We start from the raw sequence: 132,500 nt of genomic DNA on the forward strand, positions 1-132,500 counted from the left end.
GGAACACATGTCCTCACAAAAGCTGGTGTAAGATGTCACAGTGCCAGTAAGTTCATCCAGGTCTGTAGATGCAGCCTCAAAAACACCCCAGTCAGTGCAGTCGAGGCAAGCCTGGAGCTCCAGTTTTGACTCATTGATCCATTTCCTCACAGTTTTAACCACAGGATATGCAGATTTTAGTTTCTGCCTGTAGGTTGGGATAATATGAATCAGACAGTGATCAGAGAGTCCCAGGGCTGCACGGGGGACAGAGTGATAGGCGTCCTTTAATATTGTGTAGCAATGATCCAGAGTGTTTATGTCTGTGGTGGGACATTTTTAATATGTCTGTATTTTGGGTGTTCATGGCTGAGGTTTGCTCTGTTAAAATCCCCATGGACAATGAGTAGGGAGTCTGGGTGGACAATGAGTAGGGAGTCTGGGTATTTGTGGTCCATGTTTGTAATGTGATCAGCAGGTGTTTTAACGCCTCTTTAACACAGGCCTGGGGTGGATATAAACACCGACCAGAATACATGATGAAGATTCCCGTGGTGAATAGAATGGTTTACAGTCCATGAAAAAGGTCTCTAAGTGAGGGCTGCATGACTTCTTCAACACTGACATCCATACACCAACCTTTGTTTATATAGAAGCATATGCTGCCACCCCATGTTTTTCCTGATAACCCCGTTTCACCATTTCGTGGTCTGTCCAGAGGAGTTGGAACTGCAGCAGATGAAGTGTACTGTCCGGTTTATGCTCACTAAGCCAGGTTTCCGTGAGGTTCAGGGCAGCAGATCTTGAAAAGTTCAAGTTTTTTTTTCCATGTAGGAGTAGCAGTTCGTCCATCTTGTTGTCCAGAGTGCGGACATCCGCCAGGTAGACTGACGTGAGGGTGGTTCTGAAGCCCCGCTGGTGCAGTTTAACCAGTGCTCGGCTTGTGCTTCCCCCTTCGGCGTCTTCATCCTGGTCGGCACAGGGCTGTACCAGTCAAGAGCTCAGCGAGACCCTTATTAAACCTTCAGTTAAAGTCGGTACGAAAGTCCGTTCCGTTTGTCCAGTGGACACACAGCAGGTGTAGTGGTGTGAATGTGAATGCATCCAGTGTTAACCTTAACTGAAAGAGAGACAGAGTTGTTTATAGGTGCTATAAATGAGATTTAGCAGAGTTGCCAACTTTGTGTATCTGGTTGGAGTGAGATTGTGTAGCCATGGGCTTAACCATTGCATCTATTACAGTACTACAAGGGGCAATTCTGTGTAATGAATAAACCTATACCTTGGGCTACCACCTTCACAGGTCACACAACAAATTCAAGGATAAACAACATCCTTCAGGCCACATCAAGAACCAGTATGCATAAATGTACAACCATATGCGTGCTCATCCCAAAACATAGCCACAATAACACAAATGCAAACACTACCACTCCTAAGTAGCACAGTGTGCAAAGCAGGGGAGACCTTCTCCCAGAGCACACGAGTGGACTTGTGAACTCACCACTAGAGGAGCTGGGGTCGCCGACTGTGAGTGCAGAACCTGGCCAATATCAGTCGACTCATTAGCTTGAGTTTGTTTTAACTGCCACAACTTATTTATTGCCAATGTGGGTTCTGTTCCAGACCACTTTGCTGTGTCCATATCAACTGAACATGGCTGTTTTGCACGTCACTACGCGTTAACGTTGTTTACTGTCAAGAAAATGTCACGTCCGTGCTGCCCACCTAACTTCTCTACGTAACGATACGTTCTACCTTGTACTGTAATTGATTGGCTGGTCACACAATACGGATATGGTAGTTGGTTTTAATTGGCTAGTCAGGGGGTTGTTGTTTTTAGAAAGAAATAGTTTCCCAAATGCAAACCATCACTGTTTTGTGCTTTATTTTGCATTACAGTGTTAAGATTTCCATTACCAAATTGTGTGACTTAATTTTACTTATAACTAAAAATATTTCAATTTTATTTTTTTGTCAGGGGAAAAGTCACCTGAGGGGCACAGTGACCTCATTTGAGGGGCCTGGACCCCCAAGGCCCCTCCATAATGCTGATGCTGGTGCTGAATGTCATAGATAACACCTTTAAGTTAGCCTGAAGTCACGATTACTACCTGTCAGTCAGAGAGGTCGAATCACTTCCTCTTTGTCTGAGGGCAACTTCTCCTACAGACCAGCCTCTTCCTCCTTCATCTTTTAATCCTCACATTCATGTCTTGCTGTTGTTGAGCCAAACAAAACCACAGGCTTACAAAATGGAAGGTTTAGTAAATTAAAAACACTTTTTTCTCTATCATTGCATTCTTATATCACACTACAGAGTTATAAATATAATTTTACATTTCCAACCAAGGGTTGTCAAACACTCAAAACATTAAAAAGTGTGAATTTTGATCTCAAATAAGGAAAAATAATTTCAATTAGAATCATCAAAAGTTCCAGTTACTTAGTGGTAATTAACTTTTATTTGGCATCAAGCCATATTTGAACAACTAGCAAAAATGATCTGTTTTTTCCCCCACAAAGTCTCTTTTTAAAGTATAAGAAACCACAGCAGCCTTAAATAGTGAAGTCCTGTGAAGTCTCGGTAACTGAAGAATGTTAATGTTGGCAGGTGGGGTCATGGGAACTTTACCGCTCTTAATACTAAGAAAATCTCTGACATTCCCTCAGTTAGCGGCGTCCATTAATAACACAAGGGGATGAAGTGAAACCTCAGGGATCTGAAATGCTGCCGAGGCCTTGCGGCCCTCAGACCTGAGCCGTCCTGAGGGAGTTGGCTGTCTGACGGCTACCACAGTTCTGGTGGCGTGATGACTTGACCTTGGTAAGCATCTCTGAAGGGCATGTGTGCATAGTTTGGCAGAAGTCATGGCCCCTGTCACAGAAGAATTTCAGATGGCCGTCTCTCGATCAGCGCTCCCTCAGTCCACCACAACACGGCGTCACTGTACGCGATGACTATAACGAGCTGGCTGGGGCTGTACTGTAGCCAGTACCTTCTCCTTACGGTGATATGAGATATGATGCTGATATGAGACTTGATGTGCCGTGGGATATGGTTGTGCTAATATGGTGATTTAACTCAAGGCGGCTCTACACTTGGTGAGAATCAGGGCACTTCTTGCTTCGGGCTATCCTTGCCAACTGAAGCCACAGGGAGGCGATAATCAGGGGCAGATTATCATCTAGTGCGAAGGGGCTCAAACGTCAAGTGTCTGTCACCTCCTGCTGAGTCTTTGAGTCTTTGCTGCCTGACTTATTTTAAGCATGTTTGATTTTGTCGAGACTGTGTCGCGTTGGGTGAATGAGTGAACGATTGAAATCAGAGACCAGCCGTGGGAGCAGCCAGTGGGATTGAAGCTTTGGAGCAGGAACAAGACGGGCGGGCAGGACACCGGCCACTTCAGCAACAATGAATTCTACTGACGGAACAAGAAAACACACTGACGACTGGTGCAGACTATGGCTTTTACAGCCACCTACAAGCTAGGTCTGCTTCCCTGTGCCACGTCTCGACTTGTATTTCTCTTGGGTTTGTACAAACTGCTAGAAACTCGTTGTTTGAGCTCTGTGTTTGCTTATTTACTTTGACCGGCAGTTTGAGCTGAACGGGAATGCTGTCAGTCTTCCGGTTGTCCTGCTCTCTTCTTCAGCCCTCTTTGCTCCTCGACTTCCTCTTTCGCCGATGTGTTTCCACCATATCTGAGAGGAGACGTGAATGATCGGGCTACCGAGTCTCCCAGTGTGAGACAATCAAGGTGTCTGTCCCCTGTCGTCTGCTGTCAATAGGATCAACACCATGGCTAAGACCAGTCTTTTTTTAAAATACCTTTGTTACACAAACAAAGTCTGGCCACAACAATAACACATTAACAAATAGTACACTCAGACTGAGCTATCACACTGTTTACAACTGTCACAGAACAATAAAGGAGGACAGCGCTCGAATCACAGATCAATACATGGCTGTATGTCTTTGTAAATAATCAAGGCTTGTTTGGTTGGTTTACATTTCAGTGCTTTCTTAAAATGTATTAATTCATTCATGAAGACTAAGAGTAGTGACCTGGCCTTAATAAATCTACATCTGTGCACTAATAAATCTAGATCTGTGTGTAAGTTGTTTAGCCATAATAATCAGGCTATTGTACAACATTTCCATATTTTTATCCTCCATTATAACTCCAAATTTAATATCCTTATAATCTAAATTGGGCGAATGAAAGTCCTTTTCAGATATCCCATTTTGAAACAATTGGCAGAAAGCTCTGGTATCATTAAAGTAAAGAATAAATGTTCTGAAGTTTCGATATCAGAATGACAAAGTATATAACTGTTTGTGTCAATGTTGTCTCAGAAACTCATTACAAGGATAAATATCATTTATCATTTTAAAATGAGTTTCTTTCACTCTTGGTGAAATAGGGAGAGTGAGGTATGTGGTCCTAAACCTGACTATAGTCTCTTTAGGACAATCTTTTAATAGATTTGTTTTATGGCAGAGGAAAGAGTACAGAGGTAAGGGCACCCCTTACCATTTTTGTCTGTGCATTTTTTCTCCATAAAATCGAGATTGTCTGTATAAAATGAAGTCATCTGTAGTACTAACACGTCATCTGTAGTACTAACTCGTCATCTGTAGTACTAACTCGTCATCTGTAGTACTAACACGTCATCTGTAGTACTAACTCGTCATCTGTAGTACCAACGCGTCATCTGTAGTACTAACACGTCATCTGTAGTACTAACACGTCATCTGTGGTACCAACGCGTCATCTGTAGTACTAACACGTCATCTGTGGTACTAACACGTCATAGGGCAACATGCCTTTTAACACAGTCACCATTACTTGTGGGATTGCCTTGATTACCATGGAGTATTTTTTGTGCATTTCACGTTGAATTTATCAATGAATTCATTGTACTCTAGAAGATTTCCTCTTGAATCCGTCAAACGCTGTTGTCATAGCAACTAGCATGGAAGCTACGAGAGAGGAAGTGAAAGTCCTGCAGGGGGCAGCGGCAGCACAGGTTAGTACAAAAGCTGATGTGCAGAGAATCGATTACTCACAAAATCGTAGGGATAATTCACAATGGAAAAACCGAAGACAGTCTCAGTCAGATGACAGAGAGTGAGGAAATGGCTCAATGTGAAATGTAATAACTGTGGATTATTGGGTAATAGGTCAAGAGATGAAAACTGCCCCGCTCAGGGGAAGAGGTATAACAGCTGTAAAAAGTTTGGACATTTCAGTAGATTGTGCCGTTCAGCTAATGCTTCAAACTCAGCTGTCAGAGCTGTGACATAGAATGCAAAGCTGGCACAGAAGTTTCCCCTGCAGCCACTGGATGCTAAAGTCAGTCAGTATGATGGGTCTAGTGTGCCTGTTGATGGCTATATAGTTGTGCCAGTGTCTCACAAAGGTAAAACAGTCCAAGCTAAGCTGTGTGTTGCACTAAATGGTGACTGTCTGATGGGACGACCTCTCCTACAGGCACTGAACCTTCACTTGGTCCAGGGAAACCCAACCGTTGCACCCACACAACCTGCTCTTCAGATTGCAACAAAACCAGAACCAGAGTGTGTAAAAGAATATGCACAGCTCTTTACTGGTCTAAACTGTATTCGAGGTTTTGAACATGCACCTACACTCACCGGCCACTTTATTAGGCACACCTGTCCAACTGCTCGTTAACGCAAATTTCTAATCAGCCAATCACATGGCGGCAACTCAATGCATTTAGGCATGTAGACATGGTCAAGACGATCTGCTGCAGTTCAAACCGAGCATCAGAATGGGGAAGAAAGGTGATTTAAGTGACTTTGAACATGGCATGGTTGTTGGTGCCAGACGGGCTGGTCTGAGTATTTCAGAAACTACTGATCTACTGGGATTTTCACGCACAAGCGTCTCTAGGGTTTACAGAGAATGGTCCGAAAAAGAGAAAATATCCAGTGAGCGGCATTTCTGTGGGCGAAAATGCCTTGTTGATGCTAGAGGTCAGAGGAGAATGGCCAGACTGGTTCGAGCTGACAGAAAGGCAACAGTAACTCAAATAACCGCTCATTACAACCGAGGTATGCAGAAGAGCATCTCTGAACGCACAACACGTCGAACCTTGAGGCAGATGGGCTACAGCAGCAGAAGACCACACCGGGTGCCACTCCCGTCAGCTAAGAACAGGAAACTGAGGCTACAATTCGCACAGGCTCACCAAAATTGGACAATAGAAGATTGGAAAAACGTTGCCTGGTCTGATGAGTCTCGATTTCTGCTGCGACATTCGGATGGTAGGGTCAGAATTTGGCGTCAACAACATGAAAGCATGGATCCATCCTGCCTTGTATCAACGGTTCAGGCTGGTGGTGGTGGTGTAATGGTGTGGGGGATATTTTCTTGGCACACTTTGGGCCCCTTAGTACCAATTGAGCATCGTGTCAACGCCACAGTCTACCTGAATATTGTTGCTGACCATGTCCATCCCTTTATGACCACAGTGTTCCCATCTTCTGATGGCTACTTCCAGCAGGATAACGCGCCATGTCATAAAGCTCGAATCATCTCAGACTGGTTTCTTGAACATGACAATGAGTTCACTGTACTCAAATGGCCTCCACAGTCACCAGATCTCAATCCAATAGAGCACCTTTGGGATGTAGTGGACCGGGAGATTCGCATCATGGATGTGCAGCCGACAAATCTGTAGCAACTGCGTGATGCTATCATGTCAATATGGACCAAACTCTCTGAGGAATGTTTCCAGTACCTTGTTGAATCTATGCCACGAAGGATTAAGGCAGTTCTGAAGGCAAAAGGGGGTCCAACCCGGTACTAGCAAGGTGTACCTAATAAAGTGGCCAGTGAGTGTAGATTGAGAGAAGATGCCTGGTCCGTGGTGCAACCGCTGAGATGACTTCCGTTGTCTGTCAGGGAAGAAGTAGCAGCAGACCTGAGACGACTGCAACAAGAGGACATAATCGAACCAGTCGACGCGCCAGAATGGGTTTCGAACGTTGCAGTTGCCAGGAAGAAATCAGGAGAGATTCGTACTTGCTGTGGCTTACGAGAAGTCAACAAGACAATCATAGTGGGAAAACACCCACTTCCTTCGATCGACGAGCTGATTACTGAGTTTGCCGGAGCCTCGGTTTTCTCCAAATTAGACATGAGAAGTGGATATCACCAAGTTCCGCTGGCCCCCGAGTCTCACCACATCACCGCATTCATCACGCATGAGGGCATATTCCAATATAAACGCTTACCCTTCGGGTTAGCGTCTGCGCCAAGTGCTTTTCAGAAAATCATGGACATCGTGCTGACCGGCCTGAAGGGGGCGCCACACTACCTTGACGATACCACAGTCCACGGAAAGGATCAAGAAGAACACGATGAAAGACTGAAAGAAGTGTTTGCACGCCTTGCAAAGTAAAACATGACGTTCAACAGAGAGAAATGTGTCTTCAGCACCGACACAATCGAGTTTCTTGGCTACAAGGTGAGGACTATTGGAGTGAAACCATGCCAGTCCAACGTGATTGCCATCGAGAAGATGCCAGCACCACAGAGTGTGAAAGACCTTCAAACCTTCTTGGGATGACAAACTACTACTTGAAGTTCATTCCGGATTATGCAATGACTACAAAATCCCGGAGACTGTTGCTACGCCAGGACGCGGAATGGAAATGGACATGCGCACAAGACCAAGCCTTCGCCGAACTCAAACATGCAATAGCAGAACCACCTGTTCTAGCTTACTTCCACCCAGATCGTACAATATTCCTTACCTGCGATGCTTCAGTAGTTGGATTACGTGCAGTCCTATCGCAGATCGTGGATGGAGAAGAACGTTCAGTTGCTTATGCATCAAAGAGCCTGTCAGCCACTGAACAGAGATACTAGGTTGGGGGAAGAGAAGCACTGGCTTGTGTATAGAGCATGGAGAAATGGCAAGTGTACTTATTCGGACGACAATTTACTCTTAGAACTGATCATCAGGCCCTGACCACTCTTCCGTTGGCTTCAGGAACTGGAAGACCGCCCATGAGAATCTCCAGATGGTCAGATCGGCTTACCCAGTACACCTACAAAACTGAGTTTCTCCCAGGAAAGTCCAACAATGTTGCAGACACCCTTTCGAGACTTGTGCCACAAGATGATTGGTCAGAGAAGTCTTACTTCGATGAGGAGGAAGATGAGCGCTTCATAAGCAGACCTTCATTGATGAGCTTCAAGCAGCCATCACTCCTGAAGAGCTCGCAAGAGAAACTCTGCAAGATCCAGTACTGAAAGAAGTGCTGTGCTACATGAAAACAGGATGGAAAGGTCCACCAAAAGACATGCTACTCAGCCCATACTACATGGTAAGGGAAGAACTTATCAGTTGGAAAACGTCATGTGTTGGAAGAGGAGTCCGTACCGTTGTACCAATCACACTCAGACACAAAGTCCTCACCCAAGTACATCAAGGACATTCAGGAACAAGGAAGATGAAACAGTTCCTTTGCAGCAAAGTATGGTGGCCAAAGATTGACGACGACATCACCAACTTTGTGAAAAACTGTGTGCCCTGCGCACTGAGCGAAAAGTCACTTGTACCAGAGCAACCACCGCTACAGCCAACACCATAGCCTAAAGGACCTTGGGAGAAGATTCAAGTGGACATCTTTGGGGAACTACTAGCAGCTCCAGCACATCAGAAGTATCTGATCATTGTTACCGAGCTGTACAACAAATGGCCTGAAGTCATATCCACAAGCAACATGGCTACAGCAACAGTGATTAATGGACTTTCAGACCTGTTTACACGATGTGGCCAGCCTCAAGTTGTAATGACAGATAACGAACCACAATTCCAAGCTGACTTCACATGTTTCTTGGAGAAGAAAGGAATCGTGCACCAGAAGACACCGTTGTACCATCCACTGGCCAGTGCCGGTGTGGAGAGGTTTAACAAAGTTCTCAAGTATGGTCTTCATCCCCTGCTCCAAGAAGGAAAACAGTTCTCTGCTGCACTGAAAACACTACTGGTGAGCTACAGAGCAACGCCTCAGAAGGTGACAGGGAAATCACCCGCATAGCTCACGATTGGAAGAACCTTGAGAGTCCCGCTGGACACAGTCCATCCACCCTTCGTGGCTCACAAACCGCAAAAAAGCTACGCAAAAAAAAAGTACAGAAACATCAGGGGGCTCAAAAGAAGTACTACGACAAAAGAAACCACATCAAGGAGGATCCCTCACTGCAAGTTGGAGATTGTGTCTGGGTCAAGCGACCACTGAGGGGACACAAGCTGAAGACCAGTTTGTCAGGCCCTTATAGGATCATCGCTCGACACAGTAGGTACACCTTCCAGCTTCAAAATGGAACCTTCTGGAACTCAAGAAGACTGTTTCGCACCAACCAGCCTGCTGAAGAGGACATGGATGCTGAGTTGGTTATTCCACAACCACCTGACCATGATCGAGGTCAAGAGCAGAACCTTCAACAACCGAGACAAGAAGTGGCTCAGGGAGATGCGCCACAAGCAAGGGCACAAGAAAAACAACATGCAGAGCCACGGCCAGCTCGCAAAAGAAGACTACCTGCTGAATTTCTTTATCTTGACCTAGAGTTTTAGTTAAAGAAGGGGGAAATGTAGGACCTGTCATGACTACATAGTCATAGTTTAGTTATAGGACTACAACTACCAGTGTTCATCGTTGTAGGTAGTTAATGTTAACATCCGGACTGAGACGGTTAGGTGAGTTCTGATAGCATGCCTAGCTGACAGCCACGAGTGCCTCACTTGTAACTTGTATTCTTTAATTAAACTTCGTTAAACAGCACAACAAGTTTGGTTATTATGGTTAAGAAGACACACTCCTACACCCAGGACCTTCTTTCTGTGAGGCGACTGCGCTAACCACTGTGCCACCATGCCGCCCAATCCAATAATAGTTATTATTGTTCATTATTATAATAATAATCTAGCAAATCAAGAACCAGCCTGATGTTATTATGGCTAGGCCAATCTTTTTTTTTCTCAAATGTATTTTGTTATTGGAGATGTAGGTACAAATACAGTAGCCAAAAGTAACACATATTTCCACGTTTTATATTTTCAGAAGAAATGCAAAATAAACAGAATAGACAGAACAACAGATGACAAATGAAGCCCCCCCCATGCTTTAGGAGTATTGGAAATACCATATCGCAGTCTCATCTGTTCGTAATAGGTTCAAGGGTTTCCATTGATTAAGACTCATAGGCAAGAGCATTAAACAATGAACATTTGTAAAATACATGTAAAAAGTAAGCAAGTCAGCCAAAGCTGCAACGGGTACAGTTGAATAATGACACATTCAGCATAGTTTGGATAGACTTAGGACAAATCTCTCATCACCATCTGATCTCTACTCTAAGGGTAATACAGACAGGTTTGCTAAATAGGAAAGGAAAGGCTGTCATTTGGAGTAAAACAATTCTTTTGATCCCCGAAAAGTATATTTCATTTTTTCTAAGGTTAAATATGACACTAAATCTTTTAATCACCCAGAATGTGATGGTGGTGAGGGAGATTTCCAGGCTAAAAGAATCCTTCGGCGAGCCAGAAGAGATATGAATGCAATAATATCACTTTATTTAGTGTTCAAGGATAAGAACAAATTATTTGTTGGTACTCTAAAGATGGCGATTTGTGGATTTGGTTCAATGGGGACTCCTAAGACATCTGAAAGGGTGTTGAAAACCAAAGACCAATAAGTTTGGAGTGCAGAGCATGACCAGAACATGTAGGTCAGATCTGCGGGTGAGTGAGAGCAATGGTCACACCATGGATCTAAGCCTGCTATATCTCAGCTAGCCTGGATCTACTGACATGGATTCTACGTAAAACCTTAAATTGAATGCGTGTTCGGCTGGCACATGATGAGGAGGAATTAATCCATTTTAACGCTCCCTCCCGATAGTCATCTGTTAGCTCAATAGTATCTACTTCCTTCTGCCAGTGTGCTTTGATTTTCTGAGTTGAATGACTTTCTAAACTTAAGAGGCTCTCATACAAAAATAATATGTCCTTTTTGAGCAGGGAGGATAGGGTTTAACATATTTTCCCAAGCGAGTTGGGGTGGAATAGTATAGTTACACACTTGAAAAAACCTGAACATATTGGAGCGAGGTCAGTCCTATTATTGATGTAGATCGTCAAAGCAGTGAACTGTGTCATTGTGAAATAAATCTTCATCTTTCCATTTAGAAAAAGTAGAGTCAAGGGCTGAGGGAGGGAATAGAGGATTGTTGGTGATAGGTCCTAATACAGATGATGTTTTGAATTTGTAGTGTTGTTGGAATTGGATCCATATTTTTAAAATAGAAAGTACTGTAGGGTTCGAGGTGTAGCGAGGTGGTTTTGTAGGGAGTGATGAAAAGACTAATGCTGGAAGTGAAGATGAGCGACATGATTGAGCCTCTAATGAGATTCAGGCGCATGGAGCTAAAATGATATCTTTTGTATATTCGCTGCCCAGTAGTAATGGTAAAACTGGGAAGAGCTAAGCCACCCATTTCTTTGTTTCATGGAAGAAGAATATGACTAATACTGGGAAGTTCGCCTCCCCAAATAAAATGGCTGATTGTTTGATTAAATGTACAAAATAAAATAAGGGAGGAATATAGGGAGACACTGGATAACATATAAAAACTTCAGGAGAATGTTAATTTTTACTAATTAGATTCTACCAGTTAATGATAGTGGCAGGGTACTACATCTATTGAAACCAAGTTTCATTTGATTTAGCAGTGGGGTGAAATTTGCTGTGTAAAGAGAGGAGAGGGAGCGAGTAATTTTAATACCAAGATATCTAAAACCTGAATAGGATAAGTGAAATGAGATTGAAGCTTGTCGAATTTGTGGGGCTTTCTCACTGATGGGGAAGCATTCGCTCTTATTAAAGTTTAACTTGTACCCAGAAAATGAGCCAAAATCCTGAGTGAGACAATTGTTAATGTGTAAGATTCAGGGTCAGTTAAGTACACTAATAAATAATCTGCATACAAAGCCACGCAGTGCTCAACCCCTATTCTTCTCACACCTTGCAATAATGGTGAAGTTCCGTAGTGCTATGGAAAGTGGTTCGATGGCTATAGTGAAAAGCAGTGGGGATAGGGGGCACTTCTAACAGGTTCCCCTGGAGAGATTAAAGAACGGAGACCTTGTAGAGTTAGTGCAGACTGAAGTCCTTTTCTCCTTCCTGAGTGTCCAAGCTCTCATACAGCTAGCCATATGCCTTTTCCTTTGCCTTCACCACCTCTCTCTTCGCCTTACACCGCATCTCCTTGTACACCTTCCCACTTGCTTCATCTCTCTGAGTATCCCACTTCTTCTTTGCGAACCTCTTCCTATGTATACTTTGCTGTACTTCCTCATTCCACCACCAAGTCTCCTTGTCTTCCTTCCTCTGTCCAGATAACACACCAAGTACCTTCCTAGCTGTCTCCCTCACTATTTCTGCAGTGGTTGTCCAGCCATCCGGCAACTCTTCACTACCACCCAGTGTCTGTGTTAGCTCCTCCCAGAATTCCAGTCAACAATCTTCCTTCTTCAACTTCCACCATTTGATCCTTGGTTCTGACTTCAATCTCTTCCTCTTCTTGGTCTCCAAAGTCATCCTACAAACCACCATCCGATGCTGCCTAGCTATGTTCTCCCCTGTCACCACCTTGTAGTCTCCAATCCCTTTGAGATTGCACCTGCTGCATAAGATATAGTCCATCTGTGTACAACTTCCTCCACTCTTGAAATATGTATTCACCACAGCCATTTCCATTATTTTCTCAAAATCCACCACCATCTGTCCTTCCACATTTCTCTCCTTCACACCATACCTACCAATCACCTCCTCATCCCCTCTGTTCCCTTCACCAACATGTCCATTTAAGTCCTCTCCAATCACCATTCTCTCCTCCTTGGGTACCCTCTCCACCACATCATCCAAATCACTCCAGAATTCGTCTTTCTCTTCCATCTCACACCCAATTTATGGGTCATATGTGCTGATAACATTCATGAACACACCTTCAATTTCCAGCTTCATACTCATCACTCTGTCTGAATCACCCCTACCCCATTTCTCCTCCCATCTACACCATAATAGAAGAGTTTGAACCCTCCTCCGATGCTCCTGGCCTTACTCCCCTTCCACCTGGTCTCTTGCACACACAGTATACCTACCTTCGTTCTCTCCATCATATCAGCCAGCTCTCTCTTTACCAGTCATAGTGCCAACATTCAATGTTCTGACTCTCCCCTCCACACTCTTTACCCCCACCCCCACCCCCCCCAACCCCCGCTGCCTCTGGACATGCCTTCCCCCTCTCCTTCTTCTTCACCCAACAGTAGCATAGTTTCCACTGGCACCCTGCTGGCCAACCGTACTGGTGACGGTCATTAGTAATTCGGGCCTTGACCGATTGGGAATGGAAATCTGATTTATGATCCTTGTATTTGATTTGGCAAAGGTTTTACGCCGGATGCCCTTCCTGAACCAACCCTTCCCACTTATCCAGGCTTGGAACTGGCACTAAGAATGCACTGGCTTGTGCATCCTCAGTGGCTGGTCTGTTTTAAGCTTATCCAATAATACTTATTCACTCATTTCTGAGTTTGAAGGGATCTGTTTTTTTTCCCATTTGTTGGTCATGTGACCTGTAGCAAAGCATGAAATTGCAAATACACTGAAAGATTCACCGTCCTCAAGTTTATAAGAGTCATTTCTGGCCTTCAGTTCCTATTACTTGAAATAATCATAAAGTAAACTCCTCAGTCATACATGCCTATGAAATTCAAATCCCCACTGTCTTCCTTATGTGCCATCTGAGGAGAGTGAGAAAAAACTAGAAACTATTAAATAGAGACATGAAATATACCAGCTCTAATGGATTTAGTGGGCAAATAAAAACACACCTGTCTCAGTAATCACGGCTGTAGTGCCGTCCCATGCTAGCCGGATTATGTCACCTTGCACATGGTGGGACCTGATATACGAGGCTGGTAACCTAATCACGCATACTATTTTGAGAATGTCTGCCTTTTCCGAAAGCACAAGTCGGCTTTGGGTGCAGTCTGCTTATGCTTCGTGTCAGAAGGTTCACACCAGTTTCCCCATGGTAGCGGATCCGTTTCTACAAGAACTAGATGGAATGGAATGAAAATTCACATGCGCTAGTAGGAGGAATGAATGCACCAACTGTGTGTGTGTGTGTGTGTGTGTGTGTGTGTGTGTGTGTGTGTGTGTGTGTGTGTGTGTGTGTGTGTGTGTGTGTGTATGTGTGTGTATGTGTGTATGTGTGTGTCGGCCCTGTGATGGCCTGGCGGCCTGTCCAGGATGTCTTCCCGCCTGCGGCCCAATGACTGCTGGAATAGGCTCCAGCATCCCTGTGAACCTGAGTGCAGGATAAGCAGTTTGGAAAATGGATGGAATGTTTACATTTAGTGTGAAGACTGAATGTGGGTGTATAAGCCCGTCAGGTAGCAGTATGGTGGCAGTATTGAGGATGGGTGTGTATAAGCCTGTCAGGTAGTTGTATGGTGGCAGGGTTGAGGATGGCTGTGTATAGCCCCGTCAGGTAGCAGTATGGTGGCAGGAGAGAGGATGGGTGTGTATAAGCCCGTCAGGTAGCAGTATGGTGGCAGGGTGGAGGATGGCTGTGTATAAGCCCGTCAGGTAGCAGTATGGTGGCAGGGTTGAGGATGGGTGTGTATAAGCCCGTCAGGTAGTTGTATGGTGGCAGGGTTGAGGATGGCTGTGTATAAGCCCGTCAGGTAGCAGTGTGGTGGCAGGAGTGAGGATGGGTGTGTATAAGCCCGTCAGGTAGCAGCGTGGCGGCAGGATTGAGGATGGCTGTGTATAAGCCTGTCAGGTAGTTGTATGGTGGCAGGATTGAGGATGGCTGTGTATAAGCCCGTCATGTAGCAGTATGGTGGCAGGGTTGAGGATGGCTGTGTAAAAACCCGTCATGTAGTTGTATGGTGGCAGGGTTGAGGATGGCTGTGTATAAGCCTGTCAGGTAGCAGTGTGGTGGCAGGGTTGAGGATGGGTGTGTATAAGTCCGTCAGGTAGCAGTGTGGTGGCAGGAGTGAGGATGGGTGTGTATAAGCCCGTCAGGTAGCAGCGTGGCGGCAGGAGTGAGGATGGGTGTGTATAAGCCTGTCAGGTAGTTGTATGGTGGCAGGATTGAGGATGGCTGTGTATAAGCCCGTCAGGTAGCAGTGTGGTGGCAGGATTGAGGATGGCTGTGTATAAACCTGTCATGTAGTTGTATGGTGGCAGGGTTGAGGATGGCTGTGTATAAGCCTGTCAGGTAGCAGTGTGGTGGCAGGGTTGAGGATGGGTGTGTATAAGTCCGTCAGGTAGCAGTGTGGTGGCAGGAGTGAGGATGGGTGTGTATAAGCCCGTCAGGTAGCAGTGTGGTGGCAGGATTGAGGATGGCTGTGTATAAACCTGTCATGTAGTTGTATGGTGGCAGGGTTGAGGATGGCTGTGTATAAGTCCGTCAGGTAGCAGTGTGGTGGCAGGATTGAGGGTGGGTGTGTATAAGTCCGTCAGGTAGCAGTGTGGTGGCAGGAGTGAGGATGGGTGTGTATAAGCCCGTCAGGTAGCAGTGTGGTGGCAGGATTGAGGATGGCTGTGTATAAGCCTGTCATGTAGTTGTATGGTGGCAGGATTGAGGGTGGGTGTGTATAAGTCCGTCAGGTAGCAGTGTGGTGGCAGGATTGAGGATGGCTGTGTATAAGCCTGTCAGGTAGCAGTATGGTGGCAGGATTGGCCTTCTGACACTGCCTGCAGACATCCTGCCAGGCTTCAGCCAGATGTGCCAACCTTTGGAGGAGCAGGAGGTGCTCCTGTTTAGTAGGACAGAAGCTTGAGCAGAGGAGCCTTGCTCTTCCAAATGCTGCTACTGAGAATATACCTTTGCGTGACCTTTGAACCCTTTGGTCAAAGACTTTAGAGGGGTCAGGACATCCCCCTGTTACTCACAAGGGTTGAAATACAGAAAGGTTTAAAAGTAGGAACAGAGGTCACCCGTCTGCCACAGCACACACACACACACACACACACACACACACACACACACACACACACACACACACACACACACACACACACACACACACACACACACACACACACACACACACACACCATTTGCACAGTTCCCCTTCCATGAATGTGTGCTCGGATGAACACTTGGAGGAATAAAGAGGAACTGGATAGTAATACACGAAGGCCAGGAGCCTGCGTGGAGTCCACTTTATGTGAACTAGCCTTTCATTCGTCCTGTCGAGGTACCTGCCTGCCACCCTGCAACAGACAGACACGCCAGAGCTTCACCCTCATGACCTTACCCACACCAACACAACACAATATACACACACATTTCCTATTCAGCAGACCCCTTGTTTGGTAAGGAATAGCAATAGATTTAGATAATGTCACTTTAATGTATTCTATATGTGGCTTCCAACAGAGTTTAGGAGCTATACTCAATCCCAAGAATTTTATTTCAAATACTCTTCCAATTTCAACTCATTTAACTTCAGTTTTATTTCACAAGTAACCATAAAACCACCAAACACCATACATTTTGTTTTATTTTCATTTAGTGATAACTTATTGATGTCCATCCGTTTTTTAACATTCTCAGTTCCCTTTCTGTTTTTTTCCACAATTCTTTCATGTCCTCCCCAGAACAAAATAAATTTTTATCATCAGCAAACATAACAAATTTCAACATGTTAGATACCATAAAAATATCATTTAAATAAGGTATAAACAACTTAGGTCCCAATACTGAACCTTGTGGAACACCACAAGTTACTCTTCTTAGAAGCGATTCAGTGGTTTCAATATTCACATATTGAAACCCATTATTTAAATAGCAACGTTGTGTGACACCTCTTATACAATAGCGCTCTAATTTCTTCAAGAGTAAGGAATGATCGACTGTGTCAACTGCTTTAAGTAAATCAATAAAAACACCCACAGTGCTTTGTTTCATATCTACTGCTGTTGCTATAGTTTCTACAAAATCCGTCACAGCTAAAGATGTCGATCGATTGCTCCTAAACCCATATGGATGGTCCCTCAATAACTCATATCTGTCAATAAAGTCATCAATCTATTTACAAATATTTTTTCAAGTATTTTAGAAAATTGAGGTAGCAAAGACACAGGTCTATAATTTGATACAATATGTTTGTCACCATTTTTATAGATTGGAACCATCTTAGTCGTTTTCATTTTATTAGGAAAAATACCCATTTGAAAAGATTTATTACATATATAAGTAAGTGATTTGAGGACACAGTCAGTTTTTAGCACTGAGCAGGATTTTAGAAAATTAACCACAGGCAATCACAAAAGCTGCCTTTTGACCTTACTCTTTCTCTTATTGTACAGCAGAATTTCTGCAGCATTGGTGTAACCCAGGGTTATGTGACAAAATAATGTGAACAGATAGTGAAATCAAAAAACAAAAAACAAAATTGTAACTAACCAGTAACAAATAAATAAGATAGGGTCGTGTGCATAGTGATGAAAGAAAGAGATAAAGTAAGAAACATTTTGCAAATTAATGCAGTTCCAGCATAAAAAAGTGAATACATGAATGGATAAAACCTTTGAAGGCAAGACAGACGATGTTAAAGGTTTTTTTTTTGTTTGCTTGTTTTTTAGGGCGTTCCATATCCGATGAGAGGGTCTAAGGACAGGATCTTGTCTTGCTGTAAAGCCCCCCGAGGCACATGTGTAATTTGTGATATTTGGCCAAGGGCGGTTTGTTTTGAGGTTCTACATATTTCTTAAATCTTAACCATTTTTAACGACTCCGTGAGATCTTGGATCATTTTAAGTGATTTTATGGTTTGTGTATTTTATTTTATTTTTTTTACCCGACCATCGATTACATCAATTGACAACCATATAGGTGGCGGACGCTGTACGCCATTGCCGGTCTCAGATTCGGTTTCGCACAGAACCTGAGATTTATGAGACTAAAGATGGCAGAATTATTGTGGAGGATGAGCTACTCAGTTCCCTGGCTGTAGAAATGAAGACACTGACCCAGGAGGAGGTCGTGTTGTTGGTTGAGAGTAACTTTGACTCCGAGTGGATAGAGACCTCAAGGAAGGTGCTGTTTAACCTTTGCCGTCCTACGCAGCTGCTCATTTCCCACAAAGGGCCTAAGAAAGATGCCGGTAACATCAAATCTTGCCTTAATGTGCTGAATGAGTGTGGAGAGAAGAGTCCCAGATTTGTCTCTCCTTACTTGGATGCTCTGCCGCCGGTGACGTTCTCCAGCATGGCTGTCTCCAGCCTGCTTGGGAGAATGGAGCAGCTGTACGTGCAGGTCAGCTCTGTGAAGCATGCAATGCAGATACATGCTACTGTGAGCAAAGATACAAAGGTTTAGCACTGAGAAGATCGATCGAATAAGAAGCTCGACTCATTGATAAATGTGGTTAGGCTTGGTGTTGACTGGTGCATTGCAATACAGTTTACTCACAATGACAGGGGATTCTTTATCCTAAATGTGTATAGACCCTATGAATGCCAGCAGAATGAGGAGGAATATTTAAATAGGCTTGCACTCATCAATTCCTTTATTCAACATAACACTTCTTCCAGTGTGTATGTCATTGGGGATCTGAATGCTGATATCTCAGACAGGAATTCGTTATTTGCCAATCACATAGTTCAGTTCTGTCAAGATAATAATCTTATATTGTCAAGCAAAGTCTTGTTGCCTACAAATACTTTTACATACTATATATAAGTGAGGCCTGGCACACTGCGTCATGGTTGGACCACTGTATTTGCACTGCTGCTGCACATGCCTCATTGGGGGGTATGGGTATTATGTATGGGGCAGCACCGACTGATCACATACCTCTAGCTATGGCTATAAATGTTGAACATCTGCCTGTGCTGTCTAGTAATGGAGATAGTGATAATGCAGAAAGGTTGGACTGGTCAGCTCTTACAAAGGAGGACATCTTAGCCTATCATGCCCGTACAGATGAAACCTTGGGGAATATACATCTGCTTAGAGATGCAGTTATGTGCAGAGACATTAATTGTAAGGATATGAAGGCGTAGGAGAGATCTCTGCTGCATGTATGATGATATTGTCTGTAATGTTCTCATTCATCCAGGTCATGGTTATCCAAAGGAGTTGAATCAAGTGCGACTGGACTTGGTATATATCCGTGATTGTTAGTGGGTCTGTATGAAGGTAGTAAGCCCTACTATAAGTATGAAAACAAGACACATAACGTCAGGCCTGGCTGGAACAAGTATGTAGCTGGGTATCATGAAGAAGCACGTGAAGCCTTTAAATCATGGGCTACGGCAGGGAGACCCAGACAAGGGCCTGAGCTTGAACACAAGAAGCTCACTAATGCAAGATACAAGTACGCCATTCACTTCATCTTTAAAAATGAGCAAGCCATGAGGGCAGACTCCATGGCTAAGAAGCTGCTAAGAAATGATCCTGCTTATTTTTGGAAAGAAGTGAGAGCTCTCAACAACTGTAAAACATCTCTGCCATGCACTGTTGATGGTATCGCCAGTACACACAATATTGCTGAGTTATGGTGACAGCATTATAGTACCTTATTCAACTGTGTCCACATTGATCTGTATAAGGTGGGCAATACTGAGAGTGATGATTCAATGGTGATCATGTCACATGAGATGTACCAAGCTATACACAAGCTGTCTGTTAACACGGCAAGTGGCTTAGATCATATTACTGCTGAACACCTTAAATATGCCAGTCCGAGGTTAGCTCCTCTCCTTGCTATCTGTTTTACTGGCTTTATGGTCCATGGCATGTTACCAGACTCAGTGTTGTCTGTACTGTTAGTGCCAGTCATTAAGGACAAAGCTGGTAAAGTATGCAGCCTAGATAACTACAGGCCTATACGTAGCTCTAGCCAGCATACTGTCAAATGTCCTAAAAAAAATCCTGCTGGATAGAGTGCATGAATTTATCAACTCCACAGATAACCAGTTGGGTTTCAAAGCTATACATGGCACTGACTTGTGTGTATATATATATATATATGCCTAAAATTAAACTGTAAACAAATACAGAGGCCAAAACTCAACGGTTCTTATGTGTTTTATTGATGCTTCTAAAGCTTTTGAACGTGTTAATCATAGAAAGTTTTTGTTAAATTGAGTCAAAGAGGGGTGCCTAAATACATTGTGAGAATCCTGGTTTATTGGTATGTCCACCAGACTATGCAAGTGAAATGGGGTAATAGTGTTTCAGCCCCATTTGGGGTCAGCAGTGGTGTCAGACAAGGGGGAATTCTGTCTCCAGTTCTCTACAATTTATATTTTGATGATTTGTCCAAGCAGCTGAAAGCCTGTAACACTGGTGCATGATGGGTAATACCTTGGTGAACCATATTATGTATGCAGATGACCTTGTCATTCTTAGTCCCTGTAGTGCTGGTCTCCAGCAGCTCCTTGATATATGTTGTGTGTACGGTGTGGAGCATGACATCAAATACAATGCTAGTAAGAGTGTTGTCATGATCTGCAGAACCAAAGAGGTCAATCCTCTAAAATTTCCTGATTTTAAATTGTTTGATAATAATCTTGTGGTATGTAATAAGGTGAAATATCTTTGGCACTATATTACTGAACAAATGACAGACGATGATATTTATAGGCAATGCCGCATGATGTAGCACAAGCAAACACTGTCACACAAGTTTGGTATGTGTTCAGTTAGTGTGAAGATGTCGCTGTTCAGAGCATACTGTACAACAAAAACAAAAACTGTTGATTTAAGTGACCAAACTGGGATTTCACGAGTTAAAATTATTATGCTACAAGAAAATGGCGTGATTGGTGGAATTACCAGTTTTGCAAGCCAATGAGAATGGCAATGCTCATTACGAGTTATCTGAGTTAGCCAATCAGACAACAGGTCCGCCTTCACTTCCTCTACAGACAGGAAATTAGGAGCAACCTTCCTTTTCCGGTACGAGCCGAAGTGGCGGTGGACGAGTGAATATTTATCTGAACAAACCACGTTGTTTTGAAGTAACTTACAAGTGAATTTAGAACACATTTATAGATATTTGATTGAAGTGACAGTGATTTAAAATAACTAGCAGGTCTATGAAGAAATAGCGAGTATTAGCAACGTTTTCCGCTCGTTGTTCTATGGTTAACGAACCACTTCAGAAGATTTCCCTTCATTACAAGTTAAGTGGAGACAGTGACCGTTGAAGCTTTTCCCCCGGTGAGTCTCCATTTAATAACCGAAGCGCCTGAATGGCGCATTTACAATGAGCATGTTGCCGTGACACGTCATCTCCTGACTAGCGGCACCTCAGCAGCAGCTGCTAGCTTGTAGCATGACGTGTATCCGCCTTGTTTTGACGTGTGAGGAGGAGCGGGGCGTACTGAAGGTGTGGTGTCCGGGCAGGCTGGGGTTTCCGGCGGTGAGCTTCTCGCTCTTCTGTTACCTGGTGTGTTGGAGTGGTACTGGTTATTGCTAGCTGTCTTTATTTACCATACCTGATGTGTTGGAGTAGCACTGGTTATTGCTAGCTGTCTTTATTTACCATACCTGATGTGTTGGAGTGGCACTGGTTATTGCTAGCTGTCTTTATTTACCATACCTGATGTGTTGGAGTAGCACTGGTTATTGCTAGCTGTCTTTATTTACCATACCTGATGTGTTGGAGTAGCACTGGTTATTGCTAGCTGTCTTTATTTACCATACCTGATGTGTTGGAGTAGCACTGGTTCTTGCTAGCTGTCTTTATTTACCATACCTGATGTGTTGGAGTGGCACTGGTTATTGCTAGCTGTCTTTATTTACCATACCTGATGTGTTGGAGTGGTACTGGTCATTGCTAGCTGTCTTTATTTACCATACCTGATGTGTTGGAGTGGCACTGGTTATTGCTAGCTGTCTTTATTTACCATACCTGATGTGTTGGAGTAGCACTGGTTCTTGCTAGCTGTCTTTATTTACCATACCTGATGTGTTGGAGTGGCAGTGGTTATTGCTAGCTGTCTTTGTTTACCATACCTGATGTGTTGGAGTAGCACTGGTTCTTGCTAGCTGTCTTTATTTACCATACCTGATGTGTTGAAGTAGCACTGGTTGTTGCTAGCTGTCTTTATTTACCATACCTGATGTGTTGGAGTAGCACTGGTTATTGCTAGCTGTCTTTGTTTACCATACCTGATGTGTTGGCATGTTGGAGTGGCACTGGTTATTGCTAGCTGTCTTTGTTTACCATACCTGATGTGTTGGCATGTTGGAGTGTTACTGGTTATTGCTAGCTGTCTTTATTTACTATACCTGATTTGTTGGAGTGGCACTGGTTATTGCTAGCTGTCTTTGTTTACCATACCTGATGTGTTGGAGTAGCACTGGTTATTGCTAGCTGTCTTTATTTACCATACCTGATGTGTTGGAGTGGCAGTGGTTATTGCTAGCTGTCTTTATTTACCATACCTGATGTGTTGGAGTAGCACTGGTTCTTGCTAGCTGTCTTTATTTACCATACCTGATGTGTTGGAGTGGAAGTGGTTATTGCTAGCTGTCTTTATTTACCATACCTGATGTGTTGGAGTGGCACTGGTTATTGCTAGCTGTCTTTGTTTACCATACCTGATGTGTTGGCATGTTGGAGTGTTACTGGTTATTGCTAGCTGTCTTTATTTACTATACCTGATTTGTTGGAGTGGCACTGGTTATTGCTAGCTGTCTTTGTTTACCATACCTGATGTGTTGGAGTAGCACTGGTTATTGCTAGCTGTCTTTATTTACCATACCTGATGTGTTGGAGTGGCAGTGGTTATTGCTAGCTGTCTTTATTTACCATACCTGATGTGTTGGAGTGGCACTGGTTATTGCTAGCTGTCTTTGTTTACCATACCTGATGTGTTGGCATGTTGGAGTGGTACTGGTTATTGCTAGCTGTCTTTGTTTACCATACCTGATGTGTTGGCGTGTTGGAGTGTTACTTGTTATTGCTAGCTGTATTGTTTTACCATGCATGATGTGTTGAAGTGGCACTGGTTATTGCTAGCTGTCTTTGTTTACCATACCTGATGTGTTGGAGTGGCACTGGTTATTGCTAGCTGTCTTTATTTACCATACCTGATGTGTTGGAGTGGCACTGGTTATTGCTAGCTGTCTTTGTTTACCATACCTGATGTGTTGGCATGTTGGAGTGGTACTGGTTATTGCTAGCTGTCTTTGTTTACCATACCTGATGTGTTGGCGTGGCTCTGGTAATTGCTAGCTGTCTTTACTTACCATACCTGATGTGTTGGAGTGGCACTGGTTATTGCTAGCTCTCTTTATTTACCATACCTGATGTGTTGGAGTGGCACTGGTTATTGCTAGCTGTCTTTGTTTACCATACCTGGTGTGTTGGAGTGGCACTGGTTATTGCTAGCTGTCTTTTTTTACCATACCTGATGTGTTAGAGTGGCACTGGTTATTGCTAGCTGTCTTTGTTTACCATACCTGATGTTTTGGCATGTTGGAGTGTTACTGGTTATCGCTAGCTGTCTTTATTTACCATACCTGATGTGTTGGAGTGGCACTGGTTATTGCTAGCTATCTTTGTTTACCTTACTTAATGTGTTGGCCTGTTGGAGTGGCACTGGTTATTGCTGGCTGTCTTTGTTTACCATACCTGATGTGTTTGGCCTGTTGGAGTGGCACTGGTTATTGCTAGCTGTCTTTATTTACCATACCTGATGTGTTGGAGAGGCACTGGTTATTGCTAGCTGTCTTTATTTACCATACCTGATGTGTTGGAGTGGCACTGGTTATTGCTAGCTATCTTCGTTTACCTTACTTAATGTGTTGGCCTGTTGGAGTGGCACTGGTTATTGCTGGCTGTCTTTGTTTACCATACCTGATGTGTTTGGCCTGTTGGAGTGGCACTGGTTATTGCTAGCTGTCTTTGTTTACCATACCTGATGTGTTGGCCTGTTGTTGTGGGACAGGTTATTGCTAGCTGTCTGTGTTTACCATACCTGATGTGTTGGCCTGTTGGTGTGGCACTGGTTATTGCTAGCTGTCTTTGTTTACCATACCTGTTGTGTTCGAGTGGCACTGGTTTTTGCTAGCTCTCTTTGTTTACCATACCTGATGTGTTGGAGTGGCACTGGTTATTGCTAGCTGTCTTTGTTTACCATACCTGATGTGTTTGCCTGTTGGAGTGGCACTGGTTATTGCTTGCTGTGTATGTTTACCATACCTGATGTGTTGGCCTGTTGGTGTGGCACTGGTTATTGCTGTTTGTCTTCGTTTACCATACGAGTTCCAAAGATAGCAGTGTGAATTGTAAACAGTAAATTCACTGAGTGCACGAGAACAAAATGACAAATTTTAGGGGATTTAACATCTTTTATTTAACAGTCTATATGGGAAGTTTTCAGTGTCATACATTTCAATGTTTATAATGAAATGACCACAAGTAAGATCAGAATCAGCATCATGTTTACTGGCCATGCCTATTTTCACATATACATGGAATTTGACTCCGGTTTCGTGGCTCTCTCATTGTACTTGACATAGAATAGTAACACTAGCATTTCATAGCATGGGTCATATGAACCACGTTTGAAATCGTGAACTACTACATCCGACACAAGGGCTGTGATGATGTTGAATCGGGTGACAAGACGTTTTTGTTATCGTCACTGACAGATTTGACAGTATTTCTGCAGTGTCAATCCATCTGCACGGTAAAAAAAAAGTCAAAATATTATGATAAAACTACAAATAATTTATAAGTAAGTGTGAAGTTGAGCGAAAAGAGTAAGTTGGTACTTTTCCTCTTCAGTATTGTCCTTGCATTCCTCTGATTCAAAGTCAATTTAGTTTAGAGAAAGATCTAGTAACACATATGCATACATTGATTTTTGGGAAAGGCACACAAGTTGTATTTTCTTTTGAGGAACACTAAAGTACACAACAAGCATACCTGTAGAAGATATGTGGCCCCACAGTGGCTTTCTGCCTTTCATGGACTGTGGTTTTTCCTCCATTCCTCAATTTTATATGTATAGCCCAATATCTACTATTACTACTATGACTTTTTTCAGCTGCTCCCCTTAGGGCAGCCACAGTGGATCATCCATTTCCATGTCTTCCTGTCCTCTGCATCTTCCTCTATTATGCCAGCCACCTGCATGGCCTCCCTCACCAAATCTGTAAACCTCCTCTTTGACCTTCCTCTTTTACTCTTCGCTGGCAGCTCCATATTCAGCATCCTTCTCCCAATATACCCACCAACTCTCCTCCACACATGTCCACACCATCTCAATCTTGCCTCTCTTGCTTTGTCTCCAAACCGTCCAACCTGAGCTGTCCCTCTAATAGACTCGTTCCTAATCCTGTCCTTCTTTGTCACTCCCAATTAAAATCTTATCATCTTTAACTCTGCCATCTCCAGCTCCGCCTACTGTCTTTTTGTCAGTGCCTGTGTCTCCGAACAAACATATTAGCTGATCTCACTGCCATCTTGTAAAGGTTCCCTTTAACTCTTGCTGGTACCCTTCTGTTGCAACTCACTCCTGACACTCTTCTCCATCCACTCCACCCTGCCTGCACCCTCTTCTTCACCACTCTTCCACACTCCCTGTTACTTGAGCAGTTTTTTTAAAATGTTGTTTTATATTTATTTTTGATATTTTCAGTCAACAAAGTATTTTAATTTTTGGAAAGATTTTTGGACAAAAAAATGCCTCCCAAGTCTCCTAAAGCTGTGCAAGCTAGCAACTCGGAGGCTACTAGCAAGAACATTTTAGACGCCGACATGCTACAGGCATTCCAAGAGAATCAAAGAAGTTATGCAAGAAGAGAACGGCATACGAGAAGAGATCAAATGAGCCATCTCTCCTATTAAATTTGCCCTAGATGAATGCATTATCACAAAGAAGGACTAAATAATCTGGATGCACACTTGGAGAGAATAGAGACGCACTACAAACAGTTGAGCAGCGATTATAAAAGAAATTACAGGTGAAAACTGATAATCTGGAAAATAATAATACAAATAATAAATTTTGTTTGTGGGCGCCTTTCAGAGCACCCAAGGACACTTTACAGAACACAGTTAAAAACAAGCAGCACTGTATCAGACAGCATAAAATCAGTGTAAAATAGGGGAAGATAATGCAATTTACGTATCATAAGAATACCTTAGAGTCTGGAAAGGGGAAATCCTGCACAATTCATTGTTGAACATCTCTACGACACACATGGGGGGTCCTGACAGCTTGGAGGGGCCCCCGATCCTGGATAGAGCTCATTGCTGTACGGCGCAGTTGCATCAGGAGTTTGACCGACCACAGCCAGTCATCTTTCGAGTTCACTACCTCCAGGGAAGGAGTGGATCCAGCATCTGGCCAGGCAGAAGGGACGGGATGGTGGGAGTTCCAAGGAAAGCAGATCCTCATCTTCCCAGATTATAGTTTTGACTTAAGTAGACTCAGAGCGGTGTTCAATGAGGTGAACAAACTCCTTCGGAAAGAAGAGGGGGTCCGATATGGTCTTCTATATCCAGTGTGTCTCTGGTTCTCCTCCAACGGGCAAGTAAAGATGTTCGAAACGCCACAGGCAGTGAAGGACTTCATCATGACCAAGATCTGACAAGCCCCAGTTTAATGGGAAAGAGAGGGGGGGGGGTTTAAATGTACTGTATAGTAAGTTGACTAATGTTATCCCCCAACAGACTCTTGTTCGACTCTGTTAAGGCCTAAACAACTATTTGGTGAGTTCACAAGTTTCATTCTATCTGTCATTGTCAACATTGACTGGCTACGTTAGGAGGTTTGATCAATGAAAAAACGATCCATTTGACTGGATTTAACTTTGTGGGGGAGTTTTGATGTTGATAACTGACGTGTGCCTTTGATTTCATTTATGTTCTAAAAGGCAGTTCTGTGTAATTGATTACATGCTTATGGAACTAGTTAAGCTCTGTAGCCTTTTGCCTTATAGCCTCTACACGGCAAGTGGTGTATTTCCTTTGATAACAAACCGAGACCACGGGGTTAAAGAGCAAGTCCCAGTGGGGTGCACTCGTCTTCTATCTCCGGGCGGTCTGGGTAGGCTATATTTAAGTTACTATTGCACAACTATTTTGAATTATGATTGACTCCACCTGCATGGGTTGTTGACGGGCACTCTCTTATACGTAATGACGGCCATTAAGTAAATTTGCCAGGGTTTTTTTTCCTCGTTGATTGTCTGTGTCTGTGAATTGAATTATTGATTAAATATACGGATTAGAGCTCAGAAAACCTACTTGTTAAGGGGATGATGGTTGAGATTAGGAGTGTTTTCTATGATCTCAGGAAAAGCTAGGAAGCTTTGGGAATCTGGTGTTTTTTCTTTAGAGGACGACACTAAGGATAATGGAGAAGGTGGGGTTGATGTTTTTGCTTTTTATCTTTATGTTTTTGTCTTTATTTTGTCTTTTTACATGTATTAAGGTTGACTACCTCAACTTCAGAAACTTGTGGTTGCCATATTAATTTTATCACCTGGAATGATAGAGGACTTAATCACCCTATCAAACGTAATAAAGTAGTCTCCCATCTTTTACACCTCAAAGTAAACATCGCCTTTCTTCAAGAAACATAAAAAATATAGACCACCCTAAAATTAGGAAAAAATGGGTCAGACAAATGTTCCATTCTAAATTCAGTCGTAAAGCTAGGGATACTGCAATCATTATCCATAAATCTACTCCATGTTTTGTTTCTGATGTAACAGCTGACCCAAACGGTCATTAAGTAGTTGTGATTGGCTCATTTAACACCCCTTTAATTTTAGCAAATGTGTATGCCCCCAATTGGGATGATAGTATTTTTTTCAGAATGATCTTTACTCTTTACCTGGTATTGACACTCACCAATTAATACTTGGGGGATGAGTATATGCTATTATGGATCCAGCATTAGACTGCTCCTCAATAAGACCCTCAACGCCCTGAGCACAGACACCCTACGGAGGAAACTAATTTCAGCTGCTTGTATCCGTGATCTCACCCTTTCGGTCACTACACAAAGCTAATGATCATAGGTGAGGGTTGGAATGAAGATTGACTGGTAAATTGAGAGCTTTGCCTTCCGGCTCAGCTCCCTCTTCACCACAATGGTCTGGTACAATGTCTGCATTACTGCTGATGCTGCACCAATCCGCCTGTCAATGTCCCGCTCCATCCTACCCTCACTCATGAACAAGACCCCGAGATATACTTGACTCCTTCACTTCAGGCAACAACTCATCTCCAACACGGCTGGAGCAGTCCACCATTTTCTGATAGAGAACCATGGCCCCCATTTCCCACTCGTGGAACCAGACGGGGATGTCCCATCTCCTGTCCTGTTTGCGATATCTATCAAATCATTAGCAATTCAACTACGAACTGATAATAAGGTCATACCCTGATAATAAGGTCAGGGTCTATGTATATTTATGTGTATTTATGTTTACATGAGGATCTATTTTGCCATTTGTCTATGTACATTTAACATTTTATTTTATTTTTCATTTTAGTTCTGCACAATCTTTTTTGTTTTTCTGAGGGAATATGAAATGGACAACATGCAAACTTTTGTATATTGATATTTCACATTGAAGGTATTACAAAGCTGGTATGTTGTTTGAAAAAAGGAAAATAAAAATTAAAAAAGTAATATCTGCGCAAGATTTTTACAAGTGGAATCAGATTAGATAAAGTAGTTGTGCGCTTTGAGTACATTTTGTTCTTCCTGAAGCTGGCCAAAACAGGAATTGCAGACCTTGGAGCTGCTCCTCGCAGTCTGGGGTGGGCTTTATCAGTATCAGTGCATGGATCAGCGATCATGAGTAATGCCAGGAAAGCCCAGTCTGAGCATTAGGTAGCCACAGTTGAGCGACAGTAGAATCTGTTCATCAGTTAAACAATAAGCTGTATTTCCACAAATCAGACAAAATAATCAGCAAAGAAACATAAACAAAACCATCGATGAAAGCCATGGCTGAGAATTGAGTCCACACAGTTCTGGCCACATACAGTGCCAACACTACCGTGTCGGAGACTTCAGTGTGATCAATTCCATGCAACAATTGATGATCGAATAGAATCCATAAAATTGTACAGACAAACCATAAAATAAATTAAAGTTGAAAAGCAAGGAAGCAGAGCAACAAACAAACCATCAGCTAACAACTGTAAATGACTCAGTAGGGCATGCGCAGAAAGAACGTAGCCAGAAAGTAATCGGGTTAAATAGTTTACATGGTACAATTTTATATTCGATCAGTTTATGTAAAGGTTTAAACTGCCCCTCTGTAATCGGTTTGGGCCTGTTTATTCTGATTGAGTTGTTTATCTACTACTACTACTACTACTACTAATAGTCCTTACTACTTCTACTATGTATAATAATATTGAATTAGGTGATTGAGGTATTTATATGGAGCATTTTTATTCCGTTTGGGTTTTTAAGCCAATTATAATCGGAATATCAGGCTCCATGTAAATGTAGCTATAGAGACCGGGCTGGAGTGGCCAAAACCGGGAGTGATCATGACAAATTACATTTAACAACTTTGAATATTTAATCACAATGTGGCACATTCTTTATCTACTCTCATTAAACCATAGACTATATAACACATATGGATGGGTGATGTCACCCATTGGTTTCTGAAGGGGCATTTTGAAGTCTCAAGTTAGCTTTTATGCCACCATAATATCAGTTGTTGGAGACAGAAAATTCAGATTTTAGCAATGGGGTGGAGCATGGTAGGGGCTAGGGTAGGACCTCAGTGACAGACAGGTTTACAAACCTGTCAATTAAGGCAGATATGCCACAACATGCCAATTTTTTTTAATCCTTAATATTTTAAAGGAATACTAATTCATAAAATGAGCACCCCCACACTGTGTGCCATACTACAAATCGGCAATTGAGACCCCAACTTCTCACAGAAAACATGTGTTGACTTTGTAATTGAAGGTAGCATTTGGGAATTCTCTCATTGATTTACACTGGACCAGAAATTTTTGTAGCCAGCCACCTAGTGGCCATGGTGGAATTGCAACTTAGGGCACTTCACAGTGGCTTCAGCTTCCTGTCCCGGTGGTTGCTGTTTGCATTAAACCAGCAGTATCTAAACTGCTTCAGTTAGTCTTGTTCTTCTTCTTCTTTTTTCTTTTCTCCCCAATTGTATCCGGCCAATTACCCCACTCTTCCAAACTGTCCTGGGCACTGCTCCACCCCCTCTGCTGATCCAGGGAGAGCTGCAGACTACCACATGCCTCCTCCGATACATGTGCGAGTCACCAGCCCCTTCTTTTCATCTGACAGTGAGGAGTTTCACGAGGAGGATGTGACGCATGGGAGGATCACGCTATTCCCCCCAGTCCTCCACCCCCCACCCCCACCCGAACAGGCGCCCCAGCCCACCAGAGGAGGCACTAGTGCAGCAGCCAGGACACATACCCACATCTGGCTTCCCACCCGCAGACACGGCCAGTTGTGTCTGTAGGGACGCCTGACCAAGCCGGAGGTAACATGGGGATTCGACCCCGCGATCCCCATGTTGGTAGGCCACAGAATAGACCACCACGCCACCCACACGCCGTCTTCTTCTTCTATCTCATTACTGTCTTCTTCTCTCTTATCTCTTTCAACTGAACCTGGGGTGTCGAACCCAATGCACTAGTCCAGTAATCTGCTAACATATGCCTGGCAGGTTGGATCGCCTCAGAAGACAAGCGCTCCATCAAGTCAGTGATTTTTTAATGGCATGACAGATTCCCATTGCATGCTTCTTTTTTTTCGTTGACTGTGACAGAGGTAATAAATATCCATAGCAGTGAATTTATTGCACCTGTAGGAACCACAGCGTGGTTTTAATAAGCAGCAGATGTGGCGGTGATTACAGATGGAGGTTCATTGACGGGTTTCATCATCTGACCCAGTACCGGTCCTGCCGTGCCGCTCGGGGACCTGCGTTGGTTTTGATCAGCAGCTAACGGAGCTGAAATTAAAAACAATTTGGGTTTAATGTCGCTGCGGCTTGACTGTTGTTCACCAGAGGGGAAGCGGCTGTCGCATGTGGTTATGTTTGATGCTAAGGCGGTTGGAAAAAGAGTTGGAGTTGGAATGATCTTCAGCCTGGAGTGTGTGAACAAAATCATGGCTAACTTTACAAATATGATCCTGCTTGGCAAGGTAATCCATACCCATTTGAAATGACCCTTACACAGGAGTTGTTTTAATTTGCAGTGGTTTATCTTCTGGTGCGGCCTGAGTGGACTGGACAGTTGTGACTTCAGCTTTCTTGAAGGATGAGGTCTGACCTCTTCTGCTAAACAGACTCATACAGTTCTGACTTTGTAAGAAAAAGCGTCGTGGTGCAGTCAACAGGTCCAGCAAGACACATCATGTCTGCTGTATGTCCCAGTATGATCACCTGAAGTCTGAAGCAGACTCACAGGTCTGGTGAAGAGAGCAGAGTTTAGACTCGGTCTGTTTTCAGTCCTCCCCTCCTGAGCTGTCTGGGTGAAGGTGTGGTTCACACTTGTTTGTACGTAAAAAGTAATGGCAGCTGCAAAGTCTCATCTTGCACCTATTATTCACCTATTATTCAAGAGTGTGTGTGTGTGGGGAGGGGGGGTGTATGTTTGCATTTGCTAATGTATGCATGCCTGTATGTATTTATGTATCTTGCTTTGTAATTTCTCTACATTACATTATCTTCATGTTGCCCTGCTGAGTCCGTGCACGCCTAGCGTGAGCTTGTGCAGGGCGGAGGTTGTGTGCGCAGGCGGTCATGTTGAGGCGGTTGTGTTGGGGCGGTGGAGAGGTTAATGTTCAACAGAGTGAATGGCTCGCCCACTAATGCGTGAACAAAGCACAATAGCAGCACTGTACATGCTCCTGTTTACTCAGACTGGCTTCCTCCTCTAATAGCCGGCTCCCCTTTCCTCCGCCAGGGAAAGAAAGGGGTCAAGGAAAAGTCATGTTTGAGGTAATTCTGGGGGGAGGGGGTCCTCTGATCATTAGATGACACCGGTTAACCCTGAGAGTTACACCCAGAACCCCACCGGCGAGGGTGTGTGTGTGTGTGTGTGTGTGTGTGTGTGTGTGTGTGTGTGTGTGTGTGTGTGTGTGTGTGTGTGTGTGTGTGTGTGTGTGTGTGTGTGTTGGCTGAGCATGGGGGTTTGTGTGTTTGAGAATGATGAAGGGAGGAAGTGACGAAATGGCTTCTAACACAGAATGAGAGTTGGGGTCAGGCTGGCAGCCTTCATGACCCTCACCCTGGATGGAGCCACCGCTCTGATGACCCTCACCCCGGATGGAGCCACCGCTCTGATGACCCTCACCCCGGATGGAGCCACCGCTCTGATGACCCTCACCCCGGATGGAGCCACCGCTCTGATGACCCTCACCCCGGATGGAGCCACCGCTCTGATGACCCTCACCCCGGATGGAGCCACCGCTCTGATGACCCTCACCCTGGATGGAGCCACCGCTCTGATGACCCTCACCCTGGATGGAGCCACCGCTGTGATGACCCTCACCCTGGATGGAGCCACCGCTGTGATGAAAGCCAACATTGCTGTTTTTTCTTTTGTTGAAGTGAAGAATGCAAACACTCCTCCACCCACTCCAGTTACCTGTGATGTGTTCTTCTGGATCAGAGTGGATATCTGCAGACCTTCAGGATCAACTGTGATTTCATCCATGCACTCGAATACTTTTTCATTAGGGCCTCGTTCTTCCATTCATGTCGAGGCTTTCTCTTTTTTTCCTTTTCCTCTTTCACCACAACAGCAAGATCCGTTTTTCCTCATAATTACCACCTTAATACAGGGGCACGCCATTCAGCATATAAATCATTTCTCCATAGGAATTAAATTCAGGAAGAGCTGCTTAAGTCGTGCCTCTTTACCTCAGCATGTTTTAACATCTCTCTTCGTGGTTGGGTCATGTGTATTGAAGCCAGGTGTTCCCTCACGGTTCTGTGTGGACTTCCATACATTTGGGCTCATGTAGTCATGAAATGCTTACTTTTCCACATTAACGCTTACGTGCTTTATGGACCAGTGTGCTGTGAGTGGCTGTAATTGAGGGATGTAATTAAAAAGATGTCAGCATGATGGAAAGCTAAGCTCGACTAGCATGGAAGCTATCGGCTTGTTTCCTCTTGAGACGCCAAACAGAAACAAAAGAAAACAGTCAATCAAGACTTTTGCAGCTACTTGCGCCACAGATTAAAAGAGAAATCACTTCTTTTATTCGATATTATCTGTAGAGACTCCAAGGGAGAATTGCTACGAGGAACAGAGGTCTAGTAGGCTAGTCTAGTTTGAGAAAAGAGTTCAGTTGAGATGCATTTCCTCTGTTAAAACGGTCTTCAGGTGGTGTTTGCCTGCAACAACACAGCACAGAATGTCTATTTTCCATCTCTGCAGGCTGCAAGACGCCTTCTGCAAGAGCTATACAAGGTGGCTCTTATTAAGTTAGTTGTTTGTACTGATGCCAAGCTCCTGACTGTTTTAGAAAAAGAGCCTGTTCATTGAGAAGTACGGGCTGGCTTTTGTTTTCCTTCATATTTAGCAGAGTGTCAGTCAGCATGATCCCGCCTGGCTCCACATCAGTACCAAATGAAACAATCTAAGTCATTAATATCTGCAATCTGATGCAGGGCTTATCCCAGAAAAAGCAGCGTCATTACAGTTTGATATCTCTCCTTCTTTTGATGGACAGTGTTGGAGCCGCCGCCAGGAGGAAAAGGCCGGCTAATGTCATGCTAGCCCCTCATGAATGCTAGTGGAACCAAAGGAAGGTTGGAGAACTCGGAGCTCGCAAAAACTCCAACTTGTAGTTCCATAAGTGTTAAAAAAACCCACTGGATCCTTACAGTTAGACATCAAGTTATCTTTAAATTTGTCTCTATTTCTATTTTCACTGAAGAGTTCCTCCCACAGCCCAGACATGTAGCTCCAAAGACATGTAGGTCAGGTGAATCGCTGTACTAAATTGTCCCTTGGTGTGTGTGTGTGTGTGTGTGTGTGTGTGTGTGTGTGTGTGTGTGTGTGTGTGTGTGTGTGTGTGTGTTTGCCCTGTGATGGCCTGGCAGCCTGTCCAGTGTATTTCCCCGCCTGCCGCCCAATGACTGCTGAGATAGGCTCCAGCATCCCCATGACCCTGAGAGCAGGATAGGCAGTTTGGATTATGGATGGATGGATGGATTATATGATCGTGGTCTGTTTCGCTTTTGAAAAGCAGTTGTTGAGTAAAAATGTTAAATAGTCCAAATTCAGTACAGCAGTAAAAAGCTCATTTCCCAACGGAGATCATTTAAATGATATCTGGTCTGAGTTCATTTTATTTGTAACTCAAAACTGTAAAAAGCACCTTCCAGACATTTCTATCTGTACCGAGGTTTCCTTTAATCCAGTTTTTTACCAGAGGTCATACGCGTTGTGTTTGGATCTGGACTGGGAGTCTTATGGAGATTTTATTCGACCTTATCCAGCATCGGCACAGGGTGATAATTTTAAGCTGCCTAGGTTCTTCTTTTCATTCCAAAGGAAACAAACGCAGAGTGAATCACACTGGGGTACACATCCCATTGCTCGCTCAAATTTATGGGAAAACATGGTGTAATTAAAGCTGAGCTGTGTTTCAAATGCACATTTGTCCACAAGTGCTGCACTCGGGGAACAGTTACTCACACGTTTAATCTGCTAGCAAACGTCTGACAGCGCGGCCTCATCCAGAACACATTGAATCAACAGCATGATGGTGTGGATGGCCTCATGAATACACGATGATCGGAGCAACAGGAGAAAGTTGATCTAACAAACCGTACTACTACTACTACTACTCTGTCACACCAGCTACCTGCATGTCCTCCCTCACCACATCCATAAACCTCCTCTTTGGCCTTCCTCTTCTCCTCTTCCCTGGCAGCTCCATATTCAGCATCCTTCTCCCAGTATACCCAGCATCTCTCCTCCACACATGTCCACACCATCTCAATCTTGCCTCTCTTGCTTTGTCTCCAAACCGTCCAACCTGAGCTGTCCCTCTAATATACTCCTTCCTAATCCTGTCCTTCTTCATCACTCCCAGTGAAAATCTTATCATCTTCATCTCTGACACCTCCAGCTCCTCCTCCTGTCTTTTCATCAGTGCCACTGTCTCCAACCCATATAACATAGCTGGTCTCACCACCATCTTGTAAACCTTCCCTTTAACTCTTGCTGGTACCCTTCTGTCACACATCACTCCTGACACTCTTCTCCACCCACTCCACCCTGCCTGCACTCTCTTCTTCACCTGTCTCCTGCACTCTCTGTTACTTTGGACAGCTGACCCCAAGTATTTAAACTCTTATGCCTTCTCACCTCCACTCCTTGCATCCTGACCAGTCCACTGTCCTTCCTCTCATTCACGTGTAGGTATTCCATCTTGCTCCTACTGACTTTCATTCCTCTTCTCTCCAGTGCATACCTCCACCTCTCCAGGCTCTCCTCCACCTGCACCCTACTCTTGCTACAGATCACAATGTCATCTGCGAACATCATCGTCCATGGAGACTCCTGCCTGATCTCGTCCGTCAACCTGTCCATCACCATTGCAAACAAGAAAGGGCTCAGAGCCGATCCTTGATGTAATCCCACCTCCACCTTGAACCCATCTGTCATTCCAACCACCCACCTCACCACTGCTACACCTCCCTCATACATATCTTGCACCACTCCTACATACTTCTCTGCAACGCCCGACTTCCTCATCCACATGTATCGGAGGAGACATGTGGTAGTCTGCAGCCCTCCCCGGATCGGTAGAGGGGGTGGAGCAGAGACCGGGACGGCTCGGAAGAGTGGGGCAATTGGACGGGTACAATTGGGGAGAAAAACGGTGGGGGAAAAAAAAACTTTAGGAAGAAGCACAACTAATAAAGTCAAAGACTATTTTCTTGTTATTCAACCTTTATTCAACCAGTCAACGAAATGTAAAATGTATAAATTCAATACAAAATAGCTATATAAATGTATAAATAGGTAAATTAAACAAAACAAAAACTGATCGAAACATTGCACATCATTTAGGAAAAAAAATCTTTACAAGCCCCAATTAAGTAAGGTTAAAATGAACAAGAAACAAGGTTTTAAGAGCTTTTTTAGTGCAGTCCGGTGTGAGAACACAACGTGCGATCGGTAAACAAATGAAAAATGAATCAATAAAACACAACAATAAAAATGTAAATGAATATATCCACTATTTACTCTAGGCAATAGGAAAGAAGAAGTGGAGTTGGTGCCCGGGTGCTGCAGCTGCCCACTGTACGATAGGATGCAGAGGATGTATGGATGCAGAGGATGAATGGATGCAGAGGATGAATGGATGAATGCATTGTAAGAATACAAAGTCGAATAACGTGGTTTCTTTCTTTCTATTTGCATCTCTTCAGGCTGTTGTGAGTAAACATAGATATAGAAAAATACACAAGTTAAGAAACAAGAGTAGATAAAAATGGTAAGACATTGAAACTGAACTACAGCCATCCTCTGCAACTGGACCCTTTCTCGCGTTTCTTGATTGACTAATTAGTTTTGTTAATCGATTGGCAGCCCTATTATGCACCCTATCATTTTTCCCGGCAGACACTAACCATTCATAGCAGATACTACTAGTCTGCAGCGTTTCATATTCGAGTTCAAGCTCACGTTGTGGTATACATAACCCAGAATCCTCTCTCTCTCGGCCCCCTGGTCTACAGGGATCTGTCCTGCACGCCCCGGTTCACAGGACTGTCTGTGTTGTGTCCACGGTGGGCGTGTCTTGTGGCACAGAAACAGAGCTGGGTTCTCTTATCGCGGGAGACCTTTATTTCCTTGACACCAAAACCAAGCAGCCATCACAGGTCTAGGAAGCTTGCAAGATAATGCAATATGTACCCAATTACTGCAAAAATAAGCAAGCCGAAAAACAAGCAAGTAGCACGTAGGCTATTGGCGATACTGCTAGCTACTACTGCAGGGAGGCTACGGGATGTTGTGGTACGCCACAGGTTCCAGCGTAGTGGGAGAAATGGCATTGTTTGCCTGCAGTCAGTTGCTTGAACCTTGGCACAAAAGGTGTGATTGCTAGTCGGAGGCACTGGTCCAAATGTTCATTTGGAAGACCCGCCCGACTGGGCCTCTGATTAAAGACCCGCCCGACTCAGGCTCTGATTGAAGACCCGCCCGACTCGGCCTCTGATTGAAGACCCGCCCGACTCGGCCTCTGATTAAAGACCCGCCCGACTGGGCCTCTGATTAAAGACCCGCCCGACTCGGCCTCTGATTGAAAACCCGCCCGACTGGGCCTCTGATTGAAGACCCGCCCGACTCAGCCTCTGATTGAAGACCCGCCCGACTCGGCCTCTGATTAAAGACCCGCCCGACTCGGCCTCTGATTGAAGACCCGCCCGACTCGGCCTCTGATTGAAAACCCGCCCGACTGGGCCTGTGATTGAAGACCCGCCCGACTCGGCCTCTGATTGAAAACCCGCCCGACTGGGCCTCTGATTGAAGACCCGCCCGACTCGGCCTCTGATTGAAGACCCGCCCGACTGGGCCTCTGATTAAAGACCCGCCCGACTCGGCCTCTGATTGAAGACCCGCCCGACTCGGCCTCTGATTAAAGACCCGCCCGACTGGGCCTCTGATTAAAGACCCGCCCGACTCGGCCTCTGATTGAAGACCCGCCCGACTGGGCCTGTGATTGAAGACCCGCCCGACTCGGCCTCTGATTGAAGACCCGCCCGACTGGGCCTCTGATTAAAGACCCGCCCGACTCGGCCTCTGATTGAAGACCCGCCCGACTCGGCCTCTGATTAAAGACCTGCCCGACTGGGCCTCTGATTAAAGACCCGCCCGACTCGGCCTCTGATTGAAGACCCGCCCGACTCGGCCTCTGATTAAAGACCCGCCCGACTCGGCCTCTGATTGAAGACCCGCCCGACTCGGCCTCTGATTAAAGACCCGCCCGACTGGGCCTCTGATTAAAGACCCGCCCGACTCGGCCTCTGATTGAAGACCCGCCCGACTGGGCCTCTGATTAAAGACCCGCCCGACTCGGCCTCTGATTGAAGACCCGCCCGACTCGGCCTCTGATTGAAGACCCGCCCGACTCGGCCTCTGATTAAAGACCTGCCCGACTCGGCCTCTGATTAAAGACCTGCCCGACTCAGGCTCTGATTGAAGACCCGCCCGACTCGGCCTCTGATTGAAGACCCGCCCAACTCGGCCTCTGATTGAAGACCCGCCCGACTCAGGCTCTGATTGAAGACCCGCCCGACTCGGCCTCTGATTGAAGACCCGCCCGACTCGGCCTCTGATTAAAGACCCGCCCGACTCAGGCTCTGATTGAAGACCCGCCCGACTCGGCCTCTGATTGAAGACCCGCCCGACTCGGCCTCTGATTAAAGACCTGCCCGACTCAGGCTCTGATTGAAGACCCGCCCGACTCGGCCTCTGATTGTTCGCCCGACTGGGCCTCTGATTAAAGACCCGCCCAACTCGGCCTCTGATTAAAGACCCGCCCGACTCAGGCTCTGATTGAAGACCCGCCCGACTCAGGCTCTGATTGAAGACCCGCCCGACTCAGCCTCTGATTGAAGACCCGCCCGACTCGGCCTCTGATTGAAGACCCGCCCGACTCGGCCTCTGATTGAAGACCCGCCCGACTCGGCCTCTGAATAAAGACCCGCCCGACTCGGCCTCTGATTGAAGACCCGCCCGACTCGGCCTCTGATTAAAGACCTGCCCGACTCAGGCTCTGATTGAAGACCCGCCCGACTTGGCCTCTGATTAAAGACCCGCCCAACTCGGCCTCTGATTGAAGACCCACCCGACTCAGGCTCTGATTGAAGACCCGCCCGACTCAGGCTCTGATTGAAGACCCGCCCGACTCGGCCTCTGATTGAAGACCCGCCCGACTCGGCCTCTGATTGAAGACCCGCCCGACTCAGGCTCTGATTGAAGACCCGCCCGACTCGGCCTCTGATTGAAGACCCGCCCGACTCGGCCTCTGATTAAAGACCCGCCCGACTCAGGCTCTGATTAAAGACCCGCCCGACTCGGCCTCTGATTGAAGACCCGCCCGACTCGGCCTCTGATTAAAGACCTGCCCGACTCAGGCTCTGATTGAAGACCCGCCCGACTTGGCCTCTGATTAAAGACCCGCCCGACTCGGCCTCTGATTGAAGACCCACCCGACTCAGGCTCTGATTGAAGACCCGCCCGACTCGGCCTCTGATTGAAGACCCGCCCGACTCGGCCTCTGATTAAAGACCCGCCCGACTCAGGCTCTGATTGAAGACCCGCCCGACTCGGCCTCTGATTAAAGACCCGCCCGACTCAGCCTCTGATTGAAGACCCGCCCGACTCGGCCTCTGATTGAAGACCCGCCCGACTCGGCCTCTGATTGAAGACCCGCCCGACTCGGCCTCTGAATAAAGACCCGCCCGACTCGGCCTCTGATTGAAGACCCGCCCGACTCGGCCTCTGATTAAAGACCTGCCCGACTCAGGCTCTGATTGAAGACCCGCCCGACTTGGCCTCTGATTAAAGACCCGCCCAACTCGGCCTCTGATTGAAGACCCACCCGACTCAGGCTCTGATTGAAGACCCGCCCGACTCAGGCTCTGATTGAAGACCCGCCCGACTCGGCCTCTGATTGAAGACCCGCCCGACTCGGCCTCTGATTGAAGACCCGCCCGACTCAGGCTCTGATTGAAGACCCGCCCGACTCGGCCTCTGATTGAAGACCCGCCCGACTCGGCCTCTGATTAAAGACCCGCCCGACTCAGGCTCTGATTAAAGACCCGCCCGACTCGGCCTCTGATTGAAGACCCGCCCGACTCGGCCTCTGATTAAAGACCTGCCCGACTCAGGCTCTGATTGAAGACCCGCCCGACTTGGCCTCTGATTAAAGACCCGCCCGACTCGGCCTCTGATTGAAGACCCACCCGACTCAGGCTCTGATTGAAGACCCGCCCGACTCGGCCTCTGATTGAAGACCCGCCCGACTCGGCCTCTGATTAAAGACCCGCCCGACTCAGGCTCTGATTGAAGACCCGCCCGACTCGGCCTCTGATTAAAGACCCGCCCGACTCAGGCTCTGATTGAAGACCCGTCCGACTCGGCCTCTGATTGGCTCTAACCCTAACGAAAACTCGCGTGCCAGTGAACGTATTTGTTACTGTCATTTATGGCTAATTTCTCCCATCTCCTCTACTCTCAGTTTTGAAGAGGGTGGGCTGTGTGTGTGTGTGTGTGTGTGTGTGTGTGTGTGTAGTGAACCAGGTGAAGTGGAGATGGTGTTACTCTACACTCGTTATGTTACTGTAAGTGTAATTTAAGCTTCGCTCCACCCACAAGCACCTCCTGCAGTGTAACGTTAACTCAGCAGCAAATACACACATAATGGTAAACGTTACACTGATGTGTTGTATTCATAACGAGTTATGGGCTGGCTCCAGGTTGACCTGCCACCCGGTCTAGACTTTGGGAAGTCCTGGCATGTGCCCTGGCTGTGTCAGCCCTTAAAATGCTATATAAGGAAATAATAAATAATAACAGAACAATAACTCATTCATTAAGCATGGTGTGAAATACAGAAGTGATGGAGAGAATCCAGAAGGATTTTGTTTGCATTTAAATCGTCATAGCTGAAGGCTTGTTGGGAAGAATTCCACATGTGACTGTGAAGGTTATGAAACATAACATGACTGGTTGGTTTTCTTCTGTCATTCATCCACATTTGATGTGTTATTGATCGCTGATCACATGACGTCAGTCCAGCGGTCATGCACTCACACTTAGTGTGACGTCATGAAGCTGAGGCTGGAGATCCCCACAGGCCGTGAAGTGTGTGTGTGTGTGTGTGTGTGTGTGTGTGTGTGTGTGTGTGTGTGTGTGTGTGTGTGTGTGTGTGTGAGTGAGACTAGTGGATGAAGAGGTCAGTGGAGGATGACAAAGCATGGGGCAGCATGCAGATGTTTGAGAAGAGCTGCATGCTGGTCTATGTGTGTCTGTTTTGACCTGATTTCATGCAAGAATGAAATAACACTGACAAACTGTTTGAATAGTAATCTGGTGGACCTGATGGACAAGATGGCGCTGCAAATTCACATTTGCAGCAGCCCCGCCCAGTACCGTCCATGCAGCACCGTCCATGCAGTGTCTTTGTCCACATCTGCGTCTACGTTTTTGTCTTCGTTTGTTGGCTGGGAGAGCTGGCGCTGGATGGTCTGGGAGAGCTTGGTCTGCTGTGCTGGGGGCCCAGGGACCGCGGCCTTGCCCGGAGCTGCACCCGAGGAGGTGGTGCCGGGGGCGGTCTGGCGGAACGCGGAAGTGGGGCAGGCTAAGCTAACTGCTAGCCCATGCAGACCGACAGTTCCAAAACACCAAGGGCGGTCTGGCAGCCGCCTCACCTGGCATTGACTGTGGTGTTTTTGGTGTGGTCGTGAGTGCGGGGAGGTGTGTCGAGGGTGTCTGGCTGGGAGAGCTGGCGCTGGATCGGCTGGGAGAGCCTGGTCTGCCTGTCCGGTGGGCCTGGGGACCACGGCCCCTGCCTGGAGCTGCCCCCGCGGAGGAAACACGGAGGGCAGTCTGACAGGACACGTAATCGGGGCAGGCTAGGCTAAGTGTGGATATGTGTGTTAGTGTCAATATGTGTGTTCTTGTAGTTCTTAAATGTGTTTTTGTCTGTATGTTGTACTGCTGTGGGTTGTGTGTTGTACTGCTGTGGGCTGTGTGTTGTACTGCTGTGGGTTGTGTGTTGTACTGCTGTGGGCTGTGTGTTGTACTGCTGTGGGTTGTGTGTTGTACTGCTGTGGGTTGTGTGTTGTACTGCTGTGGGCTGTGTGTTGTACTGCTGTGGGCTGTGTGTTGTACTGCTGTGGGTTGTGTGTTGTACTGCTGTGGGTTGTGTGTTGTACTGCTGTGGGCTGTGTGTTGTACTGCTGTGGGTTGTGTGTTGTACTGCTGTGTGTTGTACTGCTGTGGGCTGTGTGTTGTACTGCTGTGGGTTGTGTGTTGTACTGCTGTGGGTTGTGTGTTGTACTGCTGTGGGCTGTGTGTTGTACTGCTGTGGGTTGTGTGTTGTACTGCTGTGGGCTGTGTGTTGTACTGCTGTGGGTTGTGTGTTGTACTGCTGTGGGTTGTGTGTTGTACTGCTGTGGGCTGTGTGTTGTACTGCTGTGGGCTGTGTGTTGTACTGCTGTGGGTTGTGTGTTGTACTGCTGTGGGTTGTGTGTTGTACTGCTGTGGGCTGTGTGTTGTACTGCTGTGGGCTGTGTGTTGTACTGCTGTGGGCTGTGTGTTGTACTGCTGTGGGTTGTGTGTTGTACTGCTGTGGGCTGTGTGTTGTACTGCTGTGGGTTGTGTGTTGTACTGCTGTGGGCTGTGTGTTGTACTGCTGTGGGCTGTGTGTTGTACTGCTGTGGGTTGTGTGTTGTACTGCTGTGGGCTGTGTGTTGTACTGCTGTGGGTTGTGTGTTGTACTGCTGTGGGTTGTGTGTTGTACTGCTGTGTGTTGTACTGCTGTGGGTTGTGTGTTGTACTGCTGTGGGTTGTGTGTTGTACTGCTGTGTGTTGTACTGCTGTGGGTTGTGTGTTGTACTGCTGTGGGTTGTGTGTTGTACTGCTGTGGGTTGTGTGTTGTACTGCTGTGTGTTGTACTGCTGTGGGTTGTGTGTTGTACTGCTGTGGGTTGTGTGTTGTACTGCTGTGGGTTGTGTGTTGTACTGCTGTGTGTTGTACTGCTGTGGGTTGTGTGTTGTACTGCTGTGGGTTGTGTGTTGTACTGCTGTGTGTTGTACTGCTGTGGGTTGTGTGTTGTACTGCTGTGGGTTGTGTGTTGTACTGCTGTGGGTTGTGTGTTGTACTGCTGTGTGTTGTACTGCTGTGGGTTGTGTGTTGTACTGCTGTGGGTTGGGGGAAACGGCATTTCGTTTCACGTCATGGCAGATCAAGTGCTCCCTGCTCCCTGCTGAGGAGGGCAGAAGCACTGAGATTTGGAGCAGGGAGGTGGCTTCAGTCCAGCAGGAGGTTTCCAACTGAGAAGCAGACAAGAGCAGTTCAGACAACAGTGAGATCAGAGAAAAGTGGATTCTGAAATGAGATGGACTTCACTTGCCCCGTGTGCAAATGGGACACCAGCAGAAGTGCCACATGGCAGGAAGGAAACAACAAGAAACAACACCAACTGACCACAACTACAGCACAACACCAACTGACCACAACTACAACACAACACTGACCTACCACAGCTGCAACACAACACCGACCTACCACAGCTACAAAACACCAACTGCAACACAACACCAACTGGCCACAACTACAACACAACACCAACCGACCACAACTGCAACACAACACCAACTGACCACAACTGCAACACAACACCGACCTACCACAGCTACAAAACACCAACTGCAACACAACACCAACTGGCCACAGCAACAACACTAACTAACCAAAACTACAACACAACACCAACTGACCACAACTACAACACAACACCGACTTACCACAGCTACAAAACACCAACTGCAACACAACAACAACTGGCCACAGCAACAACACTAACTAACCAAAACTACAACACAACACCAACTGACCACAACTACAACACAACACCGACTTACCACAGCTACAAAACACCAACTGCAACACAACTACAATACAACTGCAACACATCATCGACTTACCACAACTACAGCACAACACCAACTGACCACAACTACAACACAACACCAACTGACCAAAACTACAACACAACACTGACTTATCACAGCTACAAAACACCAACTGACCACAACTGCAACACAACACCAACTGACCACAGCAACAACACAACACCAACTGACCAAAACTACAACACAACGCCAACTGACCACAACTGCAACACAACACTGACTTACCACAGCTACAAAACACCAACTGACCACAACTGCAACACAACACCAACTGACCACAACTACAAAACACCACCAACTGACTACAACAACAAAACAACACCAACTGACCACAACTACAAAACGCCACCAACTGAACACAACTACAACGCAACACCAACTGACCACAAGTACAAAACAACACCAACTGACCACAACTACAACACAACACCAACTGACCACAACTACAACACAACACCAACTGACCACAACTACAAAACACCACCAACTGACTACAACTACAAAACAACACCAACTGACCACAACTACAACACAACACCAACTGACCACAACTACAACACAACACCAACTGACCACAACTACAACACAACACACTCACAGTGTTGACGAGAAGTCGTCACGTGTCCGTCTGAGCAGGCAGGCACGTTGTACAGCTGAAACATTGTGTCTGATCTGTACGTCCTGCTGGATACAAACCATCTGTCCATCATCCAGTCACTCATTCCACTGTAGGGGCACAGGGAGCTGAAGTCTATCCCAGCATGCAATGAGCACGGGAGGCTCCCTGGACACACACACACACACACACACACACACACACGCACACACACACACACACACGCGTGTGACCAAACACAACCAGCCCCTATAACTACTGCCTGGCACACATGATGAATACAAACTGTCAGCATTTTAATAAATGAACAAACATTTAAAAAGGGACATTACAGTGATTTTCTATTTTATGTGTGTTTGTGTAGTTGTTGCGCCATTGCGTTGGTGTTGTGATCCCTATCACAGCTCATCCTGCCAAGGTGAGACTAATATTTATATGTCTCTGATTCTTCTGTTAGGAGTGACAGATTCCCAGCAGGAGAAGATCATATCGGTATCTGGAGAGGGAATGCTCCACAGTCCCGACTTCCCACACACATATCCCAGGAACACCGTGATGCTCTGGAGGCTGGTCGCCACTGGCAACACCAGGATCCAGCTCACTTTCGACCAGAGGTTTGGTCTGGAGGACCCTGAGGATGGTTTATGCAAGTAAGGAAGCCATGCATACACATACACACACACACACACACACACACACACACACACACACACACACACACATATATACATACATATGTGTTATATGTGTGGGGCGGCACGGTGGCCCAGTGGTCAGCACTGTTGCCTCGCAGCGAGAAGGTCCTGGGTTTGAACCTCAGGCCATCCCAGGTCCTTCCTGTGTGGAGTTTGCATGTTCTCCCCGTGTCTGTGTGGGTTTCCTCCGGGTGCTCCGGTTTCCTCCCACCATCAAAAAGACATGCATGTTAGGGTTAATACTCCTGCCTGTGCTCCTGAGCAAGGCAGTGGAAAGAAGAAGCGGAGTTGGTCCCCGGGTGCTGCAGCTGCCCACTGCTGCTGTACAATAGGATAGGTACATGCAGAGACACAGTCACTGTGTGTGGGCGTCCGGGGTGTGCTGGGGTCAGGGGTGTGGGCGTCCGGGGGTGTGGGTGTCCGGGTATGTGGGTGTCTGGGTGTGCGGGCGTCCAGGTGTGCAGGCATCCAGGGTGTGTGGGACATCAGGGGTGTGGGCATCAGGGGTGTGGGCGTCCGGGTGTGGGCATCAGGGGTGTGGGTATCAGGGGTGTGGGCGTCCGGGTGTGCTGGCATCAGGGGTGTGGGACATCAGGGGTGTGGGCATCAGGGGTGTGGGGCATCAGGGGTGTGGGCATCAGGGGTGTGGGCGTCCGGGTGTGGGCATCAGGGGTGTGGACATCAGGGGTGTGGGCATCAGGGGTGTGGACATCAGGGGTGTGGGCATCAGGGGTGTGGGCGTCCGGGGGTGTGGGTGTCCGGGTATGTGGGTGTCTGGGTGTGCGGGCGTCCAGGTGTGCAGGCATCCAGGGTGTGTGGGACATCAGGGGTGTGGGCATCAGGGGTGTGGGCGTCCGGGTGTGGGCATCAGGGGTGTGGGTATCAGGGGTGTGGGCGTGCGGGTGTGCTGGCATCAGGGGTGTGGGCATCAGGGGTGTGGGGCATCAGGGGTGTGGGCGTCCGGGTGTGCTGGCATCAGGGGTGTGGGACATCAGGGGTGTGGGCATCAGGGGTGTGGGGCATCAGGGGTGTGGGCATCAGGGGTGTGGGCATCAGGGGTGTGGACATCAGGGGTGTGGGCATCAGGGGTGTGGGCATCAGGGGTGTGGACATCAGGGGTGTGGGCATCAGGGGTGTGGGCATCAGGGGTGTGGACGTCCGGGTGTGGGCATCAGGGGTGTGGACATCAGGGGTGTGGGCATCAGGGGTGTGGGCATCAGGGGTGTGGGCATCAGGGGTGTGGACGTCCGGGTGTGGGCATCAGGGGTGTGGGCATCAGGGGTGTGGGCATCAGGGGTGTGGACGTCCGGGTGTGGGCATCAGGGGTGTGGACATCAGGGGTGTGGGCATCAGGGGTGTGGGCGTCCGGGTGTGGACATCAGGGGTGTGGACATCAGGGGTGTGGGCATCAGGGGTGTGGGCATCAGGGGTGTGGGCATCAGGGGTGTGGACGTCCGGGTGTGGACATCAGGGGTGTGGACATCAGGGGTGTGGGCATCAGGGGTGTGGGCGTCCGGGTTTGGACATCAGGGGTGTGGACATCAGGGGTGTGGGCATCAGGGGTGTGGGCATCAGGGGTGTGGACATCAGGGGTGTGGGCATCAGGGGTGTGGGCGTCCGGGTGTGGACATCAGGGGTGTGGACATCAGGGGTGTGGGCATCAGGGGTGTGGGCATCAGGGGTGTGGGCATCAGGGGTGTGGACGTCCGGGTGTGGACATCAGGGGTGTGGACATCAGGGGTGTGGGCATCAGGGGTGTGGGCGTCCGGGTGTGGACATCAGGGGTGTGGGCATCAGGGGTGTGGGCGTCCGGGTGTGGGCATCAGGGGTGTGGACATCAGGGGTGTGGGCGTCCGGGTGTGGACATCAGGGGTGTGGGCATCAGGGGTGTGGGCGTCCGGGTGTGGGCATCAGGGGTGTGGACATCAGGGGTGTGGGCATCAGGGGTGTGGGCGTCCGGGTGTGGACATCAGGGGTGTGGACATCAGGGGTGTGGGCATCAGGGGTGTGGGCATCAGGGGTGTGGACATCAGGGGTGTGGACATCAGGGGTGTGGACATCAGGGTGTGGGTGTCCGGGGAATAGGGACGACAGCAGGAGTGATTTGTTATCCCCAACATGTCATGACAACATGGAGCTGCTGCCCTGCTTCACCCCATTCACTCAATATTCTGAGTTACTCATGACTGTCGGGAAGACGCCATCATCATGGACTCACACACACACACGCACACACATGCACATGCACACACAGCCTCAAACATCCACACACACATATATCAGCAGTCATTTGTAAGGAGGAATCTTGAAGCCCCACCATTGATTCTCACCCCCAGCAGCCTGTTGTTAATTCATCACAGCAGTGAGGGGGAGGGGGAGGGGGAGGGGGAGAGTGGTTTGCTGGTTGTTCCTGCAGAGCCCCCTCGTGGTTGTGAGATGAATGACAACAGTGATTCCTGGTGGGCGTGATGTGGTGTGGATACGGGTCATGACAGTACACATGTCACATCAGCCAGACTGTCACCAGCAGTTCTTTTTGTTTTGAATTTGCACTGTTAAAGCAGGGATTCTGGTCCAGATGTGTTTCTGGTCCAGATGTGGATTAGACACAGGGGAACCAGTGTGGTTGGCTGGTTTAGTTGTCTGGTGTGTTTCCTGCCATTAGCGTGTAACATGTGAGGGAACATGTATGACTGTGTGATGGGGATCAGACAACGGGAGCTTCATCACTCGTCTCTCTTGATCTGAACTTGTGTTTGTAGATAACCAGAGAAAGAATGCTGGCTAAACATTAAAACATGTTGTGATGGTGCCGTGGCTTTGATTCCTGTCTTTCTTAAGTAGAGACTGATGCTATTCTCAGGATAGGACTTCACATGTCACCTTCACTTCAGATGGATTTTATTTCCAACATGCTAAAATAACAAATAAAACACACAGGCAGCAATACAAGAGCAAATGGAAATAATAGTGAACATAGTTTGCAAACTCTCTGTAGCAACACAGGTAATAACTGCACCATGTTGGAAAAGGGCGTAGGATGAAGTGAAGGACTTTTCTGCTCCTACCCCTTTCTTATGCTTTATCACTCACTCAAATCAAACTAAAACAAAACGTTCAAGACAAAACAAAAGTGGAAAAAAGAAAAGAAAAGCCAACGCATAGAGATCAACATAAACAAAACAGTACAAGTCAAATAAGGCACCTTAAACGTCATGTGTTGTGTCCTGTTATTCCAGCCCACCTCTCTGTTCATCCATCCTATATCTATTCAGCATGTTGTTTTAAAGAGTTGTTTAAACTTGCTTATTGATGTACACATCTTCACCTCTTTTCTACGGTTGTTCCATAGATTGACTCCTTTGATGGATACACAATGAAGTTTTGCATTTGTCCTCACTGGTTGTTTTGTGAATACACATGTTCCTCTGAGATCCTGTTCACTTTCCCTCCTCTGGAACAACTTTTGGACACTGTTTGGTAACTGCTGATATTTTACTCTGTACATGATTTGAATTGTTTTGAAGTCAACCACATCCTTAAATTTTAGTGCTTTTAGTGTGATAAAGAGTGGGTTTGTGGGCTCTCTGTAAGTCACCTACACGTGAAGGCATTTACAAACTCACATTTCACGTACACTTTTAAGTCATTTACAAACTCACATTTCACCTGCACTTTAAGTCGCCTTCACTTTAAGTCATTTACAAACTCACATTTCACCTACACTTTGTCACCTACACTTTAAGTCATTTACAAACTCACATTTCACCTACACTTTAAGTCATTTACAAACACACATTTCACCTGCACTTTAAGTCATTTACAAACACACATTTCACCTGCACTTTAAGTCACCTTCACTTTAAGTCATTTACAAACTCACATTTCACCTACACTTTAAGTCATTTACACTTTAAGTCATTTACAAACACACATTTCACCTGCACTTTAAGTCACCTACACTTTAAGTCATTTACAAACACACATTTCACCTACACTTTGTCACCTACACTTTTAAGTCATTTACAAACACACATTTCACCTGCACTTTAAGTCACCTTCACTTTAAGTCATTTACAAACTCACATTTCACCTACACTTTAATTCATTTACACTTTAAGTCATTTACAAACTCACATTTCACCTTCACTTTAAGTCATTTACAAACTCACATTTCACCTGCACTTTAAGTAATTTACACTTTAAGACATTTAACACATATTTCACCTGCACTTTAAGTCACCTTCACTTTAAGTCACCTTCACTTTAAGTCACCTTCACTTTAGGTCACCTACACTTTAAGTCATTTACAAACTCACATTTCACCTACACTTTAAATCACCTACACTTTAAGTCATTTACAAACTCACATTTCACCTACACTTTAAGTAATTTACACTTTAAGATATTTACAAACACATATTTCACCTGCACTTTAAGTCATTTATATTTTAAGTCATTTACAAACTGACATTTCACCTACACTTTAAGTCATTTACACTTTAAGACATTTACAAACACATATTTCACCTACACTTTAAGTCACCTTCACTTTAAGTCATTTACAAACTCACATTTCACCTATACTTTAAGTCATTTATACTTTAAGACATTTACAGACTCACATTTCACCTACACTTTAAGTCATTTATACTTTAAGACATTTACAGACTCACATTTCACCTACACTTTAAGTCATTTATACTTTAAGACATTTACAGACTCACATTTCACCTGCACTTTAAGTCACCTTCACTTTAAGTCATTTACAAACACACATTTCACCTACACTTTAAGTCATTTACACTTTAAGTCATTTACAAACACACATTTCACCTGCACTTTAAGTCACCTACACTTTAAGTCACCTACACTTTAAGTCACCTACACTTTAAGTCATTTACAAACTCACATTTCACCTACACTTTAAGTCATTTACACTTTTAAGTAATTTACAAACACACATTTCACCTACACTTTAAGTCATTTACACTTTTAAGTCATTTACAAACACACATTTCACCTACACTTTAGGTCACCTACACTTTAAGTCATTTGCATACTCACATTTCACCTACACTTTAGGTCACCTACACTTTAAGTCATTTACAAACACACATTTCACCTACACTTTAAGTCACCTTCACTTTAAGACATTTACATACTCACATTTCACCTACACTTTAAGTCACCTTCACTTTAAGTTATTTACAAACTCTGGGTGACAGTGTGAGAAAAATTACAGAAAGAAAGAAAAAGTTTTATTTGTACAGCCCAGTATCACAAATTACTCATGTGCCTTAGGGCCTTTACAGCAACACAACATCCTGTCCTTACACCCTCACATCAGATAAGGAACAACTCCCTAAAAACCCTTAACAGGGAGGAAAACCAAGAAGAAAGCGCAGGCAGAGCGGCAGAGGAGGATCTCTCTCCCAAGATGCACAACGTGACATGATGTTGTGTTTACACAATTTACACAAAACAACGCTGAAAGATCAGGAATCAGGAACACTATTTGTCATTTCACTTCATGCACTTGCATACATGAAATGAAACGAGATGCTGTTTCCCCCAGCCCACAGCCGTACAACACAAAGACAACAACACATCCAAAACTACAAGAACACACATACCCAAACTAACACACATATCCAAACTAACACAGATATCCAAAACAAACACACATACCCAAACTAACACACATATCCAAACTAACACACATATCAAAACTAACACACATATCCAAACTAACACATATATCAAAACTAACACACATACCCAGACTGACGCACATATCCAAACAAACACACATATCCAAACTAACACACATACCCAGACTGACGCACATATCCAAACTAACACATATATCCAAACTAACACAGATATCCAAAACTAACACACATATCCAAACTAACACACATACCCAAACTAACACACATATCCAAACTAACACACATACCCAGACCGACGCACATATCCAAACTAACACATATATCCAAGGTAACACACATACCCAAACTAACACACATATCCAAACTAACACACATACCCAGACTGACGCACATATCCAAACAAACACATATCAAAACTAACACACATACCCAAACTAACACACATATCCAAACAAACACACATACCCAAACTAACACACATACCCAAACTAACACACATATCAAAACTAATACACATACCCAAACTAACACACATACCCAAACTAACACACATATCAAAACTAATACACATACCCAGACTAACACACATACCCAAACTAACACACATATCCAAACTAACACACATACCCAAACTAAAACACATATCCAAACTAACACACATATCCAAAACTAACACACATATCCAAACTAACACACATACCCAAACTAACACACATACCCGAACTAACACATACGTATAACCAAACTAACGCACATATCCAAACTAAAACACATCAAACACACATATCCAAAGTAACACACTTATCCAAACTAACAGGGTGTGACCAGAACATCACAAGGATTTATGAGGGTGGCCTGGTTCAGTTTCAATCCAGTGTGCGTTTTAACTTCTGGAGTGATTCTGAATTGCTGGTTCATCTAGAATAGAGTAAGTATCATCTTTCTTGCTTAACAAGTTGCTATTAGTCTTATTCCAGCTGCTTGAGTATTAGTCATTTTCTCTATACATCTGCTGCTGGTTCCCAGTGGGAACTAGTGGGATCTTATTCTGGCTCTAGCTGTCTTATTTTAGCTGTAGCTGTTTTTCACCTAGTTTGTCCTTAAATATTTCTTGTTGCCTAGCTGTTTTGACTTAGCTATCCTTTTAGCTTATAAATATATTTCTTGGTAACTTGCTGTTTGCAGTTTTAATAGTTTTGTCTGAGGTTTGATAGAGTTTTACATAAATGACCAGTTTCTGGGCAATAGGCCTATTTTTATTTTAGCTCTTTGGCCAATTGGGTGTTAAGTGGCCAGGGTTTGGCCTGCACTCCTGGCAGACAATTAGTAATCAGTGTTCTTTACATCACTGCTGCTACTTGGAAGCGTCAGCTTCAGTTTCTAAGCATCAGGCAAACAAGCCGAGGGCAAACAGGTCGAGGCTGAACGAAGGCTAGAGTGAACAAAGGCAAGCGCGACTTTTTCAAGCCAAGACTGAGTCAAGCAAGGACTGCTCTTTTTAGATCCAGTCAGTCATCTGTATTTTGTGTACCTAGTTTAGACTATGTGTTTCCTTTACATTCCTGTCCTTTCCTCTTCCCGGGGCTGGCATAGACGTTGGGTCACTCCTAGGCGCTGTGACCCTACCAATCTCATCTATCCCACTCTCTCCGCTCATGATGAGCAAGTGGTGACGGGAGGGGTCTGGAATTGCCAGTCCGCGGTGTCGAAAGCTGAGTTTATCTCAGGCTATGCATCCTTGCGCTCCCTCAACTTTCTTACTCTGAGACCTGGATCATGCCAGAAAACACTACCACACCCGCAGCTCTGTCAGATGTGTACTCTTTTTCTCACACTCCCAGAGCTGGGAGGCGAGGTGGTGGTACTGGCTTGCTAATCTCCCTGAAATGGAAATGCTCTCTTGTTTCCATTCCACAATTTTCTCCACCCTCTTTTGAATTTCATGCTGTTACTGTCTCTTATCCAGTCAAACTCACCATTGTGATTGTGTACCACCCACCAGGCCCCCTTGGTGAGTTTCTGGAGGAGCTTGACACACTTGTCTCACACTGACAAGCTAGATCCTCTTCTCTCTTTCCTCTCCTCCTTTGACCTTCACCTCTCACCCTCTCCTCCTACCCACAAGGCCGGCAACCAGCTGGACCTTATCTTTACTAGTCACTGTCCTATTTCCAATCTCTCTGTTACTCCCCCCCAGCTCTCTGGCCACTATTACATGTCCTACTTTCTCTCCCTCTTCTCTCCCCCCTCAGCCCCCACCCCCACCCACATGGTTTCCACCCGTAGACACCTCTGCTCTCTCTCCGCCACTGATCTTTCTTCCTCCGTTACCTCTATCCTCCCTACACCTGAATCTTTCTCTCTCCTGCCCACTGACACTGCTACTGATCTTCTTCTCTCTACCCTCTCCTCTTCTCTGGACAATCTCTGTCCCCTCACCTCCACGCCTGCATGCCCAACTCCACCTGCCCCTTGGCTGACCGACTCAGGACGTACAGACAGACGGAGCCTAAGAGTAGCAGAGCACAACTGGAGAAAAGGCAAACTCCCAGAGGACCTTCTCAACTTCCAATCTCTTCTTTCCACTTTCTCCTTCTCCCTTTCTGCTGCTAAAGCTACCTTCTATCGCTCTAAAATCCAGTCCTCTGCCTCTAATCCTAAGAAACTCTTTGAAACCTTCTCTACACTCCTTCAACCCCCACCTCCTCCTCCTACTTCCTCTCTTCTCCCTGATGACTTCACTAACTTCTTTGACGAGAAGGTAAACGACATCAGATCCTCCTTTTCTCACCACCCGGTTAGCGCTCCTTGCACTAGCCCACCCTCTGCACCCTCCCTCACCTCTCCATGTTCCACCCTATCCCACCTCGCTCCCCTCTCCCCCAACAAGGTCCTCAACCTCATCACATCCAGTCGCCCCACCACATGCTCCCTTGACCTGGTCCCCTCCCCTCAACTTCAGTCTATGGCACCTGAACTCCTTCCCTTTCTTTTTTAAAAAAAATTTATTTCTGATTTTTCCCTTTTTCTCCCAATTTAGTGGCCAGTCGATCCCCATTTTAGTTCAAACACCCACCCTCGTACTGCATGCGTTCGCCAACTGCATCTGTCCGTCCGGCAGTCTCGAAGTAGACGCTTCGCCACTTTTGTGACAAGGCAACTCCAGGCTGAACCACTGCTTTTTCCGACACACACAGAGACGCATTCATGTGACGAACACAAGCTGACTCCACCCCCCTCCCAAACACAGCATTGCCAATTATTGCTGCTTCGCCGAGTCCGGCCATAGTCGGATCTGACGAGACCGGGGTGCAAACCCCAGTCCCCAGTGGGCAACTGCATCAACACAAAGCCAATGCTTAGACCGCTAAACCACCGCGGACCCACTCCTTCCCTTTCTAACCCACCTCATTAACGCCTCCCTCCAGGCAGGATGCTGTCCATCTGCCTTCAAGACTGCTAGAGTCACCCCCCTTCTCAAGAAACCATCACTTAACCCCTCTGACGTCAAAAACTACAGACCGGTTTCCCTTCTACCCTTTTTATCCAAAACTCTCGAACTTGTTGTCTTTAACCAACTTTATTTGTACCTCCGCCAGAATGACCTCCTGGACCCCAACCAGTTTGGGTTCAGGGTGGGTCACTCGAAAAAGACGGCCCTCCTTGCAGTGGCAGAATCACTGCACTCTGCGAGAGCAAACTCTCTCTCCTCTGCCCTGATACTCCTGGACCTGTCAGCTGCGTTCGACACAGTGAACCACCAGATCCTCCTCTCTACCCTCGAGGGGCTGGGTGTCACAGGCTCTGCACTCTCAATGTTTGCATCCTACCTGACGGGTTGCTCCTGCCAGGTGACATGGAGGGGATCTGTGTCTGAGCCTCGCAGACTGACTACAGGCATTCCACAAGGTTCAGTTCTGGGTCCTCTCCTTTTCTCCCTGTACACAACATCACTGGGTTCTGTTATTCGCTCGCATGACTTCTCTTACCATTGTTATGCTGATGACACCCAGCTGATCTTGTCCTTTCCTCCCTCTGACACACAAGTAGAGGCACGCATTGCTGCATGCTTGACTGACATCTCGGAGTGGATGGCAACACACAACCTGAAGCTCAATCTGGACAAGACAGAGCTGATGTTCCTCCCGGGGAAAGGTTGCCTGCACCGAGACCTGGCCATCACCATTGACAACACCGTGGTGACGCCAACTTGGACTGTGAGGAATCTGGGTGTGTTCCTGCATGACCAACTGTCGTTTGCTGCAAACGTTTCATCGGTTGCTCACTCCTGCAGATTTCTCCTCTATAACATCAGGAGGATTCATCCATTCCTCACCGACGAGATGGCACAGGTGCTCATCCAGGCTCTGGTCATCTCCCGGCTGGACTACGGCAACTCCCTCCTTGCCGGCGCCCCGGCGTCAGCCATCAGACCTCTGGAGCTTGTTCAGAAATCTGCGGCTCGTCTGGTGTTCAACCACCCTAAGTTCTCCCACACAACTCCCCTTCTCATGTCCCTACACTGGCTCCCAGTAGCTGCTCGCATCCAGTTTAAGACTCTGGTGCTAACCTACAGGGCAGTGAAGGGAACAGCTCCTTACTATTTCCAGGCCATGGTCAAGCCCTACACCCCCGTCCGACCACTTCGCTCTGCTGCCTCGGGACGCCTGGTTGCCCCGTCTCTCAGAGGCCCCTACTGTCGATCGACCCAGTTACGGCTCTTTTCTGTCCTGGCCCCACAGTGGTGGAATGAACTCCCCACTGATGTCAGGGCAGTGGAGTCGCTGCCCATCTTTCAGCGCAGGTTGAAATCTCACCTCTTCAAGAACTACTACCCTGTTACTTGTTCTTAGCACTTATTGTATTCACCCATTAAAAAAAAAAAACTCTTTCTTGCGCTTTTACTTTAGCACTGGTTTTGCTCTTAGATACTTGTTTAGAGAGAAGATGCACTTATGACCTCTGATGACTAGTAGTTCTTTTGATTTTCCACGTTAAATGATGCACTTATTGTAAGTCACTTTGGATAAAAGCGTCGGCTAAATGACTGTAATGTAATGTAATGTAATGTAATGTAATGTAATATCCAAACTAACACGCATACCCAAACTAACACACACATCCAAACTAACACACATATCCAAACTAACATACATATCCAAACTAACACACATACCCAAACTACCACACATACCCAAACTAACACACATACCCAAACTAAACAAAAGGGAACAAACGCCAGCCAGGATGACTGTCGAAAGCTCTGGTCTGTATAGGTTAACAGTTAGCTTAGCCTGCCCCGCTTCCATGTCCTGTCAGACTGCCCTCGGCGTTTCCTCCTCGGGTACAGCTCCAGGCAGGGGCCGTGGTCCCCGGGCCCACCAGACGAAGCAGACCAAGCTCTCCCAGCCGATCTAGCACCAGCTCTTCTAGCCAACAGACAAAGACAGAAAGTTAGACTCGGACAAAGACACTGCATGGTCGGTACTGGGTGAGGTCGCTGCAAATGCGATTTCGCTCAGCCATCTTCCCACACCGGAAGCGGATCATTTAATAGAGGATAACAGAATTACAATGGAATTATAAAATATATGAAGAATATGATGAGGAGGATGCCAAGCAGTGTCCACATGCCACTGTAACAGCCCTGGACTGAAAGAAAGAACAAGATGGGCTTTTCACCACACTGGCTTGTGTGTGTGTGTGTGTGTGTGTGTGTGTGTGTGTGTGTGTGTGTGTGTGTGTGTGTGTGTGTGTGTGTGTGTGTGTGTGTGTGTGTGTGTGTGTGTGTAAGTTGGATGGTGGGGTGACTAACAGTCTTTGTGTTGTCTTCCATGTATAAGAAGACAGGACTTACGGTGTTCCTGAAGGGAAGAGGGACAATAACAACTTGCTGTTCAGGACTGGTAGCAGTCTTCTGTCATTTTGGCAGCATATCTCAGGAGGTAGTGCAAGTCGTCTAGTAATCGGAAGATTGCTTGTTTGATCACCAGCTCCTCCAAAGAACATGTTGAAGTGTCCCTGATGAACTGAAGAACTGCTCCTCATTTTTTCCCTTTTTGGGGGGGGGGGATTTTTTTCCCCCCATTTTTCTCCCCAGTTGTACTTGGCCAATCACCCCATTCTTCCGAGCTGTCCCAGTCTCTGCTCCACCCCCTCTTCTGATCGGGGGGAGCTGCAGACTACCACATGTCTCCTCCGATACATGTGGAGTCACCAGCCGCCTCTGAAGAACTGCTGCTGATGAGCAGGCTGGTGTGTGGCATGGCAGCCTCCCATCACAGGATGAATGTGTGTGTGAATGTGAGACGCACACTGTAAAGTGCTTTGAGTGGATGATAGAGTAGAAAAGTGCTTTAAATACGCAGTCCATTTACCATTTACCATCTGTCGGCCATTCCACCACTTTTCCCTCTCTTCCCTCATAGTGTGATGGTGTCTCAGCACACCACTGCTGGTGTTGGCAGATGGATGAATGCAGCACAAACCGATTTCAACAAATTTGTTGCTCTCACTCTCTGTCTGTCTGTCTGTCTCTCTCTGTCTCTGTCTATGTCTCTCTCTCTCTCTCTCTCTCTCTCTCATTACAAAGAAAGATCTGGACACATTCACAACTTTCTGGTGATATAAACGGGGCTGTGTTCAACCATAGAGCATGAGCTGGTTTTTGCTGCAGAGCTCGGATAAAAGGGGTCTTACCTGGTTTTTTTTTATGTTTTGAGTTGTTGTTGAATGACTTTTTTTGGGGGGGGTTGTTAAAAGATGCATGTTGAGTGTTTGTAATTTAACAAATATTGTTTATATGTTTAAAAAGATTTCAAGTCTTTTTTCTGTTAAATAAAGACTTGTCTTAAAATTAAAATTCTCTCTCTGTCTCTCGCCGTCCATCAAGTCACTCTCTTTCTGTCCATGAAATATTCCACATAGTATCTACTTCTCCTTTTATGTATGTTGAAAATGTCATGAGCTAAATTCCCTGAGAGATTCTCATCCCAGTGGCGTCAGGATGGAAACAGGCGCTGGGTTTGACTGGAGGATGGAGTTTATTGGCGGTCCTACTACTACAGTACCAGCTGCTTCAACAGCAGACAGGAGGCTTACATGGAAACCAACACTGACATTACTGAGAGGAATCCATTAGCGAGGCCACATTTGGATTAAAGGGTTGACTTTGTTCAGTATTACCTGATTTCTCTCAAGCCATTGAATGGTGTACGCTGATTCTGTTAATATTAGTCTGTGGTGCACCAGTTCCTCCAATATGTCTTGTTTTGCATGTCAACACACTGCAAGTGCAGCTCGCTGTGTGCTGTTATCAGCTGCTACTGCCACCACCCTGCATGCTAAACATAGACTACTACACACAGAATACTACACATAGAACACCACACAAGAATACTACACACAGAATACTACACATAGAACGCTACACATAGAACACTACACACGGAATACTACACTTAGGACACTACACATAGAACACTACACATAGAATAATACACATAGAACATTACACTTAGGACACTACACATAGAATAGTACACATAGAATAATACACATAGAACATTACACTTAGGACACTACACATAGAACACTACACATAGAATAATACACATAGAACATTACACTTAGGACACTACACATAGAATAGTACACATAGAATAATACACATAGAACATTACACTTAGGACACTACACATAGAACACTACACATAGAATAATACACATAGAACATTACACTTAGGACAATACACATAGAACACTACACATAGAATAATACACATAGAACATTACACTTAGGACACTACACATAGAATAGTACACATAGAATAATACACATAGAACATTACACTTAGGACACTACACATAGAACACTACACATAGAATAATACACATAGAACATTACACTTAGGACAATACACATAGAACACTACACATAGAACATTACACTTAGGACACTACACATAGAATAGTACACATAGAATACTACACATAGAACACTACACATAGGAAGTGCTGCCTGACTGGTTGAGAGCCAGGAGCTGAGCTGAGCTGAGATGAGAGGAAGGCTCTGTAGTCAAGATGCTCATCTGCTATTCTGTTTGGCTGTGATGTGATAGAAAGTCTTGAGGAGGATCTGGAGGAGAGGCATATTGAGAAGGTCATGGATCTCAGTAATCCTGACAGCTCACCAACACCACTGCTTTCAATGAAGCCTTTTCACTGTCGCTCTTATTTCCAGTTTAAAGTTTTAAAAAAAACAGTTTGCCTTCATTTGAAGTATTCTTGTGGTAGATGTGAACAGATTTACCATGATTCAGAATGGAACATGCTGAAAAAGAAAACCATGTTAGATGTGAAAATGTTGAATGTGAACATGTCGGATGTGAACATGTCAGATGTGAACATGTCAGATGTGAACATGTTGGAGATGTGAACATGTTAGATGTGACCATATTGGATGTGACCATGTCAGATGTGAACATGTTGAATGTGAACATGTTGGACATGACCATGTTAGATGTGAACATGTTGGAGATGTGAACATGTTAGATGTGACCATATTGGATGTGACCATGTCAGATGTGAACATGTTGAATGTGAACATGTTGGACATGACCATGTTAGATGTGAACATGTCGGATGTGAACATGTCAGATGTGAACATGTTAGATGTGAACATGTTGAATGTGACCATGTTGGATATGACCATGTTAGGTGTGAACATGTTGAATGTGAACATGTTGGAATTGAACATGTTAAACATGTTGAATGTGAACATGTTGGATGTAAACATGTTAGATTGGAACATGTTGAATGTGACCATGTTAGATGTGAGCATGTTGAATGTTACCATGTTGGATATGACCATGTTAGATGTGAACATGTTGAATGTGAACACGTTGGATGTAAACATGTTGAATGTGACCATGTTGGATGTGAACATGTTGAATGTGAACATGTCAGATGTGAACATGTTAAACATGTTAGATATGAACATGTTGGATGTGAACATGTTGAATGTGAAAACATTGGATGTGAACAATGTCGGATGTCAACATGTGGACTTGTTGGATGTGAGCATGTTGGATGTGAACATGTTGAATGAACATGTCGGAAGTGAACATGTTAGACGTGACCATGTTGGATATGAACATGTTAGATGTGAACATGTTGAATGTGAACACGTTGGATGTGAACAATGTCGGATGTTAACATGTGGACTTGTTTGATGTGAGCATGTTGGATGTGAACATGTTAAACATGTTGAGTGAACATGTCGGATGTGAACATGTTAGACGTGACCATGTTAGATGTGAACATGTTGAATGTGAACACGTTGGATGTAAACATATTGAATGTGACCATGTTGGATGTGAACATGTCGGATGTGAACATGTTAGACATGACCATGTTGGATGTGAACATGAGGAGCCGCTGTTGAACACGGGAGGAATATGTTAAAAGCCACCGTCTTGCATTATTGATGATCCATCTGTCACTGAGCTGAATGAGGCTTGAAATCAAAGAGAAGTCTTCTTCTTCGTCTCTGAACCGCATTGGAAGTGAAGGCTGGAGGCAGTTTTGTAACTTATAGTCTTTTTTTCTTTGGTCTAAATCTCCAGAGGATTTCTTACGTTGTTGACTTGTGCATTGTGAATTCAGAATGTCAAGTGAACAAAAAGTTATCAGCAAAGGCCATGGGACAGATGTCATTGCCTTCGTTACTCGGAAGTGTTGAGACAGAAATAATTTTTTTCACTGATAAACAAAAGGTAATGCATCAAAATGACCTGAGCATTGGCATTAAAACTCATTGATTCAAACAAAATGTTGAATTTCAGTGCGGTTTCATATGACCCACAGTATTCAGAGAAGAAAATGTGCCGCTTCCCAACTCATTTTCCATCCAGTTACTGAGAGCAGCATCTCTTGTCCCAGAATTCACAGCAGATTTGGCCCATAATGCACCATGCTGCGTACAGCCAGCTCAGATCAGGGTCAGTCACCTCATGTGAACTGCTCCATAGGCTTCATCCATTTACTCTGCAGACATGTCTGATGTCTTCTGATATAACAACTAAACCAGATTCAACCTACTACTACCACTACTACTACTATTACTACTACTACTACTTTCGGCTGCTCCCGTTAGGGGGCGCCACAACGGATCATCTGTCTTCCTGTCTTCTGCATCTTCCTCTGTCTCACCAGCCACCTGCATGTCCTCCCTCACCACCTCCATAAACCTCCTCTTTGGCCTTCCTCTTCTCCTCTTCCCTGGCAGCTCCATATTCAGCATCCTTCTCCCAGTATACCCAGCATCTCTCCTCCACACATGTCCACACCATCTCCATCTTGTCTCTCTTGCTTTGTCTCCAAACCGTCCAACCTGAGCTGTCCCTCTAATATACTCCTTCCTAATCCAGATCCAACATAAATGCTGAAAAACGATCTAAACATATATTTGCAGTTTTATTTTTTACATTCACAACAACGTGATACAAATGACTCATATTTAGATCGTGGTTATTTGTCTTCCCTCATGTTTATTTTAAAGCTCGGACATTTTAAAGGAAGAAAGTTGAACTTAACTGCCAGTTTGTTTGTGACTCCTACCAACTTTCTGCCTGTCAGGAAATTTGTCCACACCCTGGAGTTTATTTAACATCACAGCAAATCCATTTATAGTCCTGCTTGCATCGCTCTGCCTTGTTTTCATTGAAACCAGTTTGAACGGAATCTGTCAAGCTGGCTCATAATGTAAATAATGTCCATGAAAGCCAAATATCCGAATTGGCAGGGCTGAATGAGAGGTTAGTGTGCCTGCCGACAACAACGACATGATTAATCCCAGACAAGGAAGAGGCTGAGAAACAAGACCGCATTGAGTGCAGTGGAGTCGTTGCTCACACACACACACACACACACACACACACACACACACACACACACACACAGGTATAAACTGGTAGTGCTGACCTCCTGAACCAAGCCAGTGTAAGTGTTGAGGTTGCTTGCTGTTTGCTTTGGCCCATCAGAGACGTCTGGAGTGAGGCCACACCCAATACTGCCGCACAGGACTGATCCAGAGCAGCTCATCAAAACTAGAATACACTTTTAACAGAATTACTTTATATTGAAGAAATGGGAAAATTCTACTTCCATCAATTTTTTTTAGAATTTAAAGAGAAAATGTGAACATTATCTCTATGTGTCTACAACAAGGAAAGCATATGACAAACACTTGTATTTGTTCCTGAGCATTTCTGTGACTGGCAGTGAAACAGTTTTTCTGTCTGTCAAGTGACGTATCATCGATGTCAGTTAAAAACTATACCCTAGTTTATCTTGGGTTTCTAATCTCCCCTCTAGTTTACTCTAAAAACGCCGTTCGAAACAACATCTTCGGTCTTTCAGCTAAGCTGGGTTTCCAACGGTGGAAATCACACCACACAATATTAGCACAGCGTTAATAGACAACGATACAGAAGCTAGCATGCAGCAATGAATTCTGGTACGTGTAGGCACTGTCAGAAAGACTGGGAGCAGGAGAACACTGATTTCTCTGTCAGTGTAGTAGTGAGGATTTTATTACTTCAATCCACTACATTACCCACCAGTACTGATTGTACATAGACAAACCAACAAAACCTTCTGTGAAACTAGTTTAAAGTTTATTTGTCACATATGAAAAATAAGTTTACATTTATTCTCATAATGAAATGCTTGTTTTGCTGGCTCAATACACAAGTGGAAAATAAATGCAAGTTAATTTATATAGCACCTTATAAAACAAATTCCAGAATGCTGCACAAGATACAGATACAGAAAATAAACAACATACATATACAGTTATATAAAGAAAGTATGAATTACAGCCACACTACAGGGAAGGCAAGTCGGTAGAGATGGGTTTTGAGAAGTTTTTTGTACAGATTCAGCTGATGTAACAGATAGTGGGAGACTTCGAGGAATGGGGCCCTTACGGCAAAAAGACAGTCACCTTAGGATTTGCCCAGGGAGCGGGGTAGAGATAAGAGACCCTGGTCGGAAGATTTGAGTGGCCTAGAAGTGGAGTAAGGATGCAAAAGTTTGGAAATGTATAAAGGGGCAAGACCATATAGGTCCATATAGTATATGTGATAAGCAGTGTCTTGAAGTATTCTATACTTTACGGGGAGCCAATGAAGGGATACGAGGATTGGTGTGGTGTGGGATCTAAGATTTGTATTGGTTAGCAGCCTGGCTGCAGCGTTTTGCATGAGTTGCAGGCGGGACAGGGCTGCTTGGCTGAGACAGGAGAAAAGAGCAGTAGTCAAGGCATAAAAAAAAATGGAGCATTGATTAGCAATTCTAGATCTCTGGTTGATAGCATTGATTTAATTTTTTTACAATGTTCCAGAGTTGGAAAAAGCAGGTTTGCTTATGTGTGGGTCAAAATTCAGATTTTGGTCAAAGAGTACACCCAGATTTCTTGAGGAGGGTTGAACATTGGTGGCCAGAGGGCCGATACAAGGTTTCACTTCTGAGACAAACTTAATAGGACCAACAAGGAGAACCTCAGTTTTGTCTGAATTGAGCTAAAGGAAATTGCGTGACATGCATTCCTTAATGGCAGCTAGGCAGTCATGAAGGGTACCAATATTACCCATATCATTTGGCTTAACTGATACATACAGCTACATGTCATCAGCGTAGCAGTGGTGAGAGATGCAATTGAACTGGCTAACCAGATTGCCAAGAGGTAACATGTAGATTGAGAGAAGGATCGGACCAGAGATTGAACCCTGCAGAACTCCACATAGTATAGGGGCAGGTTAGGACACAAAGTTGTCTATGACAACCTAGAACTACCTGTAAGACAGCTAGTATGAGAGCCAACTGGGAGCAGAGCCCGCAATACCAACCCAGTTATTTAAATGTTCAATCAAGATTGAGTGATCAATAGTGTCAAAAGCAGCAGTTAAGTCAAGCAGGACCAGGATAAAATGTTGTCAGCTCATATGAGGATGTCATTTGTCACTCTTAGTAGTGCCGTTTCTGTACTCTGTTGGTGGTGAAAGCTGAATTGGAATTTATTGGAAGTATTGTATCCTTCAATGACCACAAGGAGCTGCTGTGCAATGATTTTTTTCAAGAATTTTGGAGACGAATGGTAGTTTGGAAATAGGTCTGTAGTTATTTTGGAAGGTTGGATCAAGGGCAGGTTTTTTTTTTTTGAATAGGTTGGAGGGATATATTAGAGGGATACGTTAGAGGGATACAGGACTGATAACAGTTTGACACATGATCATTTACCACTCTGGTCAGAGCAGTTTCAGTGGCACAAAAGGCCCTGATAGCCGATTGAAAAGATTTATATAGTTTTCTGCTATACGGGTCGAAAGTTGTTGATACACAACTCTCTCTAGTACTTTAGAAAAGAATGGAAGATTAGAAACTGGTTGATAGTTATTAAGAGACCCTGGATCGAGGTATGGTTTCTTAAGTAATGGTTTAGCCATAGGTGTTTTAAAGCTGCTGGGAACAATTCTAGTAGTGAGTGATAAATTAATAATCTCTAGCATTGAAGGTCTCATTAAAAGCCAGAAGTCTTTCAAAGGTTTGCTGGTAAAGGGTCAAGTAGGCAAGCAGTTGGTTTAGAAGCTGACATGAGCTTAGTCAAAGTATCAAGAGTGGGTGTCTCTAAAGCTGTAATAACTGGAACTGTCAGTGACTCATTGTATAGATATGAATATGGTAAGACAGGATCTGCAGGAGTAGATGGCGTTGAAGAAGTAATTTTGTTTATGATCTCATCAACATTATTGCAGAAAAAATCTAGAACGTCATGGGCCATGAATGTTGAGCAGCTAACCGATGGCTGCTTTTTAGTAAGTTTAGATACAGTGTCAAAGAGAAATCTGGGATTATGTTTATTAATATTGGGTAAGCGAGAGAGATACGCTGCTTTTGCAGCAGCTAAAACATGTTTGTATTTCAGTAAACACTCATGCCACGATAGGTAAAAGAACTTCCAATTTCGATTTTTGCCATTTACGTTCCAGTCTCCTGCAGGCCCGCTTAAGAGCACGTGTCTCATCATTAAACCAGGGTGTAGGCCTCTTTAGTCACCTAGCTCTGGTAGTGAGAGGTGCAACTGAATCGAGGAGACTAGAGAGGGCCACATTTAAGTTACTAGTAAGATTTTCAAAAGAGTCTGTCTCTACAGTCAAAGGAGCCAAGACTTCAGGCAGCTGCTGGCCAAATGCAGCTACAGTGGGAGGACCAATGTGGCAACTGGCAATTACATCTGTGCCAATGGGGGATTTTGATGTTCATTTAGATTTAGAACACCAACAGTAATTCCACTAAAGATTTTGAAGCAATGTTAGATTGCTTCAATCTAACACACTATGTCAACGTAAACTTGTTGGTCATTGAGGGAAAATATTGTTCTGGTTTAACTGGGATACAGTTTACAGTACCAGTACTGCACAAAGACAGTAGTTTATTTTGTGTAAGGAAAGTTAGAAAACCCCTCAAACCACCTATTCATTGTTTACTCATATCCATTATCACATACAATATATCAGCTAAATTAGCTTGTGACAACTGCTTAGTTGGTGTTTTACTGAACGTCTTCGGTTTTTTAAGTCCACTTTCTGTCCTTTGTGTTGACCATACACGCAGAACAAAGTCATTTCAATCTGCTACTCGCACTCGCTTTCTCATGTCTATGTCTGTCCCTGACACTCTTACCAGGTACGATTTTGTGGAGATAGAGGACCTGACTGAGAACGCCATCCTGGGTCAGTGGTGCGGCTCAGAGACAGCACCGGGCCATCACATATCCAAAGGCAGCCAGGTCCGGATCCGCTTCATCTCCGACGAGTATTTCCCATCCAAACCAGGATTCTGCATCCACTTCTCCCTCCTCCCCGCGGTGAGCATTGTGCATTCAATACCAGCCTTATTTACAGGGCGCATAATGTACATTTACATCTGCTATATGTTGGATTAGAATACTTAAGACATTAAGATCAAGACATTTAAAATGAGTATGTGCTGCTACTACTACTACTACTACTACAACTACTACTACTTTCAGCTGCTCCCGTTAGGGGTTGCCACAGAGGATCATCCGTTTCCATTTCTTCCTGTCCTCTGCATCTTCCTCTGTCACACCAGCCTCCTGCATGTCCTCCCTCACCACATCCATAAACCTCCTCTTTGGCCTTCCTCTTTTCGCCTTCTCTGGCAGCTCGATATTCAGCATCCTTCTCCCAATATAAGTATTTCTATCTCCCTTCTCTCCATCATATCTGCCAGCTCTCTCCCTTTACCAGTCATGGTGCCAACATTCAAAGTTCTGACTCTCACCTCCACGCTCCTACCTCCCTCTTCTGCTTCCCTGGACATGCCTTACCCCTCTTCTTCTCCTTCGCCCAACAGTAGCACAATTTCCACCGGCACTCTGCTTGCCAACAGTACTGGTGGTGGTTGTTGGTAACCCGGGCCTTGACCTATCCAGTATGGAAATCTGATTTATTTTCTGCATATTTGATTTAGGAAAGGTTTTACGCCGGATGCCCTTCATGACACAGCCCTACCCATTTATCCGGGCTTGGGACCGGCACTAAGAATCAGGAATCAGGAATATTTATTTGTCATTTCATTCCATGCACCTGCGCACATGAAATGAAATATCGTTTCCCCCAGTCCACAGCAGTGCAACACAAAGACAAAAACACATATCCAAACTACAAGAACACATACGTATATCCAACATATCCACACAAAAAAACAACAAAATCAATGTCCAAGAGAGTAAATGCCAGGATCAAATCAAATCAAATCAATTTTATTTGTATAGCCCAATATCACAAATTACAAATTTGCCTCAGTGGGCTTAACAGCAACACAACATCCTGTCCTTAGACCGTCTCATCGGATGAGGAACACCTCCCTAAAACTAAACCCCTTTAACAGGGAGAAAAAATAGGAAGAAATCTCAGGAAGAGCAACAGAGGAGGATCTCTCTCCCAAGACGGACAGTGCGCAATAGATGTTGTGTTCACGCAATTTACATAATACAACATTGAAAGAGGATAGCAAAATTATATTATAAAATTTATGAAGAACATGATGCATAGGATGCCAAGCGGTGTCCACATGCCAACGGAGCAGTCCAGGACCCAAGCCACGTGACCAGCATCATCATGTAATAAAATATTTTTTTAAAAATGATGATGACTTGTCGGAACTGCCGGTTTGTATGGGCTAGCAGTTAGCTTAGCCTGCCCCACTTCTGCGTCCTCTCAGATTGACCCCGGTGTTTCCTCTTCGGAAGCAGCCGTGGTCCCTGGGCCCACCAGACACAGCAGACCAAGCTCTTCCAGCTGATCCAATGCCAGCACTTCCAGCCAGACACCCCCGACACACCTCCCCGCACTCCACATGACGACACCAAAAACACAGTCAATGCTACGGGAGGCTGCTGCCAGACTTCCCTCGATGTTAATGGAACTGCTAGTCTGCAAGGGCTAGCAGTTAGCTTAGCCTGCCCCGCTTCCATGTCCTTTCAGACCGCCGTCGGTGTTTCTTCTTCAGGCGCAGCTTTAGGCAGGGCTGTGGTCCCTGGGCCCATGGGACAGCAGACCAGGCTTCCTCAGCTGATCCAGCGCCAGCTCTCCCAGCCATCAAAGAATGCACTGGCTTGTGCATCCTCAGTGGATGGGTTATACACTGTCACATCTAATGTACTTTAAACTACATTCAGTAAATGGGACATATAGTCATCTGACATTAATTTATGACAAACAGTCCCATATCCTTATTTTTATGAAGTAGGATACAGCTGGTTTAGAAGAGGGCGAAAATGGCAAGTTCACAACATTACATCTTGGTAATAATGGGGTAATGTCCTCACAATTACAAGAAAATGTTAATTCTAATCCTCAGTGATTATCAGATTAAGTAATCTGATAATAATGTGGAAATTCCCCTCACTTGTCTGAATTCCTTTTCTCTTTCATTTTAGGGTAACTTTTGAAATTTATTTCAAAGGTCTTCAGCTCTTACCAGGAAACAGAGATGGTCGTTTAATTCCTAATTACCTGTTTCAGTATACACACACACACCAGATTTTTTTCTGCAATAAGGTTGATGAGATCATAAACAAAATTAGTTCTTCAACTCCAGCTACTCCTGCAGATCCTGTCTTACCAAATTCATATCTATACAATGAGTCACTGACAGTTCCAGTTATTACATCTTTTGAGACTATCTCTCTTGATAGTTTGACTAAATTCATGTCAGCTTCCAAACCAACTACTTGCCTACTTGATCCCTTACCAGCAAAACTTTTTAAAGACCTCTGGCCTTTCCTGGGACCTACAATGCTAGACATTGATAATTTATCACTTACTACTGGCATTGTTCCCAGCAGTTTTAAGACAGCTGTGGTTAAACCTCTACTTAAAAAACAACACCTTGATCCAGGGTCTCTTAATAACTATCGGCCAGTCTCTAATCTTCCATTCTTCTCTAAAGTACTAGAGAGAGTTGTGTATCAACAACTTTTGACCCATATAAAAGAAAACCATCTATATGAACCTTTTCAGTCGGCTTTCAGGCCCTGTTACTCCACTGAAACTGCTCTGACCAGAGTGGTAAATGATCTTTTACTGGCTATCGACTCTGATTCCACTTCTGTGCTTCTACTACTGGACCTCAGTGCAGCCTTTGACACCATTGATCACTGTATACTTTTAGATAGATTAAATTGTAATTTTAGTGCCTCTGGCTTAGCTCTCTCTTGGCTTAAGTCCTACTTATCTGGAAGAACACTGTGTCTGCTATAGTAATATTATATCAAACATATCTGACATTAAATATGGTGTACCTCAGTCCTTGGCCCTCTACCTTTCTCTCTTTACATTACACCTCTTGGCCAAATTATACGTAGTTATGGAATAAATTTCCATTGCTATGCTCATGATACTCAGCTGTATGTGCCTATAAGGGCTGATGATCATACTCAAATCACTAACTTAGAGGCCTGCTTGGCTACTGTGAAAAACTGGATGTCACTTAACTTTCTGCTTTTAAATTCAGATAAAACCGAGATGCTGGTCATTGTCCCTGCTAGACACAGACACCAATTTGATCAAGTAACGATCAACAACTCTGTGGTTTCACAAAGTGTGGCAGCCAAAAATCTTGGTGTTACATTTGATCCCAGCCTTTCCTTTGATAAGCACATTAAAGAAATCACCAAGACTGCCTTTTTTCACTTACGTAACATAGCTAAAATTCGGTCTTTTCTCTCCATGGCTGACGCAGAGACTCTAATACATGCATTTGTTTCATCCAGACTTGATTACTGTAATGTTCTGTTCTCAGGTCTGCCACATTCTAGTACTAAAGGTCTTCAGATGGTTCAGAATGCTGCTGCTAGAATCCTAACTAAATCATATTACACCAATTCTTGCCTTCCTTCATTGGCTTCCTATCCATGTGAGATCAGAATACAAGGTGCTTCTGCTGGCCTATAAAATCCTAAATGAACTTGCCCCGTCTTACCTGTCTGATCTCCTTAAACCAGTGTTACTCTCTACGCGGCGCGTGAGCCGCATATGAGACTTTGTTTTGTGCCTCAAATACACTACCGTTCAAAAGTTTGGGATCACCCAAACAATTTTGTGTTTTCCATGAAAAGTCACACTTATTCACCACCATATGTTGTGAAATGAATAGAAAATAGAGTCAAGACATTGACAAGGTTAGAAATAATGATTTGTATTTGAAATAAGATTTTTTTTACATCAAACTTTGCTTTCGTCAAAGAATCCTCCATTTGCAGCAATTACAGCATTGCAGACCTTTGGCATTCTAGCTGTTAATTTGTTGAGGTAATCTGGAGAAATTGCACCCCACGCTTTCAGAAGCAGCTCCCACAAGTTGGATTGGTTGGATGGGCACTTCTTTGAGCAGATTGAGTTTCTGGAGCATCACATTTGTGGGGTCAATTAAACGCTCAAAATGGCCAGAAAAAGAGAACTTTCATCTGAAACTCGACAGTCTATTCTTGTTCTTAGAAATGAAGGCTATTCCATGCGAGAAATTGCTAAGAAATTGAAGATTTCCTACACCGGTGTGTACTACTCCCTTCAGAGGACAGCACAAACAGGCTCTAACCAGAGTAGAAAAAGAAGTGGGAGGCCGCGTTGCACAACTGAGCAAGAAGATAAGTACATTAGAGTCTCTAGTTTGAGAAACAGACGCCTCACAGGTCCCCAACTGGCATCTTCATTAAATAGTACCTGTTAGAGCCTGTTTGTGCTGTCCTCTGAAGGGAGTAGTACACACCGGTGTAGGAAATCTTCAATTTCTTAGCAATTTCTCGCATGGAATAGCCTTCATTTCTACGAACAAGAATAGACTGTCGAGTTTCAGATGAAAGTTCTCTTTTTCTGGCCATTTTGAGCGTTTAATTGACCCCACAAATGTGATGCTCCAGAAACTCAATCTGCTCAAAGAAGTGCCCATCCAACCAATCCAACTTGTGGGAGCTGCTTCTGAAAGCGTGGGGTGCAATTTCTCCAGATTACCTCAACAAATTAACAGCTAGAATGCCAAAGGTCTGCAATGCTGTAATTGCTGCAAATGGAGGATTCTTTGACGAAAGCAAAGTTTGATGTAAAAAAAATCTTATTTCAAATACAAATCATTATTTCTAACCTTGTCAATGTCTTGACTCTATTTTCTATTCATTTCACAACATATGGTGGTGAATAAGTGTGACTTTTCATGGAAAACACGAAATTGTTTGGGTGATCCCAAACTTTTGAACGGTAGTGTAGATCCACTGATAACAATAAGAACATAGCTATAACTTACTTCCATAGGTTCCGTTTGTGTCCTGTTTTAGCACATTGAAAGGAATTATCCAGCAGATGGCAGCATACTGAAGATACGTCAAAGAACGTAGGCTACGTAACAGCGTGGGATCATGGGTAGACGTATAGCCTACGTATGTGTGTAGCTTTGTATTTGCGAAATATTTTTTTCATGTTGATAACGCTTCTGTATAATTGCATACGTACATGCACACATAAGATGGGTTCCACTCCCAGCCTTACAAACTCACAACCAAGTATTATATAATTTAATAATGCAATGTAATTATTAATTGAGAAAAAAAAGAGATGTAAGGATGGAAAGCATGGTACTATATTTTTTTAAACATACGCAAAGATGGTAAATATCTTGAGAGTGATGATAAAAATATTAAAAAAAACACCCGAGTTATATCTGCAATCTCTGTGGCTCTTTGAGGAATGGTCTTACTCATAAGTGGCTCTCCTAAGAAAATTAGTGAGTACCGCTGCCTTAAACCTTACATGCCATCTCGAGCTCTTCACTCTCAAAATCCAGGGCTCCTGTGTGTCCCCAAAGTTAAAAAGAAGTCAGCTGGTGGCAGCAGGGCCTTTTCCTATCGGGCCCCGTTCTTGTGGAATAACCTGCCTGCTGCCATCAGACCATCAGAGTGTGTTGAGTCCTTTAAATCCAAACTTAAAACTCATCTTTTTGCCTTAGCTTACAATTAGCTGCCTTTAAGTTGAGTGCTTCACACCCTGGACTGGATGGTGGGTCAGTTTCTGTCTGTGAGTTGACCAACCACTGTTCTGCCATCCAGATTGTAGAGTATAGATTATGACTAATTGATGACTTGATTGATTATGACTAATGACTATTGCAAACTGTTCTCTTCTCTCACATGTTTTTTCTCTCTCTCTGAATGATGTCTTCTCCTTTCTCTTCCTCCGTGTGTGAATGGTGTCACGTGAGTCTCCCTTGTGCGCATGTGCAGCCAGTTCTCCTCCCAGGTCTCTGTGGTGATGGTGGTCACCACCTGGACGCTGCTTGGCACCCCCCTCATCACATTTTCTTTTTATATATCTTAATATATATCTTATATCTATCTTTGTTACATGGTGATGCTGGTCATGTGGCTTGGGTCCTGGGCTGCTCCGGTGGCGTCTGGCCACTGCTTGGCATCCTGTGCATCATATTCTTCATACATTTTATAATTCCATTATAATTCTGTTTGTCCTCTTTCAATGTTGTATTCTGTAAATTGTGTAAACAAAACATCATTGCACGTTGTCCATCTTGGGAGAAAGATCCTCCTCTGGTGCTTTCCCTGAGGTTTCTTCCTTTTTTTTTCTCCCTGTTTAAGTTTTTTTTTTTTGTATTTTATTTAGGGAGTTTTTCTTAATCCGATGAGAGGGTCTAAGGACAAGATGTTGTGTTGCTGTTAAGCTCACTGAGGCAAATTTGTAATTTGTGAAATTGGGCTATACAAATGAAATTGACTTGACTTGACACACACACACACACACACACACACACACACACACACACACACACACACACACACATATACACAGGCTCTTCATTCTTGAAGTGGCAGATAAGTTGAGGTGACGGCAGCATGTATTGACAGAAAGTCAAGTCAAGTCCATTTTAATTGTATAGCCCATTATCACAGATTACAAATTTGCCTTTGTGTGTTTTACACCAATACAACTTCCTGTCCTTACATCCTTGCATCGGATAAGGAACAACTCCCAAAAAAACTCCTTTAACAGGGAGAAAAATGCAAAGAAACCCCAGGGAGAGCAACAGAGGGATCCTCTCATAAGACAGACAACGTGCAATGGATGTTGTGTGTACAGAATAAAACACAATTTCCAGAATACAACATTGACAGAGGATAACAGAATTATATGATACATGTATATGATGAGGAGGATGCCAAGCAGTGTCCAGATGCATCTGGAACAGCCCAGGATCTAAGCCACGGGACCACCGTCACCATCTAGACCTGACAGGAAGACAAGCTATACATGCACACAGGGGAGACTCACATCATACCATTCACATGCATGGGAGAAGAGGCAAGAAAAAACATTACTCACACATCAGAGTGAGAGAAGGATATAACATTGAAACAGCATGACAAAATTATATGGATTTATAAGATATATAAAAAATGTGATGAGGATGAGGCCAAGCAATGTCCACCATGGGAGAAAGACAGACTACACGTGGACAATGGGGAGACTCACATCACACCATACACATACACAGGGGAAGAAAAAGGACATTATTCAGAGAGAGCGAAAAGATGTGAGAGAAGAGAACAGTTTGCAATAGCCATTAGTCTATAATCTGGTCAGCAGAACAATGGTTGGTAAATTCACTGAGACAAAAACCGACCTGCCATGCAGTGCAGGTTGTGAAGCACTCAACTTAAAGACAACTAATTGTAAGCTAAGACAAAAACACGAGTTTTAAGTTTGGATTAAAAGGACTCAACAGACTCTGATTGTCTGATGGCAGCAGGCAGGTTATTCCACAAGAACGGGGCCTGATTGGAAAAGGCTTCTTTTGACTTTGGGTACACACAGGAGCCCTGTATTTTGAGAGCGAAGAGCTCAAGATGGAATGTACAGTTTAAGGACATCAGACAGGTAAGATGGGGCAAGCCCATGTAGGATTTCATGTCAGCAGAAGCACCTTGAGGTCTGATCTAACATTACATTATATTACCAGTCATTTAGCCGACGCTTTTATCCAAAGCGACTTACAATAAGAGCATCATTTAACGTAGGAGATCAGGAGAACTACTAGTCATCAGAGGTCATAAGTGCATCTTCTCTCTAAACAAGCATCTAAGAGCAAAACCAGTGCTAAAGTAAAAGCACAATATACATATATCAGCAGTCAGTTATATCAAAACAGCAGTCAGTTATAACAAAGCAGAAGTCAGTTATATCAAAACAGCAGTCAGTTATAGCAAAACAGCAGTCAGTTATAGCAAAACAGCAATCAGACATATCAAAACAGCAGTCAGTTATAACAAAGCAGGAGTCAGTTATAGCAAAACAGCAATCAGACATATCAAAACAGCAATCAGACATATCAAAACAGCAGTCAGTTATATCAAAACAGCAGTCAGACATATCAAAACAGCAATCAGACATATCAAAACAGCAATCGGACATCAAAACAGCAATCAGACATATCAAAACAGCAGTCAGTTATATCAAAACAGCAGTCAGTTATATCAAAACAGCAGTCAGTTATAGCAAAACAGCAGTCAGTTATAGCAAAACAGCAATCAGACATATCAAAACAGCAGTCAGTTATAACAAAGCAGAAGTCAGTTATAGCAAAACAGCAATCAGACATATCAAAACAGCAATCAGACATATCAAAACAGCAGTCAGTTATATCAAAACAGCAGTCAGTTATAACAAAGCAGAAGTCAGTTATATCAAAACAGCAGTCAGTTATAGCAAAACAGCAGTCAGACATATCAAAACAGCAGTCAGTTATATCAAAACAGCAGTCAGTTATAACAAAGCAGAAGTCAGTTATATCAAAACAGCAGTCAGTTATAGCAAAACAGCAGTCAGACATATCAAAACAGCAGTCAGTTACATCAAAACAGCAGTCAGACATATCAGAACAGCAGTCAGTTATATCAAAACAGCAGTCAGTTATATCAAAACAGCAGTCAGACATATCAAAACAGCAGTCAGTTACATCAAAACAGCAGTCAGACATATCAGAACAGCAGTCAGTTATATCAAAACAGCAGTCAGACATATCAAAACAGCAATCAGACATATCAAAACAGCAGTCAGACATATCAAAACAGCAGTCAGTTATATCAAAACAGCAGTCAGTTATAACAAAGCAGAAGTCAGTTATATCAAAACAGCAGTCAGTTATAGCAAAACAGCAGTCAGACATATCAAAACAGCAGTCAGTTACATCAAAACAGCAGTCAGACATATCAGAACAGCAGTCAGTTATATCAAAACAGCAGTCAGACATATCAAAACAGCAATCAGACATATCAAAACAGCAATCAGACATATCAAAACAGCAATCAGACATATCAAAACAGCAGTCAGACATATCAAAACAGCAGTCAGAAATCAAAACAGCAGTCAGACATATCAAAACAGCAGTCAGAAATCAAAACAGCAATCAGTGTATAGGAAGCCAATGATAGATAGGATAGAATGGATAGGAAGCCAATGAAGCCAATCAGTGGATAGGAAGCCAACATGGATAGGAAGCCAATGAATGGAGGCAAGAATTGGTGTAATATGGTCAAATTTTCTAGATTTAGTTAGGAATCTAGCAGCAGCATTCTGAACCATCTGAAGACTTTTAGTACTAGAATGTGGTAGACCTGAAACAGAAGATTACAGGTCTGGATGAAACAAATGCATGTATTAGAGTATCCGAATCAGCCATGGACAGAAAAGACCGATTTTTAGCTATGTCGCATAAGTGAAAAAAGGCAGTCTTAGTGATCTCTTCAATGTGCTTATCAAAGGAAAGGCTGGGATCAAACATAACACCAAGATTTTTGGCTGCCACACTTTATGAAACCACAGAGTTGTTGATTGTTATCGTTACTTGATCAGATTGGTGTCTGTGTCTAGCAGAGCCAATAACCAGCATCTCGGTTTTATCCAAATGTAAAAGCAGGGAATTTAATGACATCCAATTTTTCACAGTTGCCAAGCAGGCCTCTAAGTTAGTGATTTGAGTATGATCATCAGCCCTTATAGGCACATACAGCTGAATATCATCAGCATAGCAATGGAAATTTATTCTCTGGCTGTGTATAATTTGCCCAAGACATGAAATGCAAAGAGAGAAAAGTAGAGGGCCAAGAATTGACCCCTGAGGTTATGCCATATTTAACATCAGAGAATTTTGATATATTATTATAGCAGACACGATATGTTCTTCCAGATAAGTAGGACTTCAGTCAAGAGTGAGCTAAGCCAGAGACACCAAAATTACAATTTATTCTGTCTAATATATATAGTATACAGTGATCAATGGTATCAAAGCCTGCACTGAGGTCCAGTAGTAGAAGCACAGAAGTGGAATCAGAATCCATAGCTAAAAAAAGACCATTCACCACTCAGGTCAGAGCAGTTTCAGTGGCATAACAGGCCCTGAAAGCAGATGGAAAAGGTTCAGAAACATGGTTTTCTTCTATATGGGTTGAAAGTTGTTGATATACAACTTTCTAGTACTTTAGAAAAGAATGGAAGATAAGAGACTGGTCAATAATTATTAAGAGACCCTGGATGGAGGTGAGATTTTTTTAAGTAGAGGTTTAACCACAGCTGTCTTAAAACTGCTGGGAACAATGCTAGTAGTAAGAGATAAATTAACATGTCTAGCATTGTAGGTCCCAGAAAAGACCAGAGCTCTTTAAAAAGTTTTGCTGGTAAAGGGTCCAGTAAGCAAATAGTTAGAATAGAAGCTGACATGATCTTAGTCAAAGTATCATGAGAGATAGTCTCACAAGCTGTAATAACAGGGACTAATAGGAACTCTTTGTGATATGAATTTGGTAGGCCAGTATCTACAGCAGTAGCTGAAGTTGAAGAACTAATTTTGTTTATGAACTCATCAACCTTATTGCAGAAAAAGTCTCATGGGCCGTGAATGGTGAGCAGCTAATAGGGAATAGTTGTAATCACAAGATTGTAAGACGGAGACAGACCCCCCCCCGCCCCATTCACGGATGATCGTTCCCTGTTCACATAGATGGCTTCTTTGACTCCCCGTTCAAACCAGTGTTACTCCCTGTTAGCGATGTGCACATACTCATCCTCGAAAGAGTGGCCATTGGCCTGTAGATGGGTGTAGACCACGGAGTCCTGGCCTGACGTGTTAGCTCTTCTGTACTGTGCCGTCCTCATCACCAGCATGGGTTTTTTTTCTCACCCCAATTGTATCCGGCCAATTACCCGACTCTTCCGAGCCATCCCGGTCACTGCTCCACCCCCTTTCCGATCCAGGGAGGGCTGCAGACCACCACGTCTCCTCCGATACATGTGGAGTCGCCAGCTGCTTCTTTCCACCTGACAGTGAGGAGTTTCACCAGCAGGACATAGCACGTGGGAGGATCACGCTATTTCCCCCAGTTCTCCCTCCCCCCTGAACAGGTGCCCCGACCAACCAGAGGAGGCGCTAGTGCAGAGACCAATACACATACCCACATCTAGCTTCCCGCCTGCAGACATGGCCAATTGTGTCTGTAAGGATGCCTGACGAAGCCGGAGGTAACACCGGGATGAGATCCAGCGAGCCCCATGTTGGTAGGCAACAGAATAGACGCCACCTGGATGCTCCACCAGCGTCTGTTTGGTTTTCCCTGATGTACAAGTCACGGCAATCCTCCTGGCACTTAACAGCTACACTATATTGCTCTGTTTGTGCCGGGGGATCTGATCCTTGCGGTGGACTAATTTCTGGTGCAGTGTGGTTTGGGGTTTGAAAGCAACTGAGACGTGGTGTTTGGAAAAACACATCTCAGCTTTTCCAACACTCCCGCCACATACAGAATCACCACTGGTTTACACTTAGGCAGCTGTTGTCCTTCTCTTCTCTTCAACCAGCTGGTGCACTGTTTGGCGTCTTCCTGGCTTTGACACGCCCAGTTAGGATACCCACACTTAACCAGGGCCTGTTTAGTGTGGGATTTCTCCCCTTCCCCGGCCACTGTGTTGATGTGGACATTGTCAGCTCGGGGGTCTGGTGTCCTGATGACTCCTAGTTTGTGCTCCAGTGGATGATGAGAGTCAGACCTTAAGTACTGATAAGTATCAACATTTATTGACAGATACGTTTAATCACTAAGTGACATCTTCAGTCTGAGCATGCATGAAGACATACTGATCAGTATGTGTTGGTTTACGGTAAACATCAACAATTAAAAGTCCATCTCATCTCATCTCATCTCATGATGTCAGAATCAGGTAGACTGTTACATCATTTATGACGCAGGTGTTGTTTAAGAAAAACCTGTTTAGTATCACGGTGTGAATAGTACTGCCTGGTTTGAGCCGGATTAAGAGGGTATATGTATGGATGAATGAATGTGAAGAGGGCCATTGTAAGAGCGCAGGAAATAATAAGTTTGTCACACCCTGGGCACATACAGAGGTATGAATGATGTCATGAACCTGAACACACACATTATAATGGACTGGACTGATCTGTGTCACATAACTCACTTGATTTATATCAGTGATTATCATTTTCTGCTACCACAAAGAAGGAAGAAAAAGAAAGGAAACGTGAAAAGGGTTGAGCCAGACATAAGACATGAGGTTTCATTGTGACTTGAACCACTGAGCCTTCAGGATGAAACCAAACAACTCGGATCCTCACAGAGATGAAGTGTAGCAGACTCACATCAGCTAAACACCATGAGAAGTGGTCTGCACTAGTCAAGACAAAGATGGGTGACCTCATTTAGGTAGTGGCTTTTCAAAGACTTGAGAAGTGGCTTTTGTCCATTCATGTCTCTGAAGCCACCCTCACGTTTAAGGTGGATTTCGTGAGAAAACACCGGAGAAGATTCAAGATTCAGGAAACGTTATTGCTGCACAACCAGGTTGGTGGTGGTGTTCATGGTGCAGCATGTTTAACCAACGTTTAGTTAAAGGCTGAGCTATACCAAGTCACATCTTCTCTACACCAATTTAACATGGAAAGACACATGGACACATTGAGGGAGACAGAGGGACGGGGGGAAGAGAGAGATGGAGAGGGGGAAGAGACCGAGAGGCAGGGGGGAGAGAGAGACGGAGGAGGAGAGACAGGGAGAGAGAAACAGAGCGAGGGAGAGGGGGGAGAGAGAGCAAGAGAGGGGGGGGGGGAGAGACAGAGACAGACGGGGGGAGAGAGAGGAAAGCAGAGAGGGCGAGACAGAGAGAGTGAGAGAGACAGAGAGAGGGGAAGGGGGGTATTGAGTGTTTGATGTTGTCTCTCTGGGATTCAGATGAAGCCATGAAGAGTAATGAGAAGTTTGGCGTCTCTGGCTTCAATGTGTTACAAGTGACGTTTGTGGGCGGAGCTTAGTGGCGGTGTTGTGAGTCATCTGTGGTCGACCAGCAGCTACTGGAATCCTGTGCTGTGAGGAGGCAGCAGCTCAGTTTGTATTTAAACAGCAGTTCCTCCTCACCACTTCCAGCTGATGGAAAGTGAAAAACAGGCTGCTCTGTAATTGCCAGACAGGAAGAGAAGCCCAAGGAGGTTTAAGGAGGTTAACATAGGAGCAGGAGGGGGAGGAGGAGTCTCTGAATGATTGAGATAAACAGGAGAAGTATAATTTTATGGTTTAATTTTGTAAATGTTGAAAGTTTTGCAGTTGTCAGGGTCAACACTGGTAGATCATCTTCAGTGTAGGTTGACTCACCAAGTGTTCAGATGAAGTCTTCACTACAATAAGAAATACAAATGGAAGGGGAGGAGAACACTGCATGCTGGGACACAACACAAAGCGTGTCCATTGGGAAATGGATGGGAATGACAGATGGAGCCTGTCGTGAGGCCTGCAGCCGGCTCGCTGAAATGAAGACCTGTTTTTATCCCAACCTCAATTACAGTTGTGGTGTTGTGCAAAAAGAAAAACCATTTCTGTGCCGTCAGGCGGTCTCTCTCGTTCTCTGGTGCAGGGAAGTGGTTTGCAGCTCCGTGGAGGAGACTGAATATTGTTTTCCTGAGGTTGGCCGTGCCACTATTTTAGAAACGTCATCTCAACATAGTTTAGATGAACCTGTCATTTCAGCTACAGGAATAAATGTGTGTGGTTCTGCTCTGAAAGAACAAAAAGACACGGCAATGAGGTCATCACAGCCTGCTACCCAGGCTTCTGCTGGACAGAACTCTGTGTGTGTGTGGCGTGGGGGGGGGGGTTTCAGTCACCTTTATTTAAGTCAGTACAGTACATAAACTTACCTCACCAATAACCAATAATCAACTCAACATAAATAAGGATATTAATAATCAACAAAAAATGAGCACAGAAAAGAAATAAGTAAAAATTAACATGAAAATAAACTACTTCAAAAATGAAGCACCAGCAATTCCTCCTGTAAAGAACCCCCACCCCCCCAATTCCCCAGCCCAGTTCTCAAGAAGTCATCTATGTTGCCTATCAGTTTGAAATATTCGAACTGCCCCTAGGTATGAATGTGTGTCGGCCTTGTGATGGCCTGGCAGCCTGTCCAGGGTGTCTCCCCACCTGCCGCCCAGTGACTGCAGGGTTAGGCTCCAGCATCCCCGCCACCCTGACAGCAGGATAAGCAGTTCGGATAATGGATGGATGATTTATACCTCACAAACTGTTCTAAACTCTAGAATCAGATTCAAATTCTAGTTGAAATGATAGTCCTCCAGACGGCAGCTGGAACCTTTTTAGTCCTCCAGGCGGCAGCTCGAACCTTTTGTGAGGGAACTTAAACTACTTCCTTGCTTTTAACAGAAACCTGTTGTAACTCAAGAATATCACCTCCATGTTTCCCCATCCTGCATAGAAACATCTCTGTCTAAGACTATTCTCTTGATACAGAATGTTGGATGACCTGCTCCCTTCTTCATTGGCTATTTCCAGGATGAGTTGAAGCATGTGCTTCCTGTGGGACTTCCTGCATCCACTCAGAGTGTTGAGGAGTTGTCAGAGGCAGTGGCAGGCCTCAGCACTGTGGAGGAGGTCATGAAGTACCTGGAGCCAGAGCGATGGCAGCTGGACATCGAGGAGTTGTACAAACCCACATGGCATGTCCTGGGGAAGTCCTTCATCCATAACAAGAAAGCCAGAGGTAGGACACCTATCACAGCTCGACTATAAAGTCCTTCATCCATAACAAGAAAGCCAGAGGTAGGACACCTATCACAGCTTGACTATAAAGTCCTTCATCCATAACAAGAAAGCCAGAGGTAGGACACCTATCACAGCTCGACTATAAAGTCCTTCATCCATAACAAGAAAGCCAGAGGTAGCACACCTATCACAGCTCGACTATAAAGTCCTTCATCCATAACAAGAAAGCCAGAGGTAGCACACCTATCACAGCTCGACTATAAAGTCTTTCATCCATAACAAGAAAGCCAGATGTAGGACACCTATCACAGCTCGACTATAAAGTCCTTCATCCATAACAAGAAAGCCAGATGTAGGACACCTATCACAGCTCGACTATAAAGTCCTTCATCCATAACAAGAAAGCCAGAGGTAGGACACCTATCACAGCTTGACTATAAAGTCCTTCATCCATAACAAGAAAGCCAGATGTAGGACACCTATCACAGCTCGACTATAAAGTCCTTCATCCATAACAAGAAAGCCAGATGTAGGACACCTATCACAGCTCGACTATAAAGTCCTTCATCCATAACAAGAAAGCCAGAGGTAGGACACCTATCACAGCTCGACTATAAAGTCTTTCATCCATAACAAGAAAGCCAGAGGTATGATAACTATCACAGCTTGACTATAAAGTCCTTCATCCATAACAAGAAAGCCAGAGGTAGGACACCTATCACAGCTTGACTATAAAGTCCTTCATCCATAACAAGAAAGCCAGAGGTAGCACACCTATCACAGCTCGACTATAAAGTCTTTCATCCATAACAAGAAAGCCAGAGGTATGATAACTATCACAGCTTGACTATAAAGTCCTTCATCCATAACAAGAAAGCCAGAGGTAGGACACCTATCACAGCTCGACTATAAAGTCCTTCATCCATAACAAGAAAGCCAGAGGTAGGACACCTATCACAGCTCGACTATAAAGTCCTTCATCCATAACAAGAAAGCCAGAGGTAGGACACCTATCACAGCTCGACTATAAAGACCTTCATCCATAACAAGAAAGCCAGAGGTAGCACACCTATCACAGCTCGACTATAAAGTCCTTCATCCATAACAAGAAAGCCAGAGGTAGGACACCTATCACAGCTCGACTATAAAGTCCTTCATCCATAACAAGAAAGCCAGAGGTAGGACACCTATCACAGCTCGACTATAAAGACCTTCATCCATAACAAGAAAGCCAGAGGTAGGACACCTATCACAGCTCGACTATAAAGTCCTTCATCCATAACAAGAAAGCCAGAGGTAGGACACCTATCACAGCTCGACTATAAAGTCCTTCATTCATAACAAGAAAGCCAGAGGTAGGACACCTATCACAGCTCGACTATAAAGTCCTTCATCCATAACAAGAAAGCCAGAGGTAGGACACCTATCACAGCTCGACTATAAAGTCCTTCATCCATAACAAGAAAGCCAGAGGTAGGACACCTATCACAGCTCGACTATAAAGTCCTTCATCCATAACAAGAAAGCCAGAGGTAGGACATCTATCACAATTCGACTATACAGAGTTCCCATCCTGCCAGTACAGTTGTCTTGGTGGTACCAAGAGAAACCCTCTCACTTGTCACATCCACTGACTTCCATTGTGCTGAAGGTAACTGCAGTACTCTTTTCGATCCCGGGTTGCTAACAGACCAGAATACATGGCGGTGAGTAGAGCTAAATGCTGGAAAAAATGTGTCACTCTTGATTTCCAGTATTTACAAGTAACTGAAATATTACTCTATTTCTAACATGATATGCATTTTTGAACAGATATTTACTATCTCTTTTTTTTTTTTATCCCCCCAATTGTATCTGGCCAATTACCCCACTCTTCCGAGCCATCCCGGTCGCTGCTCCACCTCCTCTGCTGATTGGGGGAGGGCTGCAGACTACCACATGTCTCCTCCGATACATATGGAGTCACCAGCTGCTTCTTTTCACCTGACAGTGAGGAGTTTCACCAGGGGGACGTAGTACGTGGGAGGATCACGTTATTCCACCCAGTTCCCCGTCCTCCCTGAACAGGCACCCTGCCTGACCAGAGGAGGCGCTAGTGCAGCGACCAGGACACATACCCACATCCAGCTTCCCACCCACAGACACGGTCAATTGTGTCTGGAGGGACGCCCGACCAAGCCGGAGGTAACACGGGGATTTGAACCAGCGATCCCCGAGTTCGTAGGCTACGGAATAGACCGCCACACTACCTGGACGCCCATATTATCACTTTCAAAGCAATTCCACAAACACCGAGGCGACATGATATTCACTGGTTAGCTTGTTCATGAATAAGATTTATGAGTTTTATTTGTCACATACACACAAGTACAAGTCCTGAGTGCAGTTAAATGGAAAAAAAAGGTACGAGCTCCGAAATCAAATATGCAAACAACAAAGTACAACAGGTACACACGCATTCCAATTTGCAATATACAATTTACAATTTACAATCAACAGCTTAAGAACTCTCTGTAAAAAGAAAACAGACAGCACAATATGTACAGTAATATAACATATGCACATACATTGCTCCAGGAACCGCCACATCCGGGACGTGAACCTGAATCTCCCGCACCACGGGCGACAACGTCAACCAGTTGACTAAAGGGTCCGACCCAAAGCACTTAAAAAATAGAAAGCTGAAGTATATGTGTTGAAATATGAGGTATGTGTGTACATAATATGTGTTATGTGTACTCGGTTACCTTACTGTGTGTGCGTGCGTGCTTGAGCGTGAGGGGGGCAGTATGGGTCAGCGATAATAATCAGCCAACTAGGAAGGTGGCGGTAACAGATTCACAACAGCTCAACTTGTTGGCATAAAGCACAGATAGTCACTAGCTTTCAACCCAGACAAGAGAACCTGTATCTGTCTACTGATATATTACAGTGCTGAGGGTCTCTGGTTTAGCAAACTGTGTAACTGTTATCCAGCTGCTAGTGTGAAAAAAGTAGACCTCATGAATATTCACAACATGTTTTACAACTCTGAGGAAAATGAGCTGTTTGTAACCAAATGGTACATGAAATCAACAAATTGAATGTATAGATTATAATTTTACCTGTTTTCTTTGAATGCTATGGAATTTCCAATAAAAAATAAAAAAAATAATTTCTCAAGAGCTTAAATTTGGCTTGTAGTTGAGGTTTACAATAGAAAGTGTAATTTGGCTTGTAGTTGAGGTTTACAATAGAACATGAGATTTGGCTTGAAGGTGAGGTTTACAATAGAAAGTGTAATTTGGCTTGTAGGTGAGGTTTACAATAGAACATGAGATTTGGCTTGAAGGTGAGGTTTACAATAGAAAGTGTAATTTGGCTTGTAGGTGAGGTTTACAATAGAACATGAGATTTGGCTTGAAGGTGAGGTTTACAATAGAAAGTGTGATTTGGCTTGTAGTTGAGGTTTACAATAGAAAGTGTGATTTGGCTTGTAGTTGAGGTTTACAATAGAAAGTGTAATTTGGCTTGTAGGTGAGGTTTACAATAGAAAGTGTGATTTGGCTTGTAGTTGAGGTTTACAATAGAAAGTGTAATTTGGCTTGTAAGTGAGGTTTACAATAGAACGTGTAATTTGGCTTGTAAGTGAGGTTTACAATAGAAAGTGTAATTTGGCTTGTAGGTCTACAATAGAAAATGTGATTTGGCTTTTCGGTGAGGTTTACAGTAGAAAGTGTGATTTAGCTTGTAGGTGAGGTTTACAATAGAAAGTGTGATTTGGCTTGTAGTTGAGGTTTACAATAGAACATGAGATTTGGCTTGAAGGTGAGGTTTACAATAGAAAGTGTGATTTGGCTTGTAGTTGAGGTTTACAATAGAAAGTGTAATTTGGCTTGTAGGTGAGGTTTACAATAGAACATGAGATTTGGCTTGAAGGTGAGGTTTACAATAGAAAGTGTAATTTGGCTTGTAGGTGAGGTTTACAATAGAAAGTGTGATTTGGCTTGTAGTTGAGGTTTACAATAGAAAGTGTAATTTGGCTTGTAAGTGAGGTTTACAATAGAACGTGTAATTTGGCTTGTAAGTGAGGTTTACAATAGAAAGTGTAATTTGGCTTGTAGGTCTACAATAGAAAATGTGATTTGGCTTTTCGGTGAGGTTTACAGTAGAAAGTGTGATTTAGCTTGTAGGTGAGGTTTACAATAGAAAGTGTGATTTGGCTTGTAGTTGAGGTTTACAATAGAAAGTGTAATTTGGCTTGTAAGTGAGGTTTACAATAGAACGTGTAATTTGGCTTGTAAGTGAGGTTTACAATAGAAAGTGTAATTTGGCTTGTAAGTGAGGTTTACAATAGAAAGTGTAATTTGGCTTGTAGGTCTACAATAGAAAATGTGATTTGGCTTGTCGGTGAGGTTTACAGTAGAACATGAGATTTGGCTTGAAGGTGAGGTTTACAATAGAAAATGTGATTTGGCTTGTCGGTGAGGTTTACAGTAGAAAGTGTGATTTAGCTTGTAGGTGAGGTTTACAATAGAAAGTGTAATTTGGCTTGTAGGTGAGGTTTACAATAGAAAGTAATTTGGTTTGTAGGTGAGGTTTACAATAGAAAGTGTAGTTTGGCTTGTCGGTGAAGTTTACAATAGAAAGTGTAGTTTGGCTTGTAGGTCTACAATAGAACGTGTAATTTGGCTTGTAAGTGAGGTTTACAGTAGAATGTGTAATTTGGCTTGTATGTGAGGTTTACAATAGAAAGTAATTTGGTTTGTAGGTGAGGTTTACAATAGAAAGTGTGATTTGGCTTGTCGGTGAGGTTTACAATAGAAAGTGTGATTTGGCTTGTCGGTGAGGCTTACAATAGAAAGTTTAATTTGGCCTGTAGGGCTACAATAGAAATTATAATTTGGCTTCTAGGTCTACAATAGAAAGTGTAATTTTGCTTGCAGGGCTAAAATAGAAAGTATAATTTGGCTTGTAGTTCTACAATAGAAATTATAATTTGGCTTCTAGGTCTACAATAGAAAGTGTAATTTTGCTTGTAGGTCTACAGCAGAAAGTGTAGAAAGTGCTGGTATCCATTGCTGGGGACACATCAGAGGACTGCTCAAATGCAACACCATATTGGAAACCTGGGAGACAGCACATGCAGTGACAGATTTATTTTTGTCTTCTGTTGTCAACGTGCACACACTAAATGGTTAGGCTGATCACACACCACATGTGAATGTTTTGTTGTCATCATTCATTCCTCGTCAGCCGCTTCTCTGGGGTTTGGGTCGCAGTGGCAGCAAGCTAAGTAGGGCACTCCAGATGTCCCTCTCCCAGCAACGCCCTCCAGCTCCTCCTGGTGGATCCCAACGTTTTCCCAGGCTAGACTGGACATGTAGTCCCTTCAGCGAGTTCTGGGTCTACCCCCGGATCTCCTCCCAGTTGACCATGCCTGGAAAATCTCCAAAGGAAGGCGCCCAGGAGGCATCCTGATCAGATGTCCGAACAACCTCAGCTGGCTCCTTTCGTTGCGAAGGAGCAGTGGCTCTACTCCAAGCTCCCTCCGGATGTCCGAGCCCCTCACCCTGTCTCTAAGGCTGAGCCCAGACACCCTACGGAGGAAACTCATTTCAGCCGCTTGTATCCGTGATCTCAACCTTTTCAGTCACTACCCAAAGCTCATGACCATAGGTGAGGGTTGGAACGAAGACTGACTGGTAAATTGAGAGCTTTGCCTTCTGGCTCAGCTCCCTCTTCACCACAACGGTCCAGTACAACGTTCACATTACTGCTGATGCTGCACCAATCCACCTGTCAATCTCCCGCTCCATCCTACCCTCACTCATGGACAACACCCCAAGCTACTTGAACTCCTTCTCTTGAGGCAACAACTCATCCCCAACCCATTTAGTGTGTGCATGTTGACAACAACATGCACACACTAAAGGGTTAGGCAGATCACACATCACATGTTAATGGGAAACATGGCCTCCATCTGTCTACAACAAGCAGTGCACCTGAAACACGGCTGCAGTCGTCCCTGATCGTTTCTGCATCCCTGCCCTGCCAGTCAAACAGTGTGTTTTCAATCTGTCAAGTAAACTATCACGAAGGAGGCTGGTGGACAGAAAACCTGGTCTAGTTTCTCTTGGGTTTCTAACACTCTAATCTACTGTAAAGACACTGTTCAAAACACGCATTGTCTGAGCTGAGCCACGTTTCTAACAGCGGACACGATGCCCTGCAGCATAAGCACACAGAGTGGTATGGTGGGCCATAAAGCAACGCATTGTGTTAGGGCTCGGTCTGTTGACCAACCTGGCAACCAGCAATGAGAGCGGGGGAAGGGCGCGTCTGAAACACCTGCAGCCTACCTACTCGTTAACCACTCTAGTATAAGTTTGTTTGCTTTCCAGAACTCGTCGCGAGTTCGTCCTGAACAGTCCCGTGAGTAAATTCTTCGTCTCGAGTTTTGTGACATTTCTGTGTCTCCCGGTGGAGTACAGATTGTAGTATTCTCCGTGTTTTTGCTTGTTTGATTATTCCCTTGTGTCAGTTCTCCTTGAGAGCTTGTTCGGAGAAGAACTCTCTTTGTGTTTTCCCCATTGGATTTTCCCATCGTGATTTTCTAGTTGAGATCAAGTTTTTGATATTCTAATTTCTCCTCTCTCACTGTGGATCTTATTACTCGGTTGGACTTCTACCTTAAAGGAGCAGTTTGTGTTTTTTTTCCCTTTCGGACTTTAAAGGAGCAGTTTGTGTTTTTTTCCCTTTCGGACTTTAAAGGAGCAGTTTACGTTTTTTCCCTTTCGGACTTTAAAGGAGCAGTTTACGTTTTTTTCCCTTTCGGACTTTAAAGGAGCAGTTACGTTTTTTCCTTTTCGGATTAAGGGGGCAGTTTACGTTTTCCCATTTTTAAGACGCTATCCTCAAGTTCCGCCTGAAGCGCCTCCCCCTTCTGTCCAGGCCCGGCCGGCTCTCCTCTACGAGTCCTGCCAGGTTGGTGCTTTACTTTGTCCTGTGTTGTCGCTATTGGGTTCGTTCTACAAACCTTAACAGTACGAACTCGCCTTCACTATGAACCCAGACAACCCAGACGCCAATCCTGTCCAGGCTGCTCTCTATAAGCAGATTCAGCTTACAGCCTCCCACGGCCAGCAACTACAAGAGGCCGCTGTTGCCATGCAGGGCCTCCGGGCTCAGGTGCAACCCCTCCAGGCTTCGGTGGATTCTCTTTCGGCCCAGCAAGCGGCGCTCGCGAGCCAACAAGAGGAGGTTCTTAAGCAGTTGCAAACTCTCACAGCGGCTATCACCATCCAGCCAGCTGTCCCACCAGTTCCGGCCGCCCCTCCTCCAGCAGTGCCCGCAGCCGTTGCCTTAGACAATCCTACCGTTTATGTTTCGGATTTCCGGGAGCCCAGTATCTCCAATCCCAAGCCTTTTGATGGCAACTTTGAGACCTGTGCCACGTTCATCATGCAGTGTGAGCTTGTCTTCGCCCACCATTCCAGGGGGTTCACCACAGATGCTGCAAGAGTTGCTTACGTGACTAACCTGCTGACTGGCCGCGCTGCTCAGTGGGCCACTGCTTCCTGGTCCATGGGGGCCAGTTTCTGCTCTTCCTACGATGACTTTGTGGCTGAGCTTCGGAAGGTATTCCATCATCCAGTGTACGGTCAGGATCCGGGTGTCCGATTGAGCAGGATCCAGCAGGGCAGTGGCAGTGTCACTGACTACTCAGTCGAGTTCAGGCTGGCTGCGGCTGAGAGTGGCTGGAACGACCAGTCACTTCGGGTAACCTTCCGTAGGGGCCTCAGCGATGCCGTCAAGGATCAGCTAGCCACCCGGGAGGATCCTACCTCTCTCGACGACCTTATCAGCCTTGCCATCCGCATCGATGGACGTCTCCGCGAGAGAAGGCGCGAGCGAGGTCTACGGGGAACCGTTTCTACCTCTCAGCCATCCAGAGCTTCCGAAGGGGGCTCTTCTTCGTCGCACTCCACTTCCCCTGTGGCAAGCCTCTCCTCCTCCCAGACAGTGACAGAGGAGGAACCTATGCAGCTTGGGCGTACACGACTGACTCCCGCTGAACGTGAGGCCCGGTTCAAGGCAGGTCTCTGTCTTTACTGCGGTCTTAAGGGACACCGGATCAGCGAGTGTCCTACGCGGCCAAAAGATTAGGCTCACTGGGACCCCGGGAGATCCTAGTGAGCCGTCTTTCCTGTTCCCGCCATCCTGCTCCGGCTAACCATCTTGTGAGCGTTACCCTGGCTTGGGCAGACCAGCGGCTCACTGTAGGCGCACTCATCGATTCGGGAGCTGATGGGTGTTTCTTGGACTCTACGTTTGCTGCTCAAGCTAACATTCCATGTGAGGAATTGGAGAGGCCAATAGAGGCCTTTGCTCTGGATGAGCGCCGCCTGGCCAGTGTTACCCGACAGTCCTGTCCCGTGTCTCTCACTATTGCTGGAAACCATGTGGAGAGCCTTCAGTTCTTCGTCATCCAGTCTCCCTTAGTTCCTGTGATCTTGGGGCGTCCCTGGTTGGCTCAGCATGAGCCACACATTGCTTGGTCGTCTGGTAACATTTTGGAGTGGAGCTCCTCCTGTCACGCCCGGTGTCTTCAGGCCGCACCTGGTCCAGCAGTCCAGACTGTTCCGATTGCCCCTCCTCCCGATCTTTCCTCTGTTCCTCCCGAGTATCATGATCTCGGGGAGGTCTTCAGCAAGACGCGGGCTCAGTCTCTCCCTCCGCATCGGCCATATGATTGTGCTATCAACCTCCGTCCTGGGGCCTCTCTCCCTAGCAGTCGTCTTTACAGCCTTTCCATTCCCGAGAAGGCTGCTATGGATGATTACATTTCAGAATCGTTGGCGGCAGGGCTCATCCGACCCTCATCCTCCCAGGTGGCAGCTGGTTTCTTTTTCGTTAAGAAGAAGGATGGTGGTCTCCGACCCTGCATTGATTATCGCCAACTCAACGACATCACCATCAAGAATAAATACCCCCTGCCTCTGATGAGCTCCACCCTCGAACCCCTGACCCAGGCGACTGTCTTCACTAAGCTGGATCTCCGGAACGCCTACCATCTCGTTCGGATCCGGAGAGGGGACGAGTGGAAGACAGCCTTTAAGACTCCCCGTGGTCATTATGAGTACCTGGTAATGCCGTTCGGCCTCACCAACGCCCCGGCGGTGTTCCAGGCACTCATGAATGACATCCTTCGCGACATGCTCGACCAATTCGTTGTCGTCTACCTTGATGACATCCTCATCTTCTCCAGGTCCCTCGAGGAGCATGTCCAGCACGTGCGGCAGGTTCTCGAACGCCTCCTTCGTAACCGGCTGTTCGTCAAGGCTGAGAAATGCCTGTTCCATTCTGAGTCAGTGGACTACTTAGGTTTTATCGTGGAGGGAGGCAAGACTCGAGCTGATCCTCGCAAGATCAAAGCGGTGGTGGAATGGCTGGATCCTAAGTCACGTAAGGAACTGCAGAGCTTCCTCGGGTTCGCGAACTTTTACAGGAGGTTCGTCCGAAACTACAGCTCTGTAGCAGAACCCCTCACCCGTCTAACCTCCCCCTCTCAGCCGTTCGTCTGGTCCCCAGCTGCTCGCTCTGCATTTCTGTCGCTCAAGGAGAGGTTCACCAGTGCCCCCGTCCTACTCCATCCCGATCCCAAGAGGCAGTTCATAGTTGAGGTGGACGCTTCGGACACCGGATTGGGGGCTGTGCTCTCCCAACGATCAGAGGCCGACCAGAAGGTTCATCCTTGCGCGTTCTTCTCCCGCCGGTTCCTTCCCGCCGAGGAGAACTACGATGTTGGTAATCGGGAGCTTCTCGCTGTAGTGGCTGCACTTGAGGAATGGCGCCATTGGCTGGAGGGGGCAGAGCATCCATTTACCATCTGGACTGATCATAAGAACCTGACGTTCATCCGGGCAACCAAACGTCTCAATGGTCGGCAGGCACGGTGGGCCAGTTTCCTCAGTCGATTCGACTTCACACTGACTTATCGTCCTGGCTCCCGCAACACCAAGGCAGATGCTCTGTCTCGTCAACACCTTAAGGAACCTGTAACGGTGGAGCCAAGTCCCGTCCTCCCTGAGACCAAGGTCGTTGGCGTGGTGACCTGGGGCCTTGAAACGGTGGTCAAGCGCGCCTTGCGCTCCAGTCCAGCCCCGAGCAACGTGCCGCCTCGCCGACTGTTTGTTCCGGACTCAGTGAGGTCTCGGGTCCTCAAATGGGGCCACACCAGTCAGCTCGCTTGCCACCCTGGAGTCCACCGCACTTTCACTTTCATAGCTCGACGGTTCTGGTGGCCCACTATGAGGAGGGACGTCAAGGAGTTCGTCATGGCCTGCACCATCTGTGCCCGCAGCAAGGCCTCTCACCAGGCACCGGCTGGTCTGCTGCAGCCCCTTCCTATTCCCAGTCGGCCCTGGTCCCATGTGGCGTTGGATTTTGTCTCTGGACTTCCTCCGTCTCAGGGCAACACAGTGATCCTGACGGTGGTGGATCGCTTCAGCAAGGGTGTTCACCTGGTGGCTTTGCCTAAGCTTCCTTCTGCTTCAGAAACCGCTGACCTCCTGATGAGCCACGTCTTCCGTTTGCATGGACTTCCCAATGACATTGTGTCAGACAGAGGGCCCCAGTTTGTTTCCCGTGTGTGGCGTGCTTTCTGCAAGGGGTTGGGCGCCTCGGTCAGCCTTTCGTCGGGATATCATCCGCAGACTAACGGACAGACTGAGAGGATGAACCAGAGTGTGGAATCTGCTCTCCGTTGCGTCGCTGCCAAGAAGCCAACCTCCTGGAGTCAGTTTCTCCCCTGGGTCGAGTATGCGGTCAACTCCTTGGTCAGCTCCGCCACCGGCCTCTCGCCCTTTGAGGCATCCCTGGGTTACCAGCCGCCCGTCTTCTCTGCACAGGAGTCCGAAGTGGAGGTTCCCTCCGTGCAGACTCATCTGGACCGCTGTCGTCGTGTCTGGGAGATCACCAGGGCTGCGCTGCTCCGTGCTACGGAACGTGCCAGACGAGGAGCTAACCGTCGCCGATCCACAGCACCAGCTTACCAACCCGGACAGAGAGTCTGGCTGTCCACCAAGGATCTCCCCCTTCAGTCCTCTGCCAAGAAGCTGAATCCCCAGTTCGTTGGACCCTTCGAGATCCAGGAAGTACCCAGTCCTGCAGTTGTGCGTCTTAAGCTCCCGGCCTCCATGAAGATCCATCCGGTTTTTCATGTGTCCCGAGTAAAGCCTGTCTCCGAGAGCCCCCTTATGCCTCCGGCCCCAGCTCCGCCTCCCCCTGAGATTGTGGATGGGCATCCACAGTGGAAGGTCCGTCGGCTGATGGACGTCCGACGCAGGGGACGGGGGTTCCAGTATTTGGTTGACTGGGAGGGCTATGGGGTGGAGGAACGAAGCTGGGTATCCCGCCAGCTCATCATGGACCCTGGTCTGCTCGCTGAGTTCTATCGCCGTCACCCTGACAAGCCTGGCAGGTCGCCTGGTGGCTCCCGTAGAGGGGGGGGTACTGTTAGGGCTCGGTCTGTTGACCAACCTGGCAACCAGCAATGAGAGCGGGGGAAGGGCGCGTCTGAAACACCTGCAGCCTACCTACTCGTTAACCACTCTAGTATAAGTTTGTTTGCTTTCCAGAACTCGTCGCGAGTTCGTCCTGAACAGTCCCGTGAGTAAATTCTTCGTCTCGAGTTTTGTGACATTTCTGTGTCTCCCGGTGGAGTACAGATTGTAGTATTCTCCGTGTTTTTGCTTGTTTGATTATTCCCTTGTGTCAGTTCTCCTTGAGAGCTTGTTCGGAGAAGAACTCTCTTTGTGTTTTCCCCATTGGATTTTCCCATCGTGATTTTCTAGTTGAGATCAAGTTTTTGATATTCTAATTTCTCCTCTCTCACTGTGGATCTTATTACTCGGTTGGACTTCTACCTTAAAGGAGCAGTTTGTGTTTTTTTTCCCTTTCGGACTTTAAAGGAGCAGTTTGTGTTTTTTTCCCTTTCGGACTTTAAAGGAGCAGTTTACGTTTTTTCCCTTTCGGACTTTAAAGGAGCAGTTTACGTTTTTTCCCTTTCGGACTTTAAAGGAGCAGTTACGTTTTTTCCTTTTCGGATTAAGGGGGCAGTTTACGTTTTCCCATTTTTAAGAAGCTATCCTCAAGTTCCGCCTGAAGCGCCTCCCCCTTCTGTCCAGGCCCGGCCGGCTCTCCTCTACGAGTCCTGCCAGGTTGGTGCTTTACTTTGTCTTGTGTTGTCGCTATTGGGTTCGTTCTACAAACCTTAACAGCATTGTGGTACAATTAGGCACTATGGAAAAGACTGGGCAGGACAACAGCAATGTCTCCATCAATATACTAGTACACAGTGAGCACTTTATTACCTCAGTATAGTACACAGTGAGCACTTTATTACCTCAGTATAGTACACAGTGAGCACTTTATTACTTCAATATAGTACACAGTGAGCACGTTATTACTTCAATATAGTACACAGTGAGCACTTTATTACTTCAGTATAGTACACAGTGAGCACTTTATTACCTTAGTATAGTACACAGTGAGCACTTTATTACTTCAATATAGTACACAGTGAGCACTTTATTACTTCAATATAGTACACAGTGAGCACGTTATTACTTCAATATAGTACACAGTGAGCACGTTATTACTTCAATATAGTACACAGTGAGCACTGTATTACTTCATTGTAGTACACAGTGAGGACTTTATTGCTTCAATATAGTACACATTTAGCACTTTATTATTTCAGTATAGTACACAGTGAGCACTTTATTACTTCAATATAGTACACATCGAGCACATTATTACTTCAGTATAGTACACAGTGAACACTTTATTACTTCAGTATAGTACACAGTGAGGACTTTATTACTTCAGTATAGTACACAGTGAATACTTTATTACTTCAGTATAGTACACAGTGAAAACTTTATTTCTTCAGTATAGTACACAGTGAGCACTTTATTACTTCAGTATAGTACACAGTGAATACTTTATTTCTTCAGTATAGTACACAGTGAGCACTTTATTTCTTCAGTATAGTACACAGTGAAAACTTTATTTCTTCAGTATAGTAAACAGTGAGCTCTTTATTACATCAGTTCAGTGTATTGTCATTAAAACAATGTGCAGGCACATGTTAAAAATGAAATGAGGGCTGCGGTGTCACCAAACAGTGCAAGACAGACATTTTAAAAAGCGCGAGTATAAAAATATCCACAGACATTCAGTGGGTAGCCAGGTTCAGGTGGGCAACAGCTTGGGAGAAGAAGCTGTTTTTGAGCCTGGTAGTGGAGGCGCTGAGGCTCCTTTAGCACCTCCCAGAGTGCAGGGGGGAAAACAGTCCATGGTTGGGGTGGGTGGGATCTCTGCTAATGCTGAGACCCCTTCGAAGGCAGCGTTTGTGATAAATGTCTTTTATGGCTGGGAGCTGGGTGCCGGTGATATGCTGGGCCGCCTGGACGACCCGCTGCAGAGCTTTCTGGTCTACTGAATCCACCACATTACCAAACAGTACTGATTGTACATGAATGAAACTGTTTTATTTAAAAATAGCGGTTGGTGGTTATGCAACACCTTAGATAACATCCATCCATCCATTATTCATCCATCCATTATTAATCCATCCATTATCCATCCATCCATTATTCATCCATCCATTATCCATCCATCCATCATCCATCCAGTAGCTAATAATAAAGTGATTAAACTGATTGTATCCCAGTAGTTAATAATAAAGTGATTAACGTGATTGTATCCCAGTAGCTAATAATAAAGTCATTAACCTGATTGTATCCCAGTAGCTAATAGTAAAGTGGTTAACCTGATTGTATCCCAGTAGCTAATAATAAAGTGGTTAACCTGATTGTATCCCAGTAGTTAATAATAAAGTCATTAACCTGATTGTATCCCAGTAGCTAATAGTAAAGTGGTTAACCTGATTGTATCCCAGTAGCTAATAGTAAAGTGATTAACGTGATTGTATCCCAGTAGCTAATAATAAAGTCATTAACCTGATTGTATCCCAGTAGCTAATAGTAAAGTGATTAACATGATTGTATCCCAGTAGCTAATAATAAAGTGATTAACGTGATTGTATCCCAGTAGCTAATAGTAAAGTGGTTAACCTGATTGTATCCCAGTAGCTAATAATAAAGTGGTTAACCTGATTGTATCCCAGTAGCTAATAGTAAAGTGATTAACGTGATTGTATCCCAGTAGCTAATAATAAAGTGATTAACCTGATTGTATCCCAGTAGCTAATAATAAAGTGATTAACCTGATTGTATCCCAGTAGCTAATAGTAAAGTGATTTACGTGATTGTATCCCAGTAGCTAATAGTAAAGTGATTAACCTGATTGTATCCCACTAGCTAATAATAAAGTGGTTAACCTGATTGTATCCCAGTAGCTAATAGTAGAATGATTAACGTGTTTGTATCCCAGTAGCTAATAGTAAAGTGATTAACGTGATTGTATCCCAGTAGCTAATAATAAAGTCATTAACCTGATTGTATCCCAGTAGCTAATAGAAAAGTGATTAACGTGATTGTATCCCAGTAGCTAATAGTAAAGTGATTAACGTGATTGTATCCCAGTAGCTAATAGTAAAGTGATTAACCTGATTGTATCCCAGTAGCTAATAGTAAAGTGGTTAACCTGATTGTATCCCAGTAGCTAATAATAAAGTGGTTAACCTGATTGTATCCCAGTAGCTAATAGTAAAGTGATTAACGTGATTGTATCCCAGTAGCTAATAATAAAGTCATTAACCTGATTGTATCCCAGTAGCTAATAGTAAAGTGATTAACGTGATTGTATCCCAGTAGCTAATAGTAGAGTGATTAACGTGATTGTATCCCAGTAGCTAATAGTAAAGTGATTAATGTGATTGTATCCCAGTAAAGTGATTAACCTGATTGTATCCCAGTAGTTAATAATAAAGTGATTAACCTGATTGTATCCCAGTAGCTAATAGTAAAGTGGTTAACCTGATTGTATCCCAGTAGCTAATAGTAAAGTGATTAACCTGATTGTATCCCAGTAGCTAATAGTAAAGTGGTTAACCTGATTGTATCCCAGTAGCTAATAGTAAAGTGATTAACGTGATTGTATCCCAGTAGCTAATAGTAAAGTGATTAACCTGATTGTATCCCAGTAGCTAATAATAAAGTGATTAACCTGATTGTATCCCAGTAGCTAATAATAAAGTGATTAACCTGATTGTATCCCAGTAGCTAATAATAAAGTGATTAACCTGATTGTATCCCAGTAGCTAATAATGAAGTGATTAACGTGATTGTATCCAACTAGCTAATAATAAAGTGATTAACGTGATTGTATCCCAGTAAAGTGATTAACCTGATTGTATCCCAGTAGTTAATAATGAAGTGATTAACCTGATTGTATCCCAGTAGCTAATGTTAAGTGCTTAACCTGATTGTATCCCAGTAGCTAATAATAAAGTGATTAACATGATTGTATCCCAGTAGCTAATAATAAAGTTATTAACATGATTGTATCCCAGTAGCTAATAATAAAGTGATTAACCTGATTGTATCCCAGTAGCTAATAGTAAAGTGATTAATGTGATTGTATCCCAGTAGCTAATAATAAAGTGATTAACATGATTGTATCCCGGTAGCTAATAATAAAGTGATTAACCTGATTGTATCCCAGTAGCTAATAATGAAGTGATTAACCTGATTGTACCCCACTAGCTAATAATAAAGTGGTTAACCTGATTGTATCCCAGTAGCTAATAGAAGAATGATTAACGTGTTTGTATCCCAGTAGCTAATAGTAAAGTGATTAATGTGATTGTATCCCAGTAGCTAATAATAAAGTCATTAACCTGATTGTATCCCAGTAGCTAATAGTAAAGTGATTAACCTGATTGTATCCCAGTAGCTAATAATAAAGTCATTAACCTGATTGTATCCCAGTAGCTAATAGTAGAGTGATTAACGTGATTGTATCCCAGTAGCTAATAGTAAAGTGATTAACCTGATTGTATCCCAGTAGCTAATAATAAAGTGATTAACCTGATTGTATCCCAGTAGCTAATAATAAAGTCATTAACCTGATTGTATCCCAGTAGCTAATAGTAGAGTGATTAACGTGATTGTATCCCAGTAGCTAATAGTAAAGTGATTAACCTGATTGTATCCCAGTAGCTAATGGTAAAGTGATTAACGTGATTGTATCCCAGTAGCTAATAGTAAAGTGATTAACCTGATTGTATCCCAGTAGCTAATGGTAAAGTGATTAACGTGATTGTATCCCAGTAGCTAATAGTAAAGTGATTAACCTGATTGTATCCCAGTAGTTAATAATAAAGTGATTAACCTGATTATATCCCACTAGCTAATAATAAATTGATTAACCTGATTGTACCCCAGTATCAATAAACATGTCATCAGTCAATTTCATCACATGTCTGTCTACATTTTCGATGTGGTGGTTGTTTCTAAATGTACTGCTCTTGCAAAAGCACGATTTTAGTGTTATCTGGTGAAAGGGAAAAATATATTCTCTCAAGATACCACAGACCTGATCACAGAACTGTCAGTAATCAAGTTCACCACTGAACTAAAAATAAGACTGATGCAAATCACCCACATTGTGTTTTAGCTCGGTAGAAGAGACAGTCCTGTTGGACCAGTCATTTCTGCTGCTTGTATTAAGTAGTTTACCTGTCTTAAGCTTATAGTGTCTTATTTCCTGTTTTGATTAGAGGGGCTTTTAATTTGAAAACTACTCGCTGATACTGACCTAGTTCCTGCCGTGAGCGAGACAAAAGAGAAAAGGTGAAATGAAAGCAATGAAACGTTTAATGTATTAGCTTCCCCACACACACAAGCTCTTAACACTGGTTTTGGGATATCCAGTGAATCTAAAATCTCCAGTTCGAGTGTCAGACCACCTTTGGGAGGGATAAGCTACAACTGGGGTTTCTTGAAGTGGGTTAATGTCAAAAGTTGATCAAGTCAAGAGATGAGTATCAGAAACTGTACAGCTGCTCTCGACATGGCAGTGACCGTGTTGCTTGGCTTTTAGTCTTACACAACTTGAATGCAGTGATCCAAATATGAATACTTTCTTCTCTGTCTTTGAGGAGGCGCTGATCTCAACCTGCTGAGGGAGGAGGTTCGACTTTACAGCTGCACACCACGCAACTTCTCCGTCTCCCTGCGTGAGGAGCTGAAGAGGACAGATGCCATTTTTTGGCCCAGCTGCCTCCTGGTGAGGCGCTGCGGAGGAAATTGTTCCTGCTGCTCCCACCGCTGCTACGACTGCCACTGTGTCCCAGCCAGGGTCACCAAGAAATACCATGAGGTAAAACCCGGAGCGTGAGCTAACTTGCATCAAAGTCAAACTCATTTTAGCTAGCTTAAAATCTCTGCAGCCAATTTTGTGAGGCTGGTGTTGCTGGTTTTTCAGCATTCACACGTTGTGTAGAAAAGTTTAAGAATGGACTTCCCCTCATAAATCTGCTTTCAATTCCTACTGAGGCTTGTGAGCTTCTCCATTTGTCAAACAACTTCACAATTTGTGACCTGATGGTGAGATATGTCAAGTTTCTTGACATGATGGTTTCTTGACATGATGGTGAGATATGTCAAGTACTCCACATGGCCCTGACCATACATGACTTTACAGATTGTGTCTAAGTTCTGAAACTTAACCAGGACATTGAACATGAGGATTCTCTTCACAAGAAAAACACAAACGCTCCTCTCTACCACATGGCTGCCCATGCTTAAGGCCTTCTTCTCCATCATTAGAAATGATCTTTAATGTACTTCCTTACAGAGGTATCCATGTGGCTTTTCATATCTGATTTGTCTTACCTATACATGTCCCTATACAGTCAACCAGTTAAACCAGTTGTACTAATTATTAGGGGTCCAAGCCCCAGGGGCTGGGAACCCTATTGTTTCTGCTCAGATTTTTATTTTTATTTATTTCTTTATTTCCGTTGGTAAAACTGGTACTGCAGCCTACACCGTAACAGATTCTACAAAACCCTTTGGAGGGCTGGTACTGAACTTTGCACTTACCCCAGATGCAAAAAATGACACATGTCAACCAGTTGGTGGCGCTTTTTTGAAGGTCAACGCGTTTTGGTGTGTAACTCCCAAACCGTACATCGGACATTCAAAAACGTTACATGCACGGACACACTGAGCATAGCTGAGTCACGTGGTATAGGCCACGCCCATTTATGCCTGTCGTTTTATTTCGCAAATTTGCGAAAATAGCCAAAACTACTTTTTCGAACTCCTCCTAGGCCGTGCGTTCGATTTACACGAAACTTGGCACACATCATCTACAGTCTCTCAAGGCAAAACTTTATCGAAAGAATTTCGATCCATTGCTCGGTTTTGATTTGACAGATCAATGAACCTTGACTGAAAAACGGTGATTTTCCATGACGGTGCCATAACTCATCAATGCATTTTCATATCAACTTGAAATTTTAGACCTATGTCACGAATTGTCAAAAGATCCTAACCCATGAAGTGCGTTTCATTTGTCCAGTAGGGGGCGCTATAAATTGGAGAAGTTTATATCTCATAATTGGCACCTTGGATTTGGATGAAATTTGGGGTGCACAATCTAGGATCATACTGGAGTTGATACATGCAATTTGGTCATGATTGAAAAAAGTGGGCGTGGTTTATTACAAAAATGTAAATTTCACCTGCGAAACGTCAAAAATGCCCCAAAATTTCCCAAAAATCCCCTGTACATCCTACAGAGCTGAGATGTTGTGAGCAGATCCACTAAGTGATGCCAAAACTTTGCTACACTGCAACATATGGTCAATTCAGAAGTCCGTCACTCTATATTTTTCAAAATATGAAAAATTATACAACATAAATATTTCTGCACAGATTCATTCAATTGCTACCAAACTCGACGCAGACAACCTGGAGGATGAACAGATCAAGTGGGTCAAAGGTCATTCTAATCGGTCAAACAAGGCATCCACAGCAATGTACAATATATGCCTGTACACTGTACAATATGCGTAATATTTTTTATTTTCAAAAATATTTGATCAAACTATTCCAAAATATTTGACAGAACACGTGACACTACCAGAGTGATGTGTGAATGTGTTCAGACGTTTATCAGCGACGGTTTTTGTGTTATAAGCGTTTAAAGTATAAGGGACAACATGCAGCTCTTTAGCAGCAGTTATGCTATTAGTTCAAGGTGGCGGATCTTGTTCACAGCAACTCCAGTTAACACGAAACTTGGTCCACTAATAAGTCATGACTCCCTGAGCTCCTGTACATTATTTAGTGTTAATTGGCCACTAGGTTGCGCTGTGCTGCAAAATCATGGAATGCGCTAAAATTTTATTTCCAAACTACTTGTAGCCTGTCAGTGTGGTCAAACTGAAGCTTTGCAGCTAGCAGCTATGTACTCTTGTGAGCACCCTTCAGTAAAGGACATTTTATAATGCAAACCATTATCACCCCAAGTCCACTCTACTGCCCTTTGACACGGCTATACAACGCACTACAGGAGTATAACTACACATTTCTTTCAAAATCAGCAAACAACTCACAGAATTACACAGGAAAAACTGTAAGATAGGCCTCTGCTTCCACATCTCTGGCTCAGACACCGCCATTCGCTACGTCTATTAAGAATTAATCACAGTTTACTGATGACGGCTTCACGCATTCACTGCATAGATGCTAAACTCAGATGCAACATACTCATGCTTCATTATATACTCATACTCCCACTTCAGCAGGTTTAATTAAAACACAAATAAGTTCCCTGAAGCTCAGAACAAGGTTTCCAGCAGGCTGCATTTCTCCCACTTTACTGAATCACTCACTGCAAGGCTGCCAAGAAACCCTCTGAAGTTAGTGGAAGACAACCTCTTCGCTCCTGTCAGCCCCACACTTGCCTCGTCCATGTGAGTGAACACTAGAATTGTGCTGCTCCTAAAAAATATACTACATGCTCTTCCACTGTTATTACTCAGTACTTAACACTCAACATTGTTGAAAAGTATATGTAGCCTAATACTACTCATTTTTCCCCACGTTATCCGTAAATGTCATTATATCCTTTTAGACAAATATTTTGTTTTTCTTTGAGCCCCAACCCACACGATGTTAATAAACTGTTCCAGTTTCATCAATAATCCTTTGTTTACTTCATATATTATCAATAGTTGTGCGCTATATTCACAACCATACTCATACACCATCTTGACGGACAGCTTTACGACCACCGTCGCTCTTTAAGACTGAGACTTGCATCCGTCTAATAATCAAACAGGTCAACTAGCGAGGCTCCTACAGACAGCCAGATCCGACTTACATGGGGGGCTTGGACCCCGTTAATACCTGCTTGCAGGTATAGTCGTATCTTCTCTCAAATCTACTAAGACTACTACTACTACTACTACTTCTGGCTGCTCCCGTTAGAGGGCGCCACAGCAGACCATCTGTTTCCATCTCTTCCTGTCCTCTGCATCTTCCTCTGTCACACCAGCCACCTGCATGTCTTCCCTCACCACATCCATAAACCTCCTCTCTGGCCTTCCTCTTCTCCTCTTCCCTGGCAGCTCCATATTCAGCATCCTTCTCCCAGTATACCCAGCATCTCTCCTCCACACATGTCCACACCATCTCCATCTTGTCTCTCTTGCTTTGTCTCCAAACCATCCAACCTGAGCTGTCCCTCTAATATACTCCTTCCTAATCCTGTCCTTCTTCATCACTCCCAGTGAAAATCTTATCATCTTCTCTCTGCCACCTCCAGCTCCACCTCCTGTCTTTTCATCAGTGCCACTGTCTCCAAACCATACAACATAGCTGGTCTCACCACCATCTTGTAAACCTTCCCTTTAACTCTTGCTGGTACCCTTCTGTCACACATCACTCCTGACACTCTTCTCCACCCACTCCACCCTGCCTGCTCTCTCTTCTTCACCTCTCTCCTGCACTCCCCGTTACTTTGGACAGTTGACCCCAAGTATTTAAACTCATACACCTTCATCACCTCCACTCCTCGCATCCTCATCATTCCACTGTCCTCCCTCTCATTCACACATAGGTATTCCGTCTTGCTCCTACTGACTTTCACTACATCACTTTCAGTCTTCTCTTAAATAACGAGTGGTTTATGTTTGACAGCAGTGTTTCTCTCTGCGTTTGATGGTTTGGCGTTGACGTTGCATGCACCGTCTCTTTCTGGCAGGTTCTCTTGTTGAAGCATCGCAGTGGAGGACGAGGCCTGCAGAAGTCCATGACAGACGTGGCTCTGGAGCACCATGAAGAGTGCTCCTGTGTGTGCAGAGACGACTGAGACTGTCGCTGCCGCGTTCCGACAGAGGAGAATAAACCAGATGTCTGAGTCTGCGTCACTTCCTGACCCGGTTACGCTGAACTAAAAGGACTGACCGGTTGTCCTGTCGTCCATTCACAGATGGGATGGTGACAGGTCAGGTGGGGTCTCAGCCGTGGTGTACCTTCAGTTTGCTCTGAGGACATTTTAGAGAGACATCAGATTCACTGGAGTGGATGTGGAGGACATTTTCTCTCAGAGACAGGAACTATATTTGGCTTTTATTTTTTATTTTAGGGATGTGCTGTTGTGTTTTTCTTCTCATTCCAGATGTTTCTTGTGTTTTTTTGAAAAGTTTAGTCAGTGTGGGATCATTTAGTGAGCCGGCTCCAGCTGTTCCTCCTTGCCGCTCCTCTGTTGTTACCAAGAACAGGAAAGGTGGTTTTTTTGGGGGGTTTTTTGCTTTTTCTTTGTGGTCATCAGCTGTTTTCTGCCGGTTTCCCCACAAAACAGTCGGGTGGTGTAACACACACGTGTTCCCATGACGTGTACGATATGTAAATATTTCACTTCCAGTCCTTTTTTATCTGTATTATCATTCTCTTTTCCTACCAAGAGATCAGCCAGGAGTTAACCTGGCACACGTGAGCGTGACTGGTGGTCTTCAGGTCTTCAGGTTCCTGGTAGGTTGATCAACGAACACATGGCCATGAACAAGTTGTTGTAAAACAGAAACACAAAGGAAAGAGAAAAACAGTCACCACTGTCAGACCTGCTTTCTTCACGATGATGTACTGTCAGGTACTTCCGCTACAGCCACAGCGGATGTTGGATATTTATTTATTCAATAAAAGGGAATGACGGATGAGTCCACCAGATCCAGATCTGATCAGGTGTGCTGACAGGGTCATGTGTACGTTAGAGCTAGCTTAGAGATTCCTGCCTGTTGATTTGATGTTGCCACCGTCTTCTGACTGTTTCTTCTTCTCTGTACCAAAGTTTATTTGGACAGTTTTTTGTATTTTTTATAATGAACAACAGAAATAAAACGTTCTGTTTCTAAATAGGACTGTTGGACTTTGGACACACGTTTCATTTGAAGGAGTGTGAATAAAACTTTTACCACCTGTTATACCCTGGACTGTATTTAACACCCGTTATAACCTGGACTGTATTTAACACCTGTTATACCCTGGACTGTATTTAACACCGTTATAACATGGACTGTATTTAACACCCGTTATAATCTGGACTGTATTTATCACCCGTTATAACCTGGACTGTATTTATCACCCGTTATAACCTGGACTGTATTTACCACCCGTTATAATCTGGACTGTATTCACCACCCGTTATAACCTGGACTGTATTTATCACCGTTATAATCTGGACTGTATTTAACACCCGTTATAATCTGGACTGTATTTATCACCCGTTATAACCTGGACTGTATTCACCACTCATTATAACCTGGACTGTATTTACCACCCGTTATAATCTGGACTGTATTTATCACCCGTTATAACCTGGACTGTATTTATCACCCGTTATAACCTGGACTGTATTTATCACCCGTTATAACCTGGACTGTATTCACCACCCGTTATAATCTGGACTGTATTTAACACCCGTTATAACCTGGACTGTATTTAACACCCGTTATAATCTGGACTGTATTTAACACCCGTTATAATCTGGACTGTATTTAACACCCGTTATAACCTGGACTGTATTTACCTGCCGTTATAACCTGGACTGTATTTAACACCCATTATAACCTTGACTTTATTTACCACCCGTTATAATCTGGACTGTATTTACCACCCGTTATAACCTGGATTTTATTTACCACCCGTTATAATCTGGACTGTATTTACCACCCGTTATAACCTGGACTGTATTTACCACCCGTTATAACCTGGACTTTATTTACCACCCGTTATAACCTGGACTGTATTCACCACCCATTATAACCTGGACTGTATTTAACACCCGTTATAACCTTGACTTTATTTACCACCCGTTATAATCTGGACTGTATTTACCACCCGTTATAACCTGGATTTTATTTACCACCCGTTATAACCTGGACTGTATTTACCACCCGTTAAAACCTGGACTGTATTTACCACCCGTTATAACCTGGACTTTATTTACCACCCGTTATAACCTGGACTGTATTCACCATCCATTATAACCTGGACTGTATTTACCACCCGTTATAACCTGGACTGTATTTATCACCCGTTATAATCTGGACTGCATTTACCACCCATTATAACCTGGACTGTAATTACCACCCGTTATAACCTGGACTGTATTTACCACCCGTTATAACCTGGACTGTATTTATCACCCGTTATAACCTGGACTGTATTTACCACCCGTTATAATCTGGACTGTATTTACCACCCGTTATAACCTGGACTGTATTTACCACCCATTATAACCTGGACTGTATTCACCGCCCGTTATAATCTGGGCTGTATTTACCACCCGTTATAACCTGGACTGTATTTACCACCCGTTATAACCTGGACTGTATTCACCACCCGTTATAACCTGGACTGTATTCACCACCCGTTATAACCTGGACTGTATTTACCACCCATTATAATCTGGACTGTATTTATCACCCGTTATAACCTGGACTGTATTCACCACTCATTATAACCTGGACTGTATTTAACACCCGTTATAATCTGGACTGTATTTATCACCCGTTATAACCTGGACTGTATTTATCACCCGTTATAACCTGGACTGTATTTATCACCCGTTATAACCTGGACTGTATTCACCACCCGTTATAATCTGGACTGTATTTACCACCCATTATAATCTGGACTGTATTTATCACCCGTTATAACCTGGACTGTATTTATCACCCGTTATAACCTGGACTGTATTTATCACCCGTTATAACCTGGACTGTATTTATCATCCGTTATAACCTGGACTGTATTTAACACCCGTTATAACCTGGACTGTATTTAACACCCGTTATAATCTGGACTGTATTTAACACCCGTTATAATCTGGACTGTATTTAACACCCGTTATAACCTGGACTGTATTTACCTGCCGTTATAACCTGGACTGTATTTAACACCCGTTATAACCTTGACTTTATTTACCACCCGTTATAATCTGGACTGTATTTACCACCCGTTATAACCTGGATTTTATTTACCACCCGTTATAATCTGGACTGTATTTACCACCCGTTATAACCTGGACTGTATTTACCACCCGTTATAACCTGGACTTTATTTACCACCCGTTATAACCTGGACTGTATTCACCACCCATTATAACCTGGACTGTATTTAACACCCGTTATAACCTTGACTTTATTTACCACCCGTTATAATCTGGACTGTATTTACCACCCGTTATAACCTGGATTTTATTTACCACCCGTTATAACCTGGACTGTATTTACCACCCGTTAAAACCTGGACTGTATTTACCACCCGTTATAACCTGGACTTTATTTACCACCCGTTATAACCTGGACTGTATTCACCATCCATTATAACCTGGACTGTATTTACCACCCGTTATAACCTGGACTGTATTTATCACCCGTTATAATCTGGACTGCATTTACCACCCATTATAACCTGGACTGTAATTACCACCCGTTATAACCTGGACTGTATTTACCACCCGTTATAACCTGGACTGTATTTATCACCCGTTATAACCTGGACTGTATTTACCACCCGTTATAATCTGGACTGTATTTACCACCCGTTATAACCTGGACTGTATTTACCACCCATTATAACCTGGACTGTATTCACCGCCCGTTATAATCTGGGCTGTATTTACCACCCGTTATAACCTGGACTGTATTTACCACCCGTTATAACCTGGACTGTATTCACCACCCGTTATAACCTGGACTGTATTCACCACCCGTTATAACCTGGACTGTATTTACCACCCATTATAATCTGGACTGTATTTAACACCCGTTATAACCTGGACTGTATTTACCACCCGTTATAGTCTGGACTGTATTTAACACCCGTTATAATCTGGACTGTATTCACCACCCATTATAACCTGGACTGTATTTACCACCCGTTATAACCTGGACTGTATTTACCACCCGTTATAACCTGGAATTTATTTAACACCCGTTATAACCTTGACTTTATTTACCACCCGTTATAATCTGGACTGTATTTACCACCCGTTATAACCTGGATTTTATTTACCACCCGTTATAATCTGGACTGTATTTACCACCCGTTAAAACCTGGACTGTATTTACCACCCGTTATAACCTGGACTTTATTTACCACCCGTTATAACCTGGACTGTATTCACCATCCGTTATAACCTGGACTGTATTTACCACCCGTTATAACCTGGACTGTATTTATCACCCGTTATAATCTGGACTGCATTTACCACCCATTATAACCTGGACTGTAATTACCACCCGTTATAACCTGGACTGTATTCACCGCCCGTTATAATCTGGGCTGTATTTACCACCCGTTATAACCTGGACTGTATTTACCACCCGTTATAACCTGGACTGTATTCACCACCCGTTATAACCTGGACTGTATTCACCACCCGTTATAACCTGGACTGTATTTACCACTCGTTATAACCAGGACTGTATTCACCACCCGTTATAACCTGGACTGTATTTACCACTCGTTATAACCTGGACTGTATTCACCACCCGTTATAACCTGGACTGTATTCACCACCCGTTATAACCTGGACTGTATTCACCACCCGTTATAACCTGGACTGTATTTACCACTCGTTATAACCTGGACTGTGTTCACCACCCGTTATAACCTGGACTGTATTCACCACTCATTATAACCTGGACTGTATTTACCACTCGTTATAACCTGGACTGTATTCACCACCCGTTATAACCTGGACTGTATTCACCACTCATTATAACCTGGACTGTGTTCACCACCCGTTATAACCTGGACTGTATTTACCACTCGTTATAACCTGGACTGTATTCACCACCCGTTATAACCTGGACTGTATTCACCACTCGTTATAACCTGGACTGTGTTCACCACCCGTTATAACCTGGACTGTATTTACCACTCGTTATAACCTGGACTGTATTCACCACCCGTTATAACCTGGACTGTATTCACCACTCATTATAACCTGGACTGTATTCACCACCCGTTATAATGTGGACTGTATTTACCACTCGTTATAACCTGGACTGTATTCACCACCCGTTATAACCTGGACTGTATTTACCACTCATTATAACCTGGACTGTATTCACCACCCGTTATAACCTGGACTGTATTTACCACTCGTTATAACCTGGACTGTATTCACCACCCGTTATAACCTGGACTGTATTCACCACTCGTTATAACCTGGACTGTATTCACCACCCGTTATAACCTGGACTGTATTCACCACCCGTTATAACCTGGACTGTATTTACCACTCGTTATAACCTGGACTGTATTCACCACCCGTTATAACCTGGACTGTATTCACCACTCATTATAACCTGGACTGTATTTACCACTCGTTATAACCTGGACTGTATTCACCACCCGTTATAACCTGGACTGTATTCACCACTCATTATAACCTGGACTGTATTCACCACCCGTTATAATGTGGACTGTATTTACCACTCGAAAGCAGCTTTCAAAGTCAAACAACAATGAAAGGAGAAAAGTTAAGGGTGTCCGGGTAGCCTGTCAGTCTATTCCATTGCCTACCAACATGGATCACCAGTTCGAATCCCTGTGTTTCCTCCAGCTTGGTCGGGTGTCCCTACAAACACAATTGGTCATGTCTGCAGATGGGAAGCCGGATGTTGGTATGTGTCCTGGTTCCTGCACTAGCGTCTCCTCTGGTCGTTCGGGGCACCTGTTTGGAGGGGGGAACTGGGGGGAATAGTGTGATCCTCCCACGCGCTACGTCCCCCTGGTGAAACTCCTCACTGTCAGGTGAAAAGAAGCAGCTGGCGACTCCACATGTATGGGAGGAGGCATGTGGTAGTCTTAGCCCTCCCCGGATCAGCAGAGGGGGTGGAGCAGAGACCAGGACGGCTCGGAAGAGTGGGGTAACTGGCCAGATACAATTGGGGAGAAAAAGGAATGTTCAAAAAAAAGAAAAGAAAAGAAAAGTTGTAGAAAATAAAAAGAATGACGTCCACGAACAGGAAGTATGAAAACGTTCAGACAGAGGTTTCTATAAACCACATGGTGAAGAGCACCGAGTAAGACTTGATTATTTTGTTTTTCGTTCTTGTTAAGTTTGTATTTAAGATGACAAAGTGAACATGTCAGCTTTTATTTTAAGAATGTCATGTTGAGTTCAGGTCTCCCCAGTGACAGGTCAGCCAATTTAAGTAAAGGGTGTCGTGGCAATTACTGAATTCCACGCGGACAGAAATGAGGAACGAGACAAAACTCTCTTACAGTAATGTCACTCGATTTTAATATGTGTTCATGAACAGACACATCCAAGCCCAGGTGCCTGAATGTGCGCCGATCAATACAGTCCAGTCTCTCTTATAGGACAGTTGTCTGTTCTTCCCCTCCTTAGCTCATGTCTTCCAGCTCTCATCCACCAAGGCCACTTCTCCATTTGGTGTGTACACACTTGCTACACTCAGTGAGTCTCCCTTACAGTCGACAGTCAACAATAGGCCCTTATTTGTGCACCTGGAGAAGACACTTTATAAGACCAGCTTTGTTCTACTACACATGGACTTCAAGCATCCATCTAAGCAATGCAAGGTAATGGTCATGCCCTCACAATCCCCCCTTTTGATTACTGTTAATCAACAACAAATCGCCTAAATAAAGCATCAAAGAAAACGTGACAATGGTCATCCATCCTGGGGAACATCTTACCTCACACAGAATGACTGTGAGGCCTGTCTGTCAGTTGTAAGTCAGCTGACATGCTTCAGACATACATCAAAAACACTCCATATAAACTCAGCAGTCAGACAGAAGTCACAATCATCCCATGTCCTCTCCAACCAAACACCTCACTTCACTCTTGACTAGAAACAAGTAAAAGTCTCGAGAGGTGACCTACACTAACCTGAGTGGACACATCACAAGAAAACCCCAGTGGTGGCATGTGGGAAAAACTTATGTGGATGCTCAAAATCCATCTACAACACAACATAGTCCCCAGTACCATCAAACAATGAATAAATGATGAAACAGTAAATGAGATATATATTCATAACACACATGCAGATTGGTTACAAATTAACTAACTAAGCAGTAACACAAGGAAAGAGGAAGAAAAAAACAACAAACAAAAACAAACAACAACAAAAAACTCCAAATAAAGGAAAGGGTCTGGGGGAACTATTAAATGAAGTGACTGTAGACACTTGCTAAAAACTGTCATCATCATCAGAATCATATGGTTGAACCCAGGGGTCACATGATGGAACCCAGGGGTCACATGGTGGAACCAAGGGGTCACATGGCGGAACTCAGGGACGACATGGTTGAACCCAGGGACCACATGGTGGAACCCAGGGGTCACATAGTGGAACCCAGGGACCACATGGTGGAACCCAGGGGTCACATGGTGGAACCCAGGGACCACATGGTGGAACCTAGGGACCACATGGTGGAACCCAGGGGTCACATGGTGGAACTCAGGGACCACATGGTGGAACCCAGGGGTCACATAGTGGAACCCAGGGACCACATGGTGGAACCCAGGGGTCACATGGTGGAACCCAGGGGTCACATGGTGGAACCCAGGGGTCACATGGTGGAACCCAGGGGTCACATGGTGGAACTCAGGAACCACATGGTTGAACCCAGGGACCACATGGTGGAACCCAGGGGTCACATAGTGGAACCCAGGGACCACATGGTGGAACCCAGGGGTCACATGGTGGAACCCAGGGACCACATGGTGGAACCCAGGGGTCACATGGTAGAACCCAGGGACCACATGGTTGAACCCAGGGATCACATGGTGGAACCCAGGGACCACATGGTGGAACCCAGGGGTCACATAGTGGAACCCAGGGGTCACATAGTGGAACCCAGGGATCACATGGTGGAACCCAGGGACCACATGGTGGAACCCAGAGGTCACATGGTGGAAACCAGGGACCACATGGTGGAATCTAGGGGTCACATGGTGGAACCCAGGGGTCACATGGTGGAACCCAGAGGTCACATAGTGGAACCCAGGGACCACATGGTGGAACCGAGAGGTCACATGGTGGAACCCAGGGATCAGGAAACTGCTGAACTTGTACAGCATTAAGTACAGTTGTAACACAATATTTACGGATCACACCAATCACGCAAGTAATGATGAAAACAATGACCAAAAACAGAAGAATACCCACAATCAGTGTGCAGATGAGTGACGCACCCACAGATGCCAAGGGACCAAACATTCCTGACAACGGATCCCACCCATGAACAGTATGTAAAATCCTTTACCTCTTGTTCAGTATCATGTTTCCATTCCGGTATTTCAGCATCGTTGCTAGTAATATATGCACAGCTTTCAGTGGAGATCACCTTATAGACACCACGCTGTGAGGCTAACAGAAGATCCAGCACCATCTTATTTCCAGTTGCTACTCGTCCAACATCATCTAAGTGTCTCGCCGTGGTGACAGCAGCTGTAGAGATGTCCATGTGACGCCCTAACACAGCAGAGAGTGACTTGATCTCCTCCTGAGCGGCATATATACCGTACGAGGGTATCAGTATGCCAACTGTGTGCTGAGCAGTTGATCGGGCACGTTTAGCTTTGCGATGGAGTGATGATAATTCTGATACTGATGTCTGTCTGATTAAGGGAACCAGAAATGCAAAGTAACGCTGACTGTGGGCTTCTTCAGGAAACTGCTGTAAGCCTGATCACCACAAATGAGACCTTTTCAGGCAGTATGGGTTGCTTACTGAATGTTCTCTTCACTGTCCTTTTACAACGAGTAGTGTCTGCGGTAATTTCATAACTGGGGCCCTGTACACACAAAGAAACACCAGTTAGGGCATGCATATGCAGAGTAGGCCAACTGGCCAAGTAAATGAAGTGAATGACTTAGAAAATATAGGCCTAGAGCAATCCTACATAGCCAAACCTAAAAATGTCAGCTGTATTTGTAAATTGCACGGGCCTGAATACACCCCAGCTACAGTGCGATAGGTGTATTCTGCTTCAGCCATAGGCTTACATCCCATATGGTTACTGCAGTCAGCAGGCACAGCCAGAAACTCTACACGATATCGAAGCATTGCATTTACCACCGTTTCGCATTGGCTCCCTCCCATAATACTGCGTAGTTCGACTCACGTGGCCTGTAACCTTTACTGAACTCAGACAAGGCGAATGAGATTAAATGTACCTCACTATCGGGTAGATCAGCCCTGAGACATAACATACTGAGGAGGTGTCAGACAGGTTAATATCGAACGCCCTGAAGTCTGCTGCAGACAACGGTACTGGAACTACCATAGGTGATTGAGACCACGCAGGTAAATGTTGGCAAATCCAACAATTAGTGAAGTTACGAGAGGTGGCCCGTTCTTTCATCATAGTCATAGCCAGATTCCTCCCATAGCTGTCAAAGCATCTTACACGCATTAAAGGGGTTTTAGCAGTCTGAGTGGCTGAGTGGCGTCTAGCAGTTTGGCTATGGTGGGGGTAAAAGTTGTTAAATGAGAATGTGACAAGGGTCGGTCGATGTTACCACATTATCATTTAGCAGGGACTCAGAAACCCTTAGCATGGGACCAACATGGTCTTTTGGTCTTCATGTGTTTGTATCTTCTACTGTGTTTGTCTGTGTCTGTCTTGCACTGTTTGGTGAAGCCACAGCCCTCACTTCATTTTTAACATGTGCCTGCTGCACATTGTTTTTAATGACAGTAAATTGAATTGAATTGAATTGAATTGAATTGATAGTTATTGTACATCAACAAATCGCTCCCCTGAGCCCAAACCCCATTGTCCTGAAAGGATACCAGGGCGGGTTTCCGGGTACTGACCTCATCAGTGGACGGTATCGAGATGGTGCCCTGTTGTAAAGGACGCTTCTCCCTATGGCATAGCAACCGTTGGCTCCCAGTAGGCTTTGTCTTTTTTTAAGCCTCGGGGAGAGCTGGCCATGTCTACGTCTCTCCCCCGTTTGTGAGCGGAGCCGGTCTCTCACCCTGGTCCTCCGTCTCCAGTGGTGGCACCTTCTTTCAGTGGCTGGTGTGTGTCCAGCTGGCTCTCCCCTCCACCTTCAGCGCTGTAGGTGTGGTCAAGAGCACTTGGTGGGGCCCCACCCACGGGGCTTCCTCCAGTGTTTCCTCTTTAGGTCCTTTATCAGCACCCAGTCTCCTGGCGTCAGGTCATACAGATGAGCCTCTTGGCTGTGGAAGTGCCGATCTCACCTGCATGTGAGCAGAGCTCAGCATTCGGTTTAGCTGCATGCAATAGCTAAGCATCACGTCCTCCATGAGGTCTGAGCTGAGGACCCGCCTTTGTGGGGGAAGGCTAGTCCAGTGTTCATGGGTCTGCCTGTGAGCATTTCAAAAGGTGACCGACCTGTTGTGGCCCTCCCTCTCACCCTCATAGCCATCAGCACTCGTGGCCGTGCTTTTGTCCACGTGAGTCCTGTCTCGTCACAATATTTGAGCAGTTTATTTTTAATCGTCCCATTTTCTCTCTCCACTGCTCCACCACACTGTGGGTGATAGGCACAACGTTGTCTCAGAGTAATACCCAGAAATGTGGAAAGTTGTTTAACAGCACTATTTACAAAGTGAGTTCTGTTATCACTGCTGACCTTCCATGGTGTTCCCCATCTGGGAATAATCTCTCTTACTAGCACCTTCGCTACTGCGGAGGCATCTGCCTCTCCTGTAGGGAAAACTTCAACCCACTTAGAAAACATATCAGCAATCACCAGACAACATTTCTCTCCCTCACATGGGGTTAGTTCAATGACATCCATCTGCAGGGGATCGAACGGGTGGCCGGGGGGGGGGGGAGGGGGGGGGTGGCTCGAGGCTTGTGTGGTCTGCCCTCTTGCAGCATTGTTTTTCAAACAAATCAAATATTTTGAACAAACATTTTGGGAATAATTTGTGAAGCCTCTCGTAAACCAGTGTTTGTTTACTGCGTCCACCATCCCCCCTTTTGACACACGGTCCTCTCCATGTGCCGATTTGCATAAAAGGAAACAAACACTTAGGCAGTCTGAGGACGTCCGTCCTCAGACTGCCTAAGTGTCGTTTACATATGTACATCCAGCTTTTCTCCAGGCGGATCTCCCTGTCTTACCAGCACGGGTTGGGGCCATTACCAAATCGGTCCAAGTGGCAGCAGGAGTGCCGGTCTGTTGTGGCATCTGCAACACATTCTCCTGTTGCCCCGCTGATTCAGCGACTGCATCCGCCCCAGCATTACCTTGTGATACTGGGTCGTTGTCAGTAGCGTGAGCCACACATCTGCAGACAGAGACGGCCGTGGGGAGAGTAATGGCAGTTAATAGTTCATCAGTTAAAGGCCCCTGTGATATGGGCTTGCCCGTAGATGTTAAGAACCCCCACAATTTCCATAGTGGGCCAAAATCATGTCCGACTCCAAATGCACATCTGCTGTCCGTGTACAGTCAAGGATTTCCCTTCCGCTAGCTGGCAAGCCCGGGCTAATGCAGTCAGTTCAGCTGCCTGCACAGACAAATGATGTGGGAGGCCAGCACTGTCAGGGGTGTCATGATCATCCACTACTGCATAGCCAGCCTCATTCTGCCCGGTGTGGGGGTTTTTCTAGCAGATCCATCAACATACCACACATAGAGTTGGTGAGATGTGTTTCCTTTAAATCCACTCTCGGGCTGCATACTTCGCAGCCAAACAATCATGAGGTTCCCCATCGTCAGCAGTAAGGGGGCAGGGTGGCAGGATTCAGAGCTGTGCAGCATTTGGCTTCAGCATTGGGCAGTGATAAGAGGATGTTGTTGTACCTGAACCAGCGCGCTGGGGACAGGTGGGCCGTGTTCTGCTCTAGCAGAATAGAGGCCACTGAATGAGGTACTAATAGTGTGAGTTTTTTACGCCCGACTGTATCCCGTGATGCAGTTATGGCTCTTTCTGCTGCTCTCAGACAGAGAGGCAGGCCCAACACCACACCACACTGTCTAGTCTTGAGGGACAATGTGCCACTGGTCGCTGCTTTCCCCCATGTTCTTGTAGTAGAACAGAAGTCATGAAGCCCGCTTTTTTGTCCACAGTCTGTGAATGGTCTGTCAGGGTCAGGCAGGCCCAAGGTGGGCGTGGTAGTCAAAGTCTGTTTCAGTCGAATGAAAGCTGCATCAGCAGCTTCTGTCCATTTTACGTTATCCGTCGCTTTTAATCCATAGTCAATAGTGGACCCTCCAGGGATGCATAATCACAGATCCACTGTCTACAGTAGCCTGTCATCCCCAAAAAAGACATCAACTGTTGCTTAGTGCAAGGTTTTGGAATTTTGAGGATGGCTTCCACTCGTTAGCTGACTTCTGTTTTAGTGAGTGTCCTAGACACGTAGCCTATAGGTTTCTCACTGTTGTCTGGAAACCGATGTGAAATCACGGCACCTGTGCCGTAAGGCGGAGCATCACATGCCAACATTACAGGCAGTTTAGGATCCTAATGTGTAAGCACTGGCGCGGCTACAAGCTGTGCTTTAGTACGCTCCAACGCTCTTGACATGTTCTTGTCCAACCCCTCTTTATCTGTCTGTAGGAGCTCAGTCATAGGCTTAATCTCACTGGACAGGCTTGGTATGATGATTCAGTTCAATTCAATTCAATTTTATTGTCATTAAAAACAATGTGCAGCAGGCACATGTTAAAAATGAAATGAGGGCTGTGGCTTCACCAAACAGTGCAAGACAGACACAGACAAACACAGCAAACACAGTAGAAGATATACACACATGAAGACCAAAAGCTAAGATAAGGTAAAAGAGAGCTGGAGTACAAAATATTTAAAAATATCTACAGACATTCAGTGGGTGGCCAGGTTCAGGTGGGCAACAGCTTGTGGAAAGAAGCTGTTTTTGAGCCTGGTAGTGTGGGCTCTGAGGCTCCTGTAGCGCCTCCCAGAGGGCAGGGGGGAGAACAGTCAATGGTTGGGGTGGGTGGGATCTCTGCTGATGCTCAGACCCCTTCGAAGGCAGCGTTTGTGATAAATGTCTTTTATGGCTGGGAGCTGGGTACCGGTGATATGCTGGGCCGCCTGGACGATCCCCTGCAGAGCTACAATGATAACAGTCATGATGATGGGGGATATGATGATACAATGATAACAGTCATGATGATGGGGGATATGATGATACAATGATAACAGTCATGATGATGGGGGGATATGATGATACAATGATAACAGTCATGATGCTGGGGAGATATGATGATACAATGATAACAGTCATGATGATGGGGGGATATGATGATACAATGATAACAGTCATGATGATGGGGGGATATGATGATACAATGATAACAGTCAGGATGATGGGGAGATATGATGATACAATGATAACAGTCATGATGATGGGGGGATATGATGATACAATGATAACAGTCATGATGATGGGGGGATATGATGATACAATGATAACAGTCATGATGATGGGGGATATGATGATACAATGATAACAGTCATGATGATGGGGAGATATGAAGATACAATGATAACAGTCAGGATGATGGGGAGATATGATGATACAATGATAACAGTCATGATGATACAATGATAACAGTCATGATGATGTGGAGATTTGATGATACAATGATAACAGTCATGATGATGGGGAGATATGATGATACAATGGTAACAGTCATGATGATGGGGAGATATGATGATACAATGATAACAGTCAGGATGATGGGGAGATATGATGATACAATGATAACAGTCATGATGATGGGGGGATATGATGATACAATGATAACAGTCATGATGATGGGGGGATATGATGATACAATGATAACAGTCATGATGATGGGGGATATGATGATACAATGATAACAGTCATGATGATGGGGAGATATGAAGATACAATGATAACAGTCAGGATGATGGGGAGATATGATGATACAATGATAACAGTCATGATGATACAATGATAACAGTCATGATGATGTGGAGATTTGATGATACAATGATAACAGTCATGATGATGGGGAGATATGATGATACAATGGTAACAGTCATGATGATGGGGAGATATGATGATACAATGATAACAGTCAGGATGATGGGGCGATATGATGATACAATGATAACAGTCATGATGATGTGGAGATTTGATGATACAATGATAACAGTCATGGTGATGGGGCGATATGATGATACAATGATAACAGTCAGGATGATGGGGGGATATGATGATACAATGATAACAGTCATGATGATGGGGGATATGATGATACAATGATAACAGTCATGATGATGGGGAGATATGATGATACAATGATAACAGTCATGATGATGGGGCGATATGATGATACAATGATAACAGTCAGGATGATGGGGAGATATGATGATACAATGGTAACAGTCATGATGATGGGGGGATATGATGATACAATGATAACAGTCATGGTGATGGGGCGATATGATGATACAATGGTAACAGTCAGGATGATGGGGAGATATGATGATACAATGATAACAGTCATGATGCTGGGGGGATATGATGATACAATGATAACAGTCAGGATGATGGGGAGATATGATGATACAATGATAACAGTCATGGTGATGGGGCGATATGATGATACAATGGTAACAGTCATGATGATGGGGGATATGATGATACAATGATAACAGTCATGATGATGGGGGGATATGATGATACAATGATAACAGTCAGGATGATGGGGAGATATGATGATACAATGATAACAGTCATGATGATGGGGGGATATGATGATACAATGATAACAGTCATGATGATGGGGGATATGATGATACAATGATAACAGTCATGATGATGGGGAGATATGACGATACAATGATAACAGTCATGATGATGGGGAGATATGATGATACAATGATAACAGTCATGATGATGGGGGGATATGATGATACAATGATAACAGTCATGATGATGGGGGATATGATGATACAATGATAACAGTCATGATGATGGGGAGATATGACGATACAATGATAACAGTCAGGATGATGGGGAGATATGATGATACAATGATAACAGTCATGATGATACAATGATAACAGTCATGATGATGTGGAGATTTGATGATACAATGATAACAGTCATGATGATGGGGAGATATGATGATACAATGGTAACAGCCATGATGATGGGGAGATATGATGATACAATGATAACAGTCAGGATGATGGGGCGATATGATGATACAATGATAACAGTCATGATGATGTGGAGATTTGATGATACAATGATAACAGTCATGGTGATGGGGCGATATGATGATACAATGATAACAGTCAGGATGATGGGGGGATATGATGATACAATGATAACAGTCATGATGATGGGGAGATATGATGATACAGTGATAACAGTCATGATGATGTGGAGATTTGATGATACAATGATAACAGTCATGATGATGGGGAGATATGATGATACAATGATAACAGTCATGATGATGGGGAGATATGATGATACAATGATAACAGTCAGGATGATGGGGAGATATGATGATACAATGATAACAGTCATGATGATGGGGGGATATGATGATACAATGATAACAGTCATGATGATGGGGGATATGATGATACAATGATAACAGTCATGATGATGGGGAGATATGACGATACAATGATAACAGTCATGATGATGGGGAGATATGATGATACAATGATAACAGTCATGATGATGGGGGGATATGATGATACAATGATAACAGTCATGATGATACAATGATAACAGTCATGATGATGTGGAGATTTGATGATACAATGATAACAGTCATGATGATGGGGAGATATGATGATACAATGGTAACAGTCATGATGATGGGGAGATATGATGATACAATGATAACAGTCAGGATGATGGGGCGATATGATGATACAATGATAACAGTCATGATGATGTGGAGATTTGATGATACAATGATAACAGTCATGGTGATGGGGCGATATGATGATACAATGATAACAGTCAGGATGATGGGGGGATATGATGATACAATGATAACAGTCATGATGATGGGGAGATATGATGATACAGTGATAACAGTCATGATGATGTGGAGATTTGATGATACAATGATAACAGTCATGATGATGGGGAGATATGATGATACAATGATAACAGTCATGATGATGGGGAGATATGATGATACAATGATAACAGTCAGGATGATGGGGCGATATGATGATACAATGATAACAGTCATGGTGATGGGGCGATATGATGATACAATGATAACAGTCATGATGATAGGGAGATATGATGATACAGTGATAACAGTCATGATGATGTGGAGATTTGATGATACAATGAGAACAGTCATGATGATGGGGAGATATGATGATACAATGATAACAGTCATGATGATGGGGAGATATGATGATACAATGATAAGAGTCAGGATGATGGGGAGATATGATGATACAATGATAACAGTCATGATGATGGGGGGATATGATGATACCATGATAACAGTCATGATGATGGGGAGATATGATGATACAATGATAACAGTCATGATGATGGGGAGATATGATGATACAATGATAACAGTCATGATGATGGGGAGATATGATGATACAATGATAACAGTCATGATGATGGGGAGATATGATGATACAATGATAACAGTCAGGATGATGTGGAGATATGATGATACAATGATAACAGTCATGGTGATGGGGAGATATGATGATACAATGATAACAGTCAGGATGATGTGGAGATATGATGATACAATGATAACAGTCAGGATGATGGGAAGATATGATGATACAATGATAACAGTCATGGTGATTTGGAAATATGATGATATTTTTATCATGACAATGATAACTATTCATAACTGGCTGGTGTGACAGAGGAAGACGCAGAGGGCAGGAAGAGATGGAAGCGAATTATGTTGTGGAGACCCCTAACGGGAGCAGCCAAAACAAGTAGTAGTAGTAGTAGTAGTAGTAGTTGTAGTAGTAATTGTAGAGAACAGTATTAATAACGCCAATAACATTAATAATAATATTGATACATAAGATTACAACAACCTCAAACATGACATAAAACAAACATTTCCTCAATACATATTTATAGTAAACATTTGTTTCCTTAACTTCACTTGCACTTGCTGCAACTCTCTTTCCCCCCTCCTTCCCGGGCTCATGTGATCACCCTGGGGGGGGGGGTCCTCATTTGTCCATCCCATGCTGATGTCCTGGCTAATTATTCTGATCTAATGTGGATCATGGCAGGTTTCCATGGAGATTGCTCGAACAGAACCCCACTGCCCCTGCCGTGTTTTTTATGATATTAAACAGACCCCCCCCCCACACACACACACAAATTCTTTGTCCGTCTTCAGAGGGAACCTCACCAGATGGGCTTTAGGAAATCAAGCAGCAGACAGCAACTATAGTTGGTCTGACTGCTGTGTGTTTGTGTGTGTGCGTGCGTGCGTGTGCGTGTACATGTTTAGCTATCCTTGTGCGGACCAAATGTCCACACAAGGATAGCTAAACCTGACAGCGCGTACCTTGTGCGGACTTCTACAGAAAAGGGGTCTATTTTAGCCTTAGGAGTTGGTTTTAGTGTTTCGGTTAGAATTGGGGTTAGGTTAAGGTAAGGGTTAGGTTAAGGTTAGGGTAAGGGTTAGGTTAAGGTTAGGGTAAGGGTTAGGTTAAGGTTAGGGTAAGGGTTAGGTTAAGGTTAGGGTAAGGGTTAGGGTAAGGTTAGGGTAAGGGTTAGGGTTGGGTTAGGGTAAGGGTTAGGGTAAGGTTAGGGTAAGGGTTAGGGTAAGGTTAGGGTAAGGGTTAGGGTTGGGTAAGGGTTAGGTTAAGGTTAGGGTAAGGGTTAGGTTAAGGTTAGGGTAAGGTTTAGGGTAAGGTTAGGGTAAGGGTTAGGTTAGGGTAAGGTTAGGGTAAGGGTTAGGTTAAGGTTAGGGTAAGGGTTAGGTTAAGGTTAGGGTAAGGGTTAGGTTAAGGTAAGGGTTAGGTTAGGTTAGGGTAAGGTTAGGGTAAGGTTAGGGTAAGGGTTAGGTTAAGGTTAGGGTAAGGGTTAGGGTTGGGTTAGGGTTGGGGTTAGGTTAAGGTTAGGGTTAGGGTAAGGTTAGGGTAAGGTTAGGGTAAGGGTTAGGTTAAGGTTAGGGTAAGGGTTAGGGTAAGGTTAGGGTAAGGGTTAGGGTAAGGTTAGGGTAAGGTTAGGGTAAGGGTTAGGGTTAAGGTTAGGGTAAGGGTTAGGTTAAGGTTAGGGTAAGGGTTAGGTTAAGGTTAGGGTAAGGTTTAGGGTAAGGGTTAGGTTAGGGTAAGGTTAGGGTAAAGGTTAGGTTAAGGTTAGGGTAAGGGTTAGGTTAGGGTTAGGGTAAGGTTAGGGTAAGGGTTAGGTTAAGGTAAGGGTTAGGTTAGGGTAAGGGTTAGGGTTAGGCATGTAGTTTGCGTGGGTAACGTTAGGGTTAAGGGCTACGAAATGAATGAAGTCAATGAGGGGTCCGCACAAGGATAGTGAAACATGACTGTGTGTGTGTGTGTGTGTGTGTGTGTGTGTGTCTGTCTGAAGTTTAAAACTTACTTTTCATACATGAAAAATAACTTTAGACTTGTCATAATGAAAAGCTTGTTTTGCTCAACAGTTCTACAGCGTTACAATTTCATTTAGCTTTGATACAAAGCCACGTTCATGCAATGACGTGCGGTCAGGGTAGACGAGGTAGGCAGGTTGGTCAGGGTAGGTGTGGTAGGCAGGGTAAGGGGTGGTCAGGGTAGGCAGGGTAGGCGGGGTGGTCAGGGTAGGCAAGGTAGGCGGGGTGGTCAGGATAGGTGGGGTAGGCAGGGTAAGTGGGGTGGTCAGGGTAGGCAGGGTAGGCGGGGTGGTCAGGATAGGTGGGGTAGGCAGGGTGGTCAGGGTAGGCAGGGTAGGGGGTGTGGTCAGGATAGGCGGGGTGGTCAGGGTAGCCAGGGTAGGTAGGGTGGTCAGGATAGGTGGGGTAGGCAGGGTGGTCAGGGTAGGCAGGGTAGGGGGTGTGGTCAGGATAGGTGGGGTAGGCAGGGTGGTCAGGGTAGCCAGGGTAGGTAGGGTGGTCAGGGTAGGCAGGCCTACCGTGTGATGATTTAATCAAAATAACCATACAACAAATTGCTAACAACGTATGAAAATCTCTGTCTAGTTACAAGTGTGCTGTGTTATAACTTATTTTAATGATATTTTTAAGTCCTTGAAGTTCTAAGAGCGAAACGCTGTCGCGCACAAGCTCTTCTACCTTTTCAGTGGGAAGGGTAGGCCCTGCTTTTTTCAGGATGGCCTTTAACGTTGTGAATTTCAGAGTCTGCGCATGCGTATTGCGTAGGCGAAATCAATGGACGAGGAAGTCAGAAAGGCACGAACTGAGGAAGCCTCTTGGATAAGAGGCGAAACGTCTTCACGGATACATACCAAGTCCAGTTGCACTTGATCCAAGTCCCTTGGAGAACCATGACCAGCTGGATGAAGGAGAACATTCCCAGACATGACGAGGAAAGGCGCTGCTTGTGGCGGGAGTGCGAGCCAATCAGAGCCAATAAGGAAGCCCCGGCTCGTCCACCGGGGAAACTATGTGGAGCTCTTAAAGCTCGTTGTGGGGAAAGAGCAGCGGCTGGCGGCGCATCTTGAAGGTTCCTCGGTATTTTCTGGAACAGCGAACCGTATTCAGCACGACGTTATCTTGGCAGTAAGGGACACTGTTGGACAGAACATTCCAGATGAGTGAAATGCAGCCCCTCTCCTGTCCCTACAAGTCCATGAGACCACTGACAACCAACAACGCACAGCTCTCTGTTGTACTGCCGTATGTCTGCCAGACATGGGCGTTAAAGAGGCATTCTGGGGATTTAGTGACGTCAGCAAGGACCGGAGACCTGCTGCAGAGGCAGAGCACGTCTTGGGCGTCTTGGGCTAGTCGCGGGGACGTGTAATGGGGACGCGGTGATGGCATCAGAGCTGAATGGCACTGTTCATCCACACAAGTCCAACCTTGTGCTCTCACAATCGGCGAAATCAATAAGGGGCTGCGGGGTGTGTTTTACAACAGTTGAGGGACTGGCATCTCTTTTTAGCAAGTCACTGAAACGAACTCGGATGCTGGATAAAGTTGTCAGGCATCGCATGCCGAAAGCAGTTAGAGCTGCTGTCGCTCCAGGCTGGTTCACACGATCAGTGTCTCCCACTCTGACCTCCGGGACATGCTCCATCTTATCTGCCAAAGAGCTGGGGGCCGGCACAGCGACGCTCCATGATGGCTGTGGGGTATGACGCTCGGCTGTCGAAGGCTTCAACCTGTTTCTCGTGATGTACGGAGACATTTCCAATGCAACCAAGTGACTTTTTCTGTTCTGCAGAACAAGTTCATGGTTACAGCGTTTGGTTGTGAGCGGATCAGTGACACTAGGGCAGTTGTGGGTCGTCTGAAAGAGGACTTTGAAGCGTTCTATGCCAGGTTTGAGGAGAAGTGTCAACTACTAGGGTTCACCGATGCGGCTACGAGGAGTGAACAGCCCATCGGAGATCAGAGGAGCGTATTGTACTGTGCATGGATAAGTAGACACGCTGGTCCTTGACTAACGGGTCGGGCCCTTTAGTCGACTGGTTAACGTGGTCGCTTGCGGAGACACGGGTTCGCGTCCCGGTTGTGGCGGTTCCCGGACTGCCCCCCGAATTTACTACATTGGTGTCAGAAGTGGGATGGTGAGACCGTGAGGTCATCGGTAGCGCGTGCGCCCAAAGGCGTGAGGGAGCTGATATGCTGAAGCGCGGGGACGCGCTTTCCAAAGGGGGGGGGGGTGTAATGTGCATGGATTAGTAGACACGTTGGTCCTTGACTAAGGGGTCGGACCCTTTAGTCGACTGGTTAACGTTGTCGCTTGCGGTGTGGGAGCCACGGGTTCGCGTACCGACTGTTGCGGTTCCCGGACTGCCCCCCAAATTCGCTACAGTATTTAAAGTCAGGGGGCGTCCGGGTAGCGTAGCGGTCGATTCCGTTGCCTACCAACACGGGGCTCACCGGTTTGAATCCCCGTGTTACCTCCAGCTTGGTCGGGCGTCCCTACAGACACAACTGGCCGTGTCTGGGGGGGCGGATGTGGGTATGTGTCCTGGTCGCTGCACTAGCGCCTCCTGTGCTCAGCTGGGGCACCTGTTTGGGGGGAGGGGGGTAGCGTGATCCTCCCACGCGCTACGTCCCCCTGGCGAAACTCCTCTCTGTCAGGTGAAAAGAAGTGGCTGGTGACTCCACATGTATGGGAGGAGGCATGTAGTAGTCTGCGGCCCTCCCCGGATCAGCAGAGGGGGTGGAGCAGAGACCGAGACGTTCAAAAGATATGGTAACTGGCCAAGTACAATTGGGGAGGAAAAGGGGGAAAATTCAAAAAATAAAAATAAAAATAAGAGTATTTAAAGTCATCAGCCAAATAAAAAGAATGAGCAGAGCGAGGAGGGGGAGATTTAAAGGCTGAATTGAAAGGTAATGCCTTTGTCCTTATGTAACTGTGGGAGGAAGATGAAGATAAAACTCCTCTTTCTCTTTGAGCCCGCTATCCACTCGGTACAAGGGACAAACAACTACAAGTGACCAATTAGATAATTACAACATCCCTCCTGTCCTCTTAAAATCCCCCTCTCTTTTATTTCTGTCTTTCCTCCTTTATTCCTTTTAACAAGATGAGGGGTGTGGTATGGATGATCAGTGTGGCCATCCACTTTTGTCTTCATTTGCAGGTTACAGGAGCTGTTTGGCGTCATTACAACTAACACTGAGCCACGTTACGACACACGCCATCCCCCTCATGTGTTGCGTCTGTAGTTTCAATCCTGGTTTATGTGAGGAAGATGCTTTTTACAGAATATATTCACAGGAAGATGCTTTTTACAGAATATATTCATAGGAAGATGCTTTTTACAGAATATATTCACAGGAAGATGCTTTTTACAGAATATATTCATAGGAAGATGCTTTTTACAGAATATATTCATAGGAAGATGCTTTTTACAGACTATAGTCACAGGAAGATGCTTTTTACAGAATATATTCATAGGAAGATGCTTTTTACAGAATATATTCATAGGAAGATGCTTTTTACAGAATATATTCATGACATTACTGTGAGAGTCACTTTACACAGCTACCCTGTCCTGTCCTGTGTGGGAGGACAAGTATGAGAGAATAGAGATGACGACGATGCTCGTCCTCCGTCTTCTTTGTTCTCTCTCTCTCTCTTTCTGTCTCCCTCTCTCTCTCTGCAAGACTAACTGATGAATAATAGAAGTCAAAATGCCTCCAGCAGACGTGAGCACAGCCCAAAATCAAGACTGTAGATCCAAAGATGAGTCATGAAAAAAAGAGCTGCTATGCAACCTGAGAGAGAGACAGAGACAGAGACAGAGACAGAGTGAGAGACAGACAGAGAGAGAGAGAGAGAGAGAGAGAGAGAGAGAGAGAGAGAGAGAGAGAGAGAGAGAGAATTTGAATTTGAAAGCAAGACTGTATTTAACAAAAAAATTTAACAAAAAACAGACTTGAAATCTTTCTAAACATAAACAATACATGTCAAAGTACAAACACTCAATACGCATCTTTTAACAATCCCAAAAAACAATCATTCACCAACAACTCATCAACACATAAAAAACAGGGTCACGTGGTACGCTCACCCAAGATGGCTGCACAGGAGAAGTAGTGTCTGGCCAATTCGACAAAACTCTCAGAAAAATCTAGATTATGATTCTATAATTCCGTCTATTTTGCGCCTCGTGGTTACATGATTGAATATGTCCCAAAAGAGTCATTATTTTACTGGTAATCCGCCTCAAAATCAGCGAACTGAACCTTTACCGAGCCACCGAGCAAGATGGCGCCGCGGCGTGAAGCTCCAGATAGCCCGCACCTAGCTAACGTGGCTACCGAACCACCGAGCAAGATGGCGCCGCGGCGTGAAGCTCCAGATAGCCCGCACCTAGCTAACGGGGCTACCGAACCACCGAGCAAGATGGCGCCGCGGCGTGAAGCTCCAGATAGCCCGCACCTAGCTAACGTGGCTACCGAACCACCGAGCAAGATGGCGCCGCGGCGTGAAGCTCCAGATAGCCCGCACCTAGCTAACGTGGCTACCGAACCACCGAGCAAGATGGCGCCGCGGCGTGAAGCTCCAGATAGCCCGCACCTAGTTAACGTGGCTACCGAACCACCGAGCAAGATGGCGCCGCGGCGTGAAGCTCCAGATAGCCCGCACCTAGCTAACGTGGCTACCGAACCACCGAGCAAGATGGCGCCGCGGCGTGAAGCTCCAGATAGCCCGCACCTAGCTAACGTGGCTACCGAACCACCGAGCAAGATGGCGCCGCAACGTGAAGCTCCAGATAGCCCGCACCTAGCTAACGTGGCTACCGAACCACCGAGCAAGATGGCGCCGCGGCGTGAAGCTCCAGATAGCCCGCACCTAGCTAACGTGCTACCGAACGACCGAGCAAGATGGCGCCGCGGCGCGAAGCTCCAGATAGCCCGCACCTAGCTAACGTGGCTACCGAACCACCGAGCAAGATGGCGCCGCGGCGCGAAGCTCCAGATAGCCCGCACCTAGCTAACGTGGCTACCGAACCACCGAACAAGATGGCGCCGCAGCGCGAAGCTCCAGATAGCCCGCACCTAGCTAACGTGGCTACCGAACCACCAAGCAAGATGGCGACGCAGCGTGAAGGTACAGATAGCCCGCACCTAGCTAACGGGGCTACCGAACCACCGAGCAAGATGGCGCCGATGTCTTGTCTAATTGTTTTTTTTTAATTTGTGTATGTTTACTTTGGGGTTTTTTTGGGGGGGTTTTTGTTTGGGTGTTTGTTGTTTAAAAAGAGGAAAAGAGGACAGTTGAGGTTGTTGGATACTTGTGTTATGATGCATTGTATCTGTGGATGCAATTGTTGATCTGTCCAGAAAAATATCAATTAATAAAAAAACCACAAAAAAAACAACATAAAAAACAGGTAAGACTCTTTTGTCCAAGCTTTGCAGAAAAACCTGCTCCTCCTCTATGGTGGAACACAGCAGCCCTTTATAACACCACACAGCAGCCCTTTATAACACCACACAGCTGGGAATGTGTCCAGGTCTTTCATCGCCTTGTGATAATTGAAGTCTACTCTTCTCCTGGCCTGGACCATCCTGCTAAACACCAGTTCAGCATGACATTCTATACATTCTTTAATTCTCCCTTTCCAGCTCACATAGATAGCCATCTTTGCCTGCCCTGCAATGAAGTTTAAGAGTTGACATTTATATTTTACACGTTGGCTGTGTTTGGAACCAAAAATAAAATTCTGTTTGCAGAAACTTTCCCCAGAGGATCTAAATAAGCGGTCTAGTAGCAGAAAGTGGGGGTGTAAGCCTCACACATTCTGAAAAGCAATGAAAAACTGTTTCTCTCTGGCCACAATAGGGACACAGAGAGAGAGAGAGAGAGAGAGAGAGAGAGAGAGAGAGAGAGAGAGAGAGAGAGAGAGAGAGAGAGAGAGAGGGAGAGAGAGAGGGAGAATTAAGGTGAGGAGAGGTTAGTGCATCATAAGTGCATTATTTGGGGAGAAAGAGTGAGAGAGAGAGGGAGGGAGGGAGGGAATTGAGGTGAGGAGAGGTTAGTGCATCATAAGTGCATTATTTGGGGGGAGAGAGAGAGAGATGACTGAAAATAGAGAGAGGGGGGGCAGAGGTTGGAAATGGAAGACATGGCTGTCACACTTTAATTGAATGCTGATTGGTTCATGTTGGTCCACCATCACATTTCACCAAAATCAGACACATGATGGAGAAATTCATGCGTGACTGTAGTGAATGGTGCCGTCCTTCACCATGTCCTCTCACATCCCTCTGTCAGAGAAACATGGAGAGCAGATGTCACTCAAATACAAGTAGATGGGGCAAATCACAAAACAAACCAACAAAACCAACTCATCCGTCATGCAGCCACACCAATGGGACCAAATGGCGAACCTGAAGTCTGTTTTGTATCATTTCCGGTCTTTTAGATGTCCGTTATGCTAGTACAGCACAGCAAGCTGTCGTCGGACTGTTGAATGAGGAACATGGTTAAATATTCTTGCTAGTGATGGTAAAGACAGACTGGGAGCATTACAACAGATCTACAAGAGGCCACATGGAGAGTTTGCTTCAAAACAGACGAGCAAACCACTGACTGTAATTTTTATAGTCCTGTGTATACTGCATGTAGTCTATAGAGCAGAAAGATCATGTATGCTCCTCACACGCTGACGGAGACTGACCTGGATCACTACCAGCATGGAGCCGAATGACGCCAACCTTCAAACGCTCACTGGGTTCATTAGGAAAACATTGGATCCGGATCCATCAGTAGGACGTCCAGCTCGAAAGTTTCTTGACCCCGTTGAAGAAAACCAGAAGTACCCGGTACTACTTCTCACCCTGCTTGAGAAATGCCAGCACAATGTGACATCTGAAGCGGACAGAATGACAACCAAAGCCAACATTGTAAACCTGATACCGAGCAGCCGCGAAGAGTAGATTCAAAACCAGTTAAGCAATGCCATCAGCATAATTGGAAGGGAAGATTCTGATCTTCTAACCGAGATGGTGAATCATCTTCAAAGTGGAGACCACCGTATAATCAAGGGGGTGCTCCAGACTGTCCATTCCCTCTTCAAGCGTTACCAGCATGAGTTCAAGTCAACTAATGTTTAGTTGAAGATAAACTGGTCCTGCATACATTTGCCCAACCTCTGACAGCCCTGTTCAAGGCCAAGGCCACCATGGAGTTGTGTCAGACCCACACTACAGGTATCAATGCATTGAAAGACATGTTCTCCTCTCTCACACTGATCTCCAAGTTCTTCAACAGCCTTAACTTTCAGAACCTTCCTGAATTCTTGGAGCTTGGCGACATGGATGACCAATTTGCTGTTGACCTTGGATAATAAACTTTTACAAACAGATGAGAAGGAGGAAGCGGGTCTCTTGGAGCTGCTGAAGTCCCAAGCTCTGACAATGCTCCTGTCTATGCTCAGAAGTATGATGAACAATTTCTTTTTTCTTTTAGGACCCCCCCCCCCTTTTTTCCCCCAACTGTATCCGGCCAATTACCCCACTCTTCCGTGATGTCCCGGTAGCTGCTACACCCCTCTACCGATCCGGGGAGGGCTGCAGACTACCACATGTCTCCTCCGATACACGTGGAGTTGCCAGCTGCTTCTTTTCACCTGACAGTGAGGAGTTTCACCAGGGGGACGTAGCGCGTGGGAGGATCACGCTATTCCCCCCAGTTCCCCCTGCTTCCTGAACAAGTGCCCCGACTGACCAAAGAAGGCGCTAGTGCAGCGACCAGGACACATACTCACATCCGGCTTCCCACCCGCAGACACGGCCAATTGTGTCTGTAGGGACGCCCGACCAAGCCGGAGGTACCGCGGGGATTCAAACCGGCGATTCCCTGTTGGTAGGTGTAGTGTATCAGACCCAAGCATGAGACCGGTTGAGGTAGACTGAACTACGTTTACTTATTCGACTGTCGTCTATCAGTACAGTGTGGGGTTCTCAAGGTTACAGCGTCACTTAGAGGTACCCTCCAGTACTACAACGTCAATACGTCACATTTCCCTTTTTCTAGTTATTTATTTGGAACTTTACTAGAATACTCAGTAGTTAACAACATCTTGTAATAGTAAGTCAATAATTAGGTTTGTACCAAACTTCTGCATTAATGAACTCCATAACTGAGATTTCCATAATCTTTTAGTACCTAACAGTTTTTTCAATGTGTTGCAATAGAAACAGTCACCTCAGTCTTTTACTGAAGTTTCACAGAGAACAACACAGTTGTAACAGTTCTTGATTTCTTTCAGCATTAGTTTCGGAACTTCAAGGGAAGTCGAACTGGTCGACCACAACGTGTGGTTTTTACAGTCTCATTTGTAGCTGCTGACTTAGGAGAGACAACTGGTAAATGAGACCTTACAGGTGACTTTCCTTCTGGACTTAAAGCTGCTGCTGCTGGTGGTGGTGGTCTTTGCAGGCGAGTGTCTTTCAGATAAGAGTCTTTCTCAGATCACTTCACCTCGTTCTGGTTCTCGTCCTGCATGGAGCTGTCCATCATCCTTCAGCTGTGGAGGATCAAGTGTGTGTTCCACAGTCTCTGTTGGGTTTGGTAAAATCCTGTTTTCTTTTGTTTTCAGAATGCGTCTTCTGTTCCTTCTGTAGATTTGGTCATTGTCGGCTTGTACTATGTGTGACCTTGGCTTGTCATGTGTATCCAGTATCTCGGCAGGGATACTGGATACGTGGGACCCTACACCGTGGAGAGGACCGTCAACCCCACTGCAGTGCGTTTGTCTCTCCCTCCTTCTCTTCGGGCACATCCCGTGTTTCATGTTTCCAAGCTGAAGCCTGTGTCTGTCAGTGCCCTCTCCCCACCTGTCGCAGCCCCGCCTCCTCCCCGTGTACTCCAGGACGGCGACCCGGTCTGGCCGGTCCGGAAGCTGTTGCGTGTCCACCGCTGTGGGAGGGGCTTCCAGTACCTGGTGGACTGGGAGGGCTACGGTCCGGATGACCAGAGCTGGGTGCCCCGGTCTTACATCACCGACCCCGCCCTCCTGTCGGACTCATACTTGGAACACCCTGACGCCCGTGGACGGTCGCCCGGTGGCTCCCGTAGGACGGGGGGGGGGGGTACTGTTGTGGTCCAGATGCAAGGCGCGTCTCCGCCTGAGTCTACCGGCAGGGTTCAGTCAGCGTGCTCGTTGAGAGCGCAGCGACGCACCAGAGGCTCCTCGGTGATCAGCGCACCTGAGGCCAGTCTGCAGACAGCTATAAGAGAGGACGCTGCTGGCAGTCGTGGCCAGATTGGGCCATCTAGTACGGTAGTTACCCAGTAGACCGCTAGACTCTTTGGCTGTGTTTTCTCCTGCAATTCCTGCGTTGTGATCCCTGAGTCTAATTCTGTGTCTCTCTCCCCCGTCCTCCCAGAACCCCCGGTGCCGGTGCTTCTCGGGCTCCGTCTTCCTCGCGTCCCTTGTGTTCCTCGGACCCCTCCCTTGTGCTCCCACGCTGCCTCCCGCAGAACCCCTTCTCCTGGACTTGCGCTTCACCAGCACGCACAAACACATCTCCAGTCATTTACATTCCTGCACACACGCACCACACTCGCCCTGCACACAGACACATAGTCTTTTACACAGCCCACATCCAGGACTCTAGTTGCACCATACACATCCCGCATTTCCCTTCCCTGAACAGAAATAAACGTGCCTACGGGCTTGACCCTGCTGGACCCCTGCACTGGTTCCTTTCCGACGCACAACACCCAGACCAGTTTGACAAAATTGGCAACTTCAGTGGAAAGGCCAAGCTCTTCCTGAAAAAGGATGCTGAACCATTCATAGACCCACCACGTAAGTGCAGCATTCACATCAAAGACAAACTGAAAGATGAACTGAATAACCTAGTCGAACAAGATGTGTTAAGAAAAGTAGAACAGCACACAGACTGGTGCTCGAGTCTGGCATACAGCACAAAGAAAGACGGTTCCCTTCGTATATGCTTAGACCCCCAAAAGCTTAATGCCAGCCTTAGGAGATGCCCACACAAGATTCCTACTGTGGAGGAACTGAACCCGAAGTTTGCAGATGCAAAAATATTCAGCAAACTTGACGCAAAAGCTGGATATTGGTCAATACACCTAGAGGAAGAGTCACAACTGCTAACCACATTCCGAACTCCATTTGGTAGATACTGTTGGAAACGTTTGCCATTTGGTCTCAGTGTCTCTCAAGATCTCTTCCAGGCAAAGATGGACCAAATCCTGGAGGGGCTCGATGGTGTCGTCAGCATAGCCGATGATATCGCAGTCTACGGAGCAAGCGAAGAGGAGCATGACAGGAACCTGACCAACCTGATGGAGAGAGCAGCCAAGACAGGTATTGTGTTCAACAGTGACAAGTGCAGAATCAAACAGACAAGCATCTCATTCTTTGGCAACCTGTACACAGACAAAGGTATCAAACCTGACCCAGCCAAAATCAGGGACATCCAGAAAATGCCGACACCCCAGAACAAAGATGAACTGAGCAGATTCTTGGGGATGCTGACCTACCTGTCACCCTACATCCCAAAGTTCGCAGACAAAGCACACACACTGAGGGTGCTGCTGAAAAGTGATGTGCCTTGGACATGGGACACTGACCACCAAAAGAGCTTTGAGGACCTGAAATCAGTTATCAACGAACATGACAGCCTGAAGTACTATGATCCAAGCACACCTCTGACACTTGAGGTCGATGCATCACAGAAAGGACTGGGCGTGGCATTAGTGCAGAACAAAAGACCCATAGCTTTTGGCTCAAAGACACTGGACGACTGCCAATCCAGGTACAGCAACATAGAGCGAGAAATGCTGGCCATAGTCTATGGAATGCAGTGATACCATACCTACCTGTATGGGAAGTCATTCATTGTAGTTACAGACCACAAACCCCTCGTTACCATATGCACAAAGCCACTGCATGCCGCCCCGCCACGGCTTCAGCGAATGCTGATAAAAACACAAGGATACAACTACGAGGTCACGTATCGACCAGGAAACCAGATGGTCCTGGCAGACACACTCAGCCGACTACCCAACCCTGAGAACAACAGCAACATCGAGCTGGACGATCGCATTGACGGAATAGAGGCAGAAGTCGAGGATCCAGAGATGCTCACTGTTGCAATGATAAACTTCTCTCCCGAGAAACAGGACGGACTCCGCACGGAAACCACCAGCGACCCCAGACGCAATGCACTGAAAGAGCTGATCCACCAGGGATGGCCAGACAACATCAAAGCTCTACCAAGACAGCTACGTGAGTACTGGTCATTCAGAGATGAGCTCGCAGTTGAAGCAGGAGTCATATTCAAAGGCAGACAGGTGCTCATCCCAGACTCCATGACTGATTCTATGCTCGAACAGCTGCATGTAGGACACCAGGGCATCGAAAAGACACGGCGACTGGCGAGAGAAAGTGTCTACTGGATCAGAATGAACGATGACATCGAAAGAGTCTGCAGGTCATGTAGCGTATGCGTGGAACATCAGGATGCAAATCCAAAGCAACCTCTCAACCCACACAACACACCGTCAAAACCATGGCAATCCCTAGCTTCTGATCTATTCGAGATCGATGGACATCAGTATTTACTGATTGTGGACAGATATTCTAAGTTCCCTCTAGTGGATGAAATGTCCATGCCTGTGTCCAGCCGGGCAGTTGCACAAAAAATGGATATGTACATGTCTCTTTTTGGAAGGCCTGACGAGATACTTACAGGTAATGGACCCCAGTACACAGGGCACGCGTTCCAGAAATTCACGGCTGACTGGGGAATCAGGCACGTGACAAGCTCACCCCACTATCCAAAAAGCAATGGATTCATTGAGAGGCCTGTGCGACACATCAAATCCATTGTGAAGAAAACCATGAGAC

At 45.1% G+C, this 132,500-nt stretch overlaps 1 protein-coding gene across 1 annotated transcript; it reads left to right on the plus strand.

Moving 5' to 3' along the window:
- The first annotated feature begins 32,302 nt into the window (after nt 1-32,302).
- Nucleotides 32,303-102,888, plus strand: pdgfc (platelet derived growth factor c). Its single transcript, XM_056296572.1, has 6 exons — nt 32,303-32,705; nt 44,867-45,056; nt 65,525-65,705; nt 80,277-80,484; nt 97,603-97,820; nt 101,718-102,888. The coding sequence occupies exons 1-6, from the start codon at nt 32,303-32,305 to the stop codon at nt 101,823-101,825; spliced, it is 1,308 nt and encodes a 435-aa protein (XP_056152547.1). The 3' UTR covers nt 101,826-102,888.
- The last annotated feature ends 29,612 nt before the right edge of the window (nt 102,889-132,500 follow it).

This window comes from Lampris incognitus, chromosome 1, assembly GCF_029633865.1.
Source record: "Lampris incognitus isolate fLamInc1 chromosome 1, fLamInc1.hap2, whole genome shotgun sequence".
Lineage (NCBI taxonomy): Eukaryota > Metazoa > Chordata > Actinopteri > Lampriformes > Lampridae > Lampris > Lampris incognitus.

Bases quoted from the DNA above. Each gene is read 5' to 3' on its own strand.
- pdgfc (XM_056296572.1), top strand. From the start codon at position 32,303: ATGAGAGTTGGGGTCAGGCTGGCAGCCTTCATGACCCTCACCCTGGAT. The intron at 32,706-44,866 runs GTGATGTGTTCT...TTCTGTTAGGAG, and splicing joins TCCACCCACTCCAGTTACCT to TGACAGATTCCCAGCAGGAG. The intron at 97,821-101,717 runs GTAAAACCCGGA...TCTTTCTGGCAG, and splicing joins TCACCAAGAAATACCATGAG to GTTCTCTTGTTGAAGCATCG.